General features: G+C 44.3%; 6 protein-coding genes across 15 annotated transcripts; 2 read left to right on the plus strand and 4 right to left on the minus strand.

The window, feature by feature from the left end:
• Window positions 1-6,344: 6,344 nt before the first annotated feature.
• LOC114906986 (adenylate cyclase type 10-like) lies at window positions 6,345-44,335 on the minus strand. The gene is given in 32 exon segments (XM_029242036.1): window positions 6,345-6,367; window positions 6,370-6,667; window positions 7,216-7,414; window positions 8,025-8,142; window positions 8,393-8,511; window positions 8,965-9,061; window positions 9,151-9,355; window positions 10,740-10,896; window positions 11,449-11,621; window positions 13,943-14,068; window positions 14,408-14,627; window positions 15,839-15,902; window positions 18,151-18,480; window positions 19,330-19,599; window positions 21,815-21,940; window positions 22,614-22,750; window positions 23,276-23,547; window positions 25,561-25,647; window positions 26,866-27,055; window positions 27,216-27,369; window positions 28,069-28,124; window positions 28,616-28,805; window positions 28,913-28,989; window positions 33,334-33,455; window positions 34,181-34,372; window positions 34,976-35,064; window positions 35,161-35,251; window positions 35,531-35,736; window positions 39,721-39,864; window positions 40,582-40,620; window positions 43,160-43,264; window positions 44,179-44,335. Coding segments are annotated over 32 exon segments (4,833 nt in total).
• A 1,028-nt stretch (window positions 44,336-45,363) lies between these two features.
• On the minus strand, window positions 45,364-70,134 carry NFYA (nuclear transcription factor Y subunit alpha). Of its 7 annotated transcripts, XM_029243969.1 has the most exons (11): window positions 67,158-67,185; window positions 65,075-65,160; window positions 63,907-64,054; window positions 62,253-62,339; window positions 59,392-59,538; window positions 55,628-55,759; window positions 55,323-55,428; window positions 53,991-54,157; window positions 51,434-51,607; window positions 50,553-50,654; window positions 45,364-47,950 (listed from the first exon to the last, which is right to left on the minus strand). In XM_029243969.1, the coding sequence occupies exons 3-11, from the start codon at window positions 63,979-63,981 to the stop codon at window positions 47,897-47,899; spliced, it is 1,044 nt and encodes a 347-aa protein (XP_029099802.1). In that variant the 5' UTR covers window positions 63,982-64,054; window positions 65,075-65,160; window positions 67,158-67,185; the 3' UTR covers window positions 45,364-47,896. The 7 variants fall into 7 exon arrangements, with proteins under 7 accessions (XP_029099802.1, XP_029099801.1, XP_029099803.1 ...); XM_029243968.1 differs by lacking the exons at window positions 65,075-65,160; window positions 67,158-67,185 and adding an exon at window positions 70,002-70,103; XM_029243970.1 differs by lacking the exons at window positions 65,075-65,160; window positions 67,158-67,185 and adding an exon at window positions 70,002-70,101 and having other exon boundaries at window positions 62,253-62,336.
• A 278-nt stretch (window positions 70,135-70,412) lies between these two features.
• OARD1 (O-acyl-ADP-ribose deacylase 1) lies at window positions 70,413-76,517 on the plus strand. 4 transcript variants are annotated; one of them, XM_029244195.1, is made up of 6 exons: window positions 70,413-70,564; window positions 71,389-71,468; window positions 71,805-71,949; window positions 72,983-73,041; window positions 74,071-74,183; window positions 75,575-76,517. In XM_029244195.1, exons 2-6 carry the CDS (start codon window positions 71,430-71,432, stop codon window positions 75,675-75,677), a joined length of 459 nt encoding a protein of 152 aa, XP_029100028.1. In that variant the 5' UTR covers window positions 70,413-70,564; window positions 71,389-71,429; the 3' UTR covers window positions 75,678-76,517. The 4 variants fall into 4 exon arrangements, with proteins under 4 accessions (XP_029100028.1, XP_029100027.1, XP_029100026.1 ...); XM_029244194.1 differs by lacking the exon at window positions 70,413-70,564 and adding an exon at window positions 70,586-70,748; XM_029244193.1 differs by lacking the exon at window positions 70,413-70,564 and adding an exon at window positions 70,607-70,764.
• Window positions 76,518-78,160: 1,643 nt separating this feature from the next.
• On the minus strand, window positions 78,161-90,071 carry APOBEC2 (apolipoprotein B mRNA editing enzyme catalytic subunit 2). Its single transcript, XM_029244192.1, has 3 exons — window positions 89,817-90,071; window positions 81,231-81,794; window positions 78,161-78,597 (listed from the first exon to the last, which is right to left on the minus strand). The coding sequence occupies exons 1-2, from the start codon at window positions 89,945-89,947 to the stop codon at window positions 81,251-81,253; spliced, it is 675 nt and encodes a 224-aa protein (XP_029100025.1). The 5' UTR covers window positions 89,948-90,071; the 3' UTR covers window positions 78,161-78,597; window positions 81,231-81,250.
• A 9,167-nt stretch (window positions 90,072-99,238) lies between these two features.
• On the minus strand, window positions 99,239-100,428 carry TSPO2 (translocator protein 2). The gene is made up of 3 exons (XM_029244412.1): window positions 100,244-100,428; window positions 99,753-99,894; window positions 99,239-99,514 (listed from the first exon to the last, which is right to left on the minus strand). Exons 1-3 carry the CDS (start codon window positions 100,414-100,416, stop codon window positions 99,314-99,316), a joined length of 516 nt encoding a protein of 171 aa, XP_029100245.1. The 5' UTR covers window positions 100,417-100,428; the 3' UTR covers window positions 99,239-99,313.
• A 3,439-nt stretch (window positions 100,429-103,867) lies between these two features.
• On the plus strand, window positions 103,868-115,106 carry UNC5CL (unc-5 family C-terminal like). The gene is made up of 9 exons (XM_029243756.1): window positions 103,868-103,895; window positions 107,953-108,398; window positions 108,922-109,222; window positions 109,959-110,221; window positions 110,930-111,031; window positions 111,293-111,360; window positions 112,228-112,328; window positions 112,480-112,593; window positions 114,414-115,106. Exons 2-9 carry the CDS (start codon window positions 108,014-108,016, stop codon window positions 114,634-114,636), a joined length of 1,557 nt encoding a protein of 518 aa, XP_029099589.1. The 5' UTR covers window positions 103,868-103,895; window positions 107,953-108,013; the 3' UTR covers window positions 114,637-115,106.
• Window positions 115,107-142,192: the final 27,086 nt, after the last annotated feature.

Raw genomic sequence — 142,192 nt, forward strand, 5'->3', positions numbered from 1 at the left:
GTCCAGTGGAAAAAGGGCATGGGGGTGAAGGGAGGAGGAATAAATGGTAAGGGTATGGCCATGGTTGAGTGTAAATGAAAGCTAGTCCAGCCTGGGGATAGGAGGCCCTTTAAGGTTTCTGCCATGATTTCTTCTCAACTGTTCAGTTTGAAAATATTTGCCCATACTGAGATGAGAGACTTAAATGGAGAAGATGAGGTGCTCAGGAACCCAGTCTTTTATAATCACGGAGAACTAAGCAAAAAGAGATTTTGGCCATCTGGACCATCTGGAAGGGCCCTAAGCTTGGTCTAGATATCTGAGGAGAAGGAACAGGCAGGGACTGTGTAAGTCTAGTGATGCTATTTTCAGGAAGCTCTGGCAGGATGTTTTGAGCTTCCTCTGATAGTCTCAGCCTGTGACAGAACCTAAATTTACTCTGTCCCTTAGGGAGGCAGGAGCTGCCCACCAATCAACTAAGCCCTCATTTCCCCTGGCTAAGATGACTGGGGACTTGCCTGGTGGGAAGGCAAGGTTGGGGGGGGGGAGGGCAGGAGAATGTGGGGGAAGGGCAGACTAGGTCTAAAAAGCACCCCTCTGGGAGAAACTTAACCTGGTCTGAATGTAGTTTGAACTTTTTAGAACGTGACAGAAGTAAAGGTATATTTAACAATACAAAAGAAAATACTAAGATAATCAATTGGCTGGAAGAGAAGAGGGAAGGAGAAATATATTAATTCCATCATTGCTTTGGTTGGTATTCATAGATTTCCAACCAGAGTCATAGGTATAAAAGTAACTGCTAAGATGAAAATACTAAACTAAATTTCATTATAAGAAACACAAAAACAAAGCAAAGAAAATGCAGGTGACATGGTGAGGTGACTGCTTCATATCAGAACCTTTGGAATTCAGTTAAAGAAGTTCTCAGAGGAAAATTCACACCCTTAACAAGAATTAAGCATCTAACTCAAATAGCTAGTTAATTTTAAAGGAGAAAAATGACATAACTAATACATAAATAAAAGAGCTTATTCTTTGGAGTAAAATGAAATAAAGTGTTAGCTAACTTTACTCAAGAAGATGGATGAAATAAATGACAAGGGGGAAATCGTCACAGATATAAACACAAGGAAAAAAAATAACAAGAGTATTTTGCGCTGGTGGTGGTGGTAGAGTGGGAATGACTCTAAAGGGGCCTGAAAGAACTTTTGGGTGTGATTAAATGTTCTCTATCATGTTTGTGGTAGTGGTTACATGGGAGTATACATTTGTCAAAACTCATCATTTAAATAGGTGTACTTTACTGCATGTAAATTATATTTTGATAAAATTTATTTTAAAAAATACTTGAAAGGTCATTGGGGAATAGTTAAAATAATCTTAGAGGAAAAAAATCTTTAAAGTATTACACAAAACTCAGCAGCCATAAAAGAATTCATAGATACATTAAAACTGACACATTAGGATAAATTAGGAAAAGACTGATACTTTTCCCTTTATGACAAAAACACCATAAACAAAAGTCAAAACACAAAATGAAGAAAAATTTTGCAGCTCATACAAAGGCAGATGGCTCATTTCCCCAACCCCTACAAATCAACTAGAAAACAAATACTTAATAGAATACAGTCACAGAATACATACCTATAGCCCACACAAAAAGAAATATAAACATAATAAAGATGTTTAACTTCATCTAAGGGAAATACAAGTTAAAAGTACATTGAGAGTGATTTTAAAAGAAAGTGGTTAGAGAACTCTGAAAATTCTCTCCTCCATAAAAGAAACAAGAAAACTGGCAAAAATAGAATCAACTTTTTCAGAACTCTGGAAATTAACCAATGGCTTGATTCAATCCAAGGAGTATTTACTCAAGAAAAATGGCTTTCCCCTCCCCTATTTGATTTAGAAGACAACTTCATTAAGCAATAATTATATGCCTGTGTTGATGGGTACACCATTTATTAAGATGTAACTTTTATGACAATAACAATATGAAGAAGGCGGGAGGGAATGGGGCTATATAGAATCAGTTTTTGTATATTATTGAAATTAAGTTGGTATTAATCTGAACTATACTGTTTTAAACTAAAATGCTAACTGTAATCCCTACAGCAAGAAAATAACACAAATTATATAGTAAAAGAGATGACAAGGGAATTAAACTTAACTCATTTAATATAACAAAAGACAGTGAAGGAATAGAGGAGAAAAAAAGACATAAGACAAGTAGAAGACAAATAACAAGATGGAAGACATAAATCTTACCAGTAATTATACTGAATGTAAACAGATTAAACATTCCAATTAAAAGGCAGAGATTGGCAGAATGATTAAAAAACACATGATCCAACTATATGCTGTCTCTAGGAGACAAACTTTGGATTGAAAAACACAAGTTGGCTGAAAGTAAAAGAATGGGAAAACATAAATCATGCAAACTAGCTATAAAGCACTGGAGTAGCTATACTAATATCAGACAAAATAGACTTTAGGACAAAAATTGTTACTAGTGATAAAGAAAGGACATTCTATAATGATAAAAGACTCAACCCATTAAGAAGATATAACGATGATAAACATATGGGTACCTAACAACGGAGTTTCAAAATACAGCAAAAACTGACAGAACTGAAGGAGAAATAAACAAAGAGTAATGGTTGTAGACTTCAATATTCCACTTTCAAAAATGATAGGACAAGTAGGTGGAAGATTAGCAAGGAAAGAGTAGACATGAACAACACTATAAACCAACTAGACCTCACAGATACCTATAGAACACTCCACCCAACAACAGCAGAATACACATTCTTCTCAAGTATACATGTAACAGTCTCCAGGACAGACCATATATTTGACCATAATCAAGTCTAAATAAATTTAAAAGGATTGAAATCATACAAAGTATGTTTTCTGACCATAATAGTATGAAATTAGAAGTCAATAACAGAAGTAAATTTTGGAAACTCACAAATATGTGGAAATTAAACAACTCACTCCTAAATAACAAACAGGAAAAAGAAATCTCAAGAGAAATTAGAAATACTTTGAAATGAATGAATATAATTACACAACATACCAAAACTTAGGTGATTCAGCAAAGTCAGTGCTTAGAGGGAAATTTATAGCAGTAAGTACCTATATTTTTTAAAAAAAAGAAGATCGATCGATCTCAAATTAACAACCTAACTTTCCACCTGAAGAAACTGGAAACAGAAGAGCAAACTAAACTCAAAGCAAATAGAAGGAAGGAAATAATAAAAATTAGAGCAGAAATAAATGAAATAGAGAAAAGAAAAACAATAGAAAAAAATCAGCAAAACCAAGAGTTGTTCTTTGACCAGATCAACAAAATTTACAAACCTTAGCTAGACTGGCCAGTTTTACTTTGATACAAAAACAAGACAAAGAGATCACAAGAAAACTACAGATCAACGTTCCTTATGAATGTAGATGCAAAAATCTTCAACAAAACACTAGCAAATAGAACCTAGGAACAAACAGAAAGGATTATGCACCATGACAAAGCGCGATTTATTCTAGGAATGCAAGGTTGGTTCTACATTTGAAAATCAATATGATACACCATATTAATAGAAAAAACCCCCCAAACCACATGATCACTTCAACAGGTGACAGAAAAAGCATTTGACAAAACCCAACACTCTATCATGATAAAAACACTCAACAAACTAGGAATAGTACGGGATTTCGTCAACCTGATAAAGAGCATCTATAAAAAATTCACAGCTAACATCATACTTAAAGGTAAAAAACTAAAAACTTTTCCCCTACAGTTGAGAACAAGACAAGCATGTCCACTCTTGTCACTTTTATTCAACATTGTACTGTAGGATCTAGCAAGTGCAATTAGGCAAGAAAAAGAAATAAAAGGCATCCAGATTGGAAAGGAAGAAGTAAAATTATCTCTATTCGCAGATAACATGATCTTGTATACAGAAAATACTAAGGAGTGCACCCAAACCAAAAAAACTTAGAGCTAACAAATGAATTCAGCGAAGTTTCAGGATACAAAACCAATATGCAAAAATCAGTTTTATTTCTATACCCTAGCAATGAACAACCCAAAATGAAATTAAGAAAACAATTCCATTTATAATAGTACCAAAAATAATAAAATTATTTAGGTATAAACTTAACAAAAGAGGTGTAGGACTTGTGCATTAAAAACTACAAACATCACTGAAAGAAATTTAAAAAGACCTACATATATGGAAAAGATATGCCACTTTCATGGATCAGAAAACTTAATATTACTAAGACAGCAATTCTCTGCAAATTGATTTATAGATTCAACATAATCTCTCTCATAATTACAGCTCTCCTTTTTGTGGAAACTGTGGAAACTGACAAGCTGATCTAAAAGTCATATGGAAATGCAAGGGACCCAGAATAGCCAAAACAATCTTGAAAATGAATAATAAAGTTGGAAGACTCACACCTCCTCATTTTAAAACTTACTACAAAGCTGCAATCATCAGGACTGTGTGTATTGGCATAAGGATAGACATATAGGCCAATGGAATAAAACTGAGAGTTCAGAAATAAACCCATACATCTCATAAAACCATAAATCAACAAGAGTGTTCAGTCATTTAAATGGGGGAAAGAATAGTCTTTTCAATAAGTGGGGCTGAGAAAGTGTATATCCACATGCAAAAGAATGAATTTGGAAACTTACCATTCACTATATGCAAAAATTAACTCAAAATAATCAAAGACCTAAATAAAAGCTAAAACTATAAAATGCTTAGAAGAGAACAGAGAAAAAACATCTTTGTGGCCTAAGATTGGCAATGGTTTCTAAGATATGATACCAAAGCACAAGCAACCAAAAAACAAAAACAAAACAGATAAACTGGACTTCATCAAAACAAAACACTTTTGTGCTGCAAAACAGTACCATCATGAATGTGAAAAGACAATTTATAGAATGAGAGAAAATATTTGTAAATCAAATCTGATAAGGGTCTAGTATCCAGAATATATAAGAAACTCTTCAAGCTCAACAAAAATGCAAATATTCCAACAACAAATGGACAGAGGATTTGAATAGACATTTCTCCAAGAAGATATACAAGTGGCCAATAAGCTCATAAAGAAATGATCAACATCATTAGTCATTAAGGAAATGCAAATCAACACCACAATGAGATACCACTTCACAATCACTAGAATGGCTATAATCAAAAAAAACAAATAATAACAATTGTTTGTGAAGATGTGAAAAACTGGAATGCTTACACATTGCTGGTGGGAATGTAAATGGTAGAGCAACTTTGGAGAACAATTTGACAGTTCCTTAAAGAGCTAAACAGAGAGTTTCTGTATGACCCATTGTCATACAGAAATGGATATACCATTCCTAGGTATATACTGAAGAGAACTGAAAACATACGTTCATACAAAAACCTGTACACAAATGTTTATCATAGCATTATTCATAATAACCAAAAAGTGGAAACAACCCAAATATCCATTAGCTCATAAATGGATAAAGAAACTGTGGCATATACATAAAAAGGAATGTTATTCAGCCACAAAAAGGAATTCTACAACATGGAAGAACCTTGAAAAGATTATGTTAATGGATCTTACCTTATTATATAAGATGGAATCAGTTCATCTCAAAGCCTCCCTGGCCTCCGGTCTAGCTCTGATTCTAATTTCTGCCATAGTTGCATTAACGACTGTTAAGAGTTAAGAAAGATCTAAGTTTCATGCTTTAGAAACACAGGCTTTTATTTTGACAAAGATATAGATAAAGGCTAGCATATTTAATATGTATACTATACAGTATCTTAAAAAGGAGACTTGGGGGCATATCTTTGTATTACATGTAATGAAAGAATCATGGTCCCTTCAGATGATTTTTGTTTGTTTGTTTTAACATATACATTCTTGAATTTCTTCTTCATCTTTATTCTCCTTGACATCAGCCACTCTGACAAATCCTGAAAATAGGAACATAAAGAGTAATACAAACACAAAGAATTTCCTCAGCAATTACAAATTTAACTCATGGCCTGGAGGAGGAGATTTGCTGGGCCCTAGAGCAAGAAACTATATTCTTTCCTCTCTTTTACTTGCCCATATCTTATCATTTACCTTCACAGACATTACATTGTGGTTTCTAAGGCCTTCTTTCTCCCTTAGTGACCATCCAGCCACTCCAAGGGAACAATCTATTTGTTTAGGCTGGGACCAAGGAGGAACTTCCTATGCCTAAGGGTTATAGATGCTGAAACAAAGGGCCAAGAGAGGCTCTTACACTGTTGAACAATATAAGGGGTCTCTGTCTAGGGAGAGAAGGACAATTACCTCTGGAGCAAGGACTAACCCTAATTATCTGCATGTCCCTTCTACTTGGAGGTACAGTCTTTGACTGCTTGTGAGTAAGAATCTGAGACTGTTCTTTATGTCTCTCAGACAAGTGTTCCAGGAAGGAATGCTTACTCTGCAAATTTCCTTCAAAGGAGTTATTTTCCTCCAGGAATTCTCCCTCTATCCAAATCCTGGTCAAGCAGGTGTCAAAAGGTCTGATGACGTTAGTCAAGGACATGGACTCTCTCCTTCCATATCTCATTACAGAGGCTTTAAGCTCAGAGACCCACTGGTGATAGACAGGGCAGGTCACACATCGAGAGAAGAACTCCTTAAAGTACTGAAAGGAAGCGAAGGTCCGTTAGCTCAGGGATTAGTACCTTCTTTCCTCCACTCCACTCCATCAGAACTTACAGCAGTCCCCACTCAGCATACTCACTCAGGGCTGGGGTAACAGAAAGGAGTAAAGTAGGCCCAGATGGTAAAGTAGGCCCAGAAAGTCTGTTTTGAGATACAGAGGGACTGGAATGTTTTAGACTCAGAAGGCAGGGATGCAGGGAGATGTGTCAAACTCAGAAGGCAGGGATGCAGGGAGGACAGTATAGACTGAGCCAGAGTGGTCCACTGAGAAGGGCTAAGTGTTAACATTTTAATGGTACTGGGTAGTAGCTGTGCAAATCCAGAAAGTTAAGGAATCCAGTCCTGACCATGCAAGAATATCTGGGAGGATACATGAGGTAGGTGGAAAGACTTTCTAGGTGGAGTGAAAAAAGGGTTCAAGGGTGAAAAAGAGACAGAGGCGGCAAGGAGAAGAGTAAGGGAGAGATGCAGGTGGGAGAAAGAGTACCGTAACTTAGGCGTTAGTTGAGGGGTAATGGAGACAGGTACCTTGAGGGTTTGGCGGGGAGTCTCTGAGGCAGTATGTGCGAAGACACCCTCTGGCATCTTCTGTAACATTAGCACATGGCACTCTAGAAATCGGACAAAGCCATGTGAACCAAACAGTGAGGCATTGGTTCTTTTCACCAACTGGTGAGCCTTGGAGAAGCGGTGCTCAAATAGCTTCCACTGTGAGTCCTGGGCAAACCTGAAAGGGAAGAATCACAGCTCTCAGCTCTCTCCCCTGCTTACCAACCATGGCTCTTTCATAGAACTGTCACGTTTTTAAGGCTCTAAGATCTCCTGGACAGTCAGAATTGTGATTCTGGTAAGTGGCCAAGGCTACTAACTCACATGTAAGGAGGCTTAAAAGGAAACCAATGATATTCAGCCTTGCCATGGGTTATCTTGCACTTAAATGTAACTCTAAACCAAACCCTTAATCTATAAGCCCAAACCTGTTAAGGGACAAGAAGAACCCTACAAATAAGATGGGGGGTAAATGGGAGGTGGTCTTTAGAAGTGGGTTGGATGAGAGAAGCCGCCGCAATGAGAAGCCCACACACTGCAATGAAGAGTAGCCCCGCTCGCTGCAACTAGAGAAAGCCCGTGCGCAGCAACGAAGACCCAACACAGCCAAAAACAAATAAATTAAATAAATAAATTTATTAAAAAAAAAACAAAACAAAGAAGTGGGTTGGAGATGTGGAACAGTCCTGCCTGGAAGGGCAAAGGCAATAGTTTCAATGAGTTCATGGTGTCTTCAAATTTCTACCCTTTCCCACAGCCCTGAGTAACATGCTGGTACCCCACATTACCACATGGCCAGAGAGGAGTGGACCCCCAGCATGACATTGCTCTGAGAATTTAGAATGCAGCTGTGCTCATAATGTTGAATGAAATGCAGACATTCCCCAAAGGGCCGACACAGCCATCCTGTGGACAGAGAAAGTAACCAGGTTAGTATAAGCTGTCCACATAGGAAGTGGTATAGAAGGTGTGTGGTACAGGGGAGGAGACAGCACCTGAAAGGCAGACATCCCTGAATCACAACGTGGTTCCTAGACCTTAAGGAACCAGAGGCCATGCCTAAGGGACAGGCTCATGACTGCCTATGTTCCAAACCCAGGGCCCCACCTGAGGTCTGAATCCCTCAGGAGTACAGCAGAGCCCGGCACAAATTTACCTTTTCCATAGAGCAGCAGATCTAAGCAAGCAGAATAGAAGCAGGCCAGGCCAAGGACATCATGACCCTGGGAAATGAGCGCCCACTGACTCTCCAGCACATGGACACACAGATCAAATCTGCCGAGAGACAGAGCCACTGGGACCAGCTAGAGAATGGGGAGGACGGTATAGGAGAGGAGGGGATCTTACACCTTCAAAGCAGCCTAATATCCCCTAAATCTCCTCTCCATAACTCTATTTATATAGAGAGCATCTGTGCCTGGGATCAGACCTGTCTCTAAGGCAAAGGAAGTGGGAAAATGACTCTGAGACAATTTCCAGGGTCTTGATCAATTACCTACCTCCCTGCAGAAAAATGGGGGGAAAAAAGGAATATTTGGTAGCTCAGACTCTGCATTTCTACTCCTGACCCCTCAAACTTAAGACAATGCTTCCTGGAGTGACTAGAGAAGAGACAGTCCTGGCTGTGGAGAGGAAACAGTTTCTCCCTCTCCACTCTGAGCTTCTCTGGAAGATCATACCCTCCCTTCTAAGGCAACAAATACAAAGGACGGAAAATGATCTTAATACTTTTTCTTCAGAAATGCAGATCTGAAGAGAACTGAGAGAACCAAATTCTCCAGAGCTGGTTTCTTGAGGTGTCTGCATATCTCACGAGCTTGAAAACCTAAGGAGGTTAAAGAGCATCATGTGAGGTCTAGAGGTGAACCTGGCCTCTCTAAAAGCCCTAGGCCCACCAGCGTCAGGCCCCATTACCCAGTCTGATGGAGAAGTCAAGATGGCCAAGGCAGAGCTTGGTGTAGGCCAAGGCCTGCATGAGCTGGGCTGTGGCCAACAATCCCTCCCTGGAGAACCAACATAGGCTGTTTTTCTGAATGGCCATCTGCTCACAATGCAGCCACTTCTCCTTGTCACCCATGTTCTGGGAGAACTGGGAGAGGGCCACGTAGGTAGAGACAACCTGCAGGGCAACAAACATGGGGTAAATACTCTGACTGTACAGTCAGGCTGCATCTCCATCTCGTCCTTTTCCTGCATAAGAGCCCCCTGCATGCTTTGCTGCTCACTCAGTCAGCACTCCTGGGGGCCCCACCACTCACCTCAACTCCAGCTATGAAAACACGCTCCTTCTCACCCCTACACTTCTAATTTGGGCATTCTCACTGCCTGTTCTTGAAACAAACCACTTTCTCCATCTGTGCCTCTTGTTTCTCCTCAATCCGAGACTTTCCCCTTCAAAACGCTGGCCAAACTGCACCTCTTCTATGTTTTCTCTAATTAAGTCCTCTGATTCTTGCCCCTTAGAACTCTTCAGAACTGCTGCCTAGATCTCTGTTATCAGTTGCGTGCACAGTTGACATCATTGATGACACTCTTGAAACACCGTGTTCGTTAGGTTTCCAATAGAATAATCTTATTAAAATATAAGCAGACTCGGTTACTCCACTTCTAAGAAGCCACTAACAGCTTCCCACCTTCTTTAGGGTAAAAGCCAAAACCACTACAGTGGCCTACAAGGCCGGCACCATCTCCCATCCCCCTCCCTAGACTCTCTGACTCATCTCCTGGCTCTTCCACCTCTCCTCCCTCCCCTCTAGTCACACTGTTCCTCGAACACAGAGGGCATGCATTGTGCATTCGCTATGCCCTCTTCCTCTCCACTCTTCTCCCAGATAGCCATGTGGCCTACTTTCTCATCTCCTTCAGATAGTTGCCCACAAGCCAACTGCTCAGTAAGGCTTTCCCTACCATCTTATTAAAATTGCATCCCTGCCCCGCCCCGCCCCGCCCCCAGTTCCCAGAACTCCATGTCCTCTGGTCTTCATGTAATTTTTCTTCATTGTATTTATTATCACCTGACATACGACATATTTCACTTATCTGTTTCCCTGGAACCAAGATCAGTGCCTGGCACAGAATAGGTGTTCGTCAAATATTTGTTGAACAGATGGATAAAAGAGAGATATAGACAGATGGACACTAAAATTAGGAAGCCTTTCTTCTTTTTTCCTAAGTCAGCAATTCTGATCCTTTTTTTAGACCACTGGCTTTGAGAATCTGATGAAAGCCATGATCCCTTCCCTACTTCCTATCACTCCCCAAATGCTCTTTTGAACATACACACAAAAGTCAACATTCAGTTCAGAGAGTTCACAGATAGCTTCGTACCTGGAAGCCCATCTATAAACTGCAAATTGAGAACCCTGCTCAAACACAAGATCAGTGGTGTCCCGTTAAGTCTGGGTTACCGTGGAACCACACTTAACCAGGGACTTGGCAGGGTCTCTCCCCCTAGCATTTTAAGTTTCTGAGTGAGGACAGAGGTAAACCAAGGGCTGGCTTACCTGGGCTTCACTGGCAGACTCCTTGGCTGAATTCTCCTGCATAAGAGTGGCCAGGCAGGCAAACCTGCGGCTGCTGGCTGTGGCCTCCAGGCTGTAGAGCTGCCAGAGCAGGGAGAGGCATTGCACCTGCTGCTGCAGGACTGCCAGCTTCTTCTTACTGGTGTGAAGCAAAGGGTGGTTAGCATGCCCTTACTATTCACCAGTGTCCACTATCCTTCCCCACAAGAAATCTGAGTATACTCACCCAGACTTTCAGACTCAGAAAGGTTCCTGGGATCCCACTACTTCTAACCCGATATGCCTTTTAAATTCATCCCTCTCAACCAGAAAAAAAAGTTTTCAGAGACGTTTTTTAAAAAAGGTTTCATTCTTTGAATTGCTCTTTTGGTTGAATACATTTCCTATAAATTATTATAGCTCAATGACCAGGTAGCAACTCAGTATTATGTGTATATATATCAGAGAAATAATATTGATATTAAATTGCCACGTATGTGTATGTGTACACACAATACACATATGTGTATCTTTATTTGAAAGAGACAGGATAATACCATACTCCAAAAACTAAAGAAGCCCTCATTCAGCTACACTGAATTGGCTGTAAAAAGAGCAGTCTTTACTCAAATAGGCAAAACTCCAGGCTGGGTCCTAGTTTACTTCTCTGTGGCCCTAAATGGAAACAGGACAAGTTGGCTAGGCTTCTCACTTCTCACTAGGATTGTCTGGGGGTTGGCTCAGGGAACAGGAACGCCAGCATTTCTCTAGGAATGTTTGGAAAATGGCACCAAACCAGGTCCAAGGGAAATTCCTTTTCAGCAGACGAAGGGCTTGCCTAGCCAATTTTTTGGCCAAGGTGATCTGTCCCATGTTGAAACAGACCTGGAGATGGTAAAATGAGAAACAGTAATGTAAATGTGGGAAGATTATTAAGGACAAGGTTCTGGATATAACACACTGGCTTTTATTTTGGAATGTGTTCTTGGGGCCCTTGAGGTACCAGAGTGAGCTGAGTTGGAGCAGAGCCTGGCCATGCTACCAGGCACCAGTAGGGCCACGAGCCAAGTAAAGGAGAAAACAGAATTACGGAGAAAGCACTCTCCTTTCTCATCTCCCACACATTTGCCAGTGAGTAGTAGAGGAAGGCTGTGATTTAGAAGGTGATGCTGCTAGACTCAGATGGGATTATCATTTGGGCAGAAACCGAGATGCTTCAGATGCCATGGAAAGCATCTGAGATATCACCAAATCCCGTATCCCTCTTCATAAACAAGTTGTACCACCATAGTGCATTTGAGGGTAAGATCTGAGGAACTACCTTGAGGTTATCATATACCTGCATGTTCTATGGCTAAATCCTCCAAGAAAATGATAAAGTCTATGGTAATTTCTGAACAAGCTTAGGAAGACTGCACAGTAATTCTTTCTTTTAAAGGGGAAGAAATAATTATTTAACTTTGCTCCAAAGACCTTTCGGTTGAAACGCAACTAATGCAATACCTTGGATAACTCTAATATTCCCTCTGGTGTTCAAAGACATTTATACACATTAGGTTTACTCTCCTAACCAAGGTATCTTAAGGTTCACACTGAAACTAGTTTTTATTTATTTATGTATTTTATTTGAAAGCTCGGCTAACAAAACATCCCCCATGGTTTTATGAAGTCATCATTTATAACTTGATAAATAATCATTCCAACATATTTTGTTCTGTTGGATTTAACAGTAATGAGGCTGGGAGAAGTTGCTGTTATGAGTTATTCATCCAGAATAAGTAAGTTTACCCCTATTTGTCCTTTGAAAATGGAATGTCTCATGGCATGCTTTCCCCAGAGTTTCTATTTGATATACAAATCTCATTCCCTGGGGAAATTTGTTATAAGTGATATAGAATGATCTAAAATATTTATTTATTTTAAAACAAGATGTGGAATGGAGTATAGAGAGTTCCTATTTGTATATAACAAAGGAAGGGAAAAGGTTATATACATTTATGTATGCTGAGCCCCTCTGGTAGAATACATAAAGAGAGGACACAGTGGCTCAGTGGTGGGATTGCGGGGAGAGGCTTTGAAATGTATGTTCTTTTCTTCCTTCTAGCTTTATTGAGATATATTTGACATATAACATTGTGTAACTTTAAGGTGTACAATGGGATGATTTTTTTAATTGAGGGCTAACTGACATACAACATTGTATTAGTTTTAGGTGTATAACATAATGATTCAATATGTGTATATACTGGAAAATGATCACTACAGTAAGTTTGATTAACATCCGTCACCACATATAGTTACAATTTTTTTTCTTGTGACGAGAACTTTTAAGGTCTACTCTCTTAGTAAATTTCAAATATACAATACAGTACTGTTAACTACCGTCCCATGCTGTGCATCACATCCTCAGAACTTATACTTTTTGACTACCTTCACCCATTTTGTTCACCCCTGCATCCCCCTGAATTAGTTTATATACACTCTAGTGAGCAAAGGACATGACAGGCAATTCACAGAAATAAATGACCAATAAACATTTAAAGAAGACTTATAATATCTGATGTTGGTAAGGATGTGAAGAAGTGAGAAAAACTCAAATTCATATAATACTGTAGTGGACAATTTGGCATTATATTTATTAATTGTAAAATCATTCATATTGTCTGCCTTAGCATTTCCACCTCTGAAAATTTCTCTTACAGAAACACTCTCACAAGGGAGTAAAGAGATATTTACAAAAATATTCACTGTAGAAATGTTTATAATAACCCCAAATTAGAGACAACCTAAATGTACATGAAGAAGGAAATGGCTAAGTAAATTTGATATATGGATATAACGTAGTACTTGGCACCTGTAACTATGATTGGATGTATGCCAATATGCAAATATGTTCAATCTGTACTTTTAAGAATAAAAACCAGATGCAGAAAAAAGACAACGTAGAATTATGATTCTATTTTAAAAATAATGGAAAACAATAATGATATGACTATGTGTGTATAACTGGTGGAATTCACACCAATTATTAACTATGCTGGGGGTGACATGGGATTAGTAAGCGCTCTTTCACCTTCTACATGTATTTCTGTTTTGAATTTGAATCACATTTATAATTGCACACAAAAAAAGAGATTTTAAAGGAAATAACAGGATATTCCTCAAGGAGAAACAACCCAAACTTCAAGGTTACCCCCTGCCCTCACCTCTGACCGAAGACAGCAGAAAGTGGCCTCCTCAAACTGACAGATCTTCACCTTGTGCTTTTTATAAAACGAGAATGCTGAGGGTTGGCCCAGAAGGCTGCTTGCCTTCCTCAAATAAAGGAAGGCCTCCAAACAAGACAAGGGATGGAGAAACTGGATTAGGATTTGGATGTTGCTAAGCGTGTGACTGGGGCGAGGGCTAGATCAAGGTTATGATGAATTTGAACTGGGGCAGGATTTAGTTAGAAATGGGGAGCTGGACTGTGTGTGCAGGAGTTGGGGCAGGGCTGGCAGCACGTGGTGCTCCTTCACTCTCACTTCATATTTTCTCCTAGACCCCTTACAGCTTCTCTCTCTCCCACTTTCCTCCACTTTTCATTGCAAGTTACTTGATGGTAAGAAATCCCTATAAAATTCCCCTAGTCATAGGGCTCAGCTCAGGGGCAGAGAGCAGAGCTTGCTCACCATGTAATTATCTGACAGGTCCAAGGAGGCAGCGGCAGCCTCCAGCAGGTAATAAAACGCACAAGTGGTTTCTCCAATGACCAGGCAGTGCTGAGTGAGAGGTGACAGCACTAACTTCAGGACTTCCTTACAGTGGCAGGGCTTCGTGGTTAACATGTCTTTCTCAGGGCTGGTCTGAGCCAGTTTCCTGTTCACTTGATCCAGGAACTCTTCCTCTGTTCTTTGTGGAGAGAAGATGAAGAGCTGAGAGTGGCCACCCAGTAGCCACTCTTGCTGAGGCATTACCAGGTCTCAAAGCCACTTTGTCCAGGAAGCTTTCCTTTATAATTCATTAATTCTATGTCTATCTTTCTCCTCCATTGCTCCATAGGTTTTGAAAGTCAGGGACCTGGTCTATAATGGCAAAGCCCTATTAGGGAGTTTTAAAAACCTAAAGCCAAAGTACCTCACAAACTAAAGGAAACGACCACACCCGAAGAGTAAACTAACACTGTTACATGCAAACATAAAAATGATACAAAGCAGTAATAATACCTTTATCTATTAGCACATTTGAACTCCATCATGGCATATTTGAATATTATTTTATACAATACCACCACCTTATCCTACAATAACCCTGCCATTCAGGTAGGCAAAAATTACCTCCCTCTTACAGATGAGGAAACTGAAGCTCAGAGAGATTAAGTGACTTATGTATGACCTCACAGCTACTGAGTAGAACCAAAACTAGAGTTCACCTTTCTGACTACTAGTCCAATGCACTTTCTACAGGCACCACGAGTTCAAAAGAGGTCTGATCTCTCTGAGATAGAATGACTGAAAAAAGTGGGAACTGAGGAGGGCTTTGAAGGATGGTGACCATTCTGTTAACTGGAAGGATGTGGATGCCACTGAGTATGTTTAAAAGGGAGAACTGTGTGAGCACAGACACAATAAGTATGGGGGTGATTCATGTAGAATATAGATTTTTGTTTGAAAACTGAAGAAATCAGGTTGGATAAGTATAATAGGAAACTCGAGAGTGGCTGATGAATTCAAGGTATGAACATGTAAAATTGTTAAGACAGGCATTAGAAAGCCAGGAGGTACATAGTTATGAAATGTAAAATCATTTTAATATCATCTGGGCTCAAAAGTAATTGAGAAGGCAAATTTATAGCTGAAAACAATCTGCTACATGTACAATACATTTGAGAGCTATTAAATACAGTTTTTCTTAATCACTAAAAAATAATTTCCCTACAAACAATCAAAAATTGCCTCTCTGATTCTCTGTTAACTTGAATTTTGGGCTGAGTACAAGAGTCACTGCTCCTGGGTGGTCAGATGCCTTCCTTGTCTGCAGGTAAGGTGAGTGCCCTAGTTTAATGGTTATCTGTGTCTCACTTCCTGGCCTCCTCCATGCCCACTCTCAGCATCTCCACCTACCTGCAGTGTTCCCTTGTGAAGGCCTCCTGACTTCTGGGTGATTCTGTCTGGAACTGAGAACTGTCTGTAGGGAGAAAGAGATGATTATCTTCAATTGCCCGTATTTGTATTAACTGAGAATATTGAAAATTCCTGACTCCTTTCCACTGCAGCTTAGTTCATGACCTAATTGCCTCCCCCATTATAAAAATGATAAGTTTAGGTTTAAAATTAGCCTTACACACAAGATTAGGGTGCTAATTTTTTCCTTAAATGCAACTATTTGTGATTCAAATAGTAACTCCTTTCATTATCAAACTTCCCAAACCAATTCCTAATTCTGTTTGCAAAAGAAATGAATAAAGAATGTGTCCATCTGGTTTGATGACTAATTCTAATAGTAGAAATCCAAGAATATATCTAGATCAGATTTACGACTAGATGGGAGCGAACCACAGATCCTAAGACCTAGTGAAGAAAATCATGAGAGCACAAGATGCCACATCCCACCAGAGTCACAATGACCAGCAGAGATTTTCAGCTTTACCTAGCTGGCCTTAAATAACCTTTATCCTCTAGATTTGCCTTTTTCTCTGCAGCTGTCTTCTGACCAAAAAGAAAAGACTGGGAAGGATGTGGGGATGTTACCTATTTGGGCTCAGGAGCACAGGTGGTGGGATTGAAAAGAAGTCTACGAGAATAATTATAGGGAGGACCTGTGTTAAGTAAAACACAAGTTTATTATTGCGTTTGTTAAGTAAACACAAGTTTATTATTGATTATTTAATTATGTCACCTAAGGTAAGGTAAAGCAAGGCTAAGGTAACTAAGGAAACTGGAATTTGGCAGCACTACTGCAATGCACAATTCTCAGGGCATCATCATATCATAGCCTGTGTGAATAACACCCTCTGTTCCACATGGTCATGCACAACGGCCCTGGGTCTGAGAAGCCTACTCAGGGTTTGGATGTGCTGGAAAGGTCTTGGGCCTCTCTCACAGCTAGACTGACCAGGCTGTCGAATCTACAGCTGACAGTGACCTCTCAAAAACAAAAGGTCATATAGGAAATATGAATGATAGTGTGATTTCTTCATAATACCAACCAGGACATTCACTACTACTTTCCTCTTTCCTCTCAGAAAGTACAAAAGTGCAAATGACTGTAGAGCTCATCAGCCAGTGACCAATTTCTCCAAGTCACTGGTCCACCTTCATAGAGTCATAAGAATGTTCTGGCCAGAAGAGGTAGGATCATAGATCAACATCTTCATTTTAGTCTTTTACCACCACTGATTCACCATCTCTCCCATATCCCTCTCCCCTGCTAACACCAACACCAACTTCTCTTTTATCAAAGTAGAAAAAGAGAAGATTTGCCTGGGCCTTGACAGCTGTCTTCAAATATGAAAGAAGGTACAACTCTGAAAAATGAGTGGAAAAGTTGCAGGAAGGTAGAGTTCACCTTGATGAAAGAAGCTTTCTAACAGTTACTGAGAATGAAATGGGATGTCCTACAAGGTAAGCTAACTGAAAATGTTAAAACAAAGAGGGTGAACTCTTGGCCCTCAGCAGTGAAATCATGGAGTCCTAACCACTGGACCACAGGGAATTCCTGAGGATGAACTCTTATCTGGGATGTGGTAGAGGGCTATAGGCTTTGGGGAACATCTATCCACTAATCCAAACTTCTTTAAGTAGCTAACTCCTACTTATCCCTCAAATCTCACTCAAGGGAGAGTCTTATCTTACTCCTTTCTCAGGCTGGGCTAATGGCCCTTTCTCTAGGTACCCCAACTCCTATGTGGTCCGTTTTCATCACCTTTATCATGCCATATTGGAATTCTCTATTTATATGTCTGTATCACCCCCCCCAAAACTGATGATTGCATTTTGTATTATTAACACCTAACTGCAGCATCTGATACACATAAGGGCTCCATATATGTGTACTGAGCTGAATAATTACAATAATAAAAACAATAACTAAAACGTATTGAGCACTAACCACGTGCCTGGCACTATTCAAAGCACATTATATATTTTAACTCATTTAATCCTCACAACAACCTATGAAGTGTGTATTGTTATTTTCCTCAATTAACTGAGGTTATGTAACTTGCCCAAGATTGCCAACCAAACCAAGAATAATCTCTAAAGTTCCTTTTAACGCTGAGATCACACTTTTCTTATTTCTGGTACTTCAGTGAGAAATGGCTCTCTCCACCTATTTTCCTCTTTTAATCTGATTTCACCTTTTGAATAAAGAGCTCCAAGTACACGAATAAAAAGAAGTGCTGCCCACGTGTCTTCTTTCTGCCCCCTGGATTTACCTTGGGGAGAAGGCAGCTGCAATTTGTCTGGGATCACTTGTGTCAGTATCGAGCCAGTATCTTTGTAGCTACAGAATCGGGAGGTCCCACTGGAGCTCTTAGTAGAACAGATGGCAAAACGGTGGAAGGGGACAAAGTCCCCCCCATGACAGCTCCCACAGCGGCAGGCCAAATCTCGAAGAAACCAGGCACATTCAAGGTGTAGGGCTGTCTGTTGTGCCTTGGGCCACAGCTCCCAAGCCGCTTCCTGCAATAGAGGCACTCCAAATTCTAGCACCTCGGTTTGAGGTAGGGATAGTTTCTCTTGTAGCCTGAGAGGAGAGCCAGCATCTGAAATATAGGAAAATCTAAATGAGAGTCTCCCTTAAAGTCCTTTTACGCTACCAGGTAGCAAACTCCCAAGCACATGCTGCTGGTGTATAAGAAAATTTTATTTGTAATTCCTATTTGGTATTATGGCTTCCTTTGTATAAAGAATTTTATACCAATCTGAGAGTGATATTGACTGTATCTAGTATAAAGTACAACAGGGAAGAAATGACTAGTGGTAGAGAACTACACTGGATAGATTTCTTAGTTTTTCCTCCTAAATTGAGCTTTTTTACTGCAAATTATTATAAACATCAAATAACGGAAAGGCTCTGCTCAAATATAAGGTCCAAACATATTTCAAAGCCAAATTATTTGTGGATTACGTGTGCTTTGGGTAGAGCCTATGTCACAAGCTTATTCTTTTTTGTGGAGAACATGAGACTGCAGCTATTTAATTTACATCTTGCTTTGTTCATATGTTTCAATATCATGTGTGTTTAACGTCCTTGTGAATTTCTAAAATTAGAAACAGTTTATCCTATTTTCTTATTATTTATCCTAAGAAGCCAATAAAAGACTACGGCAATATTTTCTGAACCAAAAATCAAAATACAAATACTTAACACATGGGCTTAACATGGAGCTAGAATTCTTGAAATTAAGACAATTCTGAAAAATACAGGCTATTCATTCACTATAACCATGGGTCTTCCATGGTTACAATAATTAATTTCCCCCATCTCTTAGACATAAGCTTTAAGAGACTGAGGCCCATGATATATGATATTGATACTCTTTCTGAACACAGATACCCTCACCCAAAGCTCTCTATTCAGTCCTGAGAACAAGGGAGCAGCTCTGCCTCACCTGACTTTCTCTCCTCTTTGGTTTGTTCAATAATCTCGATAGAGGAAGGCATTAATATTGGCTCAGCAGGAAGCTCTTGGCTCTTGTTGCACCAGCGGAGCACATGTATATCCACAAGAGCCCTCAGTACCTGAAGTAGCTTATTTTTACCCCAGCCAGGCAGGAGGTGCTGCAGCAGATCTATGTGGAAGGAGTGACCAATGACTGCAGCACACTTAACCAGCAACTGTTCCTCTGGGCTCAGTTGATCCAGTTGGTTCACTGCTATTTCTGAAGAAAAAAAAAATCTGCAATGAACAGGCTTTCTACTAACATAGAATAGACTGTGTTAACAATCCGTTCATTCAAAAAAAAAAAAAAAAAAGGGTTTGCTTTTTTGTCCATCTGTTCTCCACTCAGCCAAATGTCTTGAAAGAGCCTTATCTCCATGTCCTCTTTTGTCCCCATTCCCCATTCATTACTCAACCAACAATCAGGTTTTCAGCACAACACTGAAACTGTTCCTCATGGTCACCAAAACGTTTTGCTGGTAGATCCATTTTCTTCTTACTTTCAACTAAACATGGAGGCTGGGCTTCCTGGTCCCAGAACTCTAATTAGTATAAAGATCTTAACTTCAAGCATTTTAGTAAATCTCTCCATATTCTGACCCATATATTAAAGCAGTTGGTATTGAACCGGTAAGTCACCAAGCCCAAAATCTAGGAATAATTCTAAACTTTTCCCTCTCCCTCACAACCAACTTGTCACCCACTCATTCTCTTTCTAAATGTTCTTGAATATATTTCCTCCTAAACAATTTTAGTATAAGTAGTCATTTTCACCTGGATCACTATGCTACCCTGTTCTGAACATCTCCAATTTCCTCTCATTCTTATCTCAATAACACATTAACTAGTGGTAGAACTGTACACCTAAAGTACAAATACAGTCATGTCAGCCCCCTTCTTAAATACTTGTATAACTTACATGATCTTTTACCATGTAGCTTTGGCCTTTCATTTAGACCAAGGCCTTGCTGACTGGACTGTTCATTTTAGCTTATGAGTTAAATCCTTTTTCCTTCCCTGTGGACAACACTGATCTTGGGTTAACTTTCTAGCTGTTTCCTAGGATCCTCATAAAATCAGAATGTCAGCTGAGTTACCAGGTAACACTGCTTATGCAAAGAGTGATCCCTGATGGGAAACTGAATTTGGACTAGGAAAACTGTGAATAAGCTACAAATACCTGGTGGTAAGCCACAGCTTTGGGGTTCCTTGAGTGTAGTAATTCTTGTAACAGGTCACAGTGCCTAGAAACTATGCCTACAGGACTATTATAAGAGATACCAGTTCCTTGTTGGGAAATGGGGCATCTAAGCACCCATCCATCATGGTCTCATCCCATCACATGTAAGCTATTCCTTGAGGCTCCAGAGAACAGCAGTGGGAACTGCCGTGAGGACCCCCACTGAAGAAAACCACTTGCTCCTGTCCTGCTACAGTGCTGTGTTTCCTGACCTGTACGCTTCTAAGTTAGTAAAGCCAATGCCAAGTGTGGCCTATCACAGTTGTAGGAATATGAACTGTCCAGGTGGACCTAAAACCACCAGAGTGAACAGCTTATAATAGCTAACAGTCATTGACTATTAATTATATACCATGATTTATTTCATTTAATCTTCAACTACCCCCATGAGGTAGGGGCTATCATTATCCTCATCTGAGTATGAGAAGACTAAGGCTTAGATAAGTTCATCTAACGTTTCACAGCTACTAAGTGGAGGAAGCAATGGTACCCAGATTTTTCTGATGCCAGAGCCCTGGCTCTTAATTACCAATGTGTTCTGTACTGCTGTTTCACATGCGTGTCTTATATTCTCAGTAAGACCATGCTTGACTTGAAGGCATGCTTATCCATCATAACATTCCTCAAGAAGGGTTAATAAAGTACCCTGGCCACCAAACATTTGAACAGAACATTAAAAAAACCATCCTCATCTCTAAAAAGAACACCGCCTGTCTAATTATGCCTACCCAATTCTGACGACTTTATTCTCTATCTCATCAGTCATTATAAGCTGACTTTGCGCTCTTTTTATTAAACCCCTGCTATGTCCCTAATACTGTCTCTTCACCAGCACCACGGATTTCCTAAATCTCAGCAGCATTATCTCCCTTGCTTCCTGTCTCCTCCAGCACAGGGATATGCACAAAGGGAAACTCAGGTCATAGTTTTTATTAAACAACTAGAAAACTTTCCCAGGTTATCAGTCAGCCTCAAAGAGAACAGTGGGCTCACTTACATAAAACATTACTCAAGTAGCATTACAAGTCTTTAAGAACTCTTCGGGCAGTGCCAGAATTTATTTCTGGAAGGCAGATTTCTTTTTTGAAGAAATGAAGCTAGCATGATAATGAGGGGTCTATACTCAATCATCCACCAAATTACTAAGTGCAATGACACCTGTAATTGATTCACTTGAGGTCTTCAAGGGACCTGCCTTTTAATAACGGTGGAAGAAGCACTGTATCCAAGTTCACGTCATCTTTGACTGTGCAGACATAAAGTTCCTGGTCTTCAGAGCTGGCAGGAGAAATACTGTACATTGTGGATTTCATGGCATTGGCTGTAGAGAAAGAAGACTATGACTGAGGAAAACACCATGCTCAGTGACTGTAGTTTTAAAGGCACAAAAACACATTTAGTCAAGAAACTGAAAGGATTAAGATCAATGGAGCATACACGTTTAAAGTGGTTTACCCCACCCATCCTGCCTGTCCTCTCATTTTCTCTTAGGAACGAACATTTCCTGTACCACACGGTACCTAACATTCTCACTCTTCCTGTTTACCTTTCAATAGCCCTCTCTTCTATTACATCACAGCTCTAGGATGCCTTTCTGGATTTACACATACTTCTATCTCTTTCTTCCTCCCTTCTCCCCTCCCCCATTCAAACCCTCAAGTCATCTCTCTCATCAGTAATGTGCAATTCTCTATAGACTGTCATGTTTATCAATCCTCTCTGATGTTTATAAATCCTATTTTCCTATCCCCGCCTCCTAGGCTGCTCAAAAAGGAACTGAAGTAGATTGACTCAATTACTTCACCTGAGGCAGTATTTAGCGTTTCCAACACAGCTGCGTATTACTTGTATAGTACACTTAGCCAGGAAGGCCGAATCTTGCCCATGATGGCAGCAGGGAAGAGGCGCATGCCTAATTAGGACCAGGTGATGCCATGTTCAAGAACGAACTCCAGCAGTGGGATCAGGGTAGAACCCTGGGAAGCTCAGCTCACCTGAAAGGGTCTCCCACTTGCTGTTCTCCTCCCCCTCCTTTTGGACGTCATGAAAGAGCAATATGTTCTTAGAGAGAAGGTCCTGGCATAAGACCTCACAGTAAAGGGGGTTTCCAAAGCACCTGCGGAGAAGGTAGCTGTAGAGAGGTAAGCAGGGGATTGCTGACTAAAGATGCCCACTTGAAGAGAGCCAAGCATAAAGGTATTTCATACTGAGGAATACTTCTTCTTTTGTTAAAGTCAGTTCTTGATGATATACACTAACAGAGGGAAGCAGCAGCACAGAAATGTAAAAAAAAGTTTCTGATTGGTTTTGGCAGTAACTTTTCTCTCAACTATTTTGCTTCTGTTGATGTTAAAAGGAACTAGCATCCCCTTGCTAAAGGGTCCGGCAGAAGTTGGCCTGACCGCACATAATGGACCTATTAAGAAAGCCATCCAAGTCCTAACTGTCCTGTGAAAACCTGGGTGAAGAGCCCAGGGGAGACAGCCCTTTACTGGGTTACTAGGAGACTGTCTACTCTTAAATCCTAGTTTTGGGCCTCATCATGGTTTCTAATGCCATACTCTCCCCCAACTCCGGTGTGAGACCTGAGCCTTCTCTTATACTATGGCACTGGCTCCTCCCTTAATGAGGTGCCCAGCTAGTCCTCGCCACTCACATCTGCAGCTCCTGGGGGATGCTCACCACCCCCAGTTCCCAACATGCCATTCTCAACAGTGAGGTCGCTGCCAACTTCGAAATGGGCACAAAGATAGCCTGAGGGCTCTGCAGGAAGTGCTGGGCCCAGCCACAAAGGGTGAACGTAGGGGTCAATGTCATCACCATGATGATGGGCACACTGGAGAGCAAAGTTCCCAAAAACTCCCAGGAGTCTGCATCCATATACTGGGCCTCATCAATGAGGAAAACCAGTGGTGTTTCCCTCATTGCCTGGAAATAACAGTAAAGAAACAATGACAAGCTCTGATTAGAAATGAAGTCATCTGATTTTCAAATCTACCATGAATTTCCCATCAACAATTTAAATAAAATGTCAACAAAGGCTGGGATTTTCAGAGTAAAATGTATTCTTAGTCCAGGTAATATTTTACTTTATAAATATAAAACACAGCTTATATATCTAATTCCTAAAGAAATGTACTGAGTTTCTTTGAACAAGAAAATACTCTAACTGAAATATGAAATAAGCATCAAAATATTCTCCAAATCAAACTTGAAGCTTGCAAATATTTCACTTTAGCAAAAGATTCAAACTGTGTGGGAATTCACAGTATTTTTAAACCAGTAATTTCCAAACCAGGCTGCACATCAGAAATACCTGGGAGTGCTATAGCTAAAGCTACCAGTTATAATGCCTGCTCATGTAGACTTGAAAAAAAATGTATTCTCTTTTATCCACATTCCCTACTCCCATTCCATTCCTCACTGCCACAGGTAACCATGCCAATGTGTTTATCATATTACCTTCTGCCTGTATTATGTTCTTATAAAATGGGCATTGTTGTTTTGTCATGTAAATTGTTTTTATGTAAATGGTACTGTATAACAGGTCTCATTATTTCTCTTTTTACTCAGGATTTAAAAAATTGGTTTATAACATTATATACTTTTTATGTGTACAATATTATATTTCAACTTCTGTATACATTACATTATACCACAAAAGGTATAGTTTCCATCCATCACCATACAGTTGACCCCCTTTACCCATTTTGCCCTCCCCCCACCCCCCATCCCCTCTGGTAACCAATACTTAGTTCTCTGTAACTATGTGTTTGTTTTTGTTTGGTTTGTTTGAATTTTTTTTTTTTGATGTGGACTATTTTTTTCTTTAAGTCTTTATTGAATTTGTTACAATAATACTTGTTTTATGTTTTTGTTTTTTGGCCATGAGGCATGTGGGATCTTAGCTCCCTGACCAGGGAAACCTGCACCCCCTGCATTGGAAGGCTAAGTCTTAACCACTGGACCACCAGGGAAGTCCCTGTTTGATTATTTATTTACTAATATTCCACATATGAGTGAAATTATATGGTATTTGTCTTTCTCCATCTGATTTATTTCACTTAGCATGGTACCCTCAAGGTCCATCCATGTTGTCACAAATGGCAAGATTTCATCTTTTTTTAATCCAGCTATTCCACTACTGGATATTCATTGGAAGAATATAAAAACCCTAATTCAGAAAGATATACGCACCCTTGTGTTCATTGCAGCGTTACTTAGGAGAGCCAAGATACGGAAACAACCTAAGTGCCAGTTGATGGATGAATGGATAAAGAAGATGTGGTGTATATATATACACAATGGAATATTACTGAGCCATAAGAAAAGATAAAATATTCAGGATTGTTTTTAGATTACTCCATGTTGCTATGTTTTCATCTACTGCCTTACTTCTAACTTCTGCACTATAAACACTCCATAGTGTTCATCTATGAATTCATGCCAACACCTCCTTAACCTCCACAAACAAACGCTGCAATGAACAGACTCCCTGGAATATATATCTAGGAGTGGAAGTGCTAGGTATAGAGGATGAATGTTATTAAAATTTGACTAGTTACTTCAAGATAGCTTTCCCGAATGGCTACCTCAGCATCTCCTCGTACAGATTATTGACTCTGTAATCCTAGGTTGGGGCCTGAGTATCTGTATTTTTAATAAATAGGAGGTAAAGTAGCTATCAACCTGCATCCAGAAGCTACTGTTCTAAGTTACTAAAATTTCATTAAGAAACAGGATCAGGAAAGAGCAAAGACCTTTCCTTGTATGCTGTGCTGTAGGATGGATTCAAGGTTAAAGGTAGATAGAAACAATGAAGGTATCAATAAATAGGCAGGCCGAGAAATGCCCAAGTGAAGGTAAGATGTGGATAGATTGAAATAAGCATAAACCATCTCCACATATTAAGAGTTAATGGTATGTAGCAAAAGTACCCACCTTCTGCAGCACTTGAAAAAAACATGCTTTAACCTTCTTTTGTCTGGTCAGGTCATCCATGCGCGAAACTTGGAAGGATAAGGGAAACTGACCGGGAAAATTATTCATATATTATCATTCAAAATGACAATCTAATAAAAATATACAGGTTCTCAAAAGGGAACAGAAAATTATTCTATTTTGAGTGAGAATGGATTTCTACAGGATTAGGCATAGGGTTACAAATACCAATCCAACGTCAAGATACAGTTCAGAGGGTGAGACTGAAAGTCCACTGGTGGTTAGAGAGAGATAGCTCCTTTCCATACTGGACTCTGGCAAACTCTTAAAGGATCATGACTAAGGAATAAAGTGACAGGTCAGAGTTAGCAATGTCACTTTGGACAACTCCAGTACCCCAGTTATTCCAAGTATACCAGAATGAATGTGTGCATGAGACTTGTGAGAAAGAACTGCAATGGACATCTGCAACACTGTGCTAGGCTAAGGCACATGAGCTACGATGGACCTGAGAGCCAAAGTGAGGCTACTCCCTGACCACTTTGTCCAGGGCCCCAGGTAAGGCCTGTCTTAAGACAGGGCTATGCTGAGGGACTGGACAGATTTTTGTTTTCTCTATTTTTCATTAGATACAATGCCCTGCATGCTGGGTAGATTAGGAGAAGTGATGGAGGATGGACAAATGGAGCTGTGGGCCAGGGAATTCTTAGCCTACTCGCTATTGGGTACCACATAAATCCTAGACCACTGGAAGCGTCTGAGATTCAGATGCTGGTTCAAGTGACATACTCCATGACCCAGGAATGGAAAGGTAAGGTTAAAGAACAAAATGCTGCAACCAACTCAAGAACACATGCATATAATTGCTGGATATGCACATCTGGTCAATATCACAGTGACAGATTTTAGTACTTTCACATTTACGATGCAGTCTCTTATATACTACATCCTCTAAAATCCATGCAAAACCCATATAAAGTACTACTACTGTCATTTCACAGGTGAAAAAAATTGAGGCTCAGAGAGGCCAAGTGATTTGTACCAAGATATACAACTAGCAAGTTTCAGAGTCAGTCCTAGAATCCACTCTCCTCAAAAAGGAGAAAGCCTGGGGTCTGGTGTCAAAGACTTTTCAAATCTCAATCCTGCCACTGCTGACTGTGTGTTCTTAGGCCATATATGTAAACGTATATGTATATGTATATGTATATGCGTGTGTGTGTTTTAGATTCGAAGACAATCCTGGGTCCAACTAGCCACCAAAAATATCAGTAATCCAGTTCAGAAAGCCACTGCCTTTGTTACCTTCACAAAGAAGAGGTCATTAAACAGGCAGTGAAGCGATTCCTCCACCATCCCATGGAGCTGTTTGTGGAGGCGCTCTTGCCGGTAATAGGCTGGGCACATATCAATCTCAAAGAAGATGGCCATGAGGGTCTGGATGGCATAGAAGCACTGCTTGGAATCTGCTTCCTTCAGCTTCAATGGCAACACCCTGGTAAATGTTACTATGGTCACTGGGAGTCCCCTGATCCAGAGAGGTTACTCAGTCTGCCAGCCCAAGGATGCTGAATCTAACGATACAAGAGTCTCACCAACAAGGGAAAGGAGCCCCAAGAGAAACAGCCGCTAAGTCAGAAAGCAGGAGTCTTTACCTGTGCCCTTCTTTCTGGGCCAGGAAGTTTATTTCAGCCAACAGCTGACTTTTTCCACAGCCTTTTCCACCTTCATACAGAACTGCCTGGCCCTTCTTTTGTTGCAAACTTCCCTGCTGTGCCATTCGGAAGGCTTCCAGTTCTTTCTCCCGGTCTGTAAAGAGACAAGGAGAACCTAACACTCCTGTGCTTTTTAGCAGACACTTATTTATTTGAATTAATTTGTAAAGCTAATTCTCAGAATGGCTTTTTCCCCAGAATCCTTGACAGAATTCCATTATTTGATAAGCCTTCACATCTTTTTCCAGAAAATCAACTCCGGACTATAAAGAAATGTATGCTGGGCTTGGGGGCTTGCTCCAGAGCCTACGTAATAACATTTAGAACAACTAGGCACCACATGGACATGGGTGCTACGACATCTTCTTAGCTTTTTGTAAAAATTTCCATTATAACAATTTAGTGTTCAAAGTCTGTCACTGCTATGTGAAAATAATGGACTAATGGATCTAGATAAAACAAATATAAAGATAGGAAATATATAGTGTGGGTGGAACAGTCTCGGTGCTACTGTCACTATCTCAGGATGAGGAATTTCCCTCTAAAGATTTCTCTCTAAAGATGAGAATCCTTACAAAGATTCTTACTAAATGTTGGAACCTGAAATTTAAACATTCAACATGGAAAAGAAATGGCAAGTCCTCTTCAAAACTGACACACATTCACTAAGAAGGTTGCTCTCTATTTTTTAATACAAGCTTAGAAGCATTTAGTCTCAAATTTTGCTTTTTAAATCACATTTAACCATCTACAGCTGAAAACAATATGATTTAAGATAAAAAAGAAAACTTACCTAGCAAAGAGTGATTTTTATTTCTCTCTCTGGCCAGATGTCTCTTCCCAAACATTCTGGGAAAAAGGACAAAGGGAAATGTGTTAATTCAAAATAGATTGGGATAGACAGATAATATGTTTTTTAATAGACAGAGGATTTGTCCTTATAAATAAGTACTTTCAGACAACTAAAGAGGTCCAGAGTTCTGTATCAAAGAGTTTTAAAAAAACTAAAAAATTTTGGAAGGGGAGACAAACTATTTATTGTTCCAGGCTCAGGGAAGTAAATAAATTGTGAAGTACACATAGAAAAAAGAACATCTAGACTAGTGACCTATTGCTATTCTCTTCCTGTAGGACAGAAGTTGTTCCCTGAGGAACCAGCTAAGAGCTAAACATAAAAGCTAAAGATCTCAGATATGAAACCCTCCTCTTATGTCTCTTATTCCATCAGGCCAGTACTAGAAGCATCTTTCTTTCTAATTTCATATAATCAAGGATTGATTATTCCTATGCCCTGATTCTATAAAAGAGATGGGACTGAACTATCACATAATGACACTCACATACATCTTCTATGGCCAAGGTATTCATACATCTTCCCTGGGTTGGAGATGTTTTTCATCATTTTCTCTGGGAGTTTCTTAAAGTTGTAAGCAGGTAGCATAGATCTTAGATATGTTACCTCATCACAGGACACCAAACCTGGATAAGCAGTTATCATTCTTGCCACAAGGCTTACTTTTGGGCCAATAACTGTATCAGGGAGACAGAAAAGAAAAGGATGGAGAATTTTTAGATCACCTCCTTTACCTTCTTCACCCCCTAAGTCACAGAGCAAACAGTCCAATGTCCTATTCTACCTGTATATTCGTGTCTTGCTACTGCCCCAACCATGCCACAGAATACTGGTCCACTGGTGATACTGATGGAAACAAGCCTGGGGATCAGAAAAGCAACAGTCGGTAAATATGCACTCAGAAGCCACCAAGTCCAGCACTAGATCTGCCACTCCCTAGATCCAGAAGTCTAGTTTTAGAGCTCAGAATGCAAAAGGCCAGAGGCTGCTGTCAGTTTGCATCACATGGTGGGTACAAAGTACTGAATATTAGGGAAACAGTCAAAGGAACAAAATGGTCCCCCTACTCTAGGAATTTTAGTTGAGGAGCTATTATTAGTAAAAACACTAAAAACACCTTATATCTGTCAGATACTCTTTATGTGCTTTTTGAAGTATTTTCAAATTCATTACCTCATCTGATTCTTTGAGGGATAATTAACAACAAACATGTGAGGTACGTAGGGCAAATATTTAAAACCCATTTGACAAAAGAAAAAAAAAACTGAAGGAGTTAATTAACTTTCCCAGAGTTATACAAGAGTTAATATTAGTGCCAGAATGAGAATCCAGGCCTCCTGACTCCCAGACCAATGGTATTTCCACCACACCATGCTGCTTCACATGAAACCCCAAAATGAAAAGTAGATCAACAGATCTATACAGGGTTAATGGATCAAATAATGCCAGAGTGTGAGAGTAAAGGAATACTCAGAATGTCAGGCTGCTGATGGAAGGCTTGCTGAAGCAAATTAGTCTTTGAAATAAATTTTTTAAAAGGAGTAATATTTTTTCATTCAACAATTCACACATGCATACATTCACTCACTTAATAAGCTCTGAGAAGCATGTACAGTACCAAGTACTGGGCTAGATGTTTATAATACCCTGTCCTGGAGAAGTTCAGTCTGGGCTGGTGGTGGAGATCGAGGGAGGAGAAGAGATATATTCATAAGTTAGCAAGAAAATACTACATATTAGAGATCAATACAGCAATCAACAGAGCAAACAAAGGGATGCATTAACTGATACTGGAGATTAGAAATAAAGTATTCATAAAGGAGAGGACATATGATCAGACCTTGAAACCTGGAGTACTGCCAAAGTGAGGCAACAGCATTTTGTCCAGTGGGAAAAGGCACAGGCTTTAGCAATCCTGGTGTATTTGTGCAAAACTAAGTAGTTCAAGATGGCTAGAACACAGAAGGTGTTTGAAATAGGAAGAGGTGGAAGGAAAAGTGGTCCTACCTAGGCCATGGATGGAAAAGCACTAGAAATATAAATTATTTTTAAAAAGGGCATATACTATTCCAGGTGAGGCAAAGGCTCAAAGGTGGCAATGAACAATTCATGCATAACAGAATAAGCAGATTTACTTGACTGACGTGAAAATTTCATGTGACAGGTAACAAGATATACATCTGGAGAAAGAAGGTGCAATGAAGCATAATTAATTGCAAGTTAAATTTACAAAGAACAACTTTCAGTTGTACACGGAGAGCACAAAAAGTGGCAACAATCCTAACACTGATGTCTCCCAGACCATCCAAATTTTCCTGTCTTCCTCTAAGGACAGGATTGAGGACTCTTATATTCACTCACTGGGCCCACTGCCCAGGGTGAATCAGAGACACTCAAGACAAGAACTAGGCAGTTGGTCCTGCTACCACCCCAAGAATGACTGAAAATCTGCTAATGTTTCACAATGCTTCCTTGTCTAAAATACCCTTCCCCACTTTCACCACCTGCTGAACGCCTTTCCTTCACAACTGGCTCAAAAATCATCTCTATAGTCAAGACTTCTCTAGTACCTCTGGGGAGAACTATTTCTTCCCATAGCACTTTTTTGTAGCTCCTATGGCGTTTTATTCCTACATTTAAGTTTCACTGTATTAAAATTAGTTGTTTACAGAGCTGAGGAGGTAGTGTCTTATTTCTCTTTATGTCCACCACACCTAGCACAGTGCCTGGCTTGAGGCTTATTCAATGAATGCTTGTTGAATGAATGCATTTATGCATGCCAGAAACTCAGCTGTTAGCAAGACTATGATAATGAAACAAGTAATACTTTTTTCCACTTGGTTATTTCTTATTTCTTTCTGTTGTACTTTATAATTCCCCCTTGCTCTTCCTGGTGGTCCATGTTCTATCCTTTCCAAAAAATATTTTAAAAAGTGTTCTTCATTGAGGAATTATATATTATTTACTCATATATGTAAAGTATTTCTGGTGCTGCAAAACTGTTATGATGAGATATGGAGACTGCACTCCCTGGGTCTCAAAAATATCCTGGAGAAATAGTCACAAACCAGAAAAGCCTGATCTATCACTGGACACAGGGAATCATCTTTCTTCTGTAAATGAACTGAAAACTGAAGGTTATTTCCTAGACTAGAAAGAGGAACTTAGAAGATGACCCAAGGTGAACAGGGTCATTGAGAAAGGAGACATGGATGTGGTTTTGGGTCTGGGTGAGGCTGATGCAACAGTATCTGCTACCGACGCCACACAGGCACCTCTGAGACTCTGTCTCTAAACTTGAATTACAGGTGAAGAAGGCAAGCTTCAGCATCTGGTTAGTGCAGCATGTCCCAAAATATGCTCCTTAGAACATTCATTCTTCTGGGTGTTTACAGGTCTTGGTGTTTGGTGATCAAGTAAATTTGGGAAATGTTGAATAAAACAAAATATAACAAATTTCTTTACTGTAAGACTGCTCAGAAACTTTGATGTTAATGTATATTGTGAATCTTTAAGAAGGAAATATAGTTGCATCAATTCCCAAACATATTTGGCCATGAAAATATTTTTTTCAGGATTTTTTAAGGGACTAATGTTCTACCAAACACACTTCGGGAAATTACTAAATTAGTCATTATCTTCAAGGAAAATAACACTGACCTGGAAACTAGCTTTTAGGATCTAACACTGTCAAACTATTTGGCTTTCCAACGTAACCTCTGGATCTTACTTTCCTTAAGTTAAGGAGGCCAAATGAGATGAACTCTTAAGATCCTATCTAGCGCCTAACATCTACTATACTCTCAACTGAAAAAGACCAAGTTATGGTCTAAGAGTCATAGGAGGCATCCTTAAAGGCACTGTAAGATGGCCCCTAATGACCAAGAAATGACTATCTTACTCAGGAGTAAGGGCTAACAGCAGGACTCCTGAAGACCAGAGGTCAAGGCAAAATTTGAAAACAGAATAGGCCAGCACTGAAAGGAATGGCTTAGCCACACTCACACTGGAGATACGACTGGAAAGTAGGCTGTAGGAGTATCTGCAGATCTCACCGAGCCTGAAAGAAGTGCCACCACGTATCTGCTTTGGACTAAGAGTTTGAGTATCTATGAAACAACTGTAGCATCTTTATTATCTATAAAATAAGGAGTTGGATCAGATAATCTCTAAGTTCCTTTTCAGTACTAATGTCCTATGAGTATGCCTCTACAATGGTATCACAATAGTAATATATGCTATCCCTTTTGGGGAATATTTGTATTTTAAAAGAGGCAGCTGTGAGGTAATGAAAATAACACAGGATTTGAGGACAGAAGTTCTGGGTTTCATTACCAGCTTTGCTACATGCTACTAACCACTCTTCTGTGGTCTTAGTTTCCTCATGTGTAACAGATACCAATAACTGCTCACACTGGTAGCATATACTAGAGTATTCTAAAAATGTTAAAGCTTTACGTAAATATGTGACATAATTTGTATTCATCTTGAATAAGTATGGCAAGCAAACAAATCTTTGACTCTGTTGACATGAGGAATGAGCATTTTTCAAATCTATTCATGTACATGCTTTCCTCATAGCTTTCTAGTGAAAAAAGAAAAAAGGTCATTTGAAAAACTCCAACCAAATCATGTCATAGTTGCACTACAGAAAATGGAATTTTCTATAACTTCATTAGGGCTAGGCTTTTGTAGGTGGGAGGGTGGGGTGAATATGAAGGCAGGAGATCAGTTCAGTGTGAATTCCAAAAAAATCAACAGGACTGGGAAAGACCAAGAGTGAAAGCCAAGGAGAGCATTAACCAGCTGTGGTCCCTTCCTATCTAGGCAACTGTCCCATAACATCTCTTCCCACGCCTCCCCTCCCCATAGACAGGCAGCCTTCTCTTCACATACAGATGTATTATGTGCATATTAATTTATATGTTTGCTTGTTGCTTGAATCTTGCTATGCGTATTCTATACTTCCCCCTCTCCCACCCCACTGGACAGAAACGTATATCCATTTCCCCTGGGTATCTAGTACATAGCTCTGTACCTAGTAATTTCTTAATATAGCTTGTTTTCTGACTTCCCTCAGCATGTTCCCACCCCTATAGGCAGACTCTGGATGCCCTCAACCCCTGCTACTTGTACTGCCTCCTACCCTGCCTGAAGAGCCCCCTGGGCCTGAGAAGCTCCTCTCTGCCCCACCTTCCTCCTCACTTGGTCTCAGCAAGATTCTCCCAGCAGAAGCCGAATATGCTGAAGGAGCTCTCCAGGGCATGTGCGCACTCATCTGGCTTCTTATCCCCAGGAAGGCCGAAAACACAGAAGAACATGAAGCCCTGAGATAGGTGACAAAGAAAGAAAAGGGAAATTGACCTGGGGAAGAAATATGGCTCGCCTCAACGGAACCAACTTCCCTAAATGAAGCCAGACCCCTTCCTGGCTGGTTTTCTATTAGGAATGTAGGATTCTATAAGACTCATGAAATGGACGTTCTAGGCCACATCAACACGGACATTTAAAAAAAAAAAGAAAAAAAAATCTTGATTTAACTATTTAAAGAACTGAAATCTAAAACATAAGAAAAATCGATGTTAAGAACTTTTCAAAAATTCAGTTTCTAGTGTCTACCTTCAGCTAAGTACATCTGCCTATATTTTGTTTACCTATAATGTCAAGTATGATACTGCTCTTTTTCAAGCTCCTAAATTACCTCAGAATGATCTGATTATACTTACTTTACTAATAGAGCCAGAAAAACATTCTTCATGCTTTCGTAAGGATTTTTCAACAAGAAGAGAATAAAAAAGATATGGAGGATAACACTCAGTTACCCTGAAAATTAAACTACCTAGAACATCTCGTTCCTTAAATATTATTACTTGAAGTTTTAATGTAACATAGCTTATTACAAAATAAGAAGCAGAGAGTCTGACTTATGCCTGTGTTATGTGAGAGATAACATAAGATGTTATAATAATAACATAAGACTATTATAATTGTCTTAAGACTATTATTCCTCACTCACCTTTAATGTTGATATGTCAAGTTCCCTTGTACTTACTGTCTCAGACATAAAGATCCGGCTCAGCTGGCCACCCCCTTTCTCTATCACTGTGGAGATGTATAAGGCAGCCTCCTGGATAAGATGACACAAATGCAACATCCATGCTGTCTTGTGGAATTCTAGGCTGACCAAAACCATAGTCACAGTACGGAATTCGGATATATACTCCATAGGTTGGCCTTCATCAATCTACAAAGACACAGTGAGTTACCTTGACTGTAACTTCAACTTTTAGTATCATGTTTAGGCATTTAAATTCTATATTGCATGGTAAACATGAGAAAATGACTTATAGATGCCAGACAAAAAACTTAAAATTCAGGTTCAAGAGGTATAGAAGATATACAACCAGTGCACTTGGAGTTAAAATTGTTTGACTTTAAACCTAATTCACTGACGAAATTTGCCAAGCTTTTATATTTCCTAAGACACAGTTTGATATGTCCAGTTCTATTAGTCATTATATCACTTACTAAGGGATTCACATATAAACAATCAATCAACACTTAATTACCAAGCACATACTCTATACCCTGTTTACAGTGTACTAGTTTCTAGAGGGACAAACAAACAAAAACCAAATATGGTTTCTATTTTCTAGGACTGAGAAATCTAAACTTATAGGACATGTCATCACAGTAACTGGTGCAGATGGGAAAATCTGCTGGTATTACAATGGGAAGCGGGAGATGAACTGGATCAATCAAATGGTTGTCACATTTGTACATGTACACTTGTTTACACAAACACACACACAGTCTACACACAATGACTCAAGAGCTAGGAAATAACCTTCTTCAAAAGGTTTTTCATTATGTGCTTCCGCAGGGTTTGCTCAAGGGCTGAGTCTGGATCCAACTCCAGGGCAGTTCTTAGAATGTCTGAGAGAAGGAAAGCAAACAAAATGTCTCCAGCCATGTGGAAAATTAATCTTTGAAATTTTGGGCATGGGTATAATAAAGGACAAAATAACTTACCAGCACTTGTCCGGTAATGTGGCAGGTAATCGAGGCACTTGTAAAAATGCTCATCAAAATCAAATGGGTCAATGATCCGCATATCTCTTAACTATAGAAAGGAAACTGCTCAATTCTGTGCCCACCCACCAACTGGATTACCTTTGGTTCCTTAATAGGGGGGCTAAGGATGCCATCTCCCTTGTTTATCACTTATCTTTTCAGCCTTACTATTCTGCCTCGTCTGTCCTCCTGGGAGAATACCCCTCACCTCCCTCCAAAATAAAGTTCCAGTGGTTGGTCTGGTCTGGTGTTGAGCACCACCAGAGCACTGCCCTATGCAGTAGGAAGGCCTTTTCAGGACGTTCAATGGATGTGACCAACCTCCTACCTTTACAGCTTCATCCTCCCTCATGATTTCCACTTCAAACATGTACTGCTCACAGAGCTTCCAGCAGTTCCAGGACAAGACAATCTCATTTGCCTGAGCCAACCGCTGAGCTAACTGGACACCATCTACATCACGCCCAATCACCAAGAGGTACTGCCGCTGCTCATCTCCAACAATAATCTGGGAAATCCGACCTGCAGACAGACCTATCCAGAGAAAAGGAGACAAGTGGTGAATAGACAAACTCAGCTGGAAAACTACGCAAAGGTTGGGGTCTGGAATCCTCACATTGCTTTATGTATCACACTGTATCTCGTTATTACCCACAGTTGCAGAAATATTAGGAGAGCTCCCCCTCAAAAAGAATACCTTGCCCCAGATTTCCTTCTGTCTTAAACACACCTAGAGACAGACATTCAGACAAGCCTGAGTTGTATGAGGGAAGAAGCTCTTGGATCCTAGGCATCCAAGAGTCTTGTCTCTAAATTGCTCTTCTAATGGACAGCTAGGTCCTGATGGCAGAGACCAAATGATTATGCTCAGAAGCTGCTGCCACCATGACCACACCAGCTCTCCTCATATGTAACCAGGGCTCAGTGAGTAGACAATCAGTACTTTACCACACATGGGCTTCGCCATACCCTTTATTTCTGCCTCCTGTTTTTCTTGCCCTGGGGGATTTCTTACTGCTAATAACAGCTGAAAAATGGGTTTGCTTGCCAGGGAAGAAATTACTATAACCAGGAGAAGTATGCCCTTAGGTAAGTCACCCAATCCACACTAAAAACAAGGGAAAAAGCAGTTTTAAAAGAATGGCAGAGACATATACTTTTGGCCAATGTGCAGCAACGGGCAGTGAATTTACTTTAATGCCTGGAACAACCAAGGAACTGGAAAAATACACAAAACAACAGAAACAACAATTTTCAAGATATTGGACATTAGGTAATTAAGGACAGTATGCTTGAGAGATGAGAAACAAGGCAAACCCTCTGATGCCCCAGCTCACCGCCTAGAGAGAGTTTCCAGTACACATCTCAGGGAGGGTGAGCCCAGGTGCAGCCCAGAGGACTCCCTGAGTTGAGGGGACAGAGGTAGGAGTCTGAGAAGGCCAAGCTAGCTAGAGCTCACAGGGCACTGTGAGTGCTGGAGAGGAGAGTTTGTAGAGAGAAAACGCCACAGAACTCCAGAGAACTGAGTGCCCCTCAGGTCTTTAAGTGCATCAGTGTGAGGAAACAACCTGAGGCTAGGGAAAGAGCCCCCGGAAAAGATTAGAGGGAACAATCTTAGTATCACACAGGGCTGGGAATAGTTCCCATTTCCACGAGCCAGAGTATTAAACTTCATACTTCACAGGACATTAGGTACAGTACTTGGAAGTGGTCTGCCTCAACAATGGGGCAAAACTAGCTCTGGACTAAACACTGCTCTGGTCCTATCCAACAAAATTTGAAAGCAAAACCTATTAAGCTAACCACATCTCAGAACTAAGTTCAAGAATATTTACAGAAATATTTAAAAATCCAGCACTCAACAAGGTTAAATTCATACCTGGCACCTGCCAGAAATTACCAGGTATGCCAAGAAAAAGGAAAATATGACCCACAATGAGAAGAAAAATCAATCAATCAAGCCCAATGTAGAATAACACAGACGAAAGAATTAGCAGACAGGACATTAAAAGTTATAACTATATTCCATATATTCAAGAACTAGAGAGATACTAAACAAGTAGGGACATGGAGGATATGGTATCTTCATATGGATGAAAACCACAAGGCCTGAGATGAAAAATACACTACAAAAATACACAAGAAAATATATTAGATCAAAGGCAAATTAGACTTTTCAAAATAAAAGATCTGTAATCTTTAAAACATAGCAATAGAAACCATCCAAAATGAAACACAGGGAGAAAAAAGATAGAAGAACAATGAACACAGCATCAGTGAGTCGTGGGACAATTTCAAGCAGCTTAATATGTGTGTAACTACACAGAGGAGGAGGGAGAGAGAAAAAATTATTTGAAGAAATAATGGCAGAACATTTTCTAAATTTTATAAAAACTAGAAACCTAGAGATCCAAGAACCTCAATGAGTCCCAAGTATAAGAAAAATGAAGAAAACTGTACCAAGGTACATCACAATCCGATTACCTAAAACCAGTGATAAAGAAAAAATCAAAAAGCAGCTGGGGTGGAAGGGGAGGGACATTATATACAAAGAAACAAAAATATAGATGAAAGCAGATTTCCTGTTGGACATCCTGCAGGCTAGAAGACAGCAGAACAACAGCTTTCATGTAAGAGGAAAAAATTCCTGTCAATCTAGAATTCTATACCCAGGGAAAATACCTTCCAAAAACAGAGGTGAAATAAAGGTTTTTTTCAGACACACAAAAGCTAAACTAACCCATCTCCTGCAAACCCACACTATGAGAAACGTCAAAGGAAGTTCTACAAACAGACAATAATAAATGTTGACTAGGACATGGAGAAAGTGGGACCCTTACACACTGCTGGTGGAAATGTAAAATGGTACAACCACTTTGGAAAAAAGATAAGCAATTTCTCAAAAAGTTAAACATGCATCTACCGTTATGACTCAGCCCTTTCACTCCTAGGTATTTAACCAAGAGAAATAAATGCATAAGTCTACACAAAGACTTGTATACAGATGTTCATAGCAGCCTTATTTGTAATAGCCAAAAATTGACAATAATCCTATTGTAGATCAAAAAGTGTATAAATAACCCTAGTCAGAGAACTAAGATCCCACAAGCTGGCCAAAAAAAAAAAAAAAAGCAATGATAGAAAGATCTGTGGTTGCTTGGGGATGGGGAGGGGAGTAGTGGGATGGAGAGTTTATAAAGGGGCACAGGAAACTTTAGTGAGTGTTGAATATGTTCGTTATCTTGATTGTGGTGATGGTTTCAAAAGTATATAAATATGTCTATGTACAGTATCAATTATGAATTACCTATCAATAAAACAAAAACCAGAAGAACAAAAAAAAAGATGGTAGGATAGGAGAGATGCCATACAACTCACAATATGATTCTTCACTTCTGTTCCTCAAAATACAAATGAATAGCTAGAGCCAACTTTTGCCCTAACTTCAGAAACCCCTTGAGGTTTCTGGACTCCTGTGAAGCAGTTTTTTGTATAGAGCTTCGCCTTCAATCCTGACTCTGTTGAAACTATGGCCTCTGTGTACAGCTTTTAAATTTCTATGGCATTATATTTTTGATAATGTAATACAGTAACATAATTAAAAAACCAAACTATATAAAGGATATACATTGAAAAGTCTTGATTCCACCTATATACCCATCTACACTATTTTCCCCCAATAGGTAACTTTTATTTGTTTCTTACATATCTTTCCAGTGTTTCTTTATACAAATATAAAGAAATAAGAAAAAATCTTATTTTTCCTCCTTACTCAAAAGGTAGCATACTAAACACAGTGCTCTGCATCTTGCTTTTTCTCATCTATATTTTGGAGATATTGCTATACCAAAACAACTTTTTGTAAAGTGGCAGAGAATCTCATTGGGTAGACCTATTATTGTTTATTTAACCAGTCTCCTACAGATAATTTTCAACCTTTTATCACAATCTATATTGCAATCAATAATCTTATACATATGATATTTTATAAATACTCAGGTATACCCATAGGATAAACGTTGGGGTTGAAGGATAAATGTTAGGATTGCTGGGTTGAAGAATAAATGCATTTGTAATCTTGGTAGAGATTACTGAATCACCCTCCAGGGAAGTTGTACCACTGTTGACTCCCACCAGCACTGTGTGAGAAGGCTTATTCCTCACAACCTTATCAACAGTGTGTTCAGCATCTGAATTTTTCCATATCTATAGGTAAGAAATGATCTCAATTGGTACTTTCAATTGGCATTTTTCTTATTATGAAGTTGACCAGTTTTTCCCAAGTTACAAGGGATGATTTCTTTGTTTATGTGTTATTTATTCATGTTCTTTGCTCACTTTTCTGTTAGAATGTTAGTCTTTTCTTGATTTCTAGGTGTTTTTTCTATGTTAGGAAAATTCACCTGTTGTCTACGTGATATAAGTTGCAAATATTTTTTTCCAGGTTGTCATTTATCTTTTGAATTGTTTATACTGGATTTTTTTTTCCCAACTGATCACTCTTTTAGTAGCTAATACCTATCTTTAGCTGCAGGTCCTGGCCTTCTCTGGTATGGTAGATCCCAAATTTCTCCTGTATCTCCAGACTGCATTTTGCCACCAGGGTAATGATGTCACTCAGTTGATCCTGTTCCACTGTCCAGAGTGCCAGGAGCACATTCCCTGTAGAGACACAAAGATAGGCTGACAGAGATCAAACATCTGGATTCACTTGCCAGAGCAAAGCCCCCAATAATGCAGAAGATATCATGCAAGGTGTCAGACAAGGTTTCTTGGCCCTATACATCATACTAGGTTAAAATACGGCCTTAGATCCTTAAAACTATCCAGCATATAAAAACATGACTAAGTAGAAGCTGAAATGTTCCTAAAACCTAGGGCTATTTTTGGTACTCTTCTCTCCATCAGTATACTAACAGATTTAAGAGGTTCACAAAGTGTAGGTTTACATTCAAGTTGAATTTTAAGTGGTTTGTTTAAGTTTAAATGAAAAGATAGGCCAACTCTATGGCATATAGCTGTTAATAATCCTAAGAGTTTTCCAGATAGGAGACAAGCTAGACTTCTTCCCTACTTAGCTTCTGCTATTAATGACCAAGTTTCTCATTAGTTTTCTCATGAATGCTTTATAGGCACTTATTTTCCTGTCATTCAATGTGAACAAAATGTAAAGTACTTGGGAGCTTAATATGGACAAGGCTTTTCCATTAGACTGGGAGGTCATGTGAGGCAGAGACTGTGTCTTCCTCATCTTTGTTTCCCCAGGGCCCAGCACATACTAAATAATCAAACAATGCTGAATAAACAAACATGCCAAATTCCACCTATAGTCTTCCTTGCTTACAGTGCTTTAAATATTCAGGAAAAAAAGAAAAATACCTGTGATATTTAGGATATCCCCTCCAAAACAGAGCACATCTGAAATCAAGTAAGGGAGAGAGAGGAAAATGAGTCGAAATCAGAGACATGCCAGATCATGGCAGAATAATATAGGATGAAAAGAATGGCCTACAGAGTTTTTCCTCATATCTTTTCTGGTCAATTTATTCACTCCAAGGCTTAGACTCCTTCTTCCTTTCCCCTAGCTTCTCCTCAAATCTGTCTGTTCCTATATCCATCTTCTCTAAAATGGAAAAGTCCTCCTGTTATCTTCAAAGCCATCCCCCTATTCGTGCTCTGCATCTTAGTCCCTCTCACCCTCCCAAGAACTCCTTTCCTTGTCTTCTCTCTACTCCATCATTCCCATTAATATCTTTTTTTTAAAAGAAAACAAAACACATCAAAAAAAACCCACCTAGTCTTGACTCTGCCTTCTTCTCTAGTTACTAGCTCAATTTTTGTTACATTCCCAGCAAAACAATTCTCAAAAGAGCTGGCGATATACAAGTTTCTCCTCCTATCAAATTCATGCTTAATTTTTTTCCTCTACCATTCTCTTCTTAGTTTATTCCAATCTGACTTCCATTTCCACCACTTCAGTAAAATGATCAAAATCATCACAGCATTCATTTTGCTAAATTCAGTATTTTTCAGACATCACTATATTTGACACTTTTCATTTTCAGCCCAGCTGGAATGGCCCTCTTCTTCTAGAGACACTATCTCCCCTTTGGCTTCAGGAATACCACAGAATCCTACCTGACTGGCTGCTTTATAGTCTCTTTTGTAGGTTCTTTCTTCCTTCCCTGGAGTTCCTCAGTCTTAGGTTCTTTTTCTTCATTTACACTCTCTCCACGTGGACTCAATCAGTTCTTTAAGTAACCTCTTTATGCCATCAATTCACTTTTCATCTCTAACAGATCTATTCTCTGAGCTCCAGGCTCAATCATACCTACTAACTTCATTTCTCCAGTTGACTGACTTATTAACATCTTAAACTCAATATACTTAAAACAGAACCCTTGATTTTCTCTCAAAGCCATCTTTCCCATCTTGATAAGTGACATCACCATAAATTCAGTTATGAAAGGCAAAAAACTTGAGGGTCCCTTTCCTCACCACTTCCCACTGAAATCCAACACATTAGAAAATCCTGTCTGCTGAACTGCAAAATATATTTCAAATCAATTCATCTCTATACAGCTCCCTTCATTGTATGTATCTAGACCAATGGTTTCAACTTTCACTGCACACTGAAATCACCTATGAAACTTTAAACATCCTTATTCCTGGGGCAAACCCAAGACATTCTGATTTAACTGGGGTGAAGCCTAGACCTCAGGATTTTTAAAAGCTTCCTAAGTGGTTATCTAATGTGCTGCCAAGGTTGAGAATCACTAACCTAGATGAAATTTCCATCATCTCTCCACAGCTGCTCCAAATGCCTCTTCCAGCTTTCATTCTTACCACCTACCCTCCATCAGATCACAATAATACAATCTCCATGAGGGCAGACACTGTGTCTTTCTTATTTTTCCATGTATTTCTAGTACCCAGCAACTCCTGGTGTTATCATACACATGATTATCTATCATACACACATGATACATAATTTCTATTTCTTTCATCTAAACTTGATGAGATCAATTGAAAGACTTTTATTTTTAAATTAAAAAAAAAGTTTTGGCAGTGCCGTTTGGCTTACAGGATCTTAGTTTGAACCCTGGCCCAGGGATTAAACCCCGGCCCCGGCATTGGAAGCGCAGAGTCCTAACCACAGGAACGTCAGGGAATTCCCAAAGTATTTTTTATACTTGTTCCTCAGGGGTAAGGAGTGAGTCACATAGCCACTTTATGTGGCTAAAGAAGATGCCACAAAGTAATCATTCTGGTGAATCTCAGAATGATGGACATAACTCAACAGGATACTGTCAGTACATGAAGGGAATGTTATATTAGTACTAAAGGGTATAGGGCCAGAGTAATTTCTGTTAGGTAGACCTAACTAGACTGAAAACTCCTCGAAGAATAGGTTTTTGCACTCCCTGCAGCTATTACACTGTTATGTCACAGAGTAGGTACTCAAAACATGTTTACTGTACAAATGAAAAGGTTTTTTTTTTTTTCCCCTCAGATTAGGCAAATATCCACAAGCTTAGTATTGATACATGGCAGAAAATAAAACACTCAGTCCTACTTCACAGGATCAAAATGCAGTAATACAATGGGAAGGTGTTCTGTAAATTATATCTGATATACACACGAGGCACATTATATTACTGTTAGAAGACACAACCTGAGGAATACTTTATTTTGAAATAAAACACAAACATGCAAAGTAAAAATCAGCATTTTTCCCCCCTTTCTGAACACCGAGTCAACAGGATGTGCGACTGCGTAGAATGGCAGATACAGGCAAAGATCTAGCTCGTCAGAGGCAACTCGAAGAAATAAAGGATGAGTGACACTAAAGGGATGTCACTTTAGTATGTTTTAAAGTGCCCCCGAGCCCCCTTCTGTTACAAACCCTCAAGAGCCCATCACCACACCTTCTTGCTCCCCTACAACGGTCACTCACGCTCCACGATGTCACTAATGTAATAACTGAAGATGTGGGCCAGTGTGTCCATGTCATGTTCCGACTTGCAGCTCAGGCTGAACCTGTCCATTAATGCTGTAAACCCTGACCAACAAAGAAAAAATTACTATGTTAGCTGCAAATCCTAAACTTTGAGGCTCTATTCCCTCCACACATCAGGCCAGTGGAACAGAAGCAGATCTTTTCAAGATGAGTAATTTCATTATCCTTTAACAGGGTGTTACTTAGCAAGTACTCAGGGCCAGGCTGGCTGCTGCTGCCTCTGGGAGTCCAGAGGGCTACCCTCCCCATGTTTCTAGAAGCGGCAGATTCACCCACAAGTGCCCTTTTCATTGGAATCCAGCTACTACTGCTTTCCCATCATACTCTCTTAAGGCTCCCTGGCTAAGGGAACTTGTAGGATTCCCCTCTCCCCACCCACGTGAGGGATAGAGAAACCACTGACAAGGAGAATGGATGAAAGCTTTGTGGAGAACTCATATGGTGAGCTCCTCCGAGGACAGGCACCCGAATCACTCATCTTCATATCCGTGACACAAAAACTCCACAAATACCTGTTAAAGGAACGACTCTCATAGTAGCTGCTAGGTCTCAACTCCTAGAACAATGGCGGGCACCTACTTATGGGCCCAAAGAAGGAAATAACTAAACAAAATCATTGGATGAAGCAGAATGCTTATTGGAAAATGCTCGGGACTGGGGAAAAACTTGGGTCCAAAGCCTGCCATATGGCCCCGAAAAAGCCCTTTCCCCTTTCTGAGTCTCAATTTCATCATCGCTGAAGTGAACTCCAGGTCTACGACAGGTCGTCCGAAACGGCGTCCTCCTGCTCGGAAAATGACTCTCAGGTTCCGGCGGCGGCGGCGAAAGTGCAATGAAACCGTGCCTTTAGCTAGCCCCGGGGCCAGGCCCGTAACCGCCGCGGCCTCTACCAGCTGTGGCTCAACGGCCAACCCTCTGGCAGGTCGGGAGAGCGACGCACCTCCCCTCGCCCTCACCCGTCACGTGGACGCCAAGGAGGACGCCCTGGGCCGTGGCAAGCTCGTATTCCGATCCCCGGGGCTTTCTGAAGACCAGCAGGTCTGGAAGTAGCGCCGCCAGCCGGGCCTCTACTGGCCACAGAGGCGGCGTCGCCACCCCCTTGCCCGTCGCCATAGCGGCGACGGCAGCGGCGAAATTTTTCGCCGAACGACCTGTAACAGCGTTTCTCCGCGTAGTAGCCAATCCGCAACGACGGCCCTGACGGGTCCCTCCCGCCAACCAATCAGTGCGGGCTTCCTTGGGGCCCCGCCCACCTGTTTTCAAAGCTTTTGCGCTTGCTCTGGATTCCGGGGGTGGAGGGGCGGAAGGAGGGCAGGGCGGCGCGTTCGAAGGAGCAAAGCGTGACGTTTTAAAATCTTTTTCAAACGTGAAGCTGCTTTTACGATAAAACTGATTATCTGGGATAAATATCAATAGGGTGGTCTTTTCCTCGTATTAGTTTCTAAGGACAAGTTCCATTGGCATCTGACTAAAGCAAACTCAGGATGGTATTTAAATTTAACACCGTTAGACTAAGGCCGTTTAACACAGGAAGTCTTTTTCCTTGTTAGGGAACTTATTCCACTTCTGTTGTCTGCCAGGACAGGTCATTTGGTCTCATGGGAGTACTCCCCCTGAGCCCTTTTTCTCACACTTCCGTGTGGTAATGGCCCATTTGAGGCTGCCGGTCTGTGGCTCAGATTGGTGAACACAAAGCAATAAAAGGACGAGCGTGTTGTGGATTTTTAACAATCAGAAATGCATCTATGTTTTTCTGCATAAATAAATCTAAAAATTACATCTTTACTGTTCTTAGTTCTACAATATATCATATAACAATGCTGTTTTGTTGGTAACTGAAGGGCTAATTTTACTCACGGAATTAGTTCATCGTGTTTTCAAGAACACTTACAGTGGGAAGACCAAATGTATGATCAGTCCACAGGCGACAGAAAATATTTCCTCAGTAGGGTGGGAGGGCCAAAAGGGAAGGAAGAGAGATCAAGGGGAGACACAGCTGAAAGGCTGGACACTCTCAAGTTTGACACACTGTCCACAGAGCTTACATGCGTGTTTACAGAGTTCACAATATCAGCATTATAAACACAACCCAGAACCCAGGGGATGTAGACTCCTCAAAATTCAAGACACTTTTAAAGCATTTTATAAATTTATTTTTAAAAATAACAATTGAAATGACATCAATGATCAATCACCTGTGCTCCCCCTACAGCTGAGGGAAAAAACCTTCTGTATAGTTGAGTCCCAAAGGAAAATCAAGACATTATTATCAGGCACCCATTAGCCAGAAAAATGCTGTTGGTCCAGTGGTATAGACACTGACATGTTCAATGTACCAGTGCAATTAAAATATATATTTACAATTATCCTGTGAAAAAAAGCACTCAAGAAGTGAACTATGCATTAAACCAGTTATTCACTCATCCATTCACTCTTTTTGCATCTATGAAGCCATCACTAGTCACAAGGACAAATGAATAAAAGAACTTCTAGTAACAAAAAAATCCAAACCTCACCCCCACTTTGTGGGTTATTATGTGCTAAAATGACCACAATAAAAGGGCCATGAGCTACCTGAAATGGCAATGACAAAATGACAACTGAAGCATTTCAAATAAAACCAAACTCAAACTCGTGAAAAAAAAAATCCGCAACAATATGAGGTTGGTATTACTATGTACAAACTTACAGACACAAATAAATAGCATTTTAGAACTGTTGTTGGCTTAAGTACTAGAAATTAGGTCTGAGGAATTTCTGAACTCTGCATCTTGAAGGTTCCTAAACAAACCAAAGGATATAAACTCTTCATTGTTTTTAGTAATCTATCATCTGAAGAACTTGGGGCTTACTGAATAAAGTTAACACCTGAAACTCACATAAAGAGCCAGAAGTTTCTAGTGAGCCCACAGGTCAACCCTGCCTAACATCCGCAAGCCAGGACAAATGACTAGATTCAAGGGACTAGGGAGATACTTCACTTCCTGCTTTCTTTGCATAGCTCTGTACCTCTATTTTGTACCACTACAGTGATTTCCCTTTGTGATGTTTTCTTTAGAGGGTTTAATTTCTTTTCCTTCTTAATACAGCTAGAGTGAAATCAAAGAAAGAGCCAATCTCTACTCTTGGTATTTAAATCAAACCCAAATGTTCTTCAAAAGGATTGTTTTCCTTCTTTGTTTCCAAGAAAACAGCAACTCTTCTGAAATATCATCTTAGTTCTCCCAGGGTTCCACGTTTAGAAAAGAAACAGATTACTGAGGCACAACCCACTCTGGGAGTTGTGGTCCTGTTCCTGACCCTGCAGGAATCTCTATTTCCAGTCCACAGTTTATCCCCAGAACATGGATGCAATGTGAAAACCTTTCCGCACAATGCCTACAGAGAAAAGGGGAAACAAACGGAAACTGGCACCAAAGAATCAGCTGCCATGGGAAGAATGAGAATGTTCGCTCTCCAGGGCCAGCACAAAGCGCAGGAGTGAAGCCAACATACATCTCAAGCTCTAGTAGGCAAACCTGGACTATGTCCAGGATAGCTTGATTGAACAGTGCTTTCCAGAAATTGTCAAGGACCAAATCTCAGACTTTTCCCTTTCCGTGCTTGCTAAAAGGTTATAGTATAAATGTAAATTATTCTCTTCATCTTAATGATCCATCCCAGGTATCCATCCACTGGTGAATCGTGCTATGACAACATGAGAGTATATATACCACCCTTTGTCCTTCTAGACTGAAACAAACATGAACCTTTCTATTCCCCAAATGTTGTCACAAAGCCTGTGATTGAAAATCTCTAGTTCTGCTCTGTTAAGGAGTTACTACAAATGTCCTCAGCACTTCGGCACAGAAGTTCTATAATTTTGTTCTCTATTTAGGAAAGGCAGTGTCAAGGCCCAGCACACTCTAAATTGTCTTAAAAGTAACCACAGCAAGAACTACAGTCCATATGACCTGTCGACAGACAAGCAGACCACAACTTGTCAAAGCTAAGAGATTCAGCTATATTTTTAGTGCTTGAGTCTTTTATCAGTCTATCCCCAGAGTTAGCTTCTTCTTGGCTGGAGTCCAAAAATACCAACCTATCATCTGGGTAGGAGGGATTCTTATTATTACCACAGATTAGATGAATGTATCTCAGAGAATTTATTGTTTCCATATCATGAGATGAAGCTTCCTTGCCTGGAAACCATCTCTGAATACAAAGTGTCCATTAGTCAGCCTGAGATCCCCCATCAGAGGGATGGGTGCTGTTTGGAATCCATGGGAAGGAGTGGGCTGCAGCTTCCCTGACTGCAGTTTAGGTTGAGAAGGTCGTTCTCCTCTGCTGAGATGGCTGGCTGGCATTACCAGTCAACATTAAGTGCTAGGTGTGGTACTGCTGGGCTGGTATGGGTCCCCTGCATCATCCCAATCCATGAAATGTCAATGTCACCAACAGTCTGAAATAAGTCCTGACTGAAAGGGTGAGTCAAAGGCTTGCAACTTCAATTTGCCAGACATCCTTGCAATTATAATACTAAGCCACTTATTAAAAACTAAGTGGTTTCTGTCCTGTAGAAAAGGGCAGAATGTAATCGTCAGTGTCCCATTGGAAGAGGTGATCAGTTTCCTTGGAACAGTGGCAAACAGTGCAGGAACATGACCTTGATCAGTTCCATCGCATGGCCTGGGGTTAGGACACTCGGATGATCTGTGTCATAGCCTCTTCATCTGCTTGATTTGGATCCTACAAAGAAAGCATAACAATTAAAGTCCTTTGCAAAAGAACTGGGAACTCATGGCTCTCACTACTTATCACCAAGGGGAACACACAAGCTAAGTAAACCAAAGGCTTGTGATGTATCTAAGTCTGCACACACGGATTGAAACGCAGCTCCATTAGCAAAGAAGAGACAATACACCTTATTCTTAAAAAGATTCCAAGTCTGGCCTGGCATTCCATTAATAAACACTCCAGAGTTGAGAGTATCTCTCTTTTCTAAGCACCTATGCTGTGCTCTATGCTTAAGGATTAAGGGTCCTTAGGCGGCTAAGAAAAAGACCCAGAGAAACCAAGTCATGTTGTATATTTTCTGATCATCATATTTAAATACTGAGCACTTAGCAGGGCTGGAAAGGACGCTGGAATTTACTTTAATGCACTCATTTTGTAGATAAACCTGAAGCCTGGATGGGTGAAGTGATTTGCCTGGACTAGAGTCAAAAAGTTAGTGAGGGGCCCAGCAAGAGCTAACTCCCAAATCTCTCGGCTCCGATTTAATCTTCTTTCCATTAAACTCTGCCTACTGCCTGCCTTTTACAAAAAACCTGCAGTGTTCAGACAAGGAACAGCCCTTGGGAGTTCCCTGGTGGTCCAGTGGCTAGGATCTGGCGCTTTCACTGCCATGGCCTGGGTTCAATCCCTGGTCGGGGAACTAAGATCCTGTAAGCCGTGCAGTGTGGCAAAAAAAGGGGGGAGGGGATCAGTCCTTGGAAGCTTTTTGCAACACTCCACAATAACCACCTTCAGTTCCTCCATACCAACACTCTGAAGCCTCAACTGGTGTGATCCAAGAAAAAGCTGAAACATTTCTGGAGGTGGTAGGACCAGAGGCTGGGTCTTGATCAGTGAGCATGAACAATACCCAGCCTCTACTGAGCTCTCACCATGCGCTAAGCACTGTGCTAAACAGGTGCCTAATGCGACTTACTGCATGAAATCCCAACATTCCTATAAAGTATCAACAGCATCCCACTTTACTGGTGAAGAAAGTGAGGCTGAGTAACTTACAGAAATAGTTTGAGATCTGCTGCAGAAAGCAATGAGCAACTAGCATGCATCCTTGAGCACGGGACTGACATGATTAAGAAAGCACCATCTTATAAAGACAGATTTGACAGTAGTGCAGGTGGGATGTGATGGGTATACAGAATAAAGCATCAGTAAACGGGAGGAACCCATTAATTCAACAAACATTTACTGAGTGCTTGTTCTTAAATGGGCATCATGCTAAGTACAATCGAGAACAACAATCCTTGACTTTCTACACAGCTTACAGTCTAGTGAAGGAGACAACAACTGCACGATCACACAAATAAAACAATATGATTATTATCAATAGTGCACTCAAAAGAAAAGGAAGATGTGAGAAAATAATGGGGTAGAAGAGACCTCTGGATATGGCCTCTCAGATTTAAACCAAGACCTAAAAGAAGGAGATAGCCAAGCAAAAGGATGGCATGAAAAGCTTTACAGACCAGCTACTATTTTGAAGACAAAGGTTCCTGAACACTGTAACAAGAGCATAAAGACCAAGCAGCAGGAGGAAACAAAGCCAGAAGTGGGCAGGAGCGAGATCATGCAGGGCCTTGCTGGCCATGGTGAGAACTCTGTATTTTAGTCTAAGTGCAAATGGAAAAGGGTGGGAGTAGAAGGGATTTGAGCAGGATGGTGATGTGATATGATACACGTTTAGAAAGATCACACTAAGATGTGGAGAGTGAACTAGAGGGGCACAAGAGGGGAAGAAGGGAGACTAGGCAGCTGCTGTAACCGAAGCAAAGAAGAGCAGGTTAGACCAGGCTGACAGCAGTTACGAGCGAAAAAAGTAAGCTGATTCAGAGTGTATTTTAGAGTTAAAACCAAGAGGACTTCAAGAATTGGACAACTGTAGCTTTAATAACTGGGTGAATGGACATGTCACTTGTTGAGATGAGTGTCTGGTTTAGTCATAAAAAAATAAAATAAAAACCAACAGTTCTATTTTGGACACATTGACTAGAAATGCCAATACAATCAGTGAAATTAGATGTAAGAACCAGTATGGTTACAGACTAAGTTCTGGAATTACACTGCCTAGGTATGAATTTCAGTCGCACCATTTTATTAAATATTTTACCTTAGGCAAATGACTTAACCCTTCTAAACCTCAGATTCAAATGGAAACTATAATTCTTACCTCATGGGGCTTGAGCTTGTTGTAAAGATTCAGTGAAAAAATGCTTACAAAAGAAAAGCGCTTAACGTAATGGCTGGCACATAGCAGTTAAGTGTTAGCTGCTACTACTGCTACACTAAGAAACAAACCTGTTCTTTGAAAATCAAGAAAAGTGAGAATTTCAGGAAGGAATTAATAGTAATAACTGGCAAAGACTGGAAGGAAAAAAGGCCACTGATTAAAGACCTTAGTTCTTTTAAGGTGAGAAGGGCTCTAAGGCACACAATGTCGCATCTAGTTTAGAGACTGATGAGCCCCTAGTTTGAAAATCTCAGGAGGACAATGCGAAGGCTTCCACCCAAGAAAATACAAGGCAGTAAAGAGAAGAATAAATGGTATAGATCTTCTTACCTGCATATGGGGACTATCTTTTTCCTTTGGAGAGAAAAATCGTCCACCTTCACCACGCTTCCGTGCCATGGCATGACGGTGCCGAGACTCATGCAGGTATTTCTAAAATAAGAAAAATAAAACTACTAGCTGAAACTAGCATAGCTGTCTAATGCTCAAAAGTTTAGGACAGCTGTGATCAAAGCCACCGGGGGCAATTATGACCCTGTATTATGGAGAAATCTTTGGAGAAAACATAAACAGCAGCTAACCATATCTAACTGTCATAAGAATGTAAATGCCAAATGAGTAATAACTAAATAAAGATTCCCCAAAGATATAAGAGAGATCACTACCTACCTCCCAATATATATCCTCTCTTTCACTTTAATAACAAACCAAATTTTAGTTGGCTGCTCAGTAAAAAGACTGCATTTCCTATACTTATTTGCAGTTAAGTGTGGCCATGTAATTAAATTTTGGCTAGTGAGATGTATGGAACTTCTTGAATGTTTCCTTGAAAGAATGCCTTTCTTATTCCCTTTGCTCCGAGGCTAGAGCCCAGACAGTCATCTTGGACTATGGACAGCAAACTAAGAATATCAGGACAGTAAGAAAGGAGGAGAATGGGTCTTGAGGACTGGAAATGTGCTACCACAGCCCAAGACAATTTATCTCTGGACTTCTTTTACGTAAGATAAAAAAAACACCCTATTTATGTCATATTTTTTAAATATTGCAGTTGCAGCTCCATATAGCAATAATAAATGCTTTTACAAAAGGTAACAGCTATCTAACTTCAATGTTTGGAAGGTATTCAAGGAAACAAACTACATAAAAGGTAATTTCAAAAGTAGAAGCCTGCCGTTCTCATCCTGTATCCTTCCCAGTGCTATACATACCCTTCTTTCCTTTGGAATTTTCCCTTCTGCCTCTAATTTAGCCCGGGCTTGCCTCCTCTTAAGTATACGGTGGTACTGTTTGGCATTCACATAGAGAGGCTCTTCTTCAAGCATCTCTGCCCCAGGGAGAGGGATTCTCTGGATAGCAGGCACAGAGCCAGCACCAGGTACCATCTGTGTGAAAAGAAAATCAGAGCTTATTAAATAGTGACATGAAGTATGGACATGGGAGACAGTTTATTGGTCCCTGTTAGTTTTCTTCTGAATGCTACAAAAAGCAGCTTTTATAGGACACTTAGTTAAATGCAGATTCTTGGAGAACATTTACACCAAAGGCCTGCATTTTATTTTTTTTAACATCTTTATTGGAGTAAAATTGCTTTATAATGGTGTTAGTTTCTGCTTTATAACAAAGTGAATCAGCTATACATATACATATATCCCCATATCTCTTCCCTCTTGCATCTCCCTCCCACCCTCCCTATCCCACCCCTCTAGGTGGTCACAAAGCACCGAGCTGATCTCCCTGTGCTATGCAGCTGCTTCCCACTGGCTATCGGTTTACATTTGGTAGTGTATGTATGTACATGCCACTCTCTCACTTCGTCTCAGCTTACCCTTCCCCCTCCCCACGTCCGCAAGTCCATTCTCTAGTAGGTCTGCATCTTTATTCCCGTCCTTCCCCTAGGTTCATGACCTTTTTTTTTTAGATTCCATATATATGTGTTAACATATGGTATTTTTTTTTAACATCTTTATTGGAGTATAATTGCTTTACAATGGTGTGTTAGTTTCTGCTTTATAACAAAGTGAATCAGTTATACATATACCTGTTCCCCTATCTCTTCCCTCTTGCATCTCCCTCCCTCCCACCCGTCTAGGTGGTCACAAGCCACCTAGCTGATCTCCCTGTGCTATGTGGCTACTTCCCACTAGCTATCTATTTTACGTTTGGTAGTGTATATATGTCCGTGCCACTCTCTCACTTTGTCACAGCTTACCCTTCCCCCTCCCCACATCCTCAAGTCCATGCTCTAGTAGGTCTGTGTCTTTATTCCCGTCTTACCCCTAGGTTCTTCATGACCTTTTTTTTTCTCTCTTAGATTCCATATATATGTGTTAGCATACGGTATTTGTTTTTCTCTTTCTGACTTACTTCACTTTGTATGACAGACTCTAGGTCCATCCACCTCACTACAAATAACTCAATTTCGTTTCCTTTTATGGCTGAGTAATATTCCATTGTATATATGTGCCACATCTTCTTTATCCATTCATCTGTTGATGGCCAGTTAGGTTGCTTCCATGTCCTAGCTATTATAAATAGAGCTGCAATCAACATTGTGGTACATGACTCTTTTTTGAATTATGGTTTTCTCAGGGTATATGCCCAGTAGTGGGACTGCTGGGTCATATGGTAGTTCTATTTTTAGTTTTTTAAGGAACCTCCATACTATTCTCCATAGTGGCTGTACCAATTTACATTCCCACCAATAGTGCAAGAGGGTTCCCTTTTCTCTACACCCCATCCAGCATTTATTGTTTGTAGATTTTTTGATGATGAAGGCCTACATTTTCAACAAACATTCCAGATGATTCTGTAATAGGGGCCAAGGAGCCATACTGAGAAATGACACAACCATGTCCAAATTTTTGTCCACACAACTGCTCCATTTTCTAGGAATGTCTGCTGCCATCTAATGGTCATGAACGGTAATCGTAAGGCAATAGAAGAGCACAAGGAAAACACAAAGGAACATAGGTTCAGATTGACCAAGTGCTACTAAATGCTTTTAGTTATATAAATAATTTAATTAAATTGTTAACTTACTATATAATTCAACCCATATTTTCCTAAACAAACAAAAACAGAACACTGTACTAAATGTATGAGGAAACAAGTAATGGGCTCCCGTGCCCCACTACCTTCCCAACTATAACAACTTTGAATGGTTGTATTGTTTTTTCTGGAAGTTCCTCTACTTCTGTGCAGGTTTCTACTCTCATTCTTAATTTATCCATTTTAGGTACTGTATACTGACACCCTATTTTGACATATATGAGGATTTAGCTTTCACTCACACCACCCAACTCTCCTTCCCTATCTTCCCAATATATTTACATCACAGTTTTTGGTCTCTCTATTGATTACAATCTTTCTAATTTTGAACTTACTTCTTGTTTTACCCACTCTGGGCAATATACTTTCCACTTCCTGAAGATCAGTAGTTTGTATCTCCCTTCATTATTTGAATTATGAATACGATTACAGAAAAGCAAATACATCTGTTTATCTTCTGCTATATCTCTAGCACCTAGAATAGTCTCTGGCACATAGTAGGTGCCCAGAATGAATTATGGTTTGTTGTAATGTTTATTGTAAAAGTAGATCTCTGTAAGTATCTTAAGGGATTAATTGCAATCCCAAGAGGTCAGCATTATAAACAAGCTTTATGAGAGATATCAAATTGCAAGTTGAAGAAATTTTCAAAGACAAAGATACACGGAACAACAAATTACAGGTGAGAACAGTGAAATGAAAAATCAGTTTTCTTACCATGACCATCCCTCCTGAATTGACCACATTGCCTGCCACTGGTAGTGTCACAGTGACAGTCCCTTGCCCACTGCTGGTTGTGTTGGTATTGGCTCCGGTCTGAACAATCTGTGCTCCTGCCAAACTGGCTGCAGGGATGGTGATCATGCCTGAAACAGGGACTGTAACTTTAAGAAAATAAAACATAAAACAAACAAAAAACAGGTACACAGAAAGGAGGGAACACAGTTAGTCCCTCTTCCATGTGGCACACGCTTATTCACCCTGGAAAAACATACTCGATAGCACAAGGGGAGAAAAAGCTCTCCTCCATTCTCTCCCTGGTTTGCTGTATATAATCCAAGTAATCACAATCTTAGAAATTCTATTAACTATCTGGGTTCCAGTTGTGAATAAAACTACCCTTGAAATGGATAATTCACTGGGTATTCCAATAATAGTTTTCAGCGGGTGACCAAAAAGTTTGGAGGCTTCCCTTTCTATGGGTCAGTATGACTCCAGCTATATCAACCGTTCTTATATATATGAATAACCTGCTTCAGGATGAAGATTTTTATAAACTTTTAATTTGTCTACCCTAAATTGACAATGAGTCAAACAGCTGCAGGACTAAAACTTCCAATTAAACCAGGTACTCCAAGCCCCCAAGCTATCAACAGCAGCACTTGAGAATTTGTTCATCATTCTCTGAGCTCCTGCCAGTTCAGGCCCGAGTCATGGGAGAGCACGCTTACTGCACTCACTGGATCTTGTATACTGCCAAATTTTAATCACAGGTCAAACCTTTAGTCATAGAATACATACCTCTAATAAGGGCTAGGCACTGTGTTTATTTGGTCACATGCATGTCTCACTTACTAGACTAGAGGGTCTTTGAGAAGAAAACTACTTTAGTAATGTGCTACATATACACAGTGGGCATATAAGTCTTCTTGGAATAAATTAATAATGAAGAGTGGCCCAGAAAAAAAAGGAAAGCAGCAAGAGCAATAAATGCCAACTTGACTTATGATGTATGTCTCTACCACTAAAGAAACTCCGTATTTCTAACCTTCTATTTAGAAAACATTTCTCCCCAGAAAGAATAAAAAGCTTATATGATCCGTAGGGTCCTAGTGGTTGTCTTTAACAACCACTGTAGTTCTACAAATGGAATCAACATTGGTCGCATATTGGTGGCAAGGAACTAACAATCAACGGAGACTTAGAGGAAATTTTGTTGTTTTTCAAAAATAGGTCGTATAGAGGTCACCACAAAATTTCGAAAGCAGTCATTTGCTCAGGATAAAAAGGATGCCCCCAAAGTGCCACAGAAATGACGGGCGCACGTACCTTGCTGGAGAATGGTGCCATCTGCGTTAACTGGCTGATAGACGATGGTCTGCCCCTCGGCAGTCTGTGCCACTTGCTGCCCCTGGACAGCAATCTGCTGTTGCGTCTGTAGGAAATAAATAATGCCACAATTGAACGGATTCCAAAGACACCACAAAGAAAAGGACTATGTAGTCCTTTTTAAGAAAAAGAAAAATTTTGGATGGTTTTCGTCCCCATTTCTACATGTGAAATATCTGACTCAGTTGTCTAACCCTCCCAAAGCAGCTGTGCTCCTGTGTTGACATAGTGGACAGTGGAATTACCTGCGTCTGGCCAGCAGTGACGGCTGTCTGGGGCTGCTGGATGATGATCTGCTGGGTCTGGCCCTGCTGGCCCTGTACCTGCACAGCCTGCCCACCCTGGATCTGGATCTGTCCAGGTGGGACCAACTGTATCTGCGGAACAGAACATAAAAGATTGGTATCCTGCTGACACTGGCCTCCTATGGTTCTGGAGTGTTAGTTACCCAAATTCCTCTAGAAGGCAGGGAATGCCCTAAAGAGGAAAAAAAAGAAGTCCTGTTTTGCTCTATTATGAATTAGAGATAACTTGTTTTCCATTTATGAAACAATGGGGGAATTTTGAACACTGTCTAGATATTGGATGATATTAAGGAATCAATGTCAGTTTTTAAAACGATGATAGGCTGGCATGTGTATATATTTTTAAAAGCATGTTCATTTAAAAATATACCCTAAATATACCTAATATACCATATTTTTAATAGATGAAATGGTACTACATATATTCAAAATAACCCTTGAGTAGGGGAATACAGATGAAAATGGATTTACTTAAACATAATACTAGTTTGTGTGTTAAAATGGGTGATGAGGATTCACCATACCATTCTCTCTGTTTTTGTCTGTTTGAAGTTTTTTATAATAACATATTGAAAAAAAATTAAATAATTCCTAATTTTTCCAACTGGGATTCTATAAATATGCATATACAAAATCCTTAAAAGATTTTGTACAGAAAGGTTGAGACTATCATATCAGACATCCCTGCAGTCAACACTGAGATTTAACAAATTAAATTAGAAAGTGTTGGTAAATAAACAAAGAAATGTATCTGGTTATCTGGATCTTTTTCTACCTGTTTTGGATAGCAAGGAATACGTGTTACTGGTCAATAGGGTTTCCTCTTCTATCTATTCATATTCTTTGCCCATTTTTCTACTGGATTGTTATTTTCATATTAATACATAAAATTTTTTTTTAACGTATTCTGGATACGAACCCAGTTAAGTGTTAAAAATACCTTCTCCAAATTTTGTCTTCTACCTTTGTTTTATGATATATTTTGATGTATACAAGTTTTTATTTTAAAGTAGTCTATCAATTTTTTTTTGTCTTGAAGAAATCCTTCTCTACCCCACAGCATAAAGAAAATATTCCTGTAAAGAGAATATAAATGTTTCCAAGTATGCTTTTTTCCATTTAGATTTGTAATCTATCTAGCAAGTAGTTTTGATATAGCATGAGGTAGAGAATAATTTTCTTTTTTGATATCATTCTTAAACCATTTCTTCACTGATACTTTATACTATTTTTGTTATATACCAATTTCCAATATTCTTGCATCTATTTTTTGGCTCTCTACTTTAGTTCCATTGTCTATATCAAGCCAGGGATATTAATCTGACAGCATAGATTTCACTGGAATCCTAAAACAGAAGATGCAATCCAAAAAAAAGGTTAAGTACACTTCTAAAAGACACGGTTATTCAAAAAACACTAAAGCAACCTCTAATAAAAATGGATCGAAATTTTAAGCATTCTAAGGGAGGCTATGGGATCTTACCTAGAGCCATATTATATAACATTAACAGAAAATAAATTTTCCAAGATGGTTTGATTAGTTACAGTCCTGCTTGGAGGGAGGGGAATAAAATAACCATTTCAATGTCTCTTAAAGGCCAAAAAAAAATCCCAAAATTTAGAGCTGAAAAATCACAGAATTTAGAGCTGAAATGAACCCTAGTAATCACCTGATATAAACTGCATTTTCAAATGAGAAAACTGACACTCAAATGACTTGGCCAAGATCAGAAAGTTTGTTTAATGGCAGACCTGTGAATGAAGTCAGGTCATCGCACTCGTGGTACAATGTTCCTAGCACTGAATCACCCTATTTCTATTCAACAGAGAAGAGGGAGTGGCAAGGGGGGGGTTGGAGACGAGGCAATGACAGCAAGGACAGAAATGAAACAGCAGTGTGAAACTGAGGCAAGTACACACACTAAAATATATTTAAAGGTTCACACATTTATGCATGGAGAAACATGGAAACTATTTTTAATCCTAACTAAAACTCTATCTTGGCAAAAATATGCCAATAGCCTTAAAAATGATCTTACCCTTTGCCCAACCAATTCTTCCAATCCAAAGAAATTACCATAAGATTAAATTCAACTGAAAAAATAAAGCTATAAAATTCAAATACATTTATAGTAATCTTACCTATAAAAGCAAAAAAAGAAAAATAAAACAAAAATCCCTAAATACACTTTGTAAATTAGAAATTCTGATTCATCAAATTGACCATTATGAAGGAATTAAAAATGATAAGAAAATCATGTGGGGGATAAAAAAAAGCAAAGTAAAACAAACAAAAACACCAAACACACAACAATGAAAACTATATGCATGTGTATAACTATGTCTGAAAGGTGTGCACAAGACTACAAGGGAATATGCAAAACTTAAAAGTTTGATTTATCAAGCATAGCCAAATTTTTTCAACTTATATTACATTCCTCCAGAAAAATGAAGACATTAATGAAATAATTGTAACTGTTAAAACAAATTAAAGATATAAACAGCTTTAGAAAATTTTAGTAAAAAGTTCATAAACATATATACTCATTGGGATTTAGCTATTAATTACAAAGGTGAGATGACTTAAGTATATACTTCTCTGAAAATTATTTCTCACTAACAATACTTCAATATTAACCCCTCACCCAAAGTCAACAGTTCATCCTTTTTAACAAGGACATAACACTCCATATGAATATAGTATGATGTATTCAACCATTTCTTTATCCTTATTAACAGACACTCAGGCTACAATTTTTTATTTATTTTTTTGCTAGTAGAATGCTGCATGTACAAATGTCTTTGTATATTTTTCCCTACATATTGATGATTTTGTTCCTATAGAATAGATTCTCAGAAGCAGGACAGGTAGATCAAAAGGCTTATGTATTTAAGAGTGAGATACCTTTCCAAAATGACTTTAGAATTTGAAAATTACCAAAAGTAATGAGTGTTTCATTTTCTTCACACCCATTCTAGCACTGGATATAATTACTGTTTAAAATTTTTGCCAACAAGATAAAAATCCGTCTAAAAATTTTATGCCACAGAGTTGTGTGTCCTGTTTACTTTTGTTTTCTGTTTCCGAATCAGTCTTTCCAGTGGATTTACCTAACTATATGTCTGTTTAAGGAATCAGCTTTTATTTACTTTTCTACATTTGTTGGTTTTCTACTTCATTAATTTTAACCAATCTTTTGCTCATTTTGTTCTTTTCCTAACTTTCTAAGAGAAATACCATTGTTTATTTGCAGTTCTTTTAAAATATTTAAGTTTATAAATTTTGCTCTAAGTACAGCTTGAGGTGTGTGCGACAGGTCTGAACTGAAATATTTCCATCACTTCCTAGATAACTCAAGTTATAAATTACATGTAAGGAAATGAAGACTATAAAATTCCCTCCCCCAGTGCCCAGAAGTGCCAACTGAGATCACTCCAATGAATTATTTTATTAAACTAGATTCTTTTTATATTCTTTACATTGATTTGAGATCACGTCTAGTATCTTAGTCCTTACCAGAGATGTCCAATTTCTGTATAGCCCTGCTTTATATCACTGACACTACAAAGGTGGGAAATCGACTAAATGCGAACAGAAGGTAGGAAACAATTAAGTGCAATATCAATTTTCAGTTTGCAACAACCTATTTCTTAAAACCTGTATCCTATTATTCTGTCTAAACATTTTTAAAAATACCACTCACCTGCTGCAAACCCTGTGTCCCAGATACAGGTACTTGCATGATGGTTTGACCTTGTCCACCAGGAACAGCCTGGACCATGATGGGTTGGCCAGTTGATGTGATTAACTGGCCTCCACTGACTTGTACCATTAATGGCTGCCCCTGGACCTAAAATAAAGTAAAATAAGAACAATGAAATAACATAAGACACAAAATGTTTTTTACCAAAAGACAATCACTGCATCTACTCTGCTGCCTTGCTAGAGGAGGAGAAGGTAGGAGAGACACTAAGAAAATAAGTCTCAAGTCCTCATCCTCAAGTAGTCTTCTTTGAAAATACAGTATCTGACTAAATGCCAAGCTGAATACTTTAAGGTCAGATATAATGGAGAATAAGCAGAGTCTTTGGGAAGTCTCAATAGATACAAGGCATTTATCATCAAATACAGGCTAAACCCATGAGAAGTATTTAATCAAATCATCAAGGCTATTATTTTTGTTTTTAGACCAATATCCAGGAATACTCTCTAGTGAAGGCTGGAGAGGAGGCAATGAGAGGGAGGGCTGATGGTGGGGATGGTGGTTGACTGCAAATAAATTCTAAGTAACTTGTAAGGAGTAAATCAAACTGAACCTAGCAACCACTCCAGGTTAGGTAGTGAGCAGCTCTGGGAGCTTTTATAGAATGTCCTTCCTCTCAAGCATAAATGAAACATATATCTTTTACCCTCTCCACCTCACTGAGAATTCTAATCCTGTGGTTGTTCAAGGGGCCCACTAGCAAAAATGCCTAGAAATATATTGCTGGTCAGCTTGCAATCTCTGTGGTGGAACTTCTCACACTGGACCCTGCAATACCTGCATAGTTATTTTAGCTTTAACAAATATGAAAATTATACAAAGCACTCAAGTGCACCAAAAACTCCCAACTTTCAAGCTCCAATGAGTAAATGGATTACTCTAGAAGCCGGGGCACTGTAAGTGCTCTGTGACATCTTGAGTCTCAATATAAAAATATCTAGCCAACTGCATTCTGAAAGCCAAAAAATAAGCCACTTTAGTTCAATAGAATAGCTAAAAGTCCAAACTTTCTATCTTTGTTTTGAGGAATTACTTGTAACAGATCAAAAGAAAATCCGTATATCTGAAATAATCATTCTTAATGCTAGTGAAAGTATGTTCAAATAAGAGGAATTAGTTAAAAGACCGATCTGTCCTAGATTAGTAGATTAGATATTAAGCCTCCCCCGACCCCCAAGCATATCATAATCTTCAGGAACATTCAAATCCTGTATTTTGTTAAACTGTTCATTGAGAAATTCCACTTTACTTTTTAAAGACTTGCATATGCTCTATGAGGAAAGACTTTCCAGAATATTTATTGCATGACTAACTGAAAGAAGTATTTAAAATTCTCCAAAATAGTGAGAGCGCTAGAGGAAAGGTTTCCATTATTTTCATAAAGTACCTCCCTTTCTTTAAATAAAATCTGCCTAAGTAGGAAACACAAGTTTTAAGGCACAGCTATTAGTAATTTTCTGGCTATCCATCATCTTAACTTTTCCCTTCATTGACACACTTTTCCCTATATATGCACACGATGAACTATTTGAGACTCCAAGGAACCCACTGTTTTTACAACATGTGAATGAATACAAGCATACATGCATCAGACAAGAAGCCATACAGTTAAGAGCATGTTACATTCCCATTCCACAAGTGGTTAATGACAGTACTGTTTTATATTTCAGTAAGATGAAGCAAGCATGAGAAACATGAATAACAAACTGCTGAGCTGAGATTTGAATATAGTTTGGGAGTACCTATGAGCTCAGCTTATTCCAGCTTAATTTATGTGCGGAATTGGCTGTACATCATCATCAAACACTATGAGTGGCAGGTTTGGGAGTGGGGCTGAAAGGGTAAAGTGAAATGATTACCATAAGGGGTAGTGCACTGCAGGATACTTGCTAAGCAGCACTAATAATAAAGTGAGATGCCAGTTTTACATTCTAGGTCCTACTCTGAATCATTTCCATTCAATGGAGGGAAAAAGGCAGGGTACTCAAATCTTGTCAATTTCTCAAAAATATGGTCATTTTAGTTAAAGTAACCTATAAACTCAGAAAAGACTTAATGCTTCTTCACTTATCTTTATATAGGAACCGGCCAAAATATAACCCCAATTTACATATTTAACTTGGTCATACATAATGTTAGGAAACTGCATCATTTAAGTAGGAATTCTTATGGTGGCTATAATACTTCAAGACTTACAGAAAGCATATCCTACCTCTGTCCAAGAGCTATGGGGCAATCTCTGCAGATCTAACAATAAGACAAGTCATTATTTCCCCAAGAAAGGTAATGAAAAGATAGCAGTTAAGAGATTAACAAGATTCAGAGATTAGATCAATCTTGTCAAGTGCAATCATTATTGCAGGACAGGACAGCCAAGTTGTCCTTTTAATAAAAATAAAGCACAATCTACCCTGGTAAAATGTATATATTTTCTTCTCCACTATCATAATACAAACTCAAGAAAAGTTACCATGCAATCTTATTACAGTTTGATCTCTAAATAGGTTCTAAAGCCACTTGTTAGAATTTCTTCCTGTCCCTTATACTGATTCTTTCCCAGACATTCCCAAAGAAACATTAGCCAAACGGCACTTTTCAGAAAATTGATACTGGGGTCACTACATGATTTAGCATGAAACATTAGGAAACTGGCATCTTCTAAGCCTCAAAGACAAGTTAGCAGCATCAAAGACATGCAACTGACTTTGCCATTTCTCCATGAGATCCTACCACAAACAGCACCAAACATGAGGAGAGGAGAAGTTCATGCAGTGCTTACAGAGAATCAGAGAGGGCACCACTACCTGGAGGGTCTGGACTTGCTGGCCTGAGGCGGATGCCACCTGGGCCTCAGTCTGCAACTGGACAGCAGTAACACCACCCTGCTGCTGAGAACAGGAACAGGAAGAGCTTGAAATGTGTCAGGAAGGAAATGTATAGTTCAAGACATGAGGTCACCTTACCTCTTATGGGAGAGGGAGGGTCTTCTTTCAATAGCCCCACCCTACACAGGACTTTCAAACTGTAGACTCCCTGTACTGAAGCTGTTTTGTTGAAGTAACAGATTACAGATATTAGCCCTTTGTCCCCAAGGTGGAACTCAAAACACACTTCCATGACTCAAAAAACCCAATATAGCTGACATCATTAACAAAAACATTTTTAACACAGTCCTTCCCTCCAAAAATGGGTATTTGATCCTTCTTCGTGAAGTTATTTTAAAGCTCTTTTTATTTTCTCAAATGAATTCACAAGAACAAAAAAGTTAATCAGGTTTTAGCAGCTTTGAAGCTACAATGAAGAATTTCTGGAACTGAAATGCAATCCCCAGAAAGGAAGAAAGAAGGTAATCACTAGAGCCAAAATCATCTTCAAGAGGTTACTGCTCTTGTGTCCCCAAACTAGGATTACTCCTACTCAGCTGGACTACCTTAGAAGCAATGTTTTCACAGATTCAACCTAATTTTTATTACTCCTAATAGTAAGTTCTGACAGAACAAGAATTCACCCACCAGGGCATTGGTATGAATGGAGGGTCCTCTGTGGAATCCCCTTTTCTACCAAGGCAGTTGAAGGAAGCTGCAGTTACGTGGAAGGAAAAGCCAGCAAAGGAATTTCGATAATTAATCTCTTTTAATCAAGAGCAGCTCCTTTCTTTGATCATTAGATGGAACAACTCACCATCAAAACATGCTCTGCCCTCCCTACTAACTACTTTTCTATATTATCTAAGTTCCATTTTGGAAATAAAACATTCCCAATCTTGGCCTAAGGTTAAATCAATGCATAATAAATTTCTTTTCTTCCAGGGAGAAAAAACCAGTGAAGTTTTCCTAAAATAAAGCCAGGTATAAATCATCAGAAAATGTAATCTGTGTATAAATTCAAGAAGGCAACCTATATTAATTAGGATAAACCAGCAGCAGGGAATTCCTTTCTAATATGTGCTTATCCGTAAGTGTGGCTATCTAAATATTATCCTCATGTTAAACTAGAGCTTTTCAAAATAAGCACTGTGATGGATCAAATCAAAGGACAGTGGATTTCTTAGAAGCTATCTTGGTTTGTTTATTGTGGCCAAAGCCTTACTAGACCACAAGGTAGCTTAATCAATAAGAGAAACAACCAAATTGAATCCAGGAAGAACAAAAAAAACCCCTCCATAATTCCATCTGAAAACAGACTAGGTGTTTGATTTCTAATACGATAAAAGGGGGCAATTTACTATTAAACCAGGCTCCCATGAAATCAAATTCTAAGTGGTTATGGACTGGATATAGACTTCTGAACAGAGAAAATGAGAGAAACTGCAAAAAATCCAATCTTTGAAAAGCACTTCAGCACAGGTCACCAGACCCACTCTTATATAAGATCTGAGACCTCTCAATTCCGCTACTGAGCAGTGCTATTATCAGCTCTTTTGCTGTGATGTTTAAAGCAGTTTTACTTCCATACCTGCTGCTGAATCTGTCCAGCCTGTACAACAATCTGTTCTGTTGAACTATTGCTGTTTGCTGTATACTGTTCCATGGTCCCTCCAAGTTAGAGTCTTGACCACAGTGATTTTCACTCTGGAGATCCTAGAAGACTTCAGGATGCACTCCTATTAGAAAGGTAGGAAAAGTAAAGTGAGATTGTTAATAAAGGCTTCACCAGATGCTTAACCTTGATAACGCTATTTAACATATGTAAAAAATGCTTTGTCATTTCTCAACAGCAAACTTTCCTTTCAATACTACTAGAGCAACACTTAAGAAGTTCTCATTAAGCTACAACATCACTTTGTTACAAGGCCTATTTAACACTGATTTTCAGGTCTGCACATGTACTTTAGAGAACAGTTTCTTTAATTTGTAACACATTTGCACTACATATGGCAAGCAATTTCAAATTTCAGGGTTTATTATTTAGTAAGTAATTACCCAGACCTGAAGTCAAACACGTTGCTTATCAAAATCTCCATTAAGTAGTGTTAAGTAAGAAAGACCGAGCAAAGGTTTAGGAGTTTGTGTTTTAATCCAGAGCAAGGAATAAAAAGGAATTACAGAAACAGCAGGCTATGATTTTCTCTGAAAAGAGTTTAAGTTTTCCTCAGTCATGAATCTGAATGCCTAATAATACCCCACCCTTTATTGTATAATTTTAACTTTTACTATGATAATTTTCAAAAATGTATCAAAATAGTGAGAACATTATAATGAACCCCTATGGCCATTACCCAACTTCAACAATTTTCAACCCATGGTCAATCTTATTCCACATATATCTTATCCACTTTCCTCCCATCCCTGCATTATTCTGAAGCAAATCCCAGACACTTTATTATTCCAAACTCCAAAAATACGTCAGCATCTATCTCCAAAGAGTAGATTCTTTTCTTTATCGTTTTATCACAATGACATTGTGCCTCTACAATTACTTCAAAACATTAAAAAATTTGTAAGCTCTTAATATCAAATATGCAGTCAATGCCCAAATTTACTATTCTCATACACTTTAACAGCTGAAAGCTCCTTTTTGAAATAAGCACACAATTAGATAAACTGAAGTGATATTTGAGAACCTTGAATAAAGACCTGATTCAAAAATTTTAAATTATATAAATTATCAAAGGGTAATTCACCTTGGAAACATGGGGGAGGTACAGCTGTATATAAGCAAAATGTAGATAAATCTTTCCCCAAACTTTTCTCCAGGGCTTCATGAATTCTAAAATTTGAATGACAAAGTTATGTGAGTTACATGATCTGCACATCACAGCAGCAAAGCAGTGCACCACTCTCCACAAATCCACACATGGTGGATGACATGAATCACCCACCATGATTGTAAGGTGTCTCAATGTGATGTGAAGAAATCAAAATATATTCAAGTGCGTGCCCAAATATTAGGAAGAAGTATATTGATGGATGAATAGATGGAGAGATAGATATATATAGGTATCTCTCTGAAAAGGCAAGTATAGTACATTAACAGTAGACTCTAGACGAAGGGTATACAGGTGTTTATTGTAAAACACTTTCAACTTTACTGTATGTTTGAAAATTTTTATACTAAAATGTTGGGAGGAAAATCTAATAAAAATCGATTGAGCCTATTACTCATAACCAAATTGGTATGTAGTATAAGAGTGTAAGAGTTATAAACAAGTGACAGGATGACTATGTCATCACAGCATGATGGTGTGCGGCGATGTGGTTCTTCAACTCACTACCCTTGCTCTAATGGAATACTCACCAAGCACACATCTAGCTATAATTTGGATTTACATATACAGTAGCCGACAGGGAGCAGATATGATCAGAAACACAAGTAAACTTGATAGTTATTTCTCATTGCATACTGAAAAACTGGCTTTCTGATTTTTATGTCTCTTCTGAATTGGGTGACTCAGTTGGCTCCTGAGAGATTCTGGGAACAGTACAGAAAATCAGATTTGCAACCAGACGAAGTGGCTCTTCCAGGGAAGCGAATGGTCTTCCCTGAACTCTATCTTGCCTCTAACTGCAATATACACAATACATTTATATTTCTAAACTAATAAAATTAAAAATTAAGGGTCATGATACAAAACAGTGGTGTGATTGCATTTATATGAAACCCTGAATAGGTAACAGTAATCTAGAGAGAGCAGATCAGTGGTTTCCTGGAAATGGAAAAGGGGGAAGAGGGGAAGGTGGGAAGTTGACTGGAATAGAGCATTTGGAACTTTTCTGGGGCGATAAAATGTTTTATATTTTCATTGTGCTGGTGGTTACATAGGTGTGTAAATTTGTCAAAATTCATCAAAATGTACACTTAAAATGATTATCCTTTATGTCTAAACTATATCTCAAAAGAGTTGATTAAAAAAAATAAGGATCAGGAAGGAATGTCCTCTATATTTTAACAACCCACCCCACCCCAAATCCCCTTCCTGTATAAGATTTTTTCCTTGACCGCTAATTTCCAGAAGTTTACATCGCACTGGAAGTGCAGGGAAATGACTAATAAAACGTCATGCAGATTTTCTTCTTAACTAGTTTATCCTGGTAATACAAATGCTGCAATTTAAAAACACTTAAATCCACTATACTTTGAAGGGTCAAAAGGAAGCAGCTTCAAGTCTAACAGCAATTCTCTGTCATGTTAACGAGGGAGCGATTCAGCGTGGAGCATGATATTGAGACTGCTAATGGTGAGGGCTGGACGCAACTGGCTTCTATAAAGCCACGTGTTCCCATTACTGTGAGCTTCAATTAGCAGAACTGCAAACATCGTCGTCTTTCCTCAAGTGCCTTTCGGCCACATTCTGACAGAATTAAGCCAGCCAGCTTTAGTCTGTCTAGCTCTCACTCCTAACTCAAAGTTTGAATGTTTTTTCCTCAAAGAGAGAAAGTGAGTATGTTTATTCCGGTTAGCAAGAAAATTTCCCTTCCTCTTCACTTCAAGCTGCAGAACCTGAAATGCAGCTAACTACTTAGGAATCCATTCATTGTGGAACCACACACATTTTTATTTTAAAGCTAAAACTTCCAGAAACTCAACTATAAGCAAGTGAAAAACCCCATAGAATTATCATATTTGACAATCACTACCAGGTAAAAACTAGAACGGCAGCTTTCAAACTTTGTTGACAACTCACAGTAAGAAAAACATTTCACATCACAAATGCACATGCAACATATTAAAAAAGTAACTAAAACAAAAGTTTCATGAATACTTACCTTCATAACATAGGATGAACTGTGATAGTTTCTATTCTATTGTAAAAAATTACCAGCATTGGCCCACTAAATTGACTTCACAACTCAACAAACAGGTTCTGATCTGTGTTTGATAAAAGACTAGAAAACAAAGGACTGTCCAGCTTCCCCATCATCCAAAAGGTTCTGGATTGCAGTTCCTAATTTGCTTCTTAATCTCCACTAATGATGTACCACCTGTCAGACATCGTCCTGAAGGTTTTAGAAATAAAAGTAAAACTGTGACTAAGATTTTAACTTCAAAGAGTCTTTAAATTTAGTAAAGGAGTAAAAATCTGTACTGAACCCCTAAGAGAAAAACAAAGTAGTATGGGAGTATGGAGGACACAGAGTTCTTCCAATTGGGGATCGATAAGAAGGCTTTAGAAAAATGTGGCATCTGACCTGGTCTTAAGCATGAGCAGGATTTATATATGTAATGAAGTGGGAGGAAATGGAGTGCTCCAAATGAGGATAGAGCATAAAAACAAGGAGAGAAAAATTTCCACATATGAACAGTATATACAAGGCCACATGTCAAGAGAAAGCTAAGGCCAGATTACTGTATCTCAACATTCCAGGCTAAATTTTTCTGCAGATAGGTGGAGTCTCTAGAAGGGTTTAGCAAAAAAGTGACCAGACTATAACTGTCATTTAGAAAGAAGTCTAGCAAAAATGTTTGCTGGTGTTTTAGTGACTAGATATAACCATTTTTAAGTACCAAGGTATTCATCCAGTCCAAAGGCAAATGTAAACATTCTAAAAAATATCTAAACCACAGTGCTCCATCTGTTAGATATTTTAAGAATTAAATAAAATTTAAAAATGACTTAAACAATGAAAAACTCATTACAAAAAGTGAAAACAAAAACTGTCCCCAAATTTTTAGTAGTGGAAAGAGCACTACTCCTCAGGAGTAGTTTTCTGCAACCTACCAATTGTATGACCTTAGTAACTGTGATTATACTAAAGGCCTACTCTATGTGGCAAGGACTGCTGCACTCCGTGCTTCACATGAGTAAAAACTTTTAAAGTCCTAGGAGAAAAATCTTCCTTTTTCCCCCAAAGTCAGCTGCTATTGTGGGGCAGAACCCCATAAGCCAGAAACTTATTTTTCCAACCTTAGAAAAAAGTGTGTTTCTAGATTTCTCCTATCCGAATTTCCACAAAATAACTGCTTCCGAAAAATGCCTTAGCAAGATATACAAGTGTTTTTACCAACTGGGCTTTCCAGCCTAAACTCTCACGGCAACTGCCCACTGCCCTATACTTTCTTCCCCCTTGAACACACAGCAAAGCTTGGTGCCTCTGCACTTGCTTTTCTCTTTGTGAGCAATGCTCTTCCATTCTTTCTTGTCCGAAGAAATCCCATTATCCTTCAAGGCCAATCAAAAGTGTGGCAATGCTGGCCTTCCACCGGGGCTGTTGGTAGCTCACACATCAGTGCACCACAGAACTGAACTTGGTCCCGTTACAGCACTAACCGTGAGATATTAATTACTTGTTCACCTGTCAATCTCCACCAGGCTGGGAAGGTTCTTATCGGCCTCTAACCACTCCCTCCCCAGCACACAGATGGACGCCTGGTACATACTAACTGTTCGATACTTGGTTGTCAACGGAGATTTCCTTTCACCCTAACCAAAACCCCACAAGACTGTTACGTTTCTATAAATACCTGCTGAGAAAACATCAACATACTGGAAAAAAACAAACCAAGAGATGGCTGTGGACTGAGCTAATGCGTGAAACCTGACACGTTCAAAGTGACACAGAAAGGTTAAAAGAAAATAATTGTGCATTCCCAAGGGAGCGAGAGTTCACAAGATGAAAAACAACAGATAAGACTAATGAAAGCAAATTGTGCAGCCTCCGGGAAAAGGAATGCACAGGGCTCGCCACCTTCTATAGTGAGGTTCCAGGCACCGAATGGACAGGCCTTACAGCCCGGGCAAGGACGGGTGACCGCCTGGTTGCGCTCCAAGACGGAGGTGTGCAGTTGTGCCCGGCGATCGGGGCGGGGAAGAGAGGAAATGACGAGCCAAAAGGGGGTGGTAACGGCGCCGGGCCGGAGACCCGGGACGAGCGTGCTGGGAGGTGGGGCGCAGCGGGGCCGGGGAGTGGGTGCACTAATGGATCCCCTCCACCGATCAGGGGGACAGCGGGGACGACGGGGTGGGCGGGGCCCCCCTTTCGGCCCACCCCCTCTCCGCGCTGCACACGGGGCCCGATGGCTGCGGCGCGCGTCTTCCCCGGGCCTGCCTCCCGACCCAGAAGGGCTGCAGACAGACAGACCCGCTCACGGAGGGGTGGGATGCGCGGGCCCCGCGGGGGGAGACTTCCCGTCCCGAGGGCCAGAACGTGTTGAGTGCAAGGGCGGGCTTAACTGTGAGGCCGGAAGGACCAGGAGGAAACCGCCAAGGCCCCGGGCGCACGTGTGTGTGTATACCTGAGCTTAGGGGCCTTGGTGGCAGGCAAACCCAACACCCCCCGGCCTGGGGCCTGAGAAGCTGTGCCTAAGGGTCGGGGGGACGGGGACGAATCGCATCAACTGGCTCTGGCACCCTGCGAGGCTCTGGACCCCGAGATGCCTGCTCCCGAGGGCGCCATCCCCGCGCGGGGCTGCCCCCTGCAGGCCTCGGCCGGGAGTGCCCTAGGGCGCTCGCAGGCTCCAGCCTGGGCCGTCGGGAGCCCAGCTCGGCTAGGCTCAGCTTGACTCCCCGGGCTCGACGGGCGCCTGGGCCTCTCCTGAGTGGTCAGCGAGACCCGCCAATCGGGGCGCTGGGGCCGGCTCTGGGCCGCTGGATATTGGCTCCTCACACTCACCGTGCCTCGCTCCCCCGGTTCGCTGCCCGCGCTGATTGGCTCCAGTACCGGACCCCGAAACCCAATCAGAGGCTCCAGCCGCCGCTGCCGCCGCCACTGCCGCTGCCTAGCAAAATGGCGAAGCCGAACAAAGGGGAATCGGGCCTCCCTCCAACTGCCTCCGCGCAGGCGCCTCTGAGATCACGCCCCCTAACCCGAGCTCGGGCTCGCCCCACCCCCAGTTGAAGGAGCACTGCTCAGGCGTCCCCTGAAGCCACGCCCACTTCCCTGATTGGATCACACCCCCCGGCCGAAGGAATACGCAGGCGCCTTCTAGACACGCCAGACCCTTCAACCCTTCAACCTTCAAACACCGCCCTGAGCATAGTACCACGCAGGCGCTAAGTAACTCCTTTGCCAACTGCCCTCCCCCGTCTATGCGGCCCCTGGAGACACGCTCCTGGGGCTAATGCGCAAGCGCCGTTCTACCCAACTCGCTGTCTCGTTACGCATGCCCGGGCGGCGGCGGGGTACTCTATGGAATTTACCAACGGAAGTTCGGCGGCCATCACCAAAGAGTGCAGGTTCGGCTAGCTAGCTAGAGGGGCTCGTTTCCGCCCCGCTCCCAGGTGGTGGGCGGCCATCTTAGGTGCGTGCAATTAAGAACTTTGGCGGGATTGGCTCCACATCTGGCCTCTTCTCCTGCTCCCCACCTACCAGAGCCTTTCCCCGCGGGGCGGGACCTCCTAACGGCCGACTCCTTTCCAGGTGAAGGGTAACCCCGGTACGTTGGGGCTTTGCACGAACCTCCCCGCTCCCTACCACGGGACCCCGGGACAGGCCCCACGCCCTTGCTGATCCGCCCTAGGGTAGGAAACAGAGAATGGGAGGCCTCTCTAGACTTCTTCCCGCAGCTCCCCCCAAAAGATGGGGGTGAGCCTTCCTTGAGAGGCCGCCTTCCCTCTTCATCTGCCCACGCCTCGGCAGTACACTCCCCCAGGCCTGTATACTCCCTAGATGCGGCTTAACGGGACTGTGGCCAAGTCCCACCTTTTTGCTTCTGGGCCAAATACAATGGGGAAATACTTTTGCATCTTGCAGGGAAAAGGAGACTGTCTTGAATCAGCCTTACTCGGCGCGGGCGCGGGGAAAGTAGGAGGCGGGTCCTAGGACCGCCTTTCTTCCGCTCCAGGAAAGCGCGAAATGCGAGCGGGGCCCGTCCGCCTCCGAAACCAGGCATTCTTTCTTTTTCTTGCCCCAGAAGAGTTTTGCATTACTTCCTAGAGGCGAACTTACTTTCAGCGATAAACGGTGGGGGGGAAATGTTTGTACGTGGGTGGTCAGGGCAGTCTGGACGTAATATATTCAGGTTGCCTAAGTATTTTTACTTCCTTTCCCCTTTTTATAGTTGAAGAAACACTTAAATTCTGGAAGTAGCGACTCAGTATCATGGCTGGCAGCCCTAATGAAGATTCAGAAGGAAGCAGAGTGCGTAACAACTATTAATTTACTGGTGAACTGAAATTCAGAACAATTGAGGTCAAAAGCATAAACACTTTTTAATTAAACCAATAATTGAATTGTCTTTCTCTCTCCTGCTGATTTACTTTAGAAAGGCTGATACAGTCCTAGGCAGAGACCACCCATCACTTTCTTATGCACATGCTTTAATTCGCTTTAGATAACCCCTTAAATTAAATTCTGAGGATTTGTCTTTAAATGAAGGAGGGACGGAGAAGTGGTGGTGGGCACAGTAAAGGAAAAGAAATAGCTTAGTATTTTTCTGTCACTAATGAAACTTTTCTTTCCCTTTGCACATTTTAGATTTCTTATGTGAAAGGAGACCTTTTTGCATGCCCCAAAACAGACTCCTTAGCCCACTGTATCAGTGAGGACTGTCGAATGGGCGCTGGGATAGCTGTCCACTTCAAGAAGAAATTTGGAGGGGTGCAGGAACTGTTAAATCAACGTGAGTTTTGAAAACAGCTGAACTTATCTGCCCTGGCTAGAGCATCTTTTGATGCTCTTGTTATACTTAATGATTAAACAAGATATACATGCACAGATGGGGTTCCTAACTACCGAGTCCTTTTAACTCTGCAGATTAAGTTTTTCCTCTACAAAAATGGCCTCTAGTTTGGGTCCTTGTCACAAGAAACCTGAATTCTTGTAAAAGTTTTAAATTTCTTCCCCCTCTTTTATAAATCTTTCTTGATAATATTACTCCATTTCTCTGAAACCTTTAATAACTCTGAAGTGCTTAGAAAAGTCCACAGATTTAGCTTGACATTCAAGATCCTCTGTTTACCCATATTGTGCTATGCTTCAAAGAGTTTAGAACCTTTTCCTTACAGACTCCTCCCATCACTTTCTACCAGTGATTTTAAACCAGAGATGTGTATCAGAATCACACGTGGGCTTCTGAAACAGTTGCTCAGACCACAGTCCAGGCTTACTGAATCAAAGTTTCCACTGGTGATTCTAATCCCAGCCTTTAAGAAAGCAACTTCTTACTGCTTTGTATTATACTTATTTCTAAACATGACATGTTTTCCTGATTGAAATCTCTTTAATAATTAAGAACTTTTTAATACAGCTATGTTCCCCTTAATGCTTAACGCATTAGCTGTTTTTGTATGTAAAAGGATTATTATTAAACACACATTTGGCAAGTAAAAAGTGCTGTGCATTCTAAAACATTTCACGGCAATAGACATTAAAGTTTTTTAAGTGAACAAGTAAGGGTATATTTGAAAATGCAGCAGGACCAAAGATGGGGTGTGAGGAAAACATGATTCAGAGAACATTAATAAGAAAGCTGGAAGTTAAGGAATACAGTATTTAGGAAGGCTGATAAGCATCAAAGTGTTCTTCAGGGTTGAAAATTAATTCTAGTTCTGAAGTAGACTCAAATTTATAAAGATTTTTTAAAAATCTAAGAATGGAGATCAGTGTTTCGGTTTTCTTTTTCTTTTTTACTATTAAATAACTGTTTTTCTTAGAAAAAAAGTCTGGAGAAGTGGCTGTTCTGAAGAGAGATGGGCGATATATATATTACCTGGTAAGATGGGGCCAATTCTCAGTAAGTTCTAAGGATTGGTAAACCAATGGGCTGTACTGCATTTACGTTGATCACAGTGTTTCATTCCAGACAACCAGAGCTGTCAAAAAGCTGACCTCATGCCAACTCAGATCCGGAAGTGGTGGCCATTTGGTGCACTGGATTAGAAAGGAACATGAGGCTGCATCCCAGCTCCATGGGAAAGAGTAGTGATATTCACCAAAGACCTGTGCTGTGAGACTTGGAAAAGTTAGGGATGCCTCCCATAGTTTAATTCCTTCCTAATCATAGTAAGATAGAGACAATAAAGTCTCAAGAGGTAGATTGCCCAAAGGAGTTTTTCTCTCAGTCTTCCCAATCAAATGCAGTGCCAAGTAATACTCATATCCTTTCCTGCCTGCTTCCTCAGTGTGGGATTCTTCCACTATCCAAAGGGTCTTTGGCCTCAGAAAGAGTGCAGCTTTTTGGCGATGGTGCTGGATGACTTATAGCCAAGTCACTACAAGCCTGATTTGGACAGCACACTGAGTGGGGACATGTCCTAGCCTCTTTGAATGTCCTTAATGCTACTGTGACCTCCAGTCTTGTTTGGAATGCTACCAGTTTGTCTCTGTTCTTTTATAGGGAAATAAAAGGCGAGCACAGTTTTTAAATAAATAAACCTAACAGGAAATTTTTAGGTGTTATGGATTCTTCCTGTTACAGATACGCAGCTTATCTCTTGGAAGTGGCACAGAAACTTTCACCTACTTTGCTTAAAAACAGTAGACAATAGGCATACCTGCTAATCTGGTTTTCTTGGGAAAAGGAAAGATTATTATATGGCAGTGTCTGGGTTTCTCAGGCTCTATGTAGTGGATTTCTGAGGAGCTCCCGTAACTGGAAGGGACAGTATGACATTTGTCATTTAGACTATTCTGTAAAAATATACTTACTATTTTAATTATCAGGATGTTGGGAGAATATGATGACTTTTCTTTGGCTCTCATTTTGGACTAATGGAAATTTGAATTCGTTCTTTGTACTTAGATTACAAAGAAAAGGGCTTCACACAAGCCAACTTATGAAAACTTACAGAAGAGTTTAGAGGCCATGAAGTCCCATTGTCTGAAGAATGGAGTCACCGACCTCTCTATGCCAAGGCAAGGAAATCCAGGGCCCTAAATGAAGACTTGATTAGTGGGGTTTACTGTCTTACCCAAAGACAAGTGACTTAAAAGCTTAATGTAACCTAAAGTACAGACTTAAAGGTGGAAAAATGTCAAAACATTTAAAAATCATCAGTAAACAAGTTGTCAGACCTTAGCCTAAGGTGTGCCCATCTTTTAGCCTGGGCTAAGTGAATCAGGATAATTAAACCACAGACCTGCCTCAGCCTACTTAGTAGGGAGGAGCCATTGTTCACAGACATTGTTGAATTCTGGGCGTCCTCTACCTGAAGCTTGGCCTCTATTTCTGAAGCAATACAGCTAAAGAACAAAGACTGAGCAATTGTGATTTCTCTCTGGGCCACTTCAGGTGTCCCAAACCTGTTAATTCTGTGTGAAGAAAGTTGTAAGTTACCACTGCTTTTTAAACTGCATGCTTGTTTGTGTTCAGTGTGGACAATAGCCAGAGGATAGGTCCCTTATGTAATGTCTTAGACCCTAGATATTGGGAACTTAAGGGACTGATGTTAGGGGTTCAGTATCCCCTTTGTTTCCTTTTCAGGAAATAGGCTTGGGGTCCCTTCTTCTCTTCTTGTCAGACTAGTTTTGTCAGTGCTGAGCATGCATGCAGGTTTATTCCAAGGTCCAAGTTACTTACGAGCGTGGCTACATGGTCCCTTATCTTACGCTGGGCTTTAATATGTTCATCGCTTATGTACCAGAAACTTTTTTTTAATCACAATTTTTTCAGGTACTTAACCACATTTATAGAAAATTATCAATTTTAAGCATCTCTTTTCCCTAGGGATATAGAGGATCAGTTAAGTAACATCTTGGAAGAAAGGTGCCAGGTAGTAAGAGTTTTGTGGGCCGATTGGGGTTTCTCACCAGAGTGCTGCAAAGTTCCGAATTACAATCAGCTTGGCATTTCCCAACATTCCCTCTTGACTTCCTGTGTGCAGAGATCCTGTCCTTTGTCATTCTCCTTTTTGTCTTCCTAACATTTCATTATCATAAGTGTATTTTAAAAATACCAACCTTTTGCCATTCACCCACAGCTAGTTTTCATCAGTAGAAATAGAAGGATAGTAAGTTCTTCCATCTCACGGCAGTTATACATTTCTAAACGTAGCCTGAAGTAACTGGGAAGTGGTACTTTATTAGGCAAAAGAGAAGTGACAGCTGTTGGATGTTAGGGCGCTCTAGGAAACAGCCTTAGGTGACTCACAATAGGAGTTAACTTCCCAGCTCCCACCATGGCTGCCTATAGGTGTGAGACCAGATGATACCTTAGGATTTGGGTGGATGCAGCCTAGAGGAAGAAGGAAGGAGTGTTTTCCCAGATACCTTCATCACAACCAGTGGGGATGTTTTGTCTTTTTCAGGATTGGATGTGGTCTTGATCGTCTGCAATGGGAAAATGTATCTGCGATGATTGAGGAGATCTTTGAGGCAACAGACATCAGAATTACTGTGTACACACTCTGATCAGATGAGCATTTTGGATACGTCTACCTTCTGTGTCATCTGGGCCTTAGGACTGAGCAAACTGACCTTAAAATGGTCAGAGGAAAGTTTCATGTGAAGTAGTCTGTTTCACAGGCCAGACTTTGGTTGCTGTATTCTCACGATTGGACTGGGAATCTGGAGGAGGGATTGCTTGGGAAGTGTTGCTGGGAATTTTTTTTTTTTCCAGGAAGGTAAGGCCTAGATGGCCTGATGCTAGGTGGGGAAGCCAAATGTTGGGCCTATGACCCCTGTTTTGCTAGGGATGCTACTTGATTTGTTTGGGTTGCCACTAGGTGTCAGCATTGCTTCTACTTCTGCTGTTTAAGAGAAATTTCAGGAAGGATGAACATTTCAGTTAATTTTGCATCTTTTGTCATTTGTGCACTTACCTGGTATTATCCTTATGTCATAATATTCATCCTAGGAGAGAATTATGGGTTCAGTTTTGTTTAAATTACAAGGAAGAGTTTTATGTTGTTAACAAGGAATTTGTGGTGGCAAGAATGGAAAAATAAATTCTTGGGGGGGGGCGGGCAGTGAGGTTCTGTGCACATGTCTGTGTTGTTCTGGACTTGGGTAATGGAAGATTCACCTGTAACTTAATCCGGAGGAGTCAGATAGAGGGTCCAGTACGAAGAGCAGCAAGGTGAGAAATAAGACATCAGAATGGGCAAGAACTGTGGGTCAGCACACTGGAAAGGCAGGCTTTTAGAATCTCCCCGTGGTGAACTCCTGCTCTCTTTTGTCCACCACATAGGTTCTGTGATTGAACCTGTTTGAATTCAGTCATGAAACAAATAAAATACTATGTGAAATATGTGGCAAAGTTCCTAGTGTGGAGTAATGAGTCAATAAATCAGTAGTTCTCAACAAAACCCATATGAATCTCCTTAAAAAAAAATAAAGGTCCACTTCCTCCAAAAAGAATTCTAATTTGGTAGTGGGGGGGGCGGGGGAGAGTGGCCAGGTTTCTTTGTATTTTTAAGCTCCAGAGGATTCTGATGTGTAGCCACCTGGGATCGAAAACAGTAAATATTAGTCCCCTTTTCTTCTAAGCTAAGAGAGCAGTGCTTTGTCCACTCTTGATTTCGATGGTGGAAGAATAAGGTTCATGGATTTAGCCAGTGGTTCAGTATCAGAGGTGTGGGGAAAACTAGTAGAGTATTTCAACCCTCCACCCCCTTACTGTGGTGTTGAGTTCAAAGAGACAGACCTACTATTGATTTTCTCCCTAGAGTGAATTCTGGGTCTGTCATAGGACTTGCTGCTTTCCCAAGTGTAAAAGAACTGGATTTTAGAAGGGGCTTGTTAAAACACCAGGAAAGCACTGGTTAAATATAATCTTTGTACCTTAGACTTGTGTTTTTATTGCATCTCAGCCTGAATGAGGCAGCAGTTTCAAAAAGTATTTCACTTCTTTTGTATCTATGTGTAACAGACAAGTTCTCCATGTTGTTGGGGGTAGGGGCAGTGCCGGGGGCAAGTTCATTGTCAAACCTTTAGACTAAGACTTTTGGAGCTTTGTTTCTGTCCACATACAGTAAAATTGAAGGGGAAAAAAAGGGAGAGAATGTCTATACAAAACAAAATGAGAGTGGAGTGGTAAGAGGAAACTTAGAATTAAAGTATTTTGCCTAACTATGCAAATAAATCTTAACACTGGGTCAAAACATTGATTTTCTAGGCTGCTTCTACATTTTAAGGGATTAGGGTTAATTTTTTTCATGGAGTATGAGCCTCGTTCATATTTCTTTAACAAAACCTAGTCTTGTGGAGGTCTGGCTGTGAGTGGAGTTCAGCAGGGATGTGATAAAGTGCTTTGTCATTTGCAGGTAGTCTTGGGGTCAAATTCCAATGACTTACCACACTTGAAGCCTGGGGAAAGGAGGCGTGGCCTGATACTCAGAATGGACACATTATTCCTGGAAACCTAGTTAGAGTTTGGGAAACACCCAGAAATTCACGTGTGAAATTTTGCTTCTACATAGGACTTAAACAAGCCTTTTAAGAAATGAGACTTTTGACACCATCCTGCCGTTGCCATCAAGTACCACATACTGACTATTCTTACATTATGTGTATCTGAACATTGAAATCCTACTTCTTGCCCTTTCCTCTAATCAAGGTGCTAATTGCCTATGAATTGGCACTTGGGATGTTTATATACCGTAGAAACAGATTTCTTGTGCCTTTTGTTTCATCCTCTGCCATATTCCTTGTCTTCAGAGGAGGGAAAAGGTACTCATTTACAGCTAATCTCAGAAGAAAATATTTCATGAAGGTCAAGACCGAGGTGTGAAGTCTGCATGGGAGAGTTAGTACATCCTGTGTTGCCTAGGCCAAGTTCTGGTTTAAGCCTTCCTCCCACTTTATATATTGTCATGGCTTGGTTCATAGCCTGGGACATCCCTATTCCTGGGACTTGCTTACTGTCCATAATAACTTCTAAATGTCCAAGTTCCTTAAAAAACTTGGTCACAGAAAGACCACACCACCTCTTTTATTAATGTTGCTGTTTTTCTTAAAAAAAGAACCCAACTTAAGATGCATTTCTGGACATATTTCAAAGATCTGTGCAGACTTTGGGTCTGAGGCTCTTCGACCTAAGCAGCCCAGTTGAGGGAAATGCGGACCTTCAGCCCCGTGGACGCCTGGTGCCCGTATACGGTTGCCGTTTCTCTCTTCGCAGCTCATTTTCCTCTTTCCCAAGAGCAGCCTTAGAGAGAGAGGCACAGCTTAAATGATTTACAGCATAAGTGTATTTTGAGTCCTCGGAGGGCGTTGTGCAGTAGGATTGGTTCGTGTCAAATGTTGTCCAGCTCCAAGTGGTATTGGGAAGTCAGGCATGTCCCAGATGGCCACATGTGTCATTGTTGTCTCTTGGTGGCAGCAGACAGACCTTAGTGAGAAAACAGAAAGCATGTTACTGAGAGCCTTGCTGGCCCTAAACAGTGAAGGGTTTTCTTTTTGAGTTAGGGTTTCTTTGTGCCCTTGCCAGCAAGTGCCTGAATTTCTCCATAGTCTCCTGTGATTTCCGGTTTACTCAGGACTGGATTTGTTTCATTCATGTTTTGGTGTGGTTCGCACAGAGAAAGCCCCAGAAGAGATCTGCTTTAAATATGTTATCTTGAGTTAAATATATGGTTAAATCCTATTCTGTCATTTTTCAAAAAGACGGAATAAGAAATATGAGACAAATTTTCTTTAACAAATGCTCATTTCTTGAGAGTATTTTAATTAAGCAGAGTTCTTTGCTTTTAGATGACAACTTGATTTCATGCCAATTTTTTTTTTAACTTGGTACACTTTAACCTTTCCCTTCAGGAATATGAGCAACTAAAATAGAGTACAGGGAAGCATGTTAATGGGTCCAGATAATACGGTTATGTACACTAATGGAAGGAGGCTTATAATCTGGAACATGTCCAATAATATTTTATTTAAAAATAATTTGACTTAGAAATGGACTTTTCCCTCAGACTGATTTATCTATTTTACTTGTTTATTTAGATTAGCAAAAGATATAACTCTCAGTTATCCAAAATTAAAGGCTCTTTTTAATCCTCCTTGAAATGCTTGATTTTTATAGCAGGTTTAGCTATTTAATTATTATTATTATTTTTTGCGGCACGCGGGCCTCTCACTGTTGTGGCCTCTCCTGTCGCGGAGCACAGGCTCCGGATGTGCAGGCTCAGTGGCCGTGGCTCATGGGCCCAGCTGCTCCGCGGCATGTGGGATCCTCCCGGACCGGGGCACGAACCCGTGTCCCCTGCATCGGCAGGTGGGCTCTCAACCACTGCGCCATCAGGAAAGCCCTAGCTATTTAATTATTTGACTTAATGGACAACACACGCACGCGCACACGCACGCACACACACACACACATCCATCTCTGACGTCTGGTTAGTTGGGCAGCTGGAAGAAGTGGCCTGTGACTCTGAAAGATGCTTAAGAAGAAAGTACACGAGTTAAAATTAAGCTACCAGTCATCATTCTACATAATCTATGTAGGGTTTATAATTACGAGTGACAGTCCCTATACTATAAAATCTTCGAGGAATTTAAGTTAATTTTGTATTTTCAGAGGCCATCCTTAGAAATCTGTTTGTATTACTACTCACCACCACTCAGAGTGGTCTTATTTTGTGTGAGCAAAGTACCATGTGGCATTACCTGACCATAGTCTCACTGAATTCAGTGAATGGGTCCTGCATTTTGTAAGAAATGGCCAAAAACTGTGTCTTCATGGATTGGTGAACGCTCAGCTGGAGAATGATCAGGCACCCTGTCTGCATGTCTTAATAGCAAACACCTGCCAACATCAAGCCCTGGAACACTTACGTTTCCAAAACGTGTCCATGAAGCAACATCTCTTTAGACTATTATGAGTGAGAGACACCAAAAATAAGTTTAATATCTTCATGGAAGCATGCTGCTTTCATGTTTTATTAATAAGTGAGGTGTTCCAGAATTAAAGTTGGATAAGAGGGTGGTGAAGACCCTTTCTGTTATGGGAAAATTTTGATCGGTAACTCAGGTCTTGTAAAGAGACTTAGTCATTGCACTTCTATGGGAGCAAACTAGATCAGATGAAATTCAAAAGGAGGTAGTAAAGGATCCTTTACCCTCTTTCCTGAGGGCAATCGGCCTGTTTCTCTAAGAGTCTAATTTACCCTCAGCAAGAGGCCAAATTTGCCTTAATGGTATCCTAATTATTTGCTTAAATAGCTAATTTTTACTTCCAATTCTCCTATCACATCTTGATATCTGTAGGAGGCTACTTCTGAGCTGCTGCCTAATTTACAAACATCTTTTAACCCTTTAAACATTGCTGTATAGCAGAACTTGTTGCTATATTATCCTCATTCCCCGCATTCATCATTTTTCTGCGAGTTCTGATGAGGTCTTCTCAACATTAGGAAAATGTTCTTGCATTGTACATTCAAACAGCAATTATTGGTCTCCCTCAAAGCAGAACCATTTGTCTGAAAGCATGAAAGCTTCTCTGGCCTCCAAAAAGTTGAATACAGATCCATTCGGGGACTTTCAAAAGTACCAAAAATGAAAAAAAAAAATGCCCCTGTAGGAATGCAGAACCTACATTAGAGAAAAATGGAATGGTAAGATTGCAAATGGGGTGGCGGCAGGGCGTCTAGAAGGTGTCCAGAGTTAGTAAGTCTGAACAGGTGGACATGAGGACATGCTTAGGGGGCTGAAATATCTTTGCTGTTCAGTAACAGGTCCTTGCACCGTCTAAATCTTACTATGAAAGTCATTCTGTCTCATCAAAGCTTCTGGATTCCTGTCACCCTTGAGCACTCCAAGTTATGGGGAAAATCAGTTTGATACAAAAGAGTAGGAGAGAAAAGGATTTAGGGAGAGGAATTGAGAAGAAAGAGAAAACAAGGAGGGATCTTCTAAGAATGTTTTTACAACCAACCAAAAACAGAGATGAAATCCTATCAAAGGAAAATCAAAGAGACCACTCGTTCCACCTGACCTTCTACCCAAGTTAACAGTGAAAAGACTCACGTGAGGCTGAGCCCACTCGCCTACTTCAGGATGTCGGCCAACTTCTCCTCATAGTACAGGAAGTTCTCCTGAATGTCCTCCCAGGGCTCAAAGGCCTTGGATTCACCCTCTTCTTGCTCCACGAAATTCTGCCAGACGTACTCGAAGTCTTGGGGCTTCATGATGCGCAGTTTGCAGCCAGCCTCCTTCAGCTTCCTGAGAGCCGCCTGGATCTCAGGCTCCTCCCACATGAAGAGCCGCCCCGCCAGGAGGAGCAGGCGCAGGTTCTTGGTCTTGTTGAGGGTCCTGACGATGCGGTCAGCGCAAGCTGCGCAGGGGCTGGAGGACACGTACCAGGTGACCAGGTAGCGCAGGGCCGGGTCGAAGGCTGGCATGATGGTGTTGAAGAAGGCTTCCTCCGCGTGGGCGGCGACGTGCTCGTCCTCTAGGTATCCCCGCGAGGCCTGCACTTGGCCTCCCTTGCTCTGCGCTTCAACCACATAGCAGAGGAAGGTCTTGTTCCGCCCGGAGCTGTACTCCACATTCCGGAACTGAAACTTAAAGAAGTTGGCAGGCAGCCGCTCCCTGTGGGTCAAGGAGGCAAAGGCACAGGGAAGGAGAGAGAATGATGAGTTCTTGTTCTAGGAGTAGCATGGAGTGGATGGCTCTCCAAGATAAGTACCTCTGAGACGCATTCACTCTCAATACCGAAACAGGACTTGCCTACGCTGACAGCAGTGACAAAAAGACACGAAGGAATTCAAATGTTTATCTAAAGGAGAGGAGAGAATTTGGAGTGAGGTGTGCATCCTGGACACCTCATTAGCACAGGTCTCCAAGCACTCCACCTTCACTCCCAGCACACAGCACACGCTCACATTTCTAATTCAGTGACTCTTTAACCTGGCTGTACGTTAGAATCCGCTTGAGGAGCTACAAATGTCCATGCCCAGGCCCCACGCCAAGCCAATTAAATGAGAACATTTGGAGGAGGCCCAGGCATCAGCATTTTTTAAGAAGTGCTCCAGGGCTTCCCTGGTGGCACAGTGGTTGGGAGCCCGCCTGCCGATGCAGGGGACACGGGTTCGTGCCCCGGTTCGGGAAGATCCCACATGCTGTGAAGTGGCTGGGCCCGTGAGCCATGGCCGCTGAGCCTGCGTGCCTGGAGCCTGTGCTCCGCAATGGGAGAGGCCACAGCAGTGAGAGGCCCGCATACCGCCAAAAAAAAAAAAGTGCTCCAGATGATTCTATGTGGCCAGGTTTGAAAAGCAGTGTTCAAATAGTAATTTTACAAAGTAGCAAGCCTGTAAAAGATCTCATGACAGAGCAATAACATTTCATGCTTTCATATCTCTCCTTGTCAGTCACGGATATTACATCTTAGGTACAGGATGGCCTAAAACTTGCAGTCCCAGGCTCTCCCAAGGACTGTTTTTCTCAAGTCTGTCTTTTCCCTCAGGTGAAAGAAGGGTTGTCATGTAAGTGTCCAAGAATGTTTATCTTTGAGGCCAGACTACCTAAGGGTACCTTGATATGAATTAACTTGTATAGTATTGACACATTTCAAAACCATAAAAGACTTGGCCTCTGCCTTCCAGATGCTTGTAATCTAGCAGCTAGATTATAGCTGGAAAGAAAAGATGTAAAGAAGACAGCTGAGAGCAGTAGAGGACTACTAAAAATGAGAGGTAGAGTGGAGGACATGTGATGAAGGTTCTTGAGAGTTTAGCCTTGACTCAGTAGCCAATAGAGAATTGTTACAGGTTCCTGAGGAAAGAAAGGTATAATGAAAGTGAGGTCCGTGGAGGAGTACCGGGGTGGCATTAGGCAGAGAGAGGGAAGCTGGGGGAAAAGCCTGAAATTTAGAAAGCCCATTTGGTGTCTTAGAGCACCAGACTTGGTAATGAATGTGTCCAAGGGGAGATGGATGATTAGGAAATGAAAGCAGCAGAAAAAGGCCAGGTGTTTTGAAAAGCTTAGTAGTAATAAGGGGAGAATAAAGGAGAGGGCCTAAAGAAAGCATCAGAGGTGAAGATTGTTTTCATCTTTACGTGTATGTGCATGTTTTTCTAAAATAGGGAAGATTTGTGCAGGTTTGAAGTCCAAGGAGAATGAAGAGGCTGCAACAGGAGAGATTGAAAAGGTCAGAAGGAGAGGAGTGAATGAGGACCAGTTGGAGAGGCTGAATGTTTTCTTTTAAAAAATGTAATCTCTGTGGTTGCCCCAGAAGATACCCTATGGCAACCATTAACTCTGCTCTTGCTTCTCTACACCCCTTCCCTTCCCCCAGAGAGGTCACCCAACTCCCTGGGCTGCAGAGGGATCCCTGGTATCCCAGGGTCTTGGCTTCTTAGGGGTAAGTAGCAGGTGCCAAAGAGCTGAGGAAACTTGAGCTATTTTCCTGCAGTCCTTCCGTCCCCCATCACCACATTTTCTCCAGCCAGCTTTCCATGTCCCCTGCTGTCAGGTTAAGTTTCCATTGTGGAGATGGATGTGTTTGGGGACCCAGCCCTGGGATTCCTTCGGGTACTATCTTTAGCTCCCTAAGTCCCTCTGTCCCTGGTTGAATGTGTTTATATTTACTTAACATTTGGGGACGATGGACGGCCAGATGATTCCCCTGTCCTCTTTCAATCCCTGCTGGGAATTCACTTACACTGGGCTTTCCCCCATTAAACCCACCCCACCAGACCACTCCTGAACTCAGCCAGTTGCTAAATGATCCCTTCACTTCCTAGAGTGGCTTTTTTTTTCTCCCGAGAAGCACAGAGCTTACCTTTCTTGCTGAAACTGTTTTTGTTTGTTTGTTTTTTAATTGGAGTATAGTTGCTTTACAATGTTGTGTTAGTTTCTGCTGTACAGCGAAGTGAATTAGCTATATGTATACATATATCCCCTCTTTTTTGGATTTCCTTTCTTCAAGGCCTTTTGCCAGACCGCTTCCCCAAGTCCAGTCCAGAGCTACCTGTAGGATGGATTCTCAGGTAAAACTTTTGGAAGGGTTCATGGCTGCTTGGTTGGCTTGGGGGCTTCCACAATAGCTACCTGTTGGTCCCTCAGGTTTCCTTCTGGTAACCCCGAAGTATTGCTCCAACTTTGCCAAGTACAGCCCAGCCGACAGCACATGTGTGTGGAAACCCCGAAGTATTGCTCCAACTTTGCCAAGTACAGCCCAGCCGAGAGCACATGTGTGGCCCAGTGTGCAGTTGCAGGTTGGCTGGATGGTCTACAACTGATGCTTCTCTCAGCCCATCCTCCTCTTCTTTAGGCAAGAGGAGAGGACCCAGACAAACCGGAAACCCAAGGGAGAGGAAGAATGTTCACCTCTCTGTAAATATCAGTTTCCACCGCCGTGGGCCAACAGCCCCATGGTCTACCCTGTCCCTCAGCAGGGCCTTCTGGACTAGGGACCTCAGGAACGGAAGGCATCCAAGGGGCAAAAGGGAAAGTCACGGAAGGTCCTGGCTCCCCGTCTTTCCTTGGGCTTTGCTCAGAGACTGAGCGTGCTTGGCTTCCCAGTGGGATTCTTGGTCTTCTAGAAGGAGCATAAAGGTTGAATGAGGTTCTTTGGGCTTCCCACAGACTGAAACAGCTCGGCCCTGGAGGGCTACCAGGAGAACAGAGGCAGTAGAGGTCTGAAATTTCTCCGGAGAGCTAGCCAACACGGCCATCTTGGGTTACATTACAGAATCACATCACGCTATTATGCCCACTAGTGGAAGGAAGGAAGTAGTGACAGTGATCTCGTAGATAATCACAAACATCTTTTACTTTCTAGTAGCATGATATGCCCAAGTACCACACTTACTTATAGCCCGTTGCTGTCAACCCCAGCAGATACTTTACTGCTAAAGTGTGTGTGTGTGTGTGTGTGTGTGTGTGTGTGTGTGTGTGTTGGAGTGGTGGTCAGGAGAGAGATGCTGATGGTAGATTCCTTCACCTGGACTCAGTCCCTTCTTCAAGCACAGAAACCAACAGCATGATTCCTGCCCCCTCCTGCCAACTTCAGCACCTCTTTAGGCACCACTTCCTCATACTTTCTGCAGACAAGGTCATTCAAACTTCATCTGCTTAGACCCCAGTTTCTGGGCAATTCTCTAGGCAGGAAGTGGAGGATCCTTATATCTAGAAAAAAGTGGGACAAAGGTCTGCTTGATGGATGGAGAAGAGATGTGAGATATATATATATATATATATATTCTCACTTTTACATTAAAAAATTTGCATTTCCTAAGCATAAATCTAGACAGTGAAAGGAAGCAACCTGGAGGGCAGTGGAAGCTAGTCCAAGTTTAAACATTTGCCCCCAAATAATCCATGGAGTGGAAAATCTACTCACAGGTAATTGAGTGTTGACTCGTTTCCGCTTTGCTCACGAGACCTTTCGTGACCTACTTGAAAGAGGCAGAATTGCCAGTTTCAGTTTCCTTTTCCCTTTTCCAGACCACTTTTCAAAGATGCCAGGAGTGGGCATCGTCAGAGGAGGAGTGTAGGGAAGCAGAGAGTTCTAACAGCCCGACTTCCTAGAGCTAAGAAGGGGTTTGAGGAACTGCTGGCTCCTGACTGACAGTTCTGGATGGGATTCCAAAAGCCCTGGGCCCGTCCTGTTTCCCGGGGAAACACCATCTCTGCACATGAGCTTCCACCTTCCCCCAACCCTCAGTGGAGGCCAGGGTGGCCAGAGTCAGTGGCCGTCTTCTGTTCTTTATAGAACAAACTTTCCCAGCCTGCTCCAGACTCCAGGTGAGGGGTGAGGGGGCCATGGCATTAACAGTGGTGTCGAAGGCCCCTCACTCTTTGCCTGGCCCTTCTCTGAACCCTGCTTCTCCTCTCCATTCCGCACATGGGTGGAGTAAACTACTGGGGGCTAGAGAAGTGGTTGGAAGGAGACTCGTCGCCTGTGCCATTTATCTCTATTCTAGAATAATCCCTTTGATAGCAGGTTCAGCTTATGTAAAATCATACACAACGTAACTAGAGATAAAGACAAACACACAGCAAGGGGAGCTGCCAGGCAGATCTGCAGCTGGGGTGGAGACATGGGGAGCCAACCCGTTCCGGTGCCCCAGAGCTTCCCTCAAGCATGCTGAGTTCAGAGGCAGGCATGATCCAGTGGAATTCTCTTGTGAGCCTAGCGCTGCTGGATCTTCATATATATATCCTGAACTTCTCTCCTCAAGAAGCCCTCCCCGCAATTAATTCCCTACCCGAATGTCTGGCAGAGAGCCTACCACACAATAGGTGCTCGATCATGAGTTCACTCATTTGTTCAGCAAATGTTTATTGAGTACCAGTTAGGAGCTGGGTACCATTCTTGGTGCTAGGGAGAAAGCACCTAAAAGGCAGAGTCCCCGTCCTCATGGAGGTTAAATATTTCTGGGGGAAACCGGCAGTAAACAAATGTCTCCTATTCAGAAAATATTTGTTGAATATAAAAGACTCTTCTTTATGGCCTTTTTAGATGCACTTGCATCACTGATGCGAATCAGAGAGTCTTGGGGTTCACACCCTACTCCATCCACTAGCTTTGGGCAAATTATTTCTCCCTCTGAGGATTGGTTTCCTCATCTGAAAGACAGGTTGAGTAATCCAACCTCTCAGATTTGGGACAGCAGTTGACACTCGAGAAATTAAACCTGGTACCGATGGATGGTACCTTCTCCGGGCCTCAGACCTTACCCCTTAGGCACATCCCTCCTCTGCTCTCCTCCTGTTCAGAGGGTTCTCTCTTTCAGTGCTGTGCTGGTTTAACAGCTCTCTGAAAGAAATGTTTTTTAAAAGCCCTGATTTCTAACATTTGCTGATTCCTGTAAACACACCCATTATGGAGATTTCAGGAAACCAACAGGATTTAGTGAACACAGACTTGGTAAGAGATGCACCCGATTGACTCTCAGCTGAGAGGCATGAGCGGGCCTGGGCACACTGCCACAGTTATAGAACTTTCTCTAGCACTTTCTACCACATTATTTGTGTGTGTGTGTGTGTGTGTGTTTTTTTTTTTGCGGTACGCGGGCCTCTCACTGTTGTGGCCCCTCCCGCTGCGGAGCACAGGCTCTGGGCGTGCAGGCTCAGCGGCCATGGCTCACGGGCCCAGCCGCTCCGCGGCATGTGGGATCTTCCCGGACCGGGGCACGAACCCGTGTCCCCTGCATCGGCAGGCGGACTCTCAACCACTGCGCCACCAGGGAAGCCCTACCACATTATTTTTAATGTTCTTAGGTCTGCTTTCTATTTTTTTTTTTTTTTTTGGCCATGCCACGAGGCTTGTGGGATCTTAGTTCCCCGACTAGTGTTTGAACCTGGGCCCTTGGCAGTGAAAGCTCCAAGTCCTAACCACTAGACCACCAGGGAATTCCCTTAGATCTGCTTTCTATCCCGAGTGCCCTATTCAAACCAGAATCACGATAAGTGGGCATGTCTCTCCTTATTCCTACCCGGTACTCCCTCCTCCCCTCAGGCTGTTTCCTGAAAAGCCATCTGTGGTTCTAGTCTGGGGCCCTGTTCTAAGGGTCAGTGTGGCTAGACCTCTCCCCCCGTGGGAGTCCAGGCTCTGCTGGTCTTTTGACGCCAGGGCGCCTGGAGAGCGAAAGAGAGGAGAGCTGTTCCCTCTTCCTGTCCCGGCACAGACACAGCCACACCTCTAGGCTATTTTAAGCTGTCTGTTTACTTGGAGGGGCCCAGGAGACAGATCTCCACAGCTGTTCCTTGTGGCTGGGAAACACGAAGGGCTCCACCTCCCCCCTGAACTGCTCTCAGAGTACCCAGAAAGCTGCCCTACTGTGCCTTTTTTTATGAGCCTTGGGTCAGGGAAGCCTCTGAGCCTCACCATCTCGAGGATGGAGAGAGCTGGAGCTCTGTATGGGAGACCAGTGGAAAGGATGCTAGGGTGGAGTCAGAAAACTTGCCACTTACTGGTTCTGTGGTCTTGGAGCAGTGACTGGATCTCCCCTACTCTCAGCTTCCCCATCTATAGAGTGGCAATGATATAGCTTCTCTCCTGGCCTTGTGCCGAGGCTTGAAGGCACTCAGGCCTATGGAAGTGTGCCGAGATTATAAAGCTCCAGACACATGCAAGTGACATCAGAGGATTTAACCTTTCAAAACCAACCACCCTGAGACCTCAAAGCATGTTCAACTCAACAAACATACTCTAATTCTGTTCTGAAGCAACCCTGCCCTGTGCCGGGGAGATCACAAGATCACAACAGTGCGCAGAGCGGGTGTGCACGTGCCCGTGTGTGTGTGTATGTGACCAAGGCCAGCATGGACCAGCATGTTTAGGTATTAGAAAAAGGATCTCCTTCCACTGAGAGCCACTGGAATCGAGGATTCTCCTGTCCTGGTGGCCCTAGGCTCTCCCTGTGAATGTATTAATCTACGCCCCATTGCTCCTTTAATCCTGGGTTGAAGGGGACATTACTTGGTTGGCCATGGGTGAGTGCAAGTTCCGGGGCTCTTTCCTGAAGCCTTGCCTCAGGAACTAGGATGCATTTCCCTCAGGTTCTGTTAGAAATCGGAGAATCTCTGAGTTGGAAGGGACCTTGGGAATCAACTAGTATAACTTCCTCATGTTACGAATGAAAAAACTGCAGCCAGGACTGGAAAAGCACTTGCCCAGCTTCAAACAGCAAGTCCAAATTGCCTCCCAGGGCCCCTTCTGCCCCTTGAAGGCATCAGGCCTCCGTTCTTCCTGAAGTTTCTCTTCCTGTGGCCCTTCGTCTGCTGTGGGCATTGTTGTTGGAGACTCCCGTGAAGGAATCCTAGCGGCCCCACGTACTCCCTTCTTATTCTTTGATTAGGAACTTAGCAGAATCTTCTGCCAAAGGGACAGAGAGGGAAGAGGAGGAAGACAGCTTGGTTTCATTCCTGGAAGTGGCATAATCTGGAGAAGACAGGGGGACCCTGTGTGCAGCCCCCTCTTTGGAGCCTCAACACTCTTTGCTCTAGATCCTGCTTCCTGCAGGCTGTGGCTGAGGGTGTTGGAACCCCTCCTCTGCCCAGAAGCTCTGGGCCTGGCCTGTAACTTCTCTGTTTCCCTGGGGGGCGGATGTAGGCAGCCCCTGGGGAGACTCAGAAATGATTCAGCAAGCAAAAAAAAAAAAAACAACGCTTCTCACTCTAGCTTGGGAAAGGATGGATCTGTCTTTCCTGTCTTAGGATCTTCTACTCCAGGGAGAAGCTCTAAAGAAAGAGTGAGAGACATACAGGTAGAGGAGAGGCCCACTCAGAAGCGGAGAGGGACGTTGAGGGAGGGGCTACTTTGGGACCATATTGAAATGTACCGGTGGCATCCCATGTTTTTACCAAATTCCCTGGGACTAAACAACCTCTACCCAGAGAGGCAAGTGATGCCTCCGGCGTAGTTTCCTCCTCTGGGCCCTGGCCTCCACGGAATTTCCCCACCTCTCCTGACTGGAGGCGTCTGAGAAGCCAAGAGAGATTTGCTGCTGCGTCCCCTGCAGCCCCTGCTGTGCACACCTGTGCACTCTCATGGCTGCAGCATGGTGACCCCAATCCCTACTCTTACCATCCTAAGTCCCCCCAGCCTGTCCCCAGCCGGTGCTCTTCTAGGGAGGAGGAACCCAGTGCACACCCAGCTCTCACCCTGTGACGATCTCAAAGGGAGGCAGCTCTGCCAGTTCCTTCAGCTTCTTGGGGTCCTCCAGGTTCTCCAGATCCTCGCCATCCTGTGAGGTAGGCGCCGTGGCCGCGGCGGTCTCTTCTTTCTGGGCCATGGAGGGGCTGAGGCTTGAGAGTCTCTGAGAGAGAGGAGAGGCGGCGGGTCTGGGCCAAGGCCTGGAGGCAGAGTCCCAAGCAGCTGTCAGCAGCTAAATCTGCCTGGGGGTGACAGGCAAAGGATCTGGCCGTCCGGGAGTGTGCTCACCCGCTGGCCCACAGGCTTTATAACCAGAGGCCCCTCCCCCAGGCTCTCTCACTCTGTCTTTTTTTAATTGAGTGACGGCGGGTGCCGGGATGGGGGGAATGGAAAATCTGGCCATCGGTATCCCCTATTTATCAGCAGCAGACAGGAAGCTGGCAGGTGGGGATGGCTTGGCCTGCTCTCCCTCCCCACACCAGGTCACACATGTATTCATATTCTCTTTGTTCTCACCCTCCCTCACCATGTATCCCTCACCTTTCTTTCCCACCTTTCTTCCTACCCGCCTGGGAAGATGTTGGAAGGGGCCTAGGGTGGGTGAGTTGTCGGAGGGAAGCTCTCTCAGAGGTTTAAGCAGGACAAGGCTTGTGTTGAAAGGCGCATTTGCAAAGAGACCCAGGCCAGCTTGGCTGGGGAGACTTGGGTTCAGGGAAAGAGGGTCCTGAGACAGGGGGCGATGAGTAGCGCAAACTGGGAAAGAAACTGTGAGTTGTTACTGAAAGGGAGTGGATGCTGATTTACCTGTTATGATGCATATGCAATGTCACATCGACTGGGCTCCTCCAGAAGTAACACTATTGCCATTTACTAAGCTTAGTTTTGGAAAGAGGCCAGGCAGTGAGCTTAGTGTTTTATATGTGAAATTGGACTTAATGCTCTCAATAGTCCTGGGAGGCAATGTGGATTATCCCATGTTACACATGAGGAAACTAAGATGCACAGAAGGGTTAAGGGCCTTTTTTTACGGTCATAAGCCCCAAAATGGCAGGGCCAGGATTAAAACCAGAACTTTTCACTCCTGAGGCCAAATGTCCAACTGCCATGTATGTTCCCTCTCAGTTGGTCCTTTATTCATTTAACAAATATTTATTGAGCATCTACTATATGCTAGGGGCTGTTTCAGGTACTGGGGTATGGCAAAGAACAAAACAAATGAAAATCCTTGCCCTCACGGAGCTTGAGGGGGTTGAATAATATACAGGAGAAGTAATATATATGGTCTATTTGGTGGTGCTAAGGAGAAAAGGCAGGGAAGGGGGACAGAGTGACATGTTTTTATAGGGTGGCCAGAGAAGAACTTTGAAGAAGGAAATAATTGAGAAAAGATCTGAAGAAGGTGAAGGAAATAGTCATAGGGTTATCTAAGGGGAAAGTGTTCCAAGGGAGGGGAAAAGCAGGTGCAAAGGTCCTGAGGTGGGAGCTTTCCTGCTGTGTTTGAGGAACAAGTAAGGACATACACATGGCTGGAGAGTCCTAGGAGACGAGGTCAGAGAGATAAACAAAGGCTAAGTAGGCTGGGGCCTTAAGGACTGTTATAAGGACCTTGGCTTTTTCTCTGAGTGAGATAGGAAGCCATTATCTTTGAAAAGATGGGACACATGGTCTGACATATTTCTGTAGGATCACCGAGGCTGCTTTGTTGAGAACAGAGCAAAGGTGAGAAAGAGCAGAAGCAGAAGAACTGGTTTTAAGACTATTGAAACTAATGAGAGATGACTGGGGCCCCTGGAATAATCCCTGAGCTGGAACACATCGGGAGGGGCTGGATGATTTTTGCAGTTGACACGGTGGGTGCTTAGCCGGGGCCATGGGTTTTCGTGTCTGGGGCAGTGCAAACATTCTAGGACGTTCTCAGGGCAGCAGAAGTGTGGGTCAGAGTCACCTAGATGTTGAAAATGAGGAACCTAAGAACGCTGGGGACCTGATCTGAACACAGCTCCCAGTGCAGGTGGGTGGTGGGAATGAGAATGTAGGGGACCCCTTCCATGGTCGGGGTAGAGAATAGGAGTTAGGATGATTTGGAGGATTTGGGGCTCTCCCCTCCGGAGAGTTCTGAGCCGCATTGCGTCCTATGAGTAAGATGTCCAAGCATTTTGGTTTGCCCAGGATAATTATAGTTTATATCTGTTGTCCAGGCATAATTACTACTGCCTTCCCTTTCACTCCCAAAGTGCCCCAGTATAGGTGAACTATATGGTCACCCTACCTATTAGGCTTATTACTAAAAGCATTCTTATCCAGAAGTTATTTTTTTTTATTCAGTCATTTTTCCAGGGATGTAAAGCACAGGGTAGCCGTAGTAGTGCCTGTGTCCACAAAGAAAGGCAGTGATAACTGATAAATAGCAAACACACATTATTATTATCATCACACAAACATACAGCATTTAAATGCAAAGAGTTTCCTTCGTTCTTTTATTTTATCAACATTTATCTAGGGCTCCTACATGCCAGGCACTACTGCAGTAAACACCAGGAATCCAGAGAGGAATAAAGTGCTGCCTCACCAGGAGCAGCTCCCAGCTTTTATAGCATTTGGGGTCATTCAGGCACTCAGGCTCTCATTATCGCCTTTGGTCCTCATGCCAGTCTCACGTGGGTGTGTATTATTGTGTTCATTTTGCAGGTCAGGGCCCTGCAGCTCAGAAAGGTGATTTGTATAAGATCACACGAAGATTTAGGTCCAGGTCTTCTGAGCCTACATTCTTATTTCCAGGGCTGCACCCAGCTAGTTCTAATGAATACATCTTTAAAGCGTTCCGGTCACAGCTACAGTGATGTGCTTGGATCGACTGAGGAAGAGTAAAATGTCTTGCAGGGAGGAAAGTGGGGAGAAGGGATCCTTTCAGCTCACTGTTCCCTTGTGGGGAAGACTTCCTCCCTGAGGATAGGTTCTTATATTTTGGCTGTAGTGTATACCCTAGATTGGGAGTAAAAAAAAAAAAAAATCCATGTTCATATCCACATCTCAATCCTTGATTCACTGTGTGATCTTGGCCAAATCACTTAGCATCTCTGGGTGGGCCTCAGTGTTCCCACCTGCGATGCAGGCTGAGTTATTGCTCTCTATTCCAGGATGGTAAAGGGATGAAAATGAGGAAGCAGGGCTGGTTCCTGAAGACCTGCAGGGTGGAGATGAACAGTGTGGAAATTTTCTGACTCTGAGTGATGTTGGGAGATGGTCTCCAAGCTGGTCCTCTCTGAAGATGTGACCCCTTACTCCTACCACATCCATACACTTTTACCTTTGACATTTGGGAGAGTGCCCTGGACGCTCCCTGGACTGATGACTGACAGTTTCCTTTTCCACTGCTCCTTTCCAACCCTCCTTCCCTGGAGGCCCTCTGACTCCCTCTGGTTATTTATGGCACCTCTTGGGGGCACAAATTCCTGCCTGGTCCGTGGCTCTCCTTTCCAAGTCAGTCCAGTCTCCCCTGCTGGCCCCAGAGCGCAGTAGCTAATCTGGGGGATCAGGTGCCAGGAGCTGGATTCCTGCTCCTGCAGCTGCCACTATACTCTTTTTAGTGCAGGCATTCCCCACCCCGCCCCCCGTGTTAACACTGCTGGGTCCGTTTCTATCAATACACCCCTTTTGCAGAAGAGGAAACTGGGAAATAAGGTATCTATTTATTTCAGTGGGGTCAGTGGAGTGCTGGGATTTGAACCCAAGTCTGTCAGCCTCCGAGTTCCATGCTTTTCCCACTGGGTTACGCTGGCTGGAATTCAGTAACATGAGAGCTGACACGGGCCCAACCCGCCCTGGGGCTTGACACGGCTCTAAGCAGGTCACGCAAAGGAACTCATTTACTCCTCATAAGGATGTTGGAGTAGGTACTATTATTATCCTCATTTTATTGGTGAAGAGATTGAGATCAGAGAGGTTAAATGACTTGCCCCCAAAGTCACATAGCTAGTGAGAGCAGAGCTTTGTGGTTCCAGAGTCTTAACTCCTTTACCATTGAGTCCCTACTGCTACCAGGACCCCTGAGGCCAGGCTCTGAGGGAGGAGGGGCAAGAAGGGGACTAGGGGCAGAAGGAGTTCTTGCAGGGAGATTGGGCTCTGGAAGCAATTAATATATGAGGGGTGTGTGTGTGTGTGTGTGTGTGTGTGTGTGTGTGTGTGTGTGTGTGTAGGGGGTATAGGTATAGAGACACCAGACAGCGGGTGAGTGGGGATGGAAACCCAAAAGGGAATTCTCCCAATCTGTCTCCGTAGGCCCCAGGCCCCTCTCTGTGTCTGGGAGGAGCTGGGTTAGGCCCAGGTAGGCTGCGGCCTGCCTCTCCCTGCCCCATTTCCCACGGTCATTTCAGAAAATATTCCAAGGTTCTAGGAGGTGGCTGAGAGGAGGAGACAGGGTCAGGCACGGCTATTCCTTGGGTCTCGGCGGGCTGCCGAGCTGCCGTCACTGGGAAGGGAGTAGAGAGGCCGGGGTGGGGTGGCGGGCTGGAGGAAAATAGCAGCCTCACCAGGAGAAGGTCTACATTCTCACTCTGCGAAGGAAGATACCTCGCGAGCCCGTTGACAGAGTGGATGCTTTATGTGCAGGGACAGCTGGGACCCCAACAATGCGTTGCCCCAGAGACCCAGCCCTGGCGTGCCCGCCCCTCAGTCACTACCAAGACGAGGTACACAAACAACGGGCCACGGGCACCAGGCACAGCCCTGGCGGGCAGGAGCCTGACCCCGCTAGCAACCGCTCTGTTGACATAAACACAGGAGTGTCCGAGAGCCTTGGCAGGGTGTGGGATGGGGGCCAAGGGCCTCCAGAGTCTGAGTCCAGGAAGGGAGGAGGCTCTAGAGTCACAGGGCAGGCGGGAGTTTCCAACCTCCTCCTGTGCAGGACATCACGGTTGGCTGGCCATGCAGGACACACCGCCCTGGGGAAAATGGTGACACCTGGGACTTTATTCCTGGTCACCGCGCGGTCTTCCATTCCAGTGGCCTCTCCTGGCACCGCCTGGCTCCCGTGGCTGGTGCTTTGAGTCTTTGAGGAGAGCGATCTGATAAGAATCATGCCCATTAAGGTGACGAATAGGGTTCCCCTTTGAAAGGGTGTTTGAAGAACCTACTGGGAGAAAGCGATAAACTTACCAATCAACTTTTGAGAGAGACTTTCAGCCCTTAGAAATGTGTTGGAGTAGGTGAAGGTGGAGGGGGGAGGGGCTTTTTCGGGTGCTCCTCTGAGCAGATCATTTCTGGGCAGGCTGGGGGACCTCAGAGGTATAGACATTAGAGGGACAAATGGGGTTGATTAGATACCACTGAGGCTCCTGGCGTGACAAAGAGGGCTTCTCTTAACTCCCGCGCCAGAAGAGGGGACCTCTGTTATGAAGGGTCCTTGAAATCTAGGTAGGGGGGAAGGGCCTCGGTGGACCCTGCTTGAGGATGGAAGTGGCAGGGGTGCCAGATCTGAGTGGATCCCCCCAAAGTCAGGCTTTGTTTGGATGGGTAACTAGTTCGTCACTGACGAGGATCAGCAATAAATCTTTAAAACAAAAGGGTCTTGTGCTTGTTTTCTGGAACAATGGGAAAAGGGATCTCTGGGAAGACTCTGAAACTGGGCTTGGAGTGCAGGGAAACCCCAGGAAATAGATTGGATGGTGGCCACCACAAGGGAAGCAAGACTTTGGAGCCCTGGCCCGGGCCTGACAGTTACGCCTCCACTAGGGCATCACCTCTACCTGCCCGTAGGTAGGAGGGACCAGAGGTGCACAGAGAAAACACTTCCTGCACTCTGCCCGCCTCCCAGCCCAGCCGACCGACGGTTATCCACTGGACATACACCTACCGTTCTGCCCCACTTCACCTGCCCCTATGTATCCCCATTCTGCAGACATTGGCAAAAGGAAGAAGAATGAAGGGATCGGGGAGAAGAGAGGGAACTAGGATACAGTAGAATGAGACATCACACTGCCTCCTGGGGTTGTTTTTTCACCTGGAGCTGCTCCCCACCTCTCCAGACACTGGTGAAGGCCTTGCCTCTCCCCTACCCACCGAGTGAATCATATTCAGACACAAGGTGCCCACTCAGAGGCAAATGGAAAAACACTGCCCAAGGACACAGAAGCACACACACGTGATTTGGATGGTGGAATCCCGGGACACATCTGGCAAAGAGAGAAGGCAGCTCCGATTCGATTTGGGCACAACTCTAGGTAACAAGAGAGGAGGGGCCGAGGGCAGTGTGTGCTCCAGACTGGGCTCAGGACTGGGAGGCGGGGTAGAGGAAGGGCAAGAGGCCAGGCAGGTGGGGAGGCTGGAGGATTAGAGGCTCCCACTCAGGAACCAAGGAGCTGGTGCTGAGGGGGATTTTAAGGATGACTTTGGGGTCAGAGGTTACGAGTTTGGGGTTGGAGATCCTGCCCTTTCCAGCTGTTTTTGCACAAAGCCAGGAAGCTGTGCCGGGCAGTCATGCTATTCCAGGGCTTGGGGCACTGCCCAAATCAAGCTTCCTTCTAGGGCCAGTATCCAAAACTAGAGGCATCTGGACCCCGGGACTTGTGGTATCAGCTTGCCCTGCAGAAGTCACAGTCACGTGACAGGCATGGTGCATCCTCTCGGAGGGCCAGTTTAATTTCTAGAATTAGTTGGCAACATGAATAAAATGTGGTAGCAAGTATCTGCAATGCCTACATGAGATGGTGATGGTAATGACAATGACAAATACTTCTGGGGTGTAGACTTGTTTAAGTGGAACTAGGATAAGAATCCGTGCAGTGTGGCTCCTGAGCCTGTCCTCGATCAGTATTTATAGATTACATTTATAAATTTAAAACAGTTACCTGGATCGATGGAGTTATCAATTTAACTGAAAGCTTTAAAAAATCTGATTGAGGGGAAGTCAAAATCCACGTGAATGTGTAAGAAAAAGAGCCCATCATTTTGTGTGTGTAACATTGGTCAAGCTGGCCCACAGACCTGCGGGAAAGGTCACTTACTCTCCCGGCCCTTAGGAAGTCTGGGAAGTACTTCCGGGGTCTCAGAGCAGGGTGGGTCCCCATTGCAGTGTGAATCAGAACCATGGGTGCTCATTAAACAGGTGGCCTCCCGGGGTCCCCTCCTAGGACAGCTAACATTTATTGAGCACCTCCTCTGTGCCAGACACATTTACTCTTACCCCAAATTCTCTGAGGTCCCCGTTTTACAGATGAGGAAAATGAAGCACAGTGAAGTAAGTTGTACCTGGTTACCAGTTAATGATAGGGTCAATATCCAAGCCCAAGTCGGTCTGTCTCCAAGGCTGGAACTGCAAACCACCGTACCTTATGGCCTGCATTCCTCAAGTTGATCTGATTCCCTGAGTCTGGAACCAGGCTGGAGTCCAGGCCATCAACAAGGGCCCCAGGAGGTCACTGGGCTGCACTTTGAGAAGCAACGCCCCACGGCAGCTGTTCTCAATCTGCCCGCACATTAGAACCACCTGAGAAATTTCAACAACTATTAATGCCTTTCCCTCCCCCGAGGCTTTTTCAATTGGTCCAGAGTGGGGTGTAGGTGTTGGTGGGGTGCTGGTCAGCATTGTCTTTTAATGGGATCATGTGTTCATTTATTCAATCAACCAATCAACAAAGATGTATGAACAGCTTCTTTGTGCTGCTCTGGGGCTGGGGACACAGAGGTGGGTGGGGCACTGTGCGTGCCCTCCAGGAACACTGGTGACCGATGTGCCCAGTTGGGCAGGACACGCCCTTAGTGGAGGCGGGGAGATTGCAAATTCCTTCTTGCTTGTCCTCACTTGGTGAGCTCCAGGAACAGCCAATCTCCTTCTCAAATGATGATGTCCTCTGTCTGTTCCCGCTGTGTGGTCCTTGGTTCCAGACCCAGAACTCAGCTCGCAGAACCAAAGGTTGTCAAAGCAAAAAAGGCCCTGAAAGACCATCCATGCCTGGAGCTCTCAGATTTCAGCGAGCAGCTGACTGAAGTGCTGGGAGCTTGTTAAATCTAAAGATGCCTGGAGCCCACCCCCAAAGTTCTGATTCCTAGGTCTTGGGTGAGGTCCGAGGAATACGCATTTTTAATAAGCTCCCAGATGGCTCTGGGACACCCTCAGCAGTGTTTCTCAAGTGGGTTGCACATGAGGGGTTCCTGGCAGTTTTAAAAACACTGATGCCCAAGCCCCTCCCTAGAGAGTCTGGTTGGTATTTTTAAAAGCTCCTTCCGCAAGGCGCCTGGGTCTTCCAGCTGGCCTTATTTAAGATTTGGGGAGCCAGCCCCGGGGCAGTCACTTCTTGCCACCACCAGGGCTTTCAGACAAGAGGAGAGGAAAACAAGAGGAGGGAAACGAGGAAAATAAAAAAAGCCAATAAGAAAGTTTAGAAAGAGAAGTGAGAGAGAAGGCTGGACATGAAGCTCCTTCTGAATTCACTAGCCAGCACCGAGGCTTACATCTCTCCTTTTTCAACATTTTTTCTTATTACAATAATAATTAATTGATGTAAAAAACTAATAGTATGAGTATATGAAAACAAAAATAAAAAAGATCTATAATCTTATCAGAGATAATGACAGAAGGTCTTAATACGACAAATATAATGTATAATATATCAGAGAACCATAATATATACTATGATACTGTTATTAGTGAAATTAATATAATATAGTAATTAAAATAAATTAATTAAATAAAATTAATATACTGTAGACTATATATTTTATATGTGATACATAATATATATTTATATTTATGACACATAATACAAAATATATAATCAATATAATATATAGCTTGACAAGTATAATTGGTATCTTTTTTACTTTATCTACTTTTTGGTTTTGATTTTCTGTAACTTTTCAAAAACACTTTTCAGGTAATTAAAAATTTAAGTCCTGGGAATTCCCTGGCGGTCTAGTGGTTAGGACTTGCCACTTTCTGTGCCAGGGGCCTAGGGTTCGATCCCTGGTTGGGAAACTAAGATCCCACAAGCCTTGCAGCGTGACCAAAAAAAAAAATCTGTTAAAAAAAATCCGAGTCCTAAATTTTGGGGTCAGGTTTGTGAGGGCATGTGAGCGGAAATGGTGTGCCCACTCTTCCCACACGTGCGCTCACACCTTCATTCACTTGTGCACATGCACACAGATGTACAGACACGTCTATTCCCACCCTGCAGCCCTGGACCTCATACACTCAAGTATACATCTCACATCATACCCTCAAAGATAGTTAGGATTTTATTTATTGATACTACTAAATTAATTCTTATTAATACAGAATTTATTATTTTAAGTTTGAAATGTTTCCCTCCTTTCCCATGTCTCTGAATCCTAATGGAAAGTGGCACCAGGGGACCCAGGACAGTGGCCACATTGGAGCGAGTCACCTTCAGGGACTCATCAAGCCCTGCCACCTCCCCCCCCTCCCCCGTCCCCACCCTAGCTCCACAGCCCTGCCTGAGGTCTCCTCTATCCCCACCCTGGCCCTCTCTCCTCTCCCCTGCCCCCTGCCTCAGTCACTCTTCTCCCATGTGGGCTGGGGCTGGTGTTCTGGACAAAGGCTGTCCCTCCACAGGCGATAGGTGATGGAAGAAACCACGGTGAGCCAGGCCAGGTAGGGCAGCAGGAGCAGGGCAGCCAGCTTGTTGATGGGGTGCCAGATCAGTGCCGTGCTCACCACCAGCCCGAAGAGCAGCAGCAGGTGCAGCAGGGCCTGGGCAGGGGCAGGGCGGTCAGGCAGGCTGCCCTGGGAACCGGCCCTCGACCTTTCTGCAGCATCCTGGACCTAGTGAGCCAAGTTCCCAGCGCTCTGTGCGTGCTGCGGAAGCTCAGAAAAGTCTGCCCAACCGTTACCTGCCCACACCTGATTGACCTGCTGTGCTATCAACTTCTGGGGCCTGGTGGCCTCATCTTCCCCCACCCTATTCCACTGCTGAGCACTGGCGCCTTACCAGACCGGGGGTGTGGGCTGTGAACAAGAGAATCAGGACAGTCCAGCTGATGGCGAGCTGCACAGCATAGAGGCCGAGGGGCAGGGCCAGGGGTCGCCCAAAGCCCCCTCCCAGGTCCTTCCACACAAGGTAGGAGGCATATCTGTGGAGAGATGGTGGCAGAAACGCTCAGAGGAGGGTGTTCTGTGGTAAAAGGAGAAAGCCCTCTGGCTTAGGGCCTTTTGGTTACCAAGAGGGAATCCTTATGGGCTGAAATCGGGGTAAGTGGGTCTAGGCATCATTTGAGGGCCGGGGGTGGGGAGGTGGGGGAAGGGATGGGGATACTGGGAGAGGGTAGAGGAAGAGGGAGGGGTTGGAACCCGAGGCAGGCACAGAGGGGACACCCCAGAAGAGGCAAGATGAGGTACCATCCCTTTAGAGGTCAGTGTACGGCAGCCATTCAGGGATAGGAGACTTGTTCCCACCCCAGGGCATGAGAAACAGACACTCACCCCGCGATAGAGTAGATGGCTGTCCACACCAGCAACAAGACTCTGTGGGATGGGCACCAGGGCAGCTTTCTCAGGCTGTCACACCAACCAGACATCCAATGATGGGTGAGCAGCCAGACCAGGGTGGGCCCCAGGAGGGGCAGGGCCACAAAGGCGGCCCCTTGAGGCCACATTCTCCTTGAGGAGGTACAGCCTGGGGAGGGAGAGAACACACTGACGGTGGCCTTCTCCTAGTCCTTTCCCCGTGTCTGCCCGTCTGTCTCCTCCTACCTGCCACTCTTCCCTGGCCTGGGCCCCTCATAGGCCTGGCCTAGGCCTCCTCCCGATGATTGACAGGATTAGAAGGAAAAAAAAAAGTGGTTATTCTCAGTGTCCGGAGTGACTGCCTACACCTTCCTTTCCTGTCAAGTGTCCATGAACATGTCCTGGAGGTGCTGGAGACAGGGCTGACCAGCCCGTCTGCCTGTGCGTCTTTCTATTTATGTTTCATAGAAGCCCCACTGGGTGAGCAAACACCCTCCTCCTCTGAGCCCACACTGCCTTCCCCCTTTTCCACCCTCCATGGACTTCCTTTCTCCACACTGCTTATTTGGCACTGGGAGTGTACTGTCTAGTATTGATAACTGCTTCTCAGTGAAGGACTCCTCTCCCCCAGCGTGTGTCTGGCTCCTGGATCTCAGGTCCAGGCAGGCCCGTCTTTTCTGCCTCTCTCAGTGGGTGGCACTTGGCCAGGTACATAGCAGTCCCTCGATGGGGACAGTGTCTCAGACTGAACTCAACCAAGCTGACATAACCAACCTGGAAGAACCACATTTGGAAGGCAGGAGCCAGAGATCCTCAGGGGTCTTTTCTAGTCCAGAACTGGCCTGCCCAACTGCCCCGGGCTTATCTCGCTATACCAGACCAGCAAACCCCAGGGGCCCACCCTGCCCGAGCTCCCGCCCAAATGCAAACTCAGCCGAGTGACACTGTAGATTCCTTTCTCCAAAGTTCTCATCTTCCCCTCAGGAGCTGGGGGAGGTTCCCCCTCCATCCCTCTGCTTCCAGAGGGTCGGGGCCACAAACACAACCACCCAGATTTTTTTGTGGCCTGACTTCTCGAGGAAACCACCGCTTGGTCTTTGATTAAAACACTGCCATACTCATTTGCACGTAGCTTTGCACGTCCTTTGCACGTGGGATGATGCACAGACCCTCCTCCAACCAAGGCCCCCACCCAATACCATGCTTCTCATTCGCCCGTGATATTTCAGCCTCCACCCCATGATTGACAGGATTAGAAGGAAAAAAAATGTGGTTATTCTCAGTGTCCGGAGTGACTGCCTACTCCATCCTTTCCGGTCAAGGGTCCATGAACATGTCCTGGAGGTTCTGGAGACAGGGAGAACCACCCTGTCTGCCTGTACGTCTTTCTATTTCTCTTTCTCTGCTTTTCACCGTCCATTTCTTCACCTTCTGCCTTCCTGTGTCTCTATGTCTGTGTTTTCTACCTTTCTATCCAGTGTTGGAGGTCCCCCCGACCCCCCTTCCCTTTTTCCTGTCCTCCCCACTCCTGGCGCCCCTTTATTTATTCCCAGGCCTGTGTTCTCCTTACCTCAGGCAGCATACCGCGCAGACTGAGTGCCAGGGATATAAGATGTGTGGAGGGCAGAGGAGGCTTGGGGATGGGAGGAGGGTGGAGGGGGCTCCTAGCTGCCCTGCCCTTCTCCAGTGACAAGGGTGGTGACACTGGCTGGGGAGCCCAGGCTGCTGCCTGCATGGCCCGGAAGCGTTCGTCTCAGCAGGGCACGCCCTGGCCTGCTAGACCCGGCCTCTGGAGAAGTCCCCTTGATGGAACTGTTGAGGTGTTGGTGCTGTGAGACCCGGACCTCTTGAGACGGCTGAGCCCCAGGCTGCCAGGCTACTCATGCCTGTAGTCACTGCATCCCATGAACCAGCTTTGTGTCCGTGGCGGTGGTGGGGACCCTCAGATTTCCCCGGAACTGGGGCTGTAACTGGGGCTGTCCCCAGTGAGGCAAGCACCAGCTTCAGAAATGATCTTATGAGACATGGACACAGCCCCTGGTTATTGCCTGCTAGTTGGCTTGGAGTTGAGCTTGAGAGTTGTTTCACAAACCCCTAGAACCTCATGACTCAGAGGAAAAGGCAGCCAGCCTCCTGTGTGACTCAGACAGAGCTTTGTCCAGCAAAGTCCAACACGTCTGCTCTTCATTCCTATCAAAGTTCTGAGCACCTCTTCCTTGCTTGTGCTTTAGACATGAGGTCCTCTCCCCAGGCTGGCTGCTCTCCACCATTCCTTTGCCCCATCTTTCCACGTTGGGGACCTGGGCACCCCTGGGAGGTGTTTATCCCCTCCTCCCGGGGAAGGCAGCCCAGGGGAAGGGGGTGCAGTCCGGGACAAGAGGCTAGAGAATCATTAACTAAGACGAAAGCAGCAGCACTTACTTATTTTCCATGGTAGACGATCACTTCGGGCCTGGGGGAGTGACCGCCGCTGCAGGAGGCCAGACCACAGTGACAAGTTACCACTTACTGAGTAACCATTTCGTGGTGTGCACTTTATATTTATTAGCTCAATAATGACCATCATTATCCCTCGCAAAGTAAATATTATTATGTGCATTTGATAGACAAGGGGAGTGAGGCTCAGAAGGGTTGAGAAACTAGCCCGTGATTACACAGCCCCCAGGTGGGTCACTGGTTTCAGTGTTGGCAGTCTGGATTCAAAATGCCGCCCCTTTTCTCTCAGCTGGCCCATTCATTCATTCGAGTCTTTATTGAACACCTACTTTGGATCGGGCTGTACTGAGAGCTAAGGATACAGAGCAAATGGCTGAAGAAACATCCCTCTGCACAGGGAGCTTTCATTCCAGTGGCAGAGTGTCAAAGGAAGGACCAGGCTGGCAAACGGCCTGAAGTTCAACTCTCCCCCAAGGGACAGCATCCCTGCGGGCAGTGGAAAGAGCACTGGGTAGGGAGCAGATATGGCTGTGCCCCAATGCCGCCAGCAGCTGTGGGTCATTAACTCGGTGCCTCCACCATCATATCTGTGCAGGAAGGGTGTAGAACTAGGTATTGTCTAAGCCCCCTGGACAGGCTGCAATGGCATCACCTGGGGGCTTCTAAGATGTAGAACCTTAGGCCCCACCCCAGACCAACGGGATCAGAACCTGCATTCTAACAAGGTCGCTCAGGTGGTTCGTGCACATTATAGTTTGAGGAGCCCTGATTAGGGTTCCTCTTACCTTGTTCCGTTTTAATAGTCTCTGGTGGGGGACAGCCACTGACCAGCAGAGGGCACTCTAGAGAGGTCTCACCTGTACCCAGGTTGTCTCCCTCTGTCCCCTCCCTTCCAGACCTAGACTACTAGTCCTAGACCTAGTACTAGACCTAGTCCACTGACTCCTGCGATCCTCCCTCACCTTGGCTGGACTTTGCCAATAGACAGGGACAGACTCCCCACCCCTCCTTAGGGCAGCTGCGAGGCAGGACTTTGACGGGAAAAGGAAGTGCCAGGTCACTCCTGCCTGGATTCCCCGCCCACCTCCACTTGTCTGCTGGCTTGGCGACGGGGTCTGGCTGACCTCTCTGTTTCTCAGAGAAGGAACTACTGTTCCTGGACAAGCCGGCAGCCTCTGGGAGCACCTACACGGTAATGTGAACACCCTCTGGGGCAGCTGGGGGTGGGGTGAGCGTTGCGATGGGGCCACCTGGGGCTCAGGGGAGGAGCCAGGCCCAGCTGAGCTGTGGAGACCCTGTGCTGGAGGAGAGGCGGAAGGGGCTTGGGAGAGGGCCACTGCCCAGTGGGTGTGAGGACCAAGGGGAGGCACTATGGAAATATAAACTATGCTCATGAATGCTGCCCATGACTTAGGTTTGGACTCATGCATCCTGGTACCTTTTATGTACTTCAGTAACTGGAGGTCTTTCAAGGAGTAGACACAATAAGAACCAGTGACGTGGGAGAAGGGTTGAGAGTTTCCTTAAAGGATATGAGCAGAGCTTTGCAGCAGGAGCCTGGATCCTTGTGCTGGAGGAGGCAACTCCCTAGGGACAAGTGATGGCAGCATCCTAAAAGACCCTCATCTTGGGGAAGTGCTACCCAGCATGATCAAGGGTCTGGGGCAAGACAAACCAGAGGCCTGGGTAATAAAGGGTCAGCCATGGGGTTGGGAGGCTTCCGTCTGCATTTACCTAGTTGCTGTGCTAATAGATTGGGGACCCTTCCCCTTCCTGGGGCAAAGGGGAGAATGGAGTGAGGGCCAACGCAGGCTGGAGAGCTGTCAGCCTGGGAGAAGGGGGCTGAGCTGGGGGAGGAGTTAACCTGCTTCTGGCCAGGTAATGAATGGGCCCCTGTGAGAGGCCCTCCAGATTGGAAGGTTGGGGAAGGGAACTCTTCTGGGCCACCCAATGGGGTGGAGGGGATTTGGACTCTGGTCTTTGGAAGCCCTGGAAAGGTTGTTGCTATAGAAATAGGGCAAGCCCCTCCTTTCTTTCCCAATAGGTAGCCCATCCCCTGCTGCTGGTGCCTTGGTGGGCAGGGGGTGGGGGGAAGCATCACTCGTTGTCTCACCAAGGATGTGCCTTTAGTTCCTTATGTTTATTTTTCCTTGTATTTATTTTTGTTTCTTTCTCTTCTAACTTCATTTCCTCTAGAAGTGGAAACGAAGAGACCCTGGGGAAAAAGAAGGGGCACGGAGAGAAAGGGAGTGTTTCTGGAAGCTCTCATCTTTGCTCATCCTTCCCTTCTGCTTTCAGTTGTAGCTTAATAATCTACCCTCTGTCCTCCCTGGGGGAGAAAACTTGGTTTCCTTATCTGGGAAATGGAGATAAAAATAAAAGCTAGCTCATAAAGCTGCTGTGAGGATCAAAGGAGCTAGGCCACGCAGAGCGCTTTAACACACTGGCTCAGCAAATCTCCGTGAATGTTAGCTATTATTACTACAGTTATAATTCCAATTGTCTTTACTATGGAAGGACCGAAAGGATTGGATGGGACGTGAAGGGAAGTCTGCGGCTCCGACCCCCATCCCCACCAGATTCAGGCGTCACCGGTGAGCTCACTTACTTCACTTGTGTCCGCAGCCAGGGGCACGGTCTGCAGGGTTGCATGCTAAGGCCAAGGGAGCAATGCCATGCCTTCCCTTCTTGTCTACATTTTCAATGAGGACACGGGGGAAACAGATCCCGCCTCAGTGCTCCATCCTGACGATACAGAGGAGCTGTGACCCCTGTTGGGGATTGGCGGGGGAGATGGGAAGGGGGCTCAGGTTTCATGGGTCCTGAGAAGGAAGGAAGAAGTTGGGCAAGGAAGGACCAAGGGGTGTGGGGCAAAGCCTCAGCTCCTGGTGGGTGGCATAAGTGAAGGGATGATTCACTAGTGCAGATCCTAGTGAATCAACCATGGGGACCCTGGGGACTTTGAAGGAGGATATGGTGTCTCACAGAACTCAGCCTCGGAGTAAATGAACCCCATGCCCTCAGAAGCTCCGTGAGAGCCGAATAAGACATCATTGTTGGCAGGACTGAACTTCCCACAGTTCCTGGTCCACAGCTGGTGCTCAGAAATTGTTCATTTGAGTGGGAAAGCCACACGTGACAGCATATGGTCAAGAGTTACTTAGGGGCTTCCCTGGTGGTGCAGTGGTTGAGAGTCTGCCTGCCGATGCAGGGGACATGGGTTCGTGCCCCGGTCCGGGAAGATCCCACATGCCACGGAGCGGCTGGGCCCGTGAGCCATGGCCGCTGAGCCTGCGCGTCCGGAGCCTGTGCTCCGCAACGGGAGAGGCCACGACAGTGAGAGGCCTGCGTACCGCAAAAAAAAAAAAAAAAAAAAAAGAGTTACTTAGTATGGTGGGAGGCAGCAGTGAGAGATTTCAGAGGGCGAGACTGTCAAGGGCTGGTGAATGGGGGCCGGGACGGTGGGTGGCAGTTACTCCTGAGCAGGAGGGGTCCAGGCAGGTAGATGAGGCAGGTGAGGAGAGCATGAAACAGAGAACAGCAGGACCAAAGGCCAGAGGCTAGAATTAATGAGCTGTGAGGAGCCTGGTCTTGCCCGAGGGTGGGGATGTTGGAAATTAAGGGAGGAAGAGGGAAAGTAGGAGGGGGAGGCAGTGGATTCCAGAGGGCCTGGGGAAGAGCTGACATCCTCACGGGAAAGTTGCTGGAAGGCCCCAGTCTGATGCTGGGAACCGGGTGAACCTCACCGGAGGCCCCCACCTTTGGTTTTCTTTCTCTTTTTGCTTCCACTTTTAACTTTTGTTACTTTTGTATTTTACATATCCCTGTGCACTACGCTCCAACCTTTCTGGCAGAAGGAGGGGCATAAATAAACAAACATATTTGGACAGGGTTTTATCATCTACAGAATGATTTCCACATGATCTCATGCCATCTTCACCATCACTCTGAGAGGCTGGGTTTTTTTTTTTTTCACTTTTATTCGTTTTTAAAAAGAATTACAAAGTTAATATACAGACACGCTTGGTGGGGGGATTCAAAGAGTACAGAAAAAAGAGTTTAAGAAAATAGAATGTCCTCTTTCACACCTTCCAGTCCCCTAATTTTTCATCTTTCAGTAATGACCAATGGGAATAGTTTGGGGTGTGTCCTCCCAGACCTGCACGTCCAAGGCAGGAATCACTAGTACACGTGGCTACTGAGTCCTTGAAGTAAAGAGAATCCCAATTGCGATGTCCTGTGAGTGTAAAATACACATGGATTTCGAAGACTTAGTAAGAAAAAAGAATGTGAAATATTCCAGTAATTTTATGTTGATTACCTGTTGACATGATAATATTTTGAATATATTGGGTAACATAAAATATATTATCAAAATGAATTTCTCCTGTTTCTTTTTACTTTTTTTTTTTTTTTTTTTTTTTTTTTTTTGTTCGCGGGCCTCTCACTGTTGCGGCCTCTCCCGCGGAGCACAGGCTCCGGACGCTCAGGCTCAGCGGCCATGGCTCACGGGCCCAGCCGCTCCGCGGCATGTGGGATCTTCCCAGACCGGGGCACGAACCCGTGTCCCCTGCATCGGCAGGTGGACTCTCAACCACTGCGCCACCAGGGAAGCCCCTCTTTTTACTTTTTGAATGTGGCCCCTAGAAAGTTTAAAAAGAAAGCCACATCTGTGGCTCACGTTATATTTTTATTACAGAGCACTGTTCCAGACCTTTCTCTATCATTTACATCTATACACCCATAAATATGTAGCTACAGTTGTATATAGTCTTGTTGTTTACATTAATGAGATCAGAGGATTTCTAGCTCTTTGTGACTTGCTTTTCTACTTTAAGATTTTCCTGTGTCAGCCCATGTAGATCAAGGGGGCTATTTTGACAGATGAGGAAACTGAAGCACATTAAACAATAGGACAAGCTCACTCAGGCAGTGACCAAGGTGACATTTGAACTCACATTCTGTAACTCCAAACCCAAGCTCTTTCTGTCTCATGAGAGAGAAATTTGATGTACTAGGTCATGGGGAGCCATGGCAGTTTCTTAAGGAAGAGAGAGAGGGAGAGAGGGAGAGAAATTAATAAAGAAATTAATTTCTTTAATTTCTGTTAAAGGAATTGATCTGACCGAGGTGCATGGGTGCACTGGGATGAAGACAGTTTGATCCCTCGTTGCAGCCGCTTAGAAGTCAAGTCTTAGCCTCCACGACCTTGAAAAGGCTTACCTGACACTGACCTCCTTTTCCCCCAGGCCCCTGGCCTCGGCTGGCACAGGGGTGCAGGGGAACTGGTAGCATCAAGTGACCAGGCGGATGTGCTCCTATGAGGGTTCCTTCCAACTCGCCCAGTTCCTACTGCTGGTGGGGGTTCCAGTGGCAAGTGCTGTCCTTCTGGCCCAGTGCCTTCAATGGCGTTGTCCTCGCCGGCTGCTGGGCACCTGCTGGAAGCTGGAAAGCCCAGAGGAGCCAGCGTCCCATCCCACTCCCCTACCTGAAAGTGAGTCCTGCGGGGAGGCACCCCCAGCCTCGCTGCAGGAGATGGCTGCCTTCCACCAGGAACTGCACACGCCCACCCAAGGCCAGACTGTCATCCGACGGCTGATGCACAAGCTGTTGGTGTTTTCGGCTCGAGAGGTGGACCACCGCGGTGGCTGCCTGATGCTCCAGGATACGGGCATTTCCCTGCTCATCCCGCCAGGTAACAGCATCCGGCTTCCTTCTTAGTGTACGGTTGTTCACGCTGCACACTGGACAAGGGCACCAACTCCAAGGGAGCACCATTCAGAGACATCTTCATAATTTTGAAAATTGCTTCTATGTTTAGTATGACGTTTGTGACTCCAAAGATGGATATATTACATATTTTTTATGACAGTTTTGTGGCAGGTGGAGGTAAAGGGCCTTGTTTTAGTGAACAGTGTGTTATGACGATTCTCCCATAAAGGGAAGTAAAATGTCTGGAGGAAGAGCACCTTTTGCAAATTCACACAAGGCCCTGAGTGAGCTGGCAGCAGCCCTTGGAGGAGGGGGCGACTTGCTCAGGGTCACATCCCAAGTCAGTCACAGTCACCTTGTTCTCCTTCCGCACTGCCTCTCCACGTGCCCTGCTGCACGCCCGTTCCTGGGCTCCCGCCCCACCTCCCCTCCCACTCTGGCCTGGCCTCCTCTGCCGCAGGGCTGTGCCTGCCTGCTGGGCCCATCTCAGCTCTCCCCCTCCCCAGGTGCTGTGTCTGTGGGCCGCCAGGAGCGGGTGGCACTGATCCTGGTGTGGGATCTGTCAGATGCCCCGTCGCTGTCCCGAGCCCAGGGGCTGGTGAGCCCCGTGGTGGCGTGTGGCCCCCATGGGGCCTCCTTCCTGAAGCCCTGCACCCTCACCTTCAAGCACTGTGCCCAGCAGCCCAGTCAGGCCCGTACCTACAGCAGCAACACGACCCTGCTGGATGCCAAGGCCTGGAAGCCGCTGGGGCGGCCGGGAGACCGCATCTTCCGGGATGAATGTCGCATCCACCTCTCCCACTTCAGGTAGGCACCAGCCCGTCAGCCTGTACTTCCTGCCCCATTTCTCTGTCTGCCTGACCCTCACCTCTCTGTAGGGGACTGCCCCTCTATCTGTCCAAGAAGGCCTGCAAACCCCATATCCCCCTGTCCTTCCCCGGTCCCTCTGTCCTGGTGCCTATGGCAGCTTATCTTGCTCCAACCCCATCCAGGACCGTGTGTCCCACCGTGGTCCCTCTGCCTGTCTAGAAGGGTCTGGCCCAACCCTGGTCCTGTGTCTAGATGGGGCCTGTCCCATCTCCACCTCTGTCTCTAAAATTGTCTGTCTCTTCCCTGTGCCCCAGTTCAGGACTGTCCCCAAGCTGTCTAGGGCACTTTGCCCCTCCAGTTCTCTGAGACTCTAGCCCATGGCACGCCTGTCCTTAGCTATGTCTCTCTAGGGTCTTAGGTCCCTCTGCCTCCCAGTCTCCTTGACACCCACTGACCAGAGCAGGGCGATGCATGGTGGCCCTGAGCCCAGTGTCCTTCTTTCCCACGCTGGCTCTTCTCCGGACCCAGTGACAGTCGCTGTGCCATGACTCACGTTCCTTCCCCCAGCTGACCCCTCCACCCCAGTTCTTCCCTACATGCCCTGGAATGTTCTCCTCACCTGGGAGCCCACACAGAGGCCCCTGGTGCGGTGGGAGCCCGGGGGAAGGTGGGCTGGTCTCCCAGCCTCCCTTGCCCCACTGTGCACGGTCCCTGCCACCGTCTCTGCCCGCAGCCTCTACACCTGTGTGCTGGAGGCAGCTGTGCGCAGGGAAGCCCGGAAGTGGCTGCAGCTGGCCGTGTTCTGCTCGCCGCTGGCCGCCGGCCAGTCTCACCTGCAGCTGCGCGTCTACTTCCTCAACAACACGCCCTGTGCCCTGCGGTGGGCTGTGACCAATGAGCAGCCGCACGGTGGGCGCCTGCGTGGGCCCTGCCAGCTCTTCGACTTCACTGGGGCCCGAGGGGACCAGTGCCTGAAACTCAAATACATCTCCGAGGGTGAGGGGGACAGGGCCAGGCACGGCGCGTCGGGGAGCCCGTTGGAGGGAAGGGTCTGCGCCTCCCCTGTGGTGGAAACCTGGGGCGTTGAGTTTCTTTTTGAGACTCCTGGGCAGGCAGCAGCTTCAAGGGGGCCCTCTGGCTCTTGCTGCTGCCTCTTGGAGACCCCGGCTTTCCCACTTCCTCCCTCTGCTGCCCACGGAGCCCCGGTCTTTCCGTGGGAGGCCAGCCCAGTCAGGTGGGTGGTGAGAGGAGAGGCGTTGCACCAGCAGGGGCAGGGAGAGAGCGAGAGGCTTCTCTTGTCCCACCTGGATGGAGCCGGTGTCGGAGGGGGAGGCCCAGTCTTCTCTTCCCTCGTTCCTTTGTGGGTCGGCTGCGGGAATTGACAGTGGGGCTAAGGGTGTTTGTGGGGTGTCAGACAGGGGCGCATGCGTGGCTGCATCTGGGCTAGTGGATGGGAGGGAGGGGGGTGAAGGGGAGGGTGGAGAGGTGGGGGGAGGAGTCTGTGTGCCGGTAGAAGTAGGACCGCTCCCAGGGTCCCCACCCAGGCTCTGGGGCCTCCCATCCACTTGAGTCACCCTCCTGCCTTTGCTCCCTCCCCATCCCTCCCCTCAGCGCCCTGCACAGTGCCTGCCACAGGGTGATCTCCTTAAGCCCTTGTGGAAGTCTCCCCTCTTGAGGCCCTCTGTCTCTCTGCCCCCTCCCCAGGTTGGGAGAATGTGGACGACAGCGGGTGCCAGCTGGTTCCCCATCTGCACATCTGGCATGGAAAGTGCCCCTTCCGCTCCTTCTGCTTCCGGAGAAAAGCAGGTAGCCCAGGAGCCCCGTGTCTACCTCCTACCCTCTCCTCTCCCCTCCTGGTCACCCTGGAGCCCTACAGCTCCTCATTCGGCCATGCCTGCAGACCCTCTCTTAAAGGTTAGGGGCTGCAGCAGATCTCTGCAGAGAGAAAGATGGGGGGCTACGCAGCTGCTTCAGATTTCCAAAGCCTTACATTGGAGTCCCTTTTGCTCTCCTGCTGTCTTCTCCTGGGCCTTTTCCTCTCTCACCTGCTACGTCTCCTCTTTGTAGCCAATGAGAACAAGGACTGCTCAGCACTGACCAATGAGATCATTGTCACCATGCACACCTTCCAGGATGTGAGTTGGAGCTGAGGGGCAGAGGAAGGGCAGGCCCTGGGGGAGTCCTGGGCAAAGTGGGCGAGGGTCTGGTGCCTAGGAAGTATGGCTCTAATCACATAGCCAAGCAGGTGAGGAGGGCATTCTTCCAGGGGCAGGGACTGCCTGGCCTCCAAGGTACCCTCCGTCTTTGACTCTCCTGTCTATCCCTGGATGAATCTAGCAGGAGGGTGAAAGAACCAAACCCTACATGAACCCTTTCTTCCAACCTGGAGGAACTTGGGCATCAAAGAGAAGTGGTTTCTTTCTGGACAGATTGTCTACGTCTGAGAGATGGTGCTGTGTATCTTCAGGTGGAGAGTGACCCAGGAAGGCGGTCTTGAGTAGGTGGGATGGGAGTTAGAGCTCCCACTCTCCCGAGGGAAGACATGAAGAAATCAGGATTGGAGAGTCTTTGGGGAACCATGTGGCATCTTACTGGAGAGTAGGCAGATACCCCTCGGGGTATCACTTGGGGAGGAGGAACCAAGGAGAGGAGGAATGGAGGAAGGGGGCACGTATGCCCAAGTTCAGTGTCTCCATTATTAGATGACCTCCCCTGCCCTTGACCCCACCCAGGACTTCTCCTGGTGTCTTAGGATGTACCTTGTTTGGTCTTCATGTCCCAGGTCCCAAAGAGCTCTGAGCAAACTTAAGGCTGAAGGCTGTGAGGTTGGGGAAGCTGAGGGTAGAGGGTGTTGATTGGGGTGGGACTGTGTCTCCTGGTTAAGTGTCTCCGGTGACAGGCTGAAGGAGAGACACGAGGCACGGAGATGGGTGCCCCAGCTTCTTGTTCAGAGGGTTGTCTCATGATCCCTAAGTGTGTTCCCTGCCCCTCTGTTGGCTCAGGGCTTGGAGACCAAGTACAAGGAAATCCTCAGATTCCAGGCATCGGAGGAAGAATCCTGGACAGTGCCACCCGCTGTGACCCAGCCACCCCCATGCAACAGGTGAGGCGGTGGCTGCTTGAGCTGCTGCCCGGGGCATGTTTGGGATTCCTGCCCCTGGGCTTGCAGGGCGAGCATGGCATTGAGGTGTCTGTGGAACCAGGCTGGGTCTCTTGATCCTCCCCTCCAAGGCCACCCTTTCCCCCTGCCTCAGGCTGCCCCCAGAGCTCTTCGAGCGGCTGCAGATGTTGTTGGAGCCAAACAGCATCACTGGCAATGACTGGCGACGACTGGCCTCCCACCTGGGGCTCTGTGGTATGAAAATCCGGTAAGAGGGATGAGGTGTGCGTGGGTGGGTGGGGGAGGGTGGACTGGGATGGGTGTTCTCAGGACCCCTTGGAGACTGGACCATTCACAAAAGAGTGACTTAAAAGTCAGGGAGCGACTACTCCCCACCCTATTTCTCAGAACAGGGTTGATTTCATTGACAGTGATCTCATTGGTTTGGGCCGAGCAGTCCTCGTTCTCATGGTTACAAAGAGGAGAGGAAATGGCAGGTGAGAGAGGAAGAGGCCAGGGGAGAGGAGCAGGAGAAGTGAAAGGGACTCCACAGGAAGGCTTTGGACATCTTTCTATTTTATCACTGTTCTTGGTACCTAGAATGATGCCTGGCTCATGGCTGGTGTTCAATACATAAATATTGGTTCAATAAATATTCAAAAATGGATCGGTTGACATGTAAGTCATTGGTACATACTGAGTGCTTGACATGCTGTGCCCTGAGGGGCAGAACGGCGGACTATAGGATAATGTGTATAAAGCATGTAGCTGAGTGCCTGGCACTAGTGGGGACAGCGCAGCCATGGTCTCAAGAGAGATCAGTAAACCAATTCTGAGCTAAGCCTCAGCACCCGGAGGATGACAGGTGGTCAGGGAAGACTTCGCCCAGGAGATGGGACTAGAGTTGGATCTGGAAAATAGGGTAGACTTTAAAATCACCTTCTAAGTCCTGGAAAAACTATGCTAAGCATTGGGATACAGGATGAATGAGACATGGTCCCAGAACCAAGGAGGTCACCCTCTAGTAAGGGATACAGAGAGCTTAAAAAAAATCAAGGCAAGTGCTCCTTTGACCTTACTGTATGTATCCCATATTGCATAGCAAGTTGAAAACAGAGACATGAAATGGCTGAAGCAAGAATAATGAAGACTTATGTCAATTACAGTTGACCCCTGAACAATGTGGGAGTTAGAGGTGTGACCCTCCATGCAGTCGAAAATCGTAGTATAACTTATAGTCGGCCCTCCATATCCACGGTTGTGCCTCCACAGATTCAACCAACCAGGGACCATGTAGCAGTGTAGTATTTACTGTTGAAAAACTCTACATGTAAGTGGACCCACATAGTTCAAAGTGGTGTTGTTCAAGGGTCAACTATATATCTCAATTAAATAAAAAAGAATAATAAAGACTTGTGGGAGCTATGACCAGAAATCTGAACTGAGGGATGCAGAATGGTCTCCTCCACCTGGGAGGTGGGAATGAGGGCTTCAGAAACAGGTGTTGGGGAAGTAGGGGATCCACCTTCCTGTTTTGGGGGAGGAGCAGAGGAGGTGGTGGGTCTGGTGTGTTTAAGGTGAGAAGGAAGCTTCACGATGGGAGCAGGGAGAAAAGGTCAGAAAAAACAGGGCAAGGCCAAGTGGTGGGTAAGCCAGAAAGTCAGGGGAGGGGGCTTGGTTAGTAGGTGAAAGAGACTCTGGAAGGTTTTTGAGCAGGGGAGGGTCCTGCCTGGGAGCAACTGTTTCCTTAGTGGTGGGCAGGATGGGGCCTGGGATGGGGGGTAAGGGGAGAGTGTGTTTGGGCTGGTGGTGGGGGGTTGAGAAGGCAAATACAGAACATCAGAGCTGGAAGCGACCTTAGAGGTCCTCTCACCCAAGCCCTCGTGTAAGAAGAGCAAACTGAGGCCTAGAGGGGAGTAGGCTTTGAGCCAGGGCTATCTCCGATTTCAAGTCCTGGGCCCTCCCACCATCCCAGAGTGTCCTGGAAGGCAGTTAAGAGCAGGATGAGGACCAGAGCTGGGGGAGGGGGTGGATCTCCCTGTAGAGCCCCTCCTCCCCCTCACCTCCTCCCCGCACGCTCCCGGCCAGGTTCCTGTCCTGCCAGCGCAGCCCCGCGGCAGCCATCCTGGAGCTGTTTGAGGAGCAGAACGGCAGCCTACAGGAGCTGCACTACCTCATGACCATCATGGAGCGGCTGGACTGCGCCTCCGTCATCCAGAACTACCTGAAGGGGACGCAAAGCGGCAGCCCACCCCGGGTCTCCTGGGTCGCCCAGGAGAACCAGGGCCTGGAGCTGGATGAGAAGCTCTGAGAGCCCCGCTATGGGGGAGGGTGGAGCTCTGTCTACCGGGATGTACCCCTACACCTAGGAAGAAAACAGCTGCAGTTCCTGGCTGTGCCCACCGACCTCATCAGGACCCTTGGACTGTGCCTGGGGCCACCGCGAGTCCAGACGCCTCCTCGGGTCAGGACCACCCTTTCGGCCCACGTCATCCTGCGTGCAGATCCCTTCCTGGCCGGCAGGGGGCGCGGGAGCCCAGCAGATGGCCCCAGAGTGGCCAGCCTCCGGGAAGCTATTAGACCAATGGACTGTTAGGCTGCCCTGTTGTCGCTCCTTGGGGACTGGTTAGCCCACGAGTATTCACAGCACTTAGTGATACCTGGCACTGGACTGGGTATCATGGGGACTCCTGGAATATATGAGGTCGGGTTTGGAGCCTTGTGGAAACCACAGTTCTCTTGTGGGAACCAAGATGCCCTCGTAGGAGCTGAGGACAAACGCTAAACCAGCAGCACGTGCCCTGTGGTTAGGGGATGTGGATGTGGTATGAATTGTACCTGCATTAGGAGTTGGGAAGGGAGGGAGCTGAGTATGGGCTGGAGCAGTGAGAAACCATCATGGAGGATGTAGGAGACATGATTTACAAAGAGTGAGATCTTAAGGTGGGGGAAGGCGGGGATGTGACTGGACTTACAGTAGGAGCCCGGTGAGCATGGGGTGCTGAGTCATCAAGGAGCCCAGCGTGCTGGGTGTGAGGTGAGAGCAGGACAGGGGTTCAAGGCCAGATCTAAAGATGGACAGTCATAGCTGGCTGTCCACCTGTCTCCTTTGACTTCCTTTGTCTCTTTATCCTCCCATCCTTGCCTTGTCTTCCTCTCTCTGTGCCATTATCTCTGTCATAAAACATCAAAGCTGAAAAGAAACTTCAAGATTATTATTGTTGTCCAACCTTTTAATCTCTTTATCTTGAACTGTGTGAGTTTTAAGTCTCTCTGACTTCATTTTGCTGTTCCTGGCCCCTGCAGTGGCTCCATCCCTGAATCTGTCTCTCTTTTACTACTGGTCTTAGCATCTTTTTATCTCTACCTACTTGCTGTACCTGCCCTTGTGTGTTTCTTTCTTTCTCTGAAATCCTCAGTCATTTCCCTCAGGTAAGTGTCTCTAAACCACGGTTAAGTATCAAAGGCTATTGAAAGACACCGGTCTACCCTAGGAATGGATGGGTGGGGATTTTACCCCATGAGTCAAGATCCACTTTAGGGTCAGGAAATAGAGGATAGGGATTAAAGAACATCCCATTCAGTCAACTCTTTATTCAGCACCTACTGCCTGTTAGACACTGTATAGAAAATAAATCAGTAGGCTGGGTCCTGAAAAGAGAACAAAGGATTTGACTCAATTTAAGCAATCCTTTTGTTTGCAAACATGTGTTGCTAATTTTTTCAAGGGCAGACAAATGATCTCTCTGGCAACACTAACAATTTCTTCTGTATTTAATTAAAAATATTAAAGCTTTTTCTATGATGAACAACATTGTATAATAAAATATGAAAACTGCCTTTCTTTGTTACTAGCTGTATTTTGCTCAGACTGATAAATTTGAATGTGGGTATGAATGGTTTTATGTGGTAAAATTGTACCAATGGGGGCCGGCTGGAGAGAAGCATTTTGTAGATTGTGCTTCCAGCGTGGTAAATCAGGGAGGTTCTCTTCCCTTTCTGTTAGAAGCAAGCCTTCAGGGTGGGGCCCTCTCACCCTCCCCTCTTCCCCTAACCCCATCCATTCTCTGTTAGCCCTCCCACCGCATCGGGGGCTGCCAGTCCCTCCAGGCTGGTACCTTGGCCTTCTCCCTTTTCATTTGGCTCAAGATTGAACTACTAAGAGCATCTTTCTCCCCTGGAGTCTGGTACAGTTTTCTCCTTTTCTCCTATTGTCTCTTCCTTGCTTTCCATGCCAGCGAGAGTCATCTTTATTTTGTGTTACTCGCTACCCTGGAACAAATCACTTTAAGAGTTTCAAGTCTTTTGGAATTGTAAATAAAAGCCATGAAGGAGGGACTTCCCTGGTGGCGCAGTGGTTAAGAATCTGCCTGCCCACGTAGGGGACATGAGTTCGATCCCCAGTCTGGGAAGATCCCACATTGCCACGGAGCAACTAGCCTGTGCGCCACAACTACTGAGCCCACATGCCACAACTTCTGAAGCCCATGCGCCTAGAACCCGTGCTCTGCAACAAGAGAAGCCACTGCAGTGAGAAAACTGCACACCGCAACGAAGAGTAGCCCCTGCTCGCTGCAACTAGAGAAAGCACGCAGCAGCGAAGACCCAACGCAGCCAAAAAAAGCCATGGAGGAAGGGGGGTTCTAGGATGGGAGGGACTACCTTCTGCCCCCCACCTTAATCCATCAGAATGGGCTCACAGTGCAGGGAAAGGAAGTCTTGGATATCTTGAGGTAGGTGGCAAGCTCCCTGATGCCTGTAAGGTGGATCTTTCCTTTCTCAAATCAAACCTGATTGGCACACATTTGCCAGTACCTAAAGCCAAGAGATGGCGTGTTCCAGGGGCATTGGGACATTTAGTGTCCTGACTGTAGTGCTAATTAGCCTGGCTCTTCCCTTCTGGCTTCAGTCTCTACTTTGGGATGAAGGGACTATGTTCAAGGCTCTCCAAGGACCTCTTTTGATCTTATGGGCCTGTTCAGAGATGGCACACAGATGATCCAGGGAACATCCACTTGGGGAGTTTTCTTTGTGCATTGCCTTTAAATAGAGCAATTGGTCACTGCTTGTGGCCTTACCTCCAGGCCTTTCCCCAGTAGGTTACCCCCCTGGTCCCTAAAGACACCAAATTTGTGTCTTTATGCATCTTCTCTTATGCATGTTGCAGAAGCCCATGCCTAAACTTCCACCTGTTGCGTTTAGAGCCGGGAGGAGAATGAACAGTAAAGGTTGTGTCCAGGTCGGCAAGGTTAGAGGCTCCAGTGCCCAGAGGTAACACATGTCCTTGGGACCTCATCTGCCTGCGAGTGACATTCATGCCAATGTCAGATCCAAGCTGTCCATCAGAATACAGTGAAAGCCACATAGTGAAGCCTACAGTTTCTAGTAGTCACATCAAAAAATGTAAAAAGAAACGGGTGAAGTCAGGTTGTGATATATTTTGCTTAACCTAATATATCCAGAATATTATAATTTCCACATGTAATCAATGTAAAACTTATTAATAGCATATTTTACATTCTTTTTTCATAAAGTATTTGGAATCTGGTGTGTATTTTACAATTACAGCACATCTCGATTTGTATCAAAAATGTGCTAAATTTTCATTGGAAATATTTGATCTGTACTTAGCTTTCATAAAATTTATAGCTGAAAAAGTACATTTACGTACACAAATTAAGCAAGCTGAAAGTTTTCCAAAAATGAAATGAGGTATGAATTAAAAAATTTAAATCAATTGAAATAAAATAAAAATTCAGTCCCTCAGTGGCACTAGCCACATTTTAAGTGGTCAGTAGGCATGTCTGGCTAGTGGGTACCGTGATAGACAGTGCAAGTCTGGATTATGGACCCAGTTGGGTATAACTTTATAGTATACTCGCCTATTCATTCATCAAACATTTGCTGAACACCTGCCCTGCACAAAGTGTTGGTTATAAAACTTCAATGAAGAAGAGCATTCTTGTTCTGTTAGAAGCTCCTGGGATGGTGGGAGTCAGAGAAGAGCACTTGCCTTCCATCCCTCTCTGCACCTGACTTAAGAAGGGAATAGGGGATGAGGCCCAGGCAGACACCCTTTGCTGCAGGAATGGCTCAGACGGCAGCGTGGTACTGAGGCATGGATTTAGAGTCAGGTGTTCCTGGCTCACCCAGCACATCAGGTGGGTTCTCAGTTGCTGACAACAGAATCCACTCTTGCTGGGGATTACAGACAGGAGATCTTACCCTGAAGAATAAAGAATCATTTGGAGGGCTGAGAAACAGGACTGAGGTAAAGTTTCCAGAATGATGCCCTAAACTGTGTGGTAGCATCACCCTAAGGGGGGAAACTGGTATTACTGTGGCTGCTGCTACCAGGCTCTGGAGAGCAGGACCTCAACTTTACTGCAGCCCCTCCTGCCACCACCTCTGCCACTTCTGAGTTGGGAACCAGACCTCACCACAACCTCTGAAAGCTGAGGCCTCTGCTGTCATCCATGTCGGCCGAAATGGAAGCTCCAGGCACTGCCCACATTTTCATACTACCCATTTCTGAATCAGACCTCAAGTGGAGGGGGAGAACATCAGAGAGTCAGAGCCCAGATCACATGGTGAATCCTAGTTGCAAGGGAGTCTGGAAATTTGAATTCTGACTTTAATACTGGGAAGATGGGACTCATTACCTGCAGATATCCCCAAATATGGAAAAAACTGCTCAAAAGGTGATGGACAGCTGTGAATATGATAGATGTCCACCATAGCCAAGGTGTGGTTAATGCTGTGGTTCCAGGGAGCAAACTCTCTTCACGAATATAGTCATGCCCTCAGCAGGTGTCGGCCTTATTCCTGACTTGCAGAATCTTCTCAATAAAGCACAACTGCACACATCCCTCCGATCCCTGCACAATCCAGGATCAGACTTGGACACGTTTCATGAGCACACAGCAAAAGCTCACCAGCAGTAGTGAACTGATTTACTCAATCCTTCTCCAGCCCCACTTGCCTTCCTGTACTGCAGAGGCTGAAAACTAAACCTACATTTCCCAGATTCCCTGGCAGATGGGGACCTAGATGTGTTTAGGTTCTGCCAGTCAGCTGAACTCAGGTGGGACTCCGACTTGGCATTGAATAATGGGGGGAGTTGAACAGGGCAAGAGGCTGGTCCCTGTTTTGAGGAGTGGATGGAAGCGGTCCAGGAACCAGCAGCTGTGGCTACACCTTCCTGACGTGGCAGCTTTCTCAGTGGCGTGGTGTGGTTTGGGGACTCAATACTGGAAGTCCTACTTAGAGTCTATTCTTTTAGCCCTTCCAATGATTCTGTGAACTATCTAGACTCTATAATATATTGCTTTCTGCTTAAACTAGCTCGAGGGAGAATCTATCATGCACAGCTAAGACCCCTATCCAATGTGCCCATGAGTCTTTCTCTGGAAAGACTGTCCTTTGTTCTGTGATCATACCCTTTCTTCTTTGCTGGTGTAAAAGGGCCTATTAGCTTATGAAAGAATAGTAATGGAGATGATAGTTTTATTAAAATGCCCTTACTTGTCAAAATAAGAAGGTAGTGATCCTATGTTTATTTTGCTCTTCCCAAGTTAAAAAACAAAACAAATAAATTTACTGGTCTTTGAAATTCAAAAGCCTGGGAATATTCTTTTATGAGAACTGTCATCCTTATTCACCCTTTTTAAAGCCTTACACAGGTATGTTTATTCATCTACTCAGCACATTTTTGACTATTTATTATGTGCTTAGAATCCCTCATTTATTTCCTTATCTTCAGGTAATCTTTCTCGCACTGGCTTTGTTCTAATCTATGCTAGTTTCTTATTGGTAGAAATGTTACGGCTCCTGGCCAGCAAAAAGCTATCATCCATACTAGCTGGTTAGTGTCATGTCATATAGACATTAGCCTGAGGACAGGAATATGCTTTATACTAGCTATCAACCCTCAGGTGGGAATGGATTTGTTTTCCAAATAAACTAGGAAAGATGCACTCCAAAAATTAGAATAATATTTATGAAACGCTGAAGTGGGTGAAGATGGGATTGTAGAAAATTCCTTAGTTGGGTAGAGAGTAGAGATGGGAATAGGGAAGAGCCTAACACTTGATCCAGGGAGGAGCTGGCCATCCTGCCCCTGGGAATCCCAGGAAAACATAAGGAGAGTGTGTGACAGAGAAGGGGACCCAGTGGCATTGGTCATCTTGGAGATCTACCAGGAAAACCTTCACATCTTGCTTGTGCCCATCCACGGGGCTACCCCAAAGTTGGGGCTCTTGAGCTCTGGCTGAGGAGGCCATCTGTGGCTAGGTGGCAGAAGCGGACCACACAACCTGAGCCCTTGGGAAGTTTCAATTTCTGGAAACTCTCCTTCTCTGTGTGTCCGTGCTGTCCTTTCTGCCGATGACTACCCTCTGCTTTCTGGGCCAAGCTGGTCAGATATGGTCAGAAGGTACATTCCATCCTGGGGAGAAGATCAGGTGACCTTTTTACTTCAGCCTTTGTTTCTCTCCCTTAATGAACTTTTAATGTTATTCGATTTTTATCAAAGCATAATGTGGTTCCATTCCCTTGAGGCCAAGTCTTGGAAGACTGGAAATATGGCCTGACTCTGCTGTTTACTAGCTGTGTGACCTGGAGTGAGTTGATTAACATCCATCTGATTCCATTTTCTCATCTGTGAAATGGGACTAACAGCAGTGCCACAGTAATAGTGCCAGTCTGCAGGGTTTTCAGGGTTAAATGAGATAGCATATAGAAAACACTTAGCTTTGTGCCTGGCACTCAATAAGCCCTCACCAAACGTGAGCTGTTGTAACGAGTATCAGCTTCATCTAGACAGATTATATATTTTAGTAACTTGCACAGTGGATTGGTTCGTCTCACTGTGAACACACTCACTGACGCTTGGAACAAGAAGCCTCTCCCTTCTCTAGTGTTTGCTCTTTCTTCCCCTTCCTCCTCAGTTATCTTTTGTACTATTCCAATATTTGAAGAATACGGCATTGTAAAAATTTATAGGGTTCCTGTATAGCATCCAATTTACTGCAGGCTTTCAGGAAACTGTGTTCAATAAGTACTTGTTAACTCAATCAAAAATCAAGTCATCCATGTGGATAAATGACTAGTTGTCCAGCTGGCTGAAGCAGTGCACATGCGCGCCTGCACAAACACACACGCACACCCACACCCACACACAGAGGCAGAGGTGTTCTTGCCGTGCTCCTCCAGGCTCACCTTTGGAAATCTACTCATCTGAAGCCCAGACCTTGGACAGGGTTTCCACAGGCAGCTTTGGTGGTAGAATGCACAGGTCCCCTCAGACCAAAAATAATCCCAGACATGTGACCGCATCTCTCAGCTTAAGAGGCCATGTGACACCCATTGTCTGCCTGGATTGTCTTCTACAGAGAACTGAAGGTTGAGGGGTTTAGTGATTTTTCCTAAGTGAAGGCCCTGGACTCAAACCCAGGCCTCCTTATGCTAAAACCTGGATTATAATGCTGCTCAGACAGGTCTGCCCAAATCCCCACCCCCGTTAGAGCTATACTTCTGGGCTAAGTCTTGCACCTGCATTAGATCCCTGTTAGTAAAACATGCAAACACACATTTTATCTGAAGGGGACCCAGCTCTACCTCGATGGCTAAAATTAGTTTGTCAGATTGGATAGCTGTTACCTAGAGTGAACATTTATCCATATAAGCATCTCTGAGCGTAACTGAGTGGAGGCTGACAGCTGTCTCTCAGAACACGTCTCCCCCTTCTTCACTGTAAAAGAATTGCCCTGGACACACATTTCCCAGCCTCCCTGCAGTTAGGTGAGGCCAGGTGACAAAGTTCTCACCAGCAGAATGTGAGTGGGGTGGGGCATGAGACTCCCGGGCCCCCGGGTCCTTAGGGCAATCAGCATGCCTCCTCCACGACCCCTTTCTCCTCCCCACTGGCTGCAGACAGACCTGGCAATGAGCCAGCTTCCACTGGGAGGATGAGGACAATGTCTTGAGGGATGGCAGAGAAACGAGTCGGAAAGGGCCAGGGTCACTGACTCTCTGCTTGAAGTAGAACATCCCGCTGACCAGGAAGACTCCCTCAGATGTTACGTGAAAGAGAAATAAACTTCTAACTTTTTTAAGCCACTGGGTTATTGTTGGACCTCTCTGTTACAACAGCCTGCCTATCTGTCAGAATTAGATGTGTTTTACCCACATGAAATGCTTGGCATGGGGCCTGGAACATAGTAAACGTTAGCTCTGCCTATGACGCTATTTGAGTTTCAGATCAGAACTTTGCATTCATCTCTGAGTCTCTGAGTGGAGAATTCAGGAGTGGTTTTCACAAGGGCTCTGTTGGACCTGGCTGCCCTGCACTAGTGCCCAGGTGACCAAGTGTGGCCTGGAGTGGCATCTGCCCTCATACCACATGGAACATTGAGAGGCTTCAGGCAAGGGGAGTCCAGTGAACTTAGCTGGGTTTGCTGATATCAGGAGGTAGCTTCTTGAACCCAGGCCCTGGTGACCTCTACGCCTGCTAGAGGGGCCCCAATGAGGCACAGCTGCAGATGGGATGGGGGTGAGAAGCAGAAGACAGTGGAAGACCGGTGGGCTCGTGGGAGAACCTCCAGAGATTCCCAGCAATGACCGGGTGACATTTGGCTTGGGGTAGAAGCTCTGTAATAGTAAATAGGGGCAAAAACTGGTGAAACATGGGCAACATATGTAATTGTGAGTCCCTGGGTAGACAGGTAAGACTGGAAAACTTGGGTTACCCTAAAATAAAATTACCCTAAAATGAAAGAGTCTGCTAAGTAAAGGGGAAGCTATCATGTTTTATACTTGTGTTTAGAATGAGGGCCAGTACTGCTCTCTTAATATTCTTGGGCTGTTTTTTACTTGCTAGGAGCTATTTAGAATTTCCCCACCCCCACCCCAGGCCCTATATCTTCAAGAGGATGTTGCTATATACGTATACATATTTTTTTAGATTTTCACTTTTAGCAAATTATAGACTTATTGGAAGTTGCATAAAGAGTCCAGAAAACTCCAATAAAGTCATCACCCACTCCCCCCAGTGGTGGCATGCTACTAATTATCAGGCATCATTAAAATGAGAAAACTAACACTGGCACAGTACAATCCGCAGATGTATTAGATAACAGACCTTACCCAGACTTCACCAGTTTTTGCAAGTACGCATGTTTTGGGTATGTCTTTGGGCATAATTCTATGTTAGTTTATCACATGTATAGATTCCTAGACCACCACCGCCACATCTAAATACCTTTTGCTTCATAGCAGCAACAGGTGTGTTAAAAACCTACAATGCAGTGAGGAACAGCAGGAGTTTTGTCAACAGACAGACGTGATTTCGAATCCTGGCTTCTCCACTGGGCAGCTGTGCGACCTCGGGCAGGAGTGGTAACTCAATCTTCCTGAGCCTGTTTCCCCATCTGCAGAATGGGGATGATAAAAATAGTACCTGCTCTCTGGATCGTCTTAAAGATGAAATGAGATCATTCCCAGCAGAGCACATGTATATGTTCTTCTATTATCAGTATCTCAGTGTCAATGTCTTTTGACTTTATGGCTCAGGGCTGTTGACTCAGCTTCTAGAATAATTTAGTTCATAAGACCAAAAAAAAAAAAATTGAAGCTGCATGTGACGTACTCAGCCCACTGGGGCTACACTTCTCAAATCCCCCCCTTAAGACTCTTGCCGGTGACAACCCTAGGCCAGGGTCCCTGGCATCAGCCTCACTGTCACACATCCCACTCTACCTCCCCTCACAGATGCCCCATAAGGGAAGCTCCTCAGAAGCCCTGTTTGACGCTTCCCCATCTTCCTTTATCTTTCCAAGTATCTTTGCAAAACCTCTCCTCTGCTTTGCATCTGCCTTACCACATTTTCCCCCCTCCTTACCCTCACCTCCTGATTTTTAACTCACGGTCAATGGGAGCGACTTACATTGTATTTATGAGACATCACATATAGAAATACACATATGCAAACCAGGATTTTATTTAAGGGGAACTTGGCTGGAGAGAGATTACTACACCCATATGGATCTCTCTCTCTCTCTCTCTCTCTTACTCGCATTAGACTGTGGGCTCTTTGAAGGCAAAGATTCTTTGAGTTGTTCAGGCATATATCGGGTGCCCATGAACACTAACCTCCCAAATAATAATCCCACACAAATAATGGTAGCTTCCATTGATTGAACCCCTACTACGTCCTTGTCATGGTGCTTAAAGCTCTAATTCATTTAACATCCTGCAGAGTAGGTATTGGGATGATCTCCATCCTGTGGATGCAGAAACTGAGGTTCAGCATGATTCAGTGACCAGCCAGAGCTTGTTCTGTTTTCTCCCCAGAACCGATGCACTCTCCACTTTGACAGGCTGCCTCTCCCTCCATGTCTGCTTGATTAATAACGTGAAACTCCTTATGCAGCTTCCTTGCATAGTGACGTCTGTGAAATGGTGCTATGCGTCTCTGTCTTGTTTATGTCACAGGACCCTTAGTGAGGATCCCATGACGGGCGTTGGGAACGGCCCACTGCAAACCATGGCACAGTGAACAGGATGCATGCGTGAAGGGACCTGCCATCCTCCACTACTTGTAGGAGAGACACTCCCTACTTTTACATCCCTTTTATTCCGTCTCCTGTCCCTAACCTCACCTGCAATGCTCTCCTAGGCACACAGGAAGAGATACATTCAGATTCGCCGTACATGATTGAAAGCCGTCCTTGTTGTAGCCACTTCCACACTGTTTTTTTTTCTTTTAACACATTCTCAGTGAGTGCTAACAATAACCCTGCCATATAGGTATTATTCTCACCCTTGCTTTACATATGGGGAAACCAAGGCTCAGAGATTGAAGCGACCTGCCCAACATCACACAACCAGTGGATTTGGGTTTGTCTGAACGCAGGTCTGTCTGACTCCAAGTCAAGTGCTCTTAAGCAAAAGTTTATATATTTTTAACAGTTTAAAATTCAAAATGTATAAAAGGGAACTCAGTGACTGTCTTGTCTTTTGGACCCTTGGTTTGCTTCCTCAGAGAAAATATTACCATTTCTTGAGTTTTCTTCCAGAGTTATTCTAAGCATAATAACTAGATATGGGAGTATATTACTTTTTCTCACTTTTCCCATATTCTTCCATACTCCGCTTTTTTTTTTCACTTGACAATGGATCTTGAAACCTTTTCCCAATCAATTTATAGAAATTTCTTCTTATTTTTCTACAGTTGCAGTTTACAAGCGATTCACACCCGGAGTATCAGTGAACCCTAAGACCCCCGGCCAACTCCAAAGGAAGCTCACGGCTAGAGACGCTGGTGGTGGAGGTAGGCTACAGGCTTAATTTAAATATTAATAATAATATTAAACATTTGCTGTGCCTTAATTCAGGGCTGGGAACTGTGCTAAACACCTTACACGGATTACCTCGTTGAAGCCTCCAGATAACACTGCAAGACGGTACTGTCATTATCCCTGTTTTAAGGATAACTAAATGGAGATCATGGGATTGAGTACGTTTCCCAAGACCACATAGTTAGCAGTGACACCGCTGGGGTTTGAGCCCTGCTTGTTTGATTTCATTCTCAATCACTGCCCCAAAGCACAACTCAGGAGAGCAGAGGATGACCTTTTGGAATCTTCCCCTCTTCCGTGCTTAGTTTCCATCTTTTCAAGAGACACCCCACCCTCCCCAAGGCTGCCTCTTCTCTGGCAAGACTCAGCTTCCCACCTCCCTCTCCCTTCCCCAGCACAACTGATCTCTTCTTTGTCCCAGCCCCCAGCTTCCCAGAGGGGCCATGTTTATATCGATACAAATAATAACAGCTACACAGGTCTCCACTGGACTTAAGCCTGGGGAATTTCAGGTACTGAGATGAGCCGGTGGGGTGGGGAGAGGTCGTTTTGAGATTGTGTGTGTGTGTGTGTGTGTGTGTGTGTGTGTTTTCTGTCCTCTTAAATCACACTGAGCAGCTGCCACTGTGAGAAGCTTGGCTGAGAGGCTACTGACGCAGTCAGGTGTTAGTTCCGGAAGCCTCTGCCTCTGTAGCAGAGATCTGTGTAGAAGAGCTCGGGCTGCTGACACCGCCCTGGGGGGTGCTTACTGTTCTCCTTGCACAAAAGGGAGGCTCTGTTTCTTGCCAGGAGACGTCTGGCCTCCTTGGAGACTGAGGGGCAGCAGGGCTTTCCCGGGGAGGCAGTGCAGTGGAAAGGGGCTCTGGTCTGAGAGTCTCCGGTTTCAAATCCTGGGGCCATCACGTCCTGGCAGTATAACCCTGGGCACGTCACTCCGGGTCCTATATTGCATAAGTCTGTGGGGGGGGGGGGTCTGGGTCTCAACAGACTCTGGGTGCCATTCACATAGAACACAATGCAGATGGTGTGCCTTTTAGCCTTGGACAACATGATGGAACAGAATCATTTTATCTCAGAGTCCATTTGCTGAGCTTTGTCTAGAGGAGAAGATAAGATCTACTTCACGGGGCTGCAGAAAGAATTCAACAAGATAACATCTTTGTAGGTACTTGATAAATATTAGCTCTTGTTTCCCTTCCCTTTCCTTCGAGCCCCCATGTAGGCAGTAAGGTACAGCACAGTGGTTAAGACTGTGGGCTTTGATCCCAGATTACTAGGGTTCAAGCTGTGTGATACTGGGCAAGTTAATCAACCTTTCTGGGCCTCATATGTCATGGCATAAAATGAGGACAACAGTAGCACCTGCCTCATGAGGCTGGGCTGTTGGGCGGATTTCATGAGATACAGTGGGTGCAGCACGACTGCAGCGCCTACACCTAGAAAGGCCCAGTGTGAGCGAGCGAGTGTGACCCTGCTCTCTGTGAAAGACCGTCTTTCTTCCCGCTTCCTCTCTTTTCTTCTTTGATCTTCTGCCTCTGGGCTTTTCTTGGCAAAGGGAGATCATGTGCTTTTTCATCTCTCCCACTGAGGGTGACTGTGGGGGACGCAGTGTGGGTGAGCCCACCTGTCAGATATTGGCTGAAGCTGTAACCAGGAGGCAAAGCTCTTGCTGGAGGCCATGGGAGCACAGTGTAGGAAGACACGGCCTCTGGCCTAGGGGTTCTCGAAGGCAGAGCTGAAGGGCAGGGTGAGCCTGTGCCTCAGAGGGCAGAGGTGCTGGGCACGGGGCCCTAGACGGGATAGGCCGTCCTGCTAGAGGGAACCAGAAGGACCTAAAAGTGGTCAGGGTTCCTGTGTTAAGTGGAAACTTCAACAAAATTGAAGGAAGTTCTACTTCCTCACTCTCTCCTCCTCCGACTGAGCTTCTGAGTCAGAGTTGCTGAGGCCAGCTGGAGACTGAGATGCCCCTGTGGCCTTTAAGGTCCTTAAGATGCCCCTGTGACTTTATTTCTAGGGTCCTTGGAGGCTGAGGGCAGATGGTGGGGGTGAAAGATGCCATCATGAATCATGTAGGTCAGCAGGTCCTCAACCATGGCCGCACAGTAAAAGCTTCTGCAGAACTAGATTGTGATTTAAACGGTTTGAGGTGGGACCCAGGCAACTCCTACTTCAACTTGTAACTTTCAAAAACTTCAAATCTGTAGGTAAGTTGAAAGATGAGTACAATGAACACTTAATACCTTTCACTTATATGCACATATATTTTTATATACATATATCTACATATATACTTCCTATATATGTACTGAAAAAAATCTGAATCGTTTGAGTATAAGTTGTAGACATCATAATACTTCCTCTTAAATACTTCAGCATGTCTCCTAAAGATACTCTAAACCACAATACCATATTACACCCAAGAAATGTAATATTGATATAACATTATTTAATATATCATCCATATTCATGTTTCCCCTATTGTCCCCAGAGTGTCCTCTATAGCCTTTTCCTGCCAAAGCAAGGATCGTGGTTTTTTTTTTTATTATCCTTGAATAGAGAATAGTTTCCTTCAACTTTCTGGTCCTTCTTGACATTGACATTTTTGAAGAATCCACGTAACTTCTATTGTGGAGTGTCCCTCAGTATGGGTTTCTCTGATTGTTTCCTCTGATTGAATTCAGGTGAAAACTTGGGTAAGAACACTGCCAGGATGGGGTGTGCTTCCCACTGTAGCACATTGGGGGCCGCTTCACGTCAGTTGGTCCTGCCCTTAGTCATGTTTAGGATGATCCTTTGGTCAAGTGGTGTCCATCATATTTCTCCACTGTACCTTTCTAATTAATAATTAATCTGAGGGACTTGTACTTGGATTGTCTGAATGTCCTACCAACCTCTTACCCGGTTGTAAGATAGCGCGCTGATGACCGCTAGTGGAGTGTGTTAGTACACTGTGATAGGGTAAATGGTGATTTTCCTAATTTGATTATTCCTTCTACTTCATTAACAGACTTTCTTCTGTAGGGTTTCTCCACTCTTTTGAATATCACCATGAACTCAAGGACTTAAAAAAAATTCAGTGTGTCATAATTCGTTACAAATATTAAAGCTCAAATTGTCCCAAATTTGGCCAACGGGAGCCCCTTTCAGATTGGTTCCTGTGTTCCTGTGACATGTCTTAAATTAGAATTTAAGCACTTTCTCGATTTTTAGTGGAACCTGATATTCTAGGCTCACCTTGTCCTCTGCTGCAGCATTGAATTAGTCATTTCTCCAAAGAGCCCCGTCTGCTTTCTTTTAATGGAGAATGGTATTTAAAAACCAAGATCTGGGGACTTGGTATGCTCATTATCGTTGGGGGTATTGTTACTTCTAGGCCTTTTCAGTGCTAGGAAATACTCTTTTTTTTTTCTAAAGCAAATCTTGAATTAACTTTGATATTTCCGATCAAATCCAACACCACGGGCTCTTCCTCCGCTTCCCGCATTCCGTATTGATGTCTCCTTTCTCTCACAGTGAGAACCTGCTTCTCAGCAATATCAATATATTTATTTACTAATTTTCTCTGTTCTAGAATACACACAAAGTCATTTTAGAGTTACTACCGCAGAAATACTACTAACAACAAAACTACCAAATCAGCCTAGGCTTGAGGCTCCTGTGTAGTTCTTTTTCACTTTAGAATATATCCCACTAAAGATGCATAGTCAGAATACTGTGTCCAAAATTACTTGAATTATGTTTTGTTCCTGTATGACTTAATATAGAGTTAGTTGTTGATTTTTAATTTTATTTTTGAAACATGTAAAACATTTAACTAATTGAAAACTCAAAAATACATAAAGAAGTGTAAATGCGGCGAAGTCTCATCCTTACCACTTCCACTGCATTTCTACCCACTTCCTGCAGATAACTTTTCATTGGATTCTCATTTACTCTTCCTGGCATCGTTGTTTTAAAATAGCAATGATCCAGCTGAAGAGGAAAAGGGGACTTTAGCTAAAGAACTAGGTGAATCTCTTAGTGTCTAGGTTAAAAGAGAATAGTACAAAAATGGAAGGAAAAATAGTAGTAGGAAATGGGGGAACACACAAGGCAGAAGCTGGGAACCAGGGGGTCACTCGGGCTAGAGAGTCTCAAACATTCAGAGGACCCTAAAGACAATTGCCTGGGGGCCAAACTTGCAAGAAGTGCGTGCTTCCTGAGGGCAGGTCACATGGGTCTCCTCTCAAAGTGATGGAAGGGGGCAATGTCATGAGCTCTGCCCTCAGGAATAAGAGAAAAAGATTGGAAGTATGGGCCAAGGAAGATGACTGAGAACTTTTTAGTCAGGCTCTTAAGGAGGGAGATGACAAGGAATAAAGAAGGAGGGACAGCTGTCAGCAAAAGAAGCAGCAGGCTGGGTCCCAAAACAGTTGGCCTGGGATTCAGAAGTGGCCATGGAGGTTAGGTTTGTGTAAAAGGGTCCACAGGGTCCCCTGATGACACAGGGGGAGGGCTGAATCCAGCAGTGCATCCCCATCTGTAAGAACCAAGGTGGGAAGTCTGATACCTTGAATGAGCTAGGAGTTATGAACTCTATGAAGAATCCTATTTATCTCTGTTGAGCATGCACAGATTAAGGGCAGGCGTTGCTTAGAGAAAATGATTTAATGTTTGGGGCTGAAGACAAAGTGAGTGCTGTGCTGCTGACTTCCTATTTTACCTCCTCTTTCTCCAGGGGGGAAAGAAGTCTTCCAATCGGAAAGGGTGGGAAAAGCATTGCAAAGAGGGGATTGAAATCAAGGACAGGTGAGGAGGCTGGAAAGCCGGGCACAGCAGCTGTGATGAACTTGGGGCTCTGAGCCTGGTGAATTATGTCCTGTGGTCCTGGAGGGACTTGACAAGCAATTTCAGAGCCACTGTCATTAATCTTTGTTAAATTACAGAGGAGGAGATTTGTGCTCAAAGACAAGAGATGGGCATATGTGCTCTTGACATTCAAGAAGTGGAAAAGAGTGGATTCTGGAAGTCATAGCACGTGGGCTGGGACGTTCTCACCTCAGGGTTATGAGAAGATGTGTGTGCCTTCCAGAGAGTTGGTTTTGAGTTCCAGCTCTGCTCCTGGCCTAGGGCAGGGCTGGGGAAGAAATTTGGAGGTTTTATCCCCACATTTAGGACCAGGATGGGGGAATTCCCTGGCGGTCCAGTGGTTAGGACTCCATGCTTTCACTGCCGAGGGTGCGGGTTCAATCCCTGGTTGGGAACTAAGATCCTGCAAACCGCGCAGCATGGACCAAAAAAAAAAAAAAGAACGGGACCAGGATGGTCTGGAAAGGGTCAAACCAGGGGGAAGGTGGATGCTTTGAAGTTTTCTCACTGCTCCTTCTTTAGTGATGCCTGACTTACCACTGTGGACATCTGGCAGCCATGTTTGTCTGTCTCAGTCTGGGTTCCCCAGAAGCAGACCCTGAGATGAGGGTTTGTGTAAAAGTGTCAGGAAGTGTCCCCAGGAAAAATCAGTAAGGGTGTGGGGAAGTGGACGGGGAAGAGAAGGCAGTATACAGCAAGTCCCAAGGGTAACTTTGGACAGTGAAGGTCTCACTTTGGAGTTGTCTTTATTGGGAAGGAGGCAGCAGTATGTTTACTCCTCATATTGTCACTTAGTGATGAAGGGATGCCCCAGGAGGATGTGAATTCCCAGGCATGAGGCAGCTTGAGATCAGACCCTGACAGAGACTCAGGTGCTGGCTGACTCAGGTGGCTGCATGCCAGGAGCTGGACAAGGGTTCTGAGGGGACGTGGGTGGGGCGCCGACAGCCTTCACACACTGCCTGACCCCACAGCCCTGGCTGGACGAGCCGAGCCTGGGGAGAGCACCCATCCAAGGTCGGCCAGGTTCAGCCAATCAGCTTCCCTCTCCTGGGAACTTGGAGCAGAGCCTGAGATCTGCAGGGTGGAGCCTGGGCTCTGTGCGACAGCCATGCTCCCCTATTTGGGCTCCAGGGACATTTGTCATGTTGTCTGACCACATGGCACCTATCGAATACTGTTCTAATGCTTGCTGGAATTCCCAAGGCAGAACCCAGAGAACTGGGAATTCTAGCATCCCTTGTAGCTGGGGCCAGGCATGCGACTCAGGCTGCACCAGTCAGGAGAACCTACACGAGACTTCCACTCAGAAACAAATACAAAGCTCTGGGGGGGGGCATTGATTTACTGGTGCTGCTGGCAGCCTCGGCTTCTCGCTTTTGGGATACAACGTCAAATTCCTAAGGCATAGGGGGCAATAGCACAGCTGCAGGAGAGTTGAGTTCCTGGCGTTCAGTACCCATCTATTTCCTTTCGTGGGAAGGCATTAAGAGTGACAGGTCTGAGGAATGTTGTGGGCAGAGATTCTTTGGAGTCCAGAGAGGCATTTGATCAAGTCTCTTGGCTATTCCAGTGGACAGATGACAGTAATGTGATGGACTCTCCACTGATTCGACCACATCAAAGGAAAAAGGCGACTCTAGTGGCATACCACAGGGATCTGCGTTAGCTCTGTCCACTCAACATTGTTATCAATGACTTGGACGAAAACATAGAAGGTGTGCTTCTTGACGCTGTGGAAAACACAAAGCTGAGAGGGCTGGAAAATGCATCAGGTCACAGAATCAGTTTGCAAGAGGATCTTGATCTCCTGGAAAACTAGGATGAAAATAAAACTTATTGAAATACGTCAGTTCTACCTTGAGTTAAGAAAAAAATGCCAGTGGGTGGAGAAAACACTTTGGAAGAAGACGGAAAAAGTGTTCCTCTTTCTATATTTATACCTCACTTATTCCACAAAGGATTTCAGGGGGATTATAAAATTTCGTGAAGTGGAAAAGAGTTAAAACATAGCTGAGAGAATTGAGGCAGAATTAAAGGTAGAAAAATACTAACAGCACAGTTAAGATGAAATCCGAAACATGTGTATCACCCAGTTCCGCAGATGTTACAGGAGGGCCCCTGAGCTCTCTTGTGGCTGAAGCAAACAGGGAAAGTTGATCTAATTTGAGATTTTTTAGTATACATAAAAGACATATAAACCATTTACCCAGTAGAAGCACTGCTTTTCTTTATAATGAGACCTGAAAGAAAGTTCTCCTCTGGGTGCTTACGAAAAGGACACCTTATGAAGCAGGGGATGAAGACCTCAAAAAGTCAGGGTATCAAAGCAAATTCAGTGAAAGCAATTCTACTCGGAGTCAGAAAAATGTCTAAGCACCAACTCTGAATTGGGGTGGGATGCGGTCTATCTCTCAAATTCAATGTTTCAAAAACTTTTTGCTGGGTAGAATTGACCTTTGGAGAATCATAAAACTTTTAAATATCTAAGTTTTTTTGGTCTCCCCCTCTAAGAGCCAATTTTCACCCCCTTGGGGGTGTTCTACTGCCCCTGAGAATACATGCTCTAATGGGATGGAGGATGGCATGTTCTATGGCAGTTCTCCTCAATAATAATTGCTCAAGGTGTACATTTCTCTCTTAGGTGCATTTCCCCTCCTGGTGGTGTTTTTGTTTTTTTTTTTTGCGGTACGCGGGCCTCTCACTGTTGTGGCCTCTCCCATTGTGGAGCACAGGCTCCGGACGCACAGGCTCAGCGGCCATGGCTCATGGGCCCAGCCGCTCCGCGGCATGTGGGATCTTCCCGGACCAGGGCACGAACCCGTGTCCCCTGCATCGGCAGGCGGACTCTCAACCACTGCGCCACCAGGGAAGCCCTGTTTTTTTTGTTTTGTTTTTTTTTTACCAGTGTGACTCAACGAGGTACAATTAGGAAATGGCTTCATTTTTTGTTTTTCTTCCCCACCTCCTGTTTTCAATCTTTCTGTTGCAGTTCCCTTCCTCAGCCCTTGATATAGTCTCAGGCAGAGGCTACAGCTTTTTGGCCACCTTCAGTTATAATAACTAGCCTTATTTTGGCTGTTTCAACTTTCTTTCAGGCATTGAAAGTTTCAGCCCAGGCTAAATAAAAACTTCAGTCTCACACCCAACTCAAGGCTTCTCCCCTCCCCATCCTTCAGCTCGTGCCTGAGCTGGGGACCTGCCTTGGAGAGGCAGGATAGTCTGCTTTGTACCACCCTGTTCCCCACCTTCTGGGCTTCCCCTTTGGGTGGAGGGCTCATCACACTCCCGGAGGAGGGATACATTCTGCCGAGGCCACGTGGCCCAGGTGTCACAACAAATGATCAGAGGAGAGCCGCCCCCATGTCCTCTCTGCATCTCTGCCACCGCAGGCCACTCTGGCCAGCCCCCCCCCCCCCCAATCCCTTCATAGCTCTCTGGGCAAAAAGCAGCTGCCAGTCTCCCTGTTCCAGAGCCTGGAGGGCAAGGACAAGGATGCTCCCCAAGTCCTGTCCAGTGGGAACACTGTGTCAGACTAATGGTTTCTGTGGCTCAACCAGCATCCACTTTGGTGTTGGACTCACTTTCTCTGCTTTGATGGCGTCCCAGCATCCGAGCTGCTCTCCTGGACCCCCTTTCCTCTCCTGAAGGCTGGCAGAAGCCTCGTGGGGAGGGGAGGGATGGGGAAACATCCCAGCCTTTCTCACTACTAGGCTGACGACTCCCTACTCTTAGAAATGCCCCTAGTTCAGGGGACTCTCCCTACACTCCTCAACTTTTCTTGGGGTGCTGGAGGTGGAGGTGACAGGGCTGCCTGATGCACCCTTGAATGAACCCTTCAGGTATGTTCAGATCACTTCCTCTTTAGAATGTGGGAGCACTTTTGCCTTCTGCTAACTCCTCGCTGGGGTGTTAGCAGAAATTCCTAGTGTGGGAAAATTCCCATTCAACACCCCACTAAGTGTTCAAACTTCCTCTTTGGCTGGGGGAACCCAGGACCTTCTTGCCAAGGCATAACCATAACAAGGCCAAGGCCAACCACTGGCTCGGGACAGCCCTCTCCAGTGGCCACAGGAACCAGATAAAGAGCTGTGGCCACGGCTGCTCCCGGGGTTAGGGGTTGCTTCAGACCCTGCCTTTCCACAGTTTCTCAGGAAGCATCTCTCATCACTCCCTCTCTGCTGCTATTAAGGAAAATTTCCTACCTGGGTTTCCCCATTTTCCTGTGCCTACCAAGGTTGTTAGGAGTAAAATTCTAGAAGAGTTCAGAGCTTATCCTCTCTGGTGCCCTCTAAAGGGGGATGTATGTTGGACCAGCCCAGTTCCCGCGACCTCACCTGCTGATTGGGATGATGGGTGAGGAGGATGGGAAGAAGGTGAATGTAGTATCACATGGAACAGAATGACAAGAAACGAGCTGGGAAAATAGATGCTGGGGGTTTGAGACATAGGATGGAGTTCTGGGGAAAGAGAGAGAAGAGAGAGCTTGGGCAAAGAGAGCAGCCCCGATGAGTGGGATGTTGTGGGCTATGGAGGGATGAAGAGGCTTTCGGGGAAGAATCCAAGTTTCTTCAATAAAAGCTTTTGTTATTTCCTATGTCTTTGAGAGCCAGACTTTTTTTTTTTTTTTTTTTTTTTTTAAATCAGGAACCTCTAGAGTCCTAAAGGTATATGAACAAGAAGGTCTAATTTTGTTGTTTCGTTTAGTTTTGGGTTAAACTGGAACTAGCGAGCCTGCTCCAATGTGGCATTTTGAGACGTGAGGTTCATGTTCTTCCCGCTTGGCTCCAGACACTGTGCCATTTTCTGGGTACAGTGTGGTTTCTGGATCACACTAAACATCAGGGTCTCAGCGCCTCCAGCCCTGACTCCCTAGAAAAGAGAATCAGCTGGTTACCATGTCTGAACTCTAAGCGGGCTATCAGGAGTGTGATGACTTTGTTTTTTGGCCACACCACGCAGCTTGTGGGATCTTAGGCATCAAACCCACGCCCTCGTCAATGAAAGCTGAGTCTTAACCACTGGACCACTGGGGAATTCCCAATGACTTTCTCCTCCTGGTAAGACTGCGTCCCTGCAGTGAGAAGGTCTGGGTAAGGAAGACTCTGCCACATTTTAGTCCCATGGGAGACACATTAGTCAGATAGACTAAGTTTTGCCGGAATCACAGCACAAATAACCACAACTCTGCGGCTTACAATGGAGCCTTATTTCCCACCAGTACTACATGTCCACTGCAATCCAGTTGCAGCTCTGTTCCATGTTTTCTCCTCTTGGGGATCATGGCTGTTGGATAAGGCCCTTTCTAGAATATTAATGGTCATCATGATAGCAGGGGAAAGCAAAGCCAGATGGCCACATGCTAGCTCTTAAAACTTACCCAAAATTGACACATGGGACTTCTGCTCACATTTCCTGGGCTACAAGTCATATGGTCACGTCTATGTACAACAGAGTGGAGGTGTATATTTCTCCTACAGGGTGGGGCACTGAGTATTTGGGACAATAATACAGTCTTTCATGGGAGGCTATCAATTCTGCCTAAAACAGCAGTTGCATGCCGTTTGAAATCTGACAAAAAAGATTGTCAGAAAAGATCTGAAGGAGGCTGCCATGTGGGGAATTGTATTTTTTCTCCCTAAAGATTATTTCATGCTTGTTGGATCCATCATATTCTGAAATCCTTTTGTCGTCCAACAAGTATTGATAAGTAGAAACTGTTTGGTCACACAGCTATTAGCCATATCTCTCCAGAACTCCCTGACATACATTTACTGGCTGGCTTAAATTTCTCCTAATTTCTATCTCCCTGATCCCCTACCTTTTTGGCCCACTTTATGTCTTCTCTGAGCTCCAAAACCTAGATGACTGTGACTCCTCTGAGGTCACCTAAGATTTTCAAACTCCTCTCTCAAGAGGCTGGTAATTTCCACTTATGGGATTTTCCTACTATTTGTCCAGCAGAGCAGTGGAGTCTTAGGAAGTCTTTCTGTCTGAGGAGCTGAATTTCCACTATAGACGTGATTCACTGAGAGAGATTAGCATGCTTTTTGCTCTTCATCATCATTACCAAGAATTTTAATATTTTATGAAATCATCTGGTCAGAAAAGCAATGACTAAAAATCATAGCTGTAAAAGCACCTTAAGGAAAGAAATACCTGGGACCCGTTTGGTGTTTCGTCACTGTTCTTTGGGCCAGTCCCATCTAACGCCCACCCTGGATGTACGCCCAGATTGAATCCCCAAGTGTCTGTCCTACTCCCGAGGGGCCAGCCTGTGTCGTGGCTCTGGGACCCTTCACCATCAGTGACCAGAAAGCTCTCCTGGGGGGAAGGTTTTGTTTTCTTGCAGAGATGTTTCTGGACCATGGCCACAGGCAGCCCGTTCACCCACCTAGTGGGGAGAGCTCATGAAAAAGACAGCCTTATTCATGTTTTTCTTTGCCTCCTTATCAGCTGGGAGAGTTTGTTTTTCCCTCTGACTCAAAGATTCAGAATTTCAGGACTGGAAAGGGGCTCCCCTGCTGTTTCCTTGAAGTGACAAAACACAAAAAGCATAACCGACAGTGCCTCGTTACATTTCAGCGTGAAGAATATTTATAATTGTCTTTTCCAATCAGACATTTCCCCAGCCGGTATATTTACCTTATGTTTGATTAGAGGAGGTCTACTTCCTACTTTGTTTTGTTTTGTCTTACCGGCCTTAGCTGGGTCTTTTGTGAGCTGGTAATTTGTTCTCTGGTCTCTTAGCAACCAGGAACTTTTCCAGCTCGCCACTGAATCAGACATTGGAGTTGCAAAGTTTATAGCAGAACCTGCTGAAGGACAGTATCTCTCCCAGAGCCAACTATGTTAAACCAATGTTTGAACAAGAAAATTAACCGGGGTTTCAGGACATGTACGTTCCTTAAGGCGACAACTGACGGAACACACGTCGGGCTCTCCGGAATGTCTCCCCTGGTCCCAGTCCCAGCTGGCTGAGTTCTCTTTATCCTCTGCTGCAGTGCAAGGCATTTCCCCATTTCTGCTCCTGGGCTGATGTGAAGCAGATGGAGCCTGCCTGGAGAGGAAACGACCGTGCCCTCCCTGGAGGAGGACAAGGCGGAGGAGGTCCCTAGCGCGACTGATCACGTGGTCTTGTCCAGTTTCACTCCACACACATTGATTTCGTGCCCAGTATTTGTGAGGCACTGGCTGGAGAAATGCACAGAACACAGCCGTGCCCTGTAGAGCTCACAGTCTAGTGAAGAGACATCAATAAATCACTTACTATCCAGTGTGCTCAGGCTGACATTCACGATATAAACAAGGACTCCTGGAGGACAGAAGAGAACTTGGCCTGGGAGTGGGGTGAAAGCCCACGCGAGTGACTGCACTGGAGGCAGGATGGGGGGTGGGGAGGGTGAGGAGACGGGGGCTACCTCTCTCCACCTGCAGCAAGTGTGCTGTGAGTCCCGAACTCCCAAACTCCTGGCATTGGCCACTCAGGGGCAGGAAGCCCCAAGCTCAGTTATTAGCCGGTGTGAGAGCCGACTGATTCTTGGAGTTGCCTATGGCTATGTAAAAAAAAACACCCCAAAGCTTAAGGGTATAAAATACCGCCGTTTTATCGTGCTCTTGGATTCTGTGGGTCAGGAGTCAGAAGAGCGCAGGGGGAGGCTCTTCTTTGCTCCATGGTGTCTGGAGCCTCGGGTGAGGACTTGAATGGTGGGGGGGTACCTTCAACTGTGGGGGCTGGACCACTTCGAATCTAGTTTCTTCACTCATACATCTGGCAGCTGGGCTGGACTGGGCTAATGTCTCCATGTGGCCTCTTCAGCATGGAGTTCTCAGGATTGTTGGATTGAAGGCTCAGGGCTCTAAGAGCAAGTAGATGGTCTCTGAGGGCGAGGCAGAAACTGCATGGCCTTTTTTGCCCTAGCCTTGGGAGTCACATAGCATCACTTCCATACACCCTATGCGTCAAGGACCCACCCGGATGAAGAGTAGGGGACATAGACCCACCTCTCAAGGGAAAGAGGGTCAAAATATTTGCAGTCATGCTGAAATCACCATACAAGGAGCTAAGAGTTCTAACTTCTTGTCTGACTCTTCCCCTCACTTGCTGTGTGACCTTGGGTTAGCTGCTTCTCCTCTCTGGGCTCTGGCTTCTTCATCTATACACTGGGAGGGGTTCTCCAGGTGAATCTAAAGTCCCTTCTCATGAGGAGCAGCAGCAGAGGAAGTGCTCCTTGTTATCTATTGATTCCGAGTGAGCTGAATTTTAATTATAGGAATGGATCTCCAATTGAATCGTGTGGATCACTGGGTAGACATGATCGTTAGAATTTTCACACTGATGGAAACTTGAGGAACCTTGGTCTAACTCCCTTGTTTTACAGCTAGGGAAACTGAGGTTTAGAGAGGCTAAAGGTCCAGGAGTAATGTAATGATGGACATTAACTAAAGAATAGAACCTGGGCCCCTGAGCCAATCATCCTGTGTGCTTTTCACTTACCTTATTATATTTGGAATTATGTATGAAATTTCATTCAAATAACCACCTTCAGGAAGACATCGCTTACATAAACTGAGGGATATCTGTAAGTAGCCGTCTGGAAATTTTCCATTGTGTCCAATCTGCGTAGTTGTTAACTGGGCTTGAAGATTTATCTGCCAGATCCATGCTCACTGGTTGGCCCCTCTCGGGGCCTTGGCCCAGGACTGGTGCAGCATGACAGTGGAATTAGGAGGAAGGTTGAGAAAAGAGGTGAGTTTGCTTCTGGTTTGGATCCTAATTTTTTTTATAGCAGCCATATTCAGAAATGGCTCCTGTGCATATATAATAAGGTGATTGAGTTAAATAATAAATGACAAGAGAGGCCACTGGAGGTGGGGAAGCAAAGGCAAGGGAGAAGGAGTCTGATTTCAGCTTAAATTGGAAAGGACATTGAGCTGCTGAGAGAGGGAGATGGGAAGGCAGAAGGGCCCATGGTAACAGGAACAAAAAAAGAACTGACAAAAAGAGCCATGTGGCTCCCTGCAGCCTAGGAAGGCTGAGAGAGCAGGGACAAACTCAGTGTGTGGAAATATAACAGGACATTGGGCATTTAAAAGTAGAGGGAGCCTGGAGTCATATTTAGTGCTGGGGAATAAAGCAAAAAAAAAAAAAGAAAATAGAGAGTAGGCCATGAAGCATTGACTCTTCATGATAAATGGGCTTTATCACAAACATGGCCTTAAACAGAGTCAACCGGGCAGGACTGATTTTGTCATGTTGTTTGAACATTGACCTGGAATAAGGCTCATTTGTGCTTGGCCACAGATGGATGCTGGGAGGATGGAGGAAAGGAAACACCGAGGAAGCCACCGAGGAAAGAGCCTGGCTTCCCGACCCCATCCACCCTGTTCTCAGCACACACGAATCCCATCCACTCTCTCTCTAACCCATCGCCCCCTGTTCTCGGCACAATTCATGCTGGACCTGCCTCCATGCTCATCCCCTCTCATCCATGCCACCGAGTCCCAATCCAGCACAACCTTTCATCACAATTTTCAACCAGCCCATTCCCATCTCGACTCCTTTTTATCCTCTCTCATTTCGTTTACAAATCTCTTTATTAGGCGCTCATCCCTATGACAGTCTAAGCCTTTATAGGATCAAAGTCTCAAGACACTAGACCTTAGGGGTCTAGGAATTTGACATCCCTAAAGCAGGGCATTTCAGCCCTTTATTGTTGTGAATACATAGAAAATGATATTTGTACTGCCCATTAGGGTCGAGAGCTCCAGCCTGATCCAGGCCCCAACCTAACTACCCCATGGACCAAGGTATCCAGGCAAAGCTGAAATCCATTCTCAGAACTCTGTTTTGGGGGTTCTGCAGAGGACTACAGGATTTTGCACACTCCCAATCAAACATGTTCTCCCGGTAGAGTTGTGTGTTCCCTATTTGCCCTTTGGCTGATTCAACAAATGACATCCGCTCCAGTGACATGAAAGCCTCCTTCTTCTTCTGGCATCTAAGATAGCAACAAAATGGAATAGCTGGGTGGTGGTGCAGTTCATAGCAGGGCCAGCTCATCTTCCTTGGTCTGGAAAAAGCAGCCGGGATGTTCCAATACATTTAGGGGGCGGAAAACCATCATGATGGTTACAGTGAGTAAAAGTGCTCGGGTCTGAAAGGGAGACAAAAGGGAGTCTCAGGTGGTCCCTGCTTTTGTGAGCTTTTATTCTAGTAGCAGGGACCAGACAAGCCTGGGAGAATGGTAACAGAAGGCCAGAAAGATGAGAACTGGAAGAGAGGTTCACAGCCCCTGGGGGGTTGAAAGGAGGCACAGGGTCTGTCCAGCTGGGTGAGAATCCTACAAAGTTCCTCCAAAGTCGTGTCACTTCACATGGGCCTGAGGGAGGGACAGGATTTCCCCAGGAGTAGAGAGGGCTGGAAGAGTGCATTCCAGGCCCGGTGAGGAATATGGGTAAAAGGCTAAAGTGGCAAAAACAACAAATGGGGTGGAGAAAACCTTGTAGGCCAGGAAACAGGAAGAGTGTGTAGACTGCCCAGGGATAGTACAGGGACGTATGTCAGAGGCAGGGTGAAGAATGGGATGAGATTAAGAGGCAACAGGGAACTACTTGTTTGAACTCTCCTTCTGGACCCAGGAGAACATTGGTTATCTTTAAAACGCGCTTCCGGTGTGTGGCCAGAGTTGAGACTGCCGACCCACAGGATGAAGTCCAAACTCTTGTGCATGGCGTGCAGGCCTCTCTCCCTGCAAAGCTCCTGTTTATCTCGTCCGGCTTATCTGCCCCTGCTTGCTCCCGGAGCTCAAGCCGTCTCCTCCTCTGCCATCCCCTGAACACTCCATGCAGTTTCGTGCTTCTGCGGCTTCACACCCGCTCTTGCTGTGCTCGGGAAGCCCCTTCTGCTTGTTGGTTACGTGGATGTCTTTATTCCAGGCTCACTCAGCCTAAGAGCTCATCTGCATCTGCAGGGTCTCCTTGGCCTTCCAGGTTGAAGTGAGTGCTTTCTCTTGGGCGCCCTCACCTGGTCCTGTTCTGCCCTTACAGCCCCCATCACCAATGGTAAAGATATGTATTCATCTCTCTCCGGGACTTTGCTCACTCACTTACCGTGAGACTTCGGGCAAGTTGCTTCAGTCCTGTGGGTCACCGCCTTAGCTGTAAAAGGGACAATGATACCCACTGCGTGAGTTTATTATGAGGATTGAATGAGATGATGTGTGTCCAGTGTAGACCATGCGTAGAGCACGCCACACACGCGGTAGTTATTATCATCTGACTTGCTACCTCTAGACCAGCACTGCCCAACGGAAACAGAACGCAAGCCACAAAAGTGAGCCGCATAGGCAATTTTTAATTTTCTTATGGCCATATTAAAAAGGTAAAAAGAAGTGAAGTTAATTTCAATACTATGTTCTATTTAATTCAATATACTCCAAATACCTTCTAACATTTAATCAATATACAAATTATTAATGAGCTATTTTTATTTTTTTCATATAAGCGTTTGAAACCCGCTGTTATTTTATAGTAAGAGCACATCTTATTTTAGACTAATCACAACTCAAGTGCTCAGTTGCTATATGTGGCCAGTAGCTACTGTCCTGAACAGCGCAGTGCTAGGTTCAAGAGATTCTGTGAACTTCTTGAGGATATGCA

This window comes from Monodon monoceros, unplaced genomic scaffold, assembly GCF_005190385.1.
Source record: "Monodon monoceros isolate NGI ecotype Baffin Bay Population unplaced genomic scaffold, NGI_Narwhal_1 Super_Scaffold_3, whole genome shotgun sequence".
Taxonomy (NCBI): domain Eukaryota; kingdom Metazoa; phylum Chordata; class Mammalia; order Artiodactyla; family Monodontidae; genus Monodon; species Monodon monoceros.

Excerpts from the sequence above, each read along its gene's own strand:
- UNC5CL (XM_029243756.1), top strand. The coding sequence starts at position 108,014 with ATGTGCTCCTATGAGGGTTCCTTCCAACTCGCCCAGTTCCTACTGCTG. Across the intron at positions 109,223-109,958 it reads ATCCACCTCTCCCACTTCAG|CCTCTACACCTGTGTGCTGG; the intron begins GTAGGCACCAGC and ends CTCTGCCCGCAG. Across the intron at positions 112,329-112,479 it reads CAGCCACCCCCATGCAACAG|GCTGCCCCCAGAGCTCTTCG; the intron begins GTGAGGCGGTGG and ends CCCCTGCCTCAG.
- NFYA (XM_029243968.1), bottom strand. The coding sequence starts at position 63,981 with ATGGAACAGTATACAGCAAACAGCAATAGTTCAACAGAACAGATTGTT. Across the intron at positions 62,340-63,906 it reads CTGGACAGATTCAGCAGCAG|CAGCAGGGTGGTGTTACTGC; the intron begins GTATGGAAGTAA and ends TCCTGTTCTCAG. Across the intron at positions 51,608-53,990 it reads ATTCAGGAGGGATGGTCATG|ATGGTACCTGGTGCTGGCTC; the intron begins GTAAGAAAACTG and ends CTTTTCACACAG.
- TSPO2 (XM_029244412.1), bottom strand. The coding sequence starts at position 100,416 with ATGTGGCCTCAAGGGGCCGCCTTTGTGGCCCTGCCCCTCCTGGGGCCC. Across the intron at positions 99,895-100,243 it reads GCCATCTACTCTATCGCGGG|ATATGCCTCCTACCTTGTGT; the intron begins GTGAGTGTCTGT and ends ATCTCTCCACAG. Across the intron at positions 99,515-99,752 it reads CAGCCCACACCCCCGGTCTG|GCCCTGCTGCACCTGCTGCT; the intron begins GTAAGGCGCCAG and ends GCCCCTGCCCAG.
- OARD1 (XM_029244195.1), top strand. The coding sequence starts at position 71,430 with ATGGCTGGCAGCCCTAATGAAGATTCAGAAGGAAGCAGA. Across the intron at positions 71,950-72,982 it reads GCAGGAACTGTTAAATCAAC|AAAAAAAGTCTGGAGAAGTG; the intron begins GTGAGTTTTGAA and ends TGTTTTTCTTAG. Across the intron at positions 74,184-75,574 it reads ACCGACCTCTCTATGCCAAG|GATTGGATGTGGTCTTGATC; the intron begins GCAAGGAAATCC and ends TGTCTTTTTCAG.
- APOBEC2 (XM_029244192.1), bottom strand. The coding sequence starts at position 89,947 with ATGGCCCAGAAAGAAGAGACCGCCGCGGCCACGGCGCCTACCTCACAG. Across the intron at positions 81,795-89,816 it reads CCCTTTGAGATCGTCACAGG|GGAGCGGCTGCCTGCCAACT; the intron begins GTGAGAGCTGGG and ends CTTGACCCACAG.